This window comes from Apodemus sylvaticus, chromosome 3 (assembly GCF_947179515.1).
Source record: "Apodemus sylvaticus chromosome 3, mApoSyl1.1, whole genome shotgun sequence".
Classification (NCBI taxonomy): Eukaryota; Metazoa; Chordata; class Mammalia; order Rodentia; family Muridae; genus Apodemus; species Apodemus sylvaticus.
This window is the reverse complement of record NC_067474.1, coordinates 120,426,085-120,570,263: the sequence shown is the minus strand read 5'-3', so window position 1 is coordinate 120,570,263 and position 144,179 is coordinate 120,426,085. Positions and strand designations below refer to the sequence as shown.

General features: G+C 45.5%; 1 protein-coding gene across 1 annotated transcript; it reads right to left on the bottom strand.

Annotated features, from left to right (window-relative positions):
• Positions 1-40,602: 40,602 nt before the first annotated feature.
• Positions 40,603-114,051, bottom strand: Plpp3 (phospholipid phosphatase 3). The gene is made up of 6 exons (XM_052176887.1): positions 113,372-114,051; positions 79,045-79,202; positions 65,489-65,769; positions 65,037-65,094; positions 54,483-54,659; positions 40,603-42,448 (listed from the first exon to the last, which is right to left on the bottom strand). The coding sequence occupies exons 1-6, from the start codon at positions 113,508-113,510 to the stop codon at positions 42,323-42,325; spliced, it is 939 nt and encodes a 312-aa protein (XP_052032847.1). The 5' UTR covers positions 113,511-114,051; the 3' UTR covers positions 40,603-42,322.
• Positions 114,052-144,179: the final 30,128 nt, after the last annotated feature.

Here is a 144,179-nt window from a genome sequence, read left to right as displayed (position 1 = left end):
GAAGGGGAGTTGAGGGCTAGTGCGATGGCTTGGTGGGTAAAGATGTTTGCCACCAAGGGTGACACCCTATTTGATCCTCAGGACCCACATGGTGGGAGCAGAGAAAAGTGTTATGTTGTAGCCTTCACATGCACACGCACACACATACCATATACACAAAATAAATTAGGTCATAATAATTCTTCTTAGTCCTCAAGCACTACAGGACAGAGCATGACTCTGGGCGCATCCACTTCCGTTCCTTCCCACAGCAACCTCTCTGAAGGGGAGACTCCTGTCATCTATGCTTTGTAGGAGAGAGATAGAGCCATGGCCAAGCAACCCAGGCAGTGTCTGGGCTGCCTCTCTGCTTGTTCACTGGGGATGCTGAACAGGCTCCTCCAGAAGTTTGAGGGCCTCTCCTGTTGTAAGGTTCAAGGTTTTCCCGTATCACCGAAGCTACGGTAGTGCATGCCACCACAAATGGCCTCTTCATGTGCTCTTACAGGGAAGCCATAGTAGAGACCAGCATGGTGCCTGGAAGTGGCCCAGATTTGGTAAAAATTTGCAAAGGTTTTTGGAGCGGGGAACTGTCACATCACAGCAGAGTCCCATTGGTTCTGGGTGGGACATGGCTTGATCGTTTACCTAATAGCTCCTAGATGGGAGGGCCAGTCTGTGATGTGGACTCCTTTTGCAATTTAAGCTCCTCGGCCCACATGACTGTGGAGTCATTTGCCACTACGCCCTCACTGGGGGAAAACAAGATTCCCTTCCACTAAAGTATGAGCTGGATGAATATTTTTTTTTCCTCTCTGATGGATGAATATTTTTTTTTTCCTCTCTGATGTCCATTAGTGCCAAGTATTTCATTATGGTGATAAAATAAGTGAATGAATCCGTCGCAGTGTGGTCATGGACTGGCACTTCCATCCGGTCTCCTTACTCCCCAAATGCATTTGTTTCTCAACTCATGCATTAACGCAGGTTAGGAGGGGGAAAGGCTGTTTAAAAAAGTCATGATGGTAAATATCATCTCTCCCTAGCTCATCACCATCTCTTCCGCATTTCCTGAGGGACTAGAGAATGACCAAGGCCACATTGCCTGGCAGCAGCACACACATGTGACTCCCAGTCAAAAAAGGACAGCTGAGAAACATTAGATTGGTACAAATGGATGAACTCAGGACGTGCTGGCCAGGATTTATCAAGCCAAGTAGCAACCAACCTAGGATAAGATTAGGTACACTCTTCGGAGAGGAGGCAAAAGTCTAGTCTTCAAAGGTCTGAGTTCAAGTCTCGTTTCTATCCCAACTCACACTGTCTGACCTCACAGGAAGCAAATATTCTTCTAGAGTCTCACATAAGCCAATGAGATAATTTATCTGGTCAGAGAAGGAAAGAAGCCCTGATAGGGATCAGGTAAGGAGGCAAGGCTGTCTGTCATTTACTATTGTGTCTACTGCCTGCTCTCTGGGTGCTGGATGTTTCTTTTGTTCCAGCCTGGTCCACCTAAGTATAAAACATGGCTTCATCAAACTCACTGGAGGGACCAGCCATAACAGGTCTGTTAAATTCACATTTTCCAGCTGCCCCATTGCTCTAGTTCCATTTCTGATGCTGTTATAAAATAGCCTGATCAAAGTTGTACTTGGAGAATGAAAGACTTATTTAGCTTACAACTACAGGTCACAGAGTCCATCACTGAGGGAAGTCAAGGCAAAGACATCAAGACTATCGTGTTTCTTATTCCACATAGCCAAGGAAGCACACAGTGTCCTCGCTTGCTTTTATTGCTGTGTTCAACACTATGACAAGCAACCTGGGGAGTAAAATGTTTATTTGTCTCATAGGTTACAGTCCAGCATCATATGGAGAAGCAAGGCTGGAACCTGCAGGAATGCTGCTTACTGCCTTGCTCCCAATGGCCTCTTGAACCTGTTTCCTCTTCCTCCTCCTCCTCCTCCTCCTCCTCCTCCTCCTTCTTTTTAATTAATTACTGTATTTGAGATCTGCTTTCTTATACAATGCTGAACCACCTATTCAGGAGTGACACCGCCCACAGTGGGCTGGGCCCTCCTACATCAATCATTAATCAAGAAGACACCCCAAGAGCCGGGCATGGTGGCACACGCCTGTGATCCCAGCACTTGGGAGGCAGAGGCAGGCTGATTTCTGAGTTCAAGGCCAGCCTGGACTACAGAGTGAATTGTGAGTTCCAGGACAGCAGGAGCTACACAGAGAAACCCTGTCTCGAAAAACCAAAAAAAAAAAAAAAAGATACCCCAAAGACTTTTCATGCAGACAATCTGATAGAGACATTTTTTTTAAATGGAGCTATGTCTTCTCAGATGACTCTAGTTTGTGTAAAATTGGCAAAAAGCTAGCACAGATAAGCAGGAATCATAACAAATTCTACTTGTTAGTGTCTGGTACATTTATATTCAGCTAGCTTGCTTTCTTGCTTGCTTGCTTGCTTGTTTTTAGACTTATATTTATTTTAGGCATATGAAGAATTTGTCTGTGTGTATGCATTACACCATGCTTGTACCTGCTGCCTACAGACGTCATACGACTTCTCCAACTATGCTAGGCCCCTAGCAGCCTAAAGAAGCACATGTGCTTTCTAGCAATCTAACCTTTGAGCTTCAGTAATAGAGACCGCGTGTTGCTCAACCTAATTCATTAATATGGTTACTTGAAACTCATCCCTACCTTCACAGTGATATGATAGTTCGTGTTTTACAGGTAAACGATGAGGCCACTTGTGTAGGATACACACTTATTAAGAAACGGCTCATTTGAAATGCCTGGTGCGTACTGCCTTTGATTACAAACAAGCATACTATTCCTCAAGGGGAGACAGGACAAATGTGTGTCATCTCAGGCAGTTCTGTACCCTGTCTCAGCCTCTGACTCCAAACGGGGTCCTGAATGTCTCTGGAGGCAGGTCTAAAAGCTTCATTTCTTGTAGACAACTGATGTGTTTTTCCTGGAAGGGCTGTCGGGAGGCAGCGGGCCTGCTGGTTTGAAGGAAGCAGCTTAAACCTAAGTGTCTTTCTGAATTACGTCATGTGTACTCCTGCCCAGGAAGGCGTTGCCAAGGGCCGGCCAGGATTAGCTATGACTTTCACATAGCCTTTGGGCCTGATGCCCCCAAGGGATTTGTGTCCTCAAGTGGCCTGAAGGCTGAAAGGGAGTGTCTCTGCCCCTGGAGTCCTTAGCTCTTCAGGCTCAACCTGGGAGGGAGTCTCCTTTCTGGGGCAGAAGAGGCAGCTGAACACAGATTTGTGGTTGCTTTACCGGCAGGGTGGGTCCTAGAGGAGGAGAGAGACGGCCAGCACTGTCCGGAGGATCTACGACGTCATGTCTGTCATCTCTTTGGCTTCCTCAACACACCCTTGACGTGTTCCTTCTTATATAGAGACCATGAAGTTTTCCTTTTTGTCTGAAACGTATTCTCGCTTTGTCTCCTGAACTGGCCTTGAACTTATGACCCTCCTTGCTTCATTCTTTTAAATGCTGACATTATAGGCACAGGCCAGCCTGTGCAAGCATCGTGACTTTATAAGTGTGAAAAACAGGATGAAGTTAATGTTTTCTCCCAAGTTCTTAGAAGATTTGAGCCCAAGCCTGTCTGGTTCAGAAGTTCATTCCATGAAAGGTGGGGACAAAGGAAGGAGGCCTCAATTTAGCCCAGAGCTGGCCTAGGCTCCTCCTTCTCCAATGTCTTTATTTGTTCTGCTTCCTTCCTATGGAGAAGGTATTGTTATACCCATTGCACAGGTAAGAAAACTAAGGTCCAGACCATCAGGAGCTTGCCCAGCATCACTCAGGTAATAAGTGGCAGAATCAAGCTGCAGCCCCGTCTAGTATGTGGGTGCCACTCCTCAGGCTGCTCCTTGAACACCACATCCCAATGTCTGGGTCTTTCCCTTGCTGTGCCATTTCTCCGTGTGTGATTTGGGATACACTGGTTATCTCCATCCACTCCAGCTTCTCCTGTACTATCAGAGGCTTCAAGTGACCTCCAGAAAGAAGCTCCTCTTCCTCCTGCTCGGCTTGAGGTAAAGATTCCGTTGCCGGCTGTAGAGACACACATCCTAACAGACACCATGGAGTTAACACCAATAAGAACAGTTGAGGGAGGGCTGCAGGAATGGGGGCGTGTAGGAGAGGGGCAAGAAGGCTGGAGAAAGCTTTGGCCAGCCCAGAAGCACAGCAAAGGAGCAGTTAGGGTGCAGGGAGCCGGGGTATGGGGTTGACTCTGGGCTTCATTACAGAGCATGGTGTTTTTCTCTCCACTGCCTGTAACAACTGTTCCCCAGATCCCCAACTCCACAGTCTCCACCCTCTTTGTTTTCTCTTCCTTCTCCTCACTGTCAGGGATTTTGCACATGGGGGCCAGCATCTCCACTGCTGAACTACACAGCTCCCCTTTACTTTCTGCAGTTCTCTCACATAGGCAAGACTCTGTGAACCCTTTGCAGAAGGTAATCCTGGGGCACCAGTGAGAGCAGAGGTCAGACTACACTAACCACCAGGAGAAAGGGGGAGCATCTGTGTGGCTGCTCTACTATGTGTCAGGCATATATGCAACAAAGAAACATACCACAGTCTGGTTTGTACACAACAATAAGAAACAGACAGGTGGTGGTGGTGGTATACACTTTTAATAAGTTTGAAGCCAGCCTTGTCTATAGATCAAGTTCCAGGTCAGCTAAAGATATACAAAGAAACTGCCTAAGAAAAAAGACTAAGGCCAAAGTAGCTGCACATGAAGAAGTTTGGTTGGTGCCCTGGTGTCTTGTCTTCACTGTAGTGATTGTTACAACGGCATTAAGACCTTTGCCATTACTGTGCCTGTACAGCACACTTCCTCAGGCACAGAGTAGTGGAGTAACACACAGGAAACCACACAGCAAGTAGCTTGCAGATTGGGCACATGAACCTGGGTCAGTTTGACTTGACCAGCTTAGCTCTTCATCTTTAAAGTGGGAGGTGTCGGGGAGGACTGGATCCTTGAGCATTACCCTGGCCAAGGTGATCAGACGCTCTGAAACGCCCCACCCTCTTTTTTTTAAAGTAGAGCTGTTGAGGACCAAAGCAGACGCTAGATCCCCACTCATGTCAATGGGCAGTTATTCCATACGGCTGGTGAGAGTCCTCTGATGTGTCAAGCCCAGAGCTGAGGGAAATTCTGCACTGACCAGGACAGAAGGTGGGGATGCCCCATGGGAGGCCTCCAGGGCAAGTCTGCACATCAAGAAGCTCTTCTGTGAATGGTTTTTAGAGTTACTTTGTGCAACACCAAGGGCTCATTTCCCTTGGGACACTTATTTCCTGATGTTACCCCCTCAGCTCCCTCATTCCTCACAGGGATGCCTGAGCCAATGGGAACTATAGATACAATTGCTTTCTCAACTTGCAACACATTGGACTTTCTTTTAACCCTGCAGGAGTGTTGGCCTTGGAAAATCCCAAAGGTGACTCAGATTGTCAGGGAAAGTGACCAAAGCTGAGACCATTGAGCCTCTGGGGGGGGGGGGGGGCACACTGAAGTCTCTCATGAACAGGAGCTAGGGCTGAGTCACAGGAAGCCTACTGAGGGGTGTTGGCTCTCTGAGGCTATTTACCCTTAGATATAGGGTTAGTCGAGGATGGGTCTCTTCAGCTTTGATGGCCTTGTGTTGGAAGTGTGGGTAGATTTTTCCCCTTGCTCCCTGCCAAGGCTACTATAAACACAGAAAAGGGGAAGTGCAGCTTTGACAACCATTACCTACACAACAGAAGTCAATCATTCTCTGTCGACCTTTGCTTTGTATAAAAAAACTAACGAGGTTGTGCTGGTGAGACGAGACGGCTCAGCAGGTATAAAGCACCTGCCAGAAGCCAGAACCTACAGAAAGGTGGTAGGAGACAAGGAACTCCACAGAGTTATCCTCTGGCCTCTGCATACACACCATGGCACGCAGGTACCTACTCACTCTTCATGCATGCACACACATACACACAGTAATAACAACAACAAATTATCATTACTTAAATTTAAATATATATAACATATATATAGTTAGGTACATATGTAAATATATTTAAGTATCTATAAATATATATTTAATATATATTACATGTGTCTATACATACACATACCTGTATATATAGAGACAGGTACACACACACATACAGAGAGAGACAGGTACACACACATACACACGCACAGGTACACACAGACACACAGAGACACGTACACACACACTCACATAGAGTGACAGATACACACATACAGACATAGGAAAAAAGTTGCACACACATACAGAAAGACAGGTACACACACATACATATAAGAGAGAGAAACAGTTACACACAGAGACAGACAGAGGCAAGTACACACAGAGACATAAACACAGAGAGAAACAGTTACACACAGAGACACAGAGTCAGGTACATACATATACAGACAGAAACAGTTACACACACAGACAGAGACAGGTACACATACAGAAACAGGTATACACACATACAGAGAAAGACAGGTTCACACATATAGAGAGAAGCAGGTTCACACATACACACACGCACATACACACACACACACACACAGAAGCACCAAACAACTGATACCACCACCATTACCAGCAATACAGTAACAACAATGGTGACCTGACTGTCCTGGGCTGTCACAGGCTCCACTGTTGTGATTGCAATCCAGCTCACTGCTCCTGAGTGCTGACATGGAGACAGGTATATTTTCACTCACAGTCTGCCTAGATCTGGGATGTGGTGCACTGCTAGTGTTACATTAACTCGACACAGGCTAGAGTCATCTGAAAAGAGGGACCCTCAATTGAGAAAATACCTCCATAAAACCTGGTTATTGGGCACTTTCTTAATTAATGATTAGTGGGTGACAACCCAGACCATTGCAGATGATGTCATCCCTGGAATGATGATCCTGGGTTCTAAAAGAAAACAGGAAGAGCAAGCCAGTAAGCAGCATCCTCCATGGCTTCTGCATCAGCTCCTGCCTTGAGATTCCTGCCCTGTTTGAGTTCCTGTCCTGACTTCCTCCAGTGATGGACTTGGATGTAGAACTATAAGCCAAATAAAACCTTTCCTGCCCCAACTTGCTTTTGATCACGGTGTTTCTTCATAGCAATAGTAACCTAACTAAGACACCTGGACATTGTATTTTCCTCTTTCCCAGAAGTAATGTGTGGGTCAGATGAATTAAGAGACTTATCTAGTGCCTCACAGAAAAGAGGTGACCCAGTCAGTGTTACTCCATTTTCCCTTACTGTATCAAAATACCTGAGGTTGGGCATAGTTTGTAAAGAGAAGTAGTTTATATAGCTCACAGTGTTAGAAGCAGAAAGTGTATATAACATAGCACTAGCTGTGACAACAGTTTCCTTATCTGTGTTACATCTTGGCACATGACTTTGTGATGGGACCAAATGTAAAATTGGGCATGGAAATTAGGGACTGGGGCAGGGCTGATCTATTCTTTTTATGCCAAACCTTTCTTGAGAGCTAGCCAGGGTCTTTTGTGAACTCTGTAGCCTCTGCCATGGGTGACATCCCAAAGAACCAAAATACTTTCCACTGGGCTCGACCCATTAGAGGTCAGCAACACTGAGGACTTATAGGGGTCACATTCCGGTTATAGAAGCACGTGTTTTCAGGTCTACCAAGCCCTGTCTGCTCTAAATGGCATCTTAGGTGTATATGAAGCTGGTCACCTCTTCTCTCCCTTCTTTTTGTTCAGCTCCTCTCTTCCCTGCCACTGGGCTTCTTCGTCTTGGATTTTTCACAACCCCAGTTTCCTGAGCTAGGGCATGCCAGGCATGTCCCATCAGTCTTAAGTAAGCCAGGTTGAGCATTAAAGCACCTTGCTATTCCACAGTAAGTTGGGGCCACTTCTGGAGCCAGGAGCCTGCGCTTCTTCTGTGGGGGCCCCAGGGACACAGTCTGCTCTGGAATGTTTACCCTCAGAACAAGCTGTCATATACAGTTACCATGACGGCGTCGACTTGTAGACTGACCTTTCTGCCAGGCTCTGTTTTAATCGCATTCTGCAGAACTATCACAAACCCCCACAACATAAAGTCTATTAGCACCCAACCCCTTCAGTGAGCCTGAGGCTGGGCGGCAGCCCTAATGTGGTTTATCCTCCTCAGATGCTCCTAATCTGTACTGGAAAGCCCCCAGACACGTCCAATACTGCCCTCATTTTAAACGTGAGGGAGAGGGAGAGGTGGTCTGTTAGAAACACGGGTGAGGCTGTGGAGCTAAAGGCACAGCTGGGCCCAATTGCCGACAGCCCAAGCCTCCCTCTCACCCACCCAACTCTGCCCACAGCCTGAGTTTCTCACTCACAGCTCCAGCATGCTGGGGCGAACATTCCCCTCCAGGAAGCCAATTTGCAGGCCCTTAATGTGTCTTGCTGTTGACCTATATTCTTCAAATCCAAACTGGAGCTGGGCCACATTGCAAGCAGCTTCTCCTCAGTGTCTCAAAGCTTTGGCTGGGAAACAAGCAAAGCCAACCCCATTTCCAGAGGCAGGAAAGCCCCCAAGGGTCCCATTCCCTGGTTCCCTTCAGCCCACAAGAAGTTTGCACTAACGCCAATGAAAACTCTTGTCTTCCCTCAGACCCTCCGTATGACCCCTGGCTAGTCTAGGATTATGGCCACCTTCCAATCAGTCCTACCTACCTACATTTATTTATTTATTTATTTATTTATTTATTTATTCATTTAACAGATTTAAAAATGGTCTTGGATGAGAAAGTTGGTGTAAGGGAGGCAGAGTGGGACTAGCTATATAAAATGGGAGTAATCTAATCCTCTTGCTCACCACTGAGTGCTGAGTACAGGTGTGAGCCACAATGTCCAGTTGGAGCCAGGTGTCCATACATGCTATTCAAGGAACTCTTCCAACTGAGTCACTTCTGCATCCCAAAGGGGAAATATCTTTCAAAACCATTCCTTGAACCACTGTGGAAAGGGAGGCTTGGGAGGAAAACAAGCCACGCCCTGAGCTGTGCAATAGGGAGAGTCAGAGGTCACCACCGACAGGCTGGAAGCCAGGCCTGTCCTGTGAGCTCTCGTTCTCTCTAGCACACTTTGCACTTTATTTGTCCTGACTAGATACCTTTCCAAAAGTGTTTCATATTATTATTTTCAAGATTCTGAGCATGTGAGGTCAGTGAGGTGCTGTGTGATTCAAAGGTTTCTTGTGCGAGCCTGGTTACTTAAGTTCAAATCCTGGAGCCTAAAGCAGGAAGAAGACCGACTCTATGGAGTTGTCCTCTGATCTCCACATATGTGCTGTGACACATGTGTGCCTGAACACACACACACACTAATAATGAATAAAGTTTAAAACAAATTCTAAATAACTATAGATGTCCTTTCAAAAACACATCTGTAGAAAAAAATACAACAGAGAATTACATGCCCACCTCGTTCATTACTCAATCTGTTTTACTACTTAATCTGTTTTCCTCAGAATGCCCTGGCCAAATCTAGCTTTCTTCTTCCCCTTGGGGACTTGACAGAGGCATGCTAAGGAACAAAGGTTTTATGAGCTGATGGGTCCAGTGAGCTGGATTTTGTGAATTGTGTCCGTCCACAGAGTATTTTCTATTACGTTTGACAAGAGCACTATGAGGTAAACTAGTGCCTGTGGGAGAGGCCAGGAGGCCAGGAGGCCTAGCTGTGACGTGATTTGACCAGATAATGTTGTTTCCCTCACCACAGTGAAAGAATCCCAGAGACAGAATTGGTCCCAGCATACACAAACTGAGCTCACTGCTACCTCCCCTCTCCAAGCCTCTGTTTCCTTAGGCATAAAATGGTTATCACACCACTAAGAAGCCTAGCACTACAATTCTCAGCATATGTCACCGGAAGCTTTCTTTGTCTTCCTCCTGCCAGGGACTACATTAGAAAAGAAAAGGGGGGGGGGACTTCACCCCTGGGGTCTGTTATCCTAACACAGGGGACACTGTGTCAGAAGGTTTCGATAGATTCCAGATGACACATCCATAGTAGAAGCTAGGTACATTCAGGATTGGCATGCTTCTGGCTAATTTAATCAAAGGTCTTGTGGGGGAGCTACTGGAAAGATGTATGATTTGTTTCTCTTGGATGTGAGCCGGCAGACTGTAGGCCTAGAACTAGTGGGCACCATCTTGCCATGATATGGATATTCAGAAGGAAGCTGGCATGGAGAAGGGGCCTGGATGAGAGGGGCAGACGGAGTACATGATGACACACTGGAGCCCCCAAACTGCCCTCCCCACACCCCCATCCTACCCTAAGGCATTGAACACATGTGAATTGACTCATTCCTTCACAGAGCATGGTCTATCTCGTGGTCTGTCATAGTTAATGAAGAAATCCCAGTTACCACACAGTTGTTAAGAGGGCAGAAGTGAAACTGGAGTCTGGTCAGGAGGATGGGAGGATGCCTGGTGAGACATACAGGGCAGTTCAGTGGGGCAGGGCGAGCGTCAACCTCTTCATTCAGATGATGGGCATTGAGTTATGTATATCTGACACTACTCCTTATACCTGGAAAGGGCTCACGGCGTACTTGCTACCTAAAGAGCACAGTAGGTATGCTCCTATGGGTAAAGAGTCAAGTCTAGAATAATGTGCACATAAGAATAGTTCCATCTAGAAAGCGAAATTCGAATGTAGTCTTTCACTTTTCTGCTTCAGATTGTAGTGAACTGATAAAGCTATCGCCACCAGGTGTGGTAGCACAGAATCCCAGCATTAGGGAGAGTAAGTGAGGCAAAAGGCTTCATCCAGGGTGTGAGGCCAGGCTTACCATAAAGGAAGAGCCTGTCTGGAAAGAGAGACAGAGACAGACACAGACACAGACACAGACACAGACAGAGACAGCAGGAGGAAGGGAGGGAGAGGAAGGGAGGGAGAGAGAGAGGGAAGGATGGTGAGAGGTTAAGAGAGAGAGAGATGGAGGGAGAGAGAGCAGAGGGAAGGAAGGTAAGAAAGAAAAGGAAAGAGAGAAACAAAGTGAAAAAGTTATTTTCAACTGCAACCAACTTGTATTATTTGAAACACCAGCAAAGGCTAGCTCAGTTTTAAAGAGCAGGGGGATGGTGGTGCTAAAGTCTTATGATGCCACTGCACTTTAGGGTACATTATGTAATTCCTCCACAGTGTTTGATGCCAGGGTCTGAGCACACAAATGTAGTCAGTCGCCTACAGCTAGCAAACATGCTCCGAATCTGTAGCGTATTCCAGGGCCCGACTAAGGAAAGGGCAGCCTTGTAGACATGAGAAACCTATTTAGATGTAAAGAACTTAGAGTGAGCTGAAGTCTTCTCCCCGACTTGCTGAGAGCTTTCTCTTATAAACATTTTATCCCCTCATCCTGATGAGTCAGTCAGTGAGCGCTGGACGCACGCCTACGCGGGCCACCCTGTGCACTGGATCTGCTTCATCTTTTCTCCTTTACTTTTTAACAGAAACCTCTGCAGGCAAATGGGTAGCAAAATAGGTCACTGGGCCCTCCATTTCTGATGGCTTTCTGAGCTCACCATTCTCCACTCTCCTGGGCAAGTCTTCCAGCTGACTCCGCCCCAGCTCTTCTCTGGAGAACAGTGGGTGATAAATGGTAGACAATCCTCACCCAAGTTTCCACATTTCTTGCCCCAGGAGCCTCAGTGTCTGGGACTTTCTAAAATTAAGCCGCTCGCTTCCTTCCCTACCTTGAGCCAGTTTTAAATATAGGTTCTCCTATCGGTCTTCCGTGTTCCCTGATTTCCTCCGCGCTTCACGGACCATCAAACCCAGTGGTACTTTTCCTATTGCCCCATCACTTCCTTTGAGACCCCATTTGTTACTCATTTTGGATCCGCTGTCTCCTACACGTTCTTCCCCGATGCAGGTTAGAAGACACCTCACAGGGTTTCCGTCGACCCTAGTGGTGGGACTCCGGGATATCTTGTACAACTGGACCTTGAGTGACTTTCTGAGAGGCAGTGAGATGCAGAGAGAGGATAAGCTGGCCTCCTTGCAGCAGTTCCTCCTCCCCCTCACTTCCACAAGATACTTAATACATGTTTCCCAAGCCAAATGTAAGGGTTGATTGAACAGTTTCAGGATAAAAGTTCTAACCCCTGCTACCTGGAAGTTTTAAGATAACTTCTGTTATAACAGTTTTATATTTTTATTTATGTAGTCTGTATCATTATTCATATTTATGTATTATTAAAATTGGGTCATTATAATTATGCATATAATTACGTATAGAAATAGTAGAAGCTGTGAGCTTCCAGGGCAATCTCAGCATTACCAGTAAATGCTATCTATCTTTGTATTGCTTCTTTAATTCAAAGTGAGGTTTTTGTTTGTTTGTTTGTTTTGTTTTGTTTTTTGCTTTTTGTTTGTTGTTGGGGGTTTTTTTGGTCGTTTTTTTTTTTTTTTCGAGGGGACAGGCTGGTTGAGACAGGGTTTCTCTGTATAGCCCTGGCTTTCCTGGAATTCACTCTGCAGACCAGGCTGGTCTGGAACTCAGAAATCTGCCTGCCTCTGTCTCCGAAGTGCTGGGATTAAAAGCATGTGCCACCACTGCCCAGCCAAAGTGAGTTTTAAGATTATACGGACCTCAGAGGTTAAGTCACTTAAAGTAATCCTTGCCCCCTTGAGCAGGTAGTTTCTGTGAGCTATCATGATTGCTACATTGGCATGCACTGGGCTTTTCCACATGTCCATCTCTGTGCTAAACACCCTGCATTCTCTCACATATTCACAGTAGCACGTCACACATTACCTCCACCCCTTGAGCTGGGTGAATGTGATGCACAGAGAGAAGATGAATTGCCTCAAATCCCACAGCTAGTTAGTGACAGAGGCTGGGTTAGTGTCAAGGCCAACAACATCAGAGCCCCCCCTCACCCACCGTGAGCGTATCACCCCTGGCTTCCAGATACTTCCCCAAGGAGCCCCTCCCTATCCAGATACCTCAGGAACATAGCCACATTAATCTTTGTTTCCTTCTGCTATTTATGGCCTGTTACCTTGCTGATACCGTATCACAAGAGTTGATTCATCAGAAATTATGTCTCTGTAGTTATGACCCTAAAGGAAAAGTTCCCAGAACATTCCGGAACCCCCACCAACATGTCTCATGACTGATTTCAGTCATGAATGATAGAGCACTTATCATGGGGCAGAAGGCAGCCTATTGTGGGAAGAGGAAAGGAAAATGACTAGGTTAGAAGCCCTATAATACGCAAGACTCAAGGACCTGCTGAGTAAGCTGTGTACACACAGGCGACCGTAAACAGGAGGGGTCAGCCCCAAACTGCCACAGAGATGGTGAGCCAGAAACGTAAAACCGCAGGAGCTACCGTGGTCTGAAGATAAGACAGGGGCTACGTGGTTTTGGACTCCCAAGTCACCATCCTTGTCCCCAAACTCGCCCTATTTCACCAATTTCATCTGCCCCAAAGAAATGCCTTTATCTAGTCTGTCCTCATATAGCAGAAAGCACCTGCCACTGAAAACAATATTAACAAACCAAAGCAATAGTGTAAGGTAACCAATACTTAGACATAGCCTTAAACGTCGTTTTTGCCTAAGAGCTGGACTTTCTTTGTCAAAGTCACTTTCCCTTTAAGACCACAGATTTTCTGAGCTGGACGAAGGCAGAATGATGATAAATCTACCAAGTGCGGCAGCCCCTTCCATCAACCCTTTAATGAGAAACACATGGAGGCAGAGGGGACTGAGGGTGGGGTGGGCAGAGTTCAGGAAGCCCCACCCACTTCTGGTGTACATGGGGATTTGTGGTATATTTCAAACATCCCAGCATTCCTAGGTGGAGGTGACAGATCGCAGAGGTCCCACTACAGCTGGCAGATGCAGGTCAGCAAAGATAACAAAGGCCTCCTGTGAGGAAAAGCCACAGTCTGCTGTTTTCCCTGCTGTCTGTGCTACAGCACGGAGTTTGTGACAAGTCGCTGTTCCGTCTTCAGCCTCGGTGCCCCCAAGACCTGTCACGTTTACAGATCACATCAGGGGTAAAGTACATTAATTCAGAACTAAGGTAGGGGGGGTTGTACAGTTCATGAGTTAAAACGCTTTAGCATATATAAAACCCTGAGGTCAATATACTACACAGCATAAAAATCAACTGTGGAACACACCTATAATCCCAGCACACAGGGGGCAGGAGGCAGAAGGATCTGAAGTACAAGGTCATCCTTGCCCTAATACTGAGTTCAAGGCCAATCTGGCATCAAAAACAAACAAGCAAACAAACAAAACCCGACCTGACGTGGAAGGAACCTCCTAAGCTGTTCCCACTTTGTGTTCTCAGTAAAAGCCAATTCCCCATCCTTCAGCTAGGGAAAAAGGCAGGCCTTCATTCTGCTTCAGTCATTTCCACACACAGTGATAACAAAAAGCAATGGCTGTGCTGAGGACTGTCTCCCGGCATGTCTTCTAGACCGAGAGACAACCTGTACTCAGACCACCTCACCCCTCCCTTGATCTTCGTGTTGCCTTGGCCTGCTCTGCCCCGCCCACCTCCCTGCTAACTATGGACATGGTCTTCCTGCAAACTCACCTGCTTAAGCAGCCCACTGTTCTGTTGGTCGTCATTTCCTTCAGACTGGCCCATGCTCTTCATCAGGGAGCCGAAGACCCTCACTAACCTGTCTGCCTCCCATTCCTCTCCCTAGCTGCTCTGAAGGCTGGTACCTAAACTCTACACATAATCAGTCACCCATCAGCCCAGTCACGTCCTCACATTCCTCTCTGCTCCTGAAACTCCCTCCCTCACCAGCCCCCATCATCTTCCTGAAGAAGTTTTGTCTGACCTCCCACTCACCCAACCTTTCCCCAAGCTCCCCACACTCATCTGTTGCTGCACAGGTAGTCAGAGCAGCCATGTGACATTCTTCTCATTTGGTTCTTGTCTTAAGGACCAAGACTGCTTCACTCTGAATTACCCACTATTAGCCAAAGCCAGCCCCAGTGGGACAGAAAGGACTGAATAAATATTGAATGGATGGATGGATGGATGGATGGATGGATGGATGACTGTCTGGTATATTCGATAGATTTGAGGGGGGGGGGATGAAGAGCCTAAGAGGACTTCAGGTTTCAAGACACAGCAAGTGGCTAGATGTAGATGTCTTTTGTAAACATAAGAAATGCATAAGAAAGGTTCCAGGAGCAGGAGGCTGGCTGCCTTGAACAGGTGAAGACATTCAGTAAATACTGGATCCCAATGTATTTGAAACAGAGCTATGGATGGGATGTCATTTGGGGTATCGTCAAAAGGAGAAACTTAACACATGGGGTCTAGAATGAGGAAAAGCGTGGAGGGCAGCAGAGGAGACACTGGCACTAAAGGTCAGGCCACATGAGTGACAGACAGGAGCAGCTCCCACAGGCAGTGCCACCCATACCAAAGGAATTGCGTTCTGAGAGGAGTTACTAGTTTCTCTAAAGGTGGCAGTCACCTTGGACTCCTAGCCCCTGCCTGCCATTGAAGATGCAAGCCTATCTACAGATCTCAGGTCCTCATATCTCATACCATGTCACCTCCCCATACCTGTGCTCAGCTAATCCATTTACCAGCAAGGGCCACATGCAAGTGTCACCAGACTCATTATCCATTCAGTGATAGCTAGTGCTTACCCTCCTGGAAAGCCTTCCCACCCTGTCTTCTTACTCACTAGGCCTCCACACTTTGGTGGACTTGGCTCTTAAACATCATCTGTATTATAGTTCTATTCTCATGTGACATCGGAGCTCTGTGGGTACAAGTTGGTTTATTTACCTCTACACGAGGTCTGGCATCAAGTCAGGTGTACACGTCACTAAGTGACACAGAAAGGATGAAGGACCTTGCTCTGCAATGTCACCCAGAACATGAGTCAACACAAGCATACGTCTAACAAAGGGCAGTGGACGTCTCTCTTCTACTGGGTTCTGATTAAGCTTCCTTTAGAGATGCCTGGGTTAGCATGCAGGAGGAGAGAAAGACTTTGTTCTAGCCTTTGAGCTCCTCGTGGAGGTTGAAATGAACTAATCTCAGTGGGAGGGATCAGCCTCTGAGTGGGGTTATGTAGAAACATCCGTTTGTGTTGAGACTGCCAAATTGCCTTCCTTTGCCCTTGCTACATGAAGGGTGTCTCATAAATGCTAAGTAATCATAATGACCATACTCAAGGGGGTGTCAGTAGCCATAAAAGCAAGTTTTTATGGATACTTCCTGAGTCTCCTGGTGGGTGGTTAGAAACTGCGTAGGCCTGATGGCCAGAGGTCTCCATACGGGCTGCATCTGAGAGATCTATAAGCTTGGGTGGCAAGAAGGCACTCCAATCACAAACACAGACGCCCAACCATTGATTGATAGTGGAAGGCCACCCACACCGGGCCTTCTGGAATCTATTGGTGAGTCATGGGCCAAAGGATTATGTCTTCAATCTGGGCCATTGGGCCTGATATTGAGGCATTTCCTGCTCACAGCTTAGGGGAGTTGTCCTGAGTGAAGGTGATGACCTCTAAATCCAAGAAAGAACCAAGTGCGGAAAAAGTTTCATCTTGTTTACCTCTCAGGATCAGGCTTCCTGGGCCTTTCGCATAGTCTATATTCCCCAGTCTATATTCTGTGGGACCCAGGTGTATATTCATTCCACACTTACCCATTGCATTTATTTATTCTGTGGCCACTAATTGAACACCTGTGCTGATGCTAGGTATATATAAAAGTCACTAAGAAATGGATCCCACTTTTATTGGATCAATAATAGAGAGGTAGGTATTCCTTTGTGATATGCTAAGTATCTACATGTATATGTATATACACACACATATATATATATACATATATACACATATGCACAGCTACGCATATACATATAGATATATACATACATACACATATGCATATACATAAATACATATATATACTCACACATACATACAGACATACATACATATGTACATATAAATATTAGATGCATACAGAAGAGGAAGCGCAGATAACCAGAGGCATGGCATTTGCACAGTTTTGAAAGAATCCCATCAAGCAGTAAGATGGTTTAAATATGCTTGACCCAGGGAGTGGCACTATTAGGAGGTGTGACCTTGTTGAAGTAGGTGTGACCTTGTTGGAAGAAGTGTGTCATTTTGTGGGTGTACTTGGAGACCCTTCTAGCTGCCTGGGAGACAGTCTGCTCCTGGCTTCCTTTGCTGAAGATGTAGAACTCTCAGCTCCTCCAGCTCCATGTCTGCCCACCTTGCCTCGTTTCCCTCCATGATGATAATGGACTGAACTCAGCACCTGAGGGCCAGCCCCAACTACATGTTGTCCTTTGTAAGAGTTGCCTTGGTCATGGTGTCTCTTCACAGCAATGGAAACCCTAACTAAGACAGTCAGGTACAAGGAAAGAACCCACATGACAGAGTTTGAGACATGAAATTCTCTACCTACACAATTCCAGGGGTACTACTCCTGTGTGTACCTGAGGACCAGACTAGGGTAAAGATCAACTTGTTCTTTGCTTGGCAGACACAGGACACACCTTAAATGTCAGCATCTGGATTTTTGGACTTTGAAGTCAGACTGTTATACATAGCAAGTTCCAGGTCAGCTAAGGCTACATAACAAGACCCAGTATCCAAAAATTAAATGGTGTTCCTTCCCCTAAGCAAGTAGTTATCAAATCGCTGTGTCCCCCTCTGGGGCACCGAAGTCCCAGGGGCCTAAAGTTTCAAGCCTATGAGCAGAGGCAGGTAGGAGGAAGGGTCGACATCCCTCGGTGGAGTTGGATGCTGGTAAATCCTTTAATGATTCTTTCCCTGGCTGAGACCATCCTGTTTCCCAATGGCTGGCTACCAAGCCACTGCACGCAGCTGACACGTCTGGGAATAAAGGAGTGGTACTTTTTTGAAATATGACAGCCTAAGCATGTTTCCACATAAGCAGGTTAAACCCCTGGATATATTCAAGTCACTTTAAACATAGCCAGAATATGCAGAGCACCACTTAGTCCCCAAGACACCCAAATGAACAAACTACATGTAACTCCATTTCCCCTGCTTCTTTCTGCCTTTTTTTCATTCCAACTTAAAAAACAAACAAACAAAACCACCAAAGCACGTCCCTCTCTCTACTTTTAGGGCCACACCCCTTTTCCCCTGGCTATACCTTAGTCATCTATCTCCTTCCTGTCACTCTATAGCTTTGACCCTCCCCTGCTCAGGGCACCGCACCCACACCTAATGCAGTCTAGCCACTTCAGGGGTGCTCGCACTCTACAAGAATTCATTACTGTTATTTACAGTCAGGAAAACGCATTGCACTCCGTCAGGGCCACCTACTCTGGCTAGGGTTGTTTTCTGTCCTAGGAACACTTCTCAATCCTCAAATCCATCCACCCAGCATATCCTTTTTGATTTAGCTAGCCATAACAAATCCCCAGTCCAGTTGCTTTAAAAGCAAACCTTTATTCACCTGAGTGAAGCTGGCTCTGTGTGAGCATTCTGTACCGCCCTCCAGCAGCTGCTCCTCTGCATCCTTCACGGTCTTTCCTCTCTAGGACTATGTCTTTGAGGCTTCCTCTTAAGGGTCACACTTCAAAATCTCATTTCACTCTATCTAAAACCTCTATTGAAAAATACGGTTGCACTATGAACTAGGGCAGGTGATGGTGGCGGGGTCCTTAAGCCATAACTCCTCTACCGAAGCTGTTCACTCTCCGTTAATACCGTGTATTTTCACCACCAGTTTTCCTCCACTGGTTTCTAAAGGCCTTGAGCTACCTCTGTCCTCAAAGTTCACTAAGCGATATTCCAGGTTTTGTGAGACCCTGAAGTTGGAATGTATGGTGGGCCCCAGTTAAGAAAATTATTAAAAATTAAGTATGGAATAAAGTAATAGGGGAAAAATTAGTGTGAAAAAGGTACCCGTGCAAGCAAGGGGCCTGGACTTTCGGTTTCAGACCCTCATGGTTCTGCCCCTTGGCTTCAAGCTCATGAAAGAGTAACACTCTTTGAGAGAAACACCAGTTGTTTCTGTTTTCCCTCCTTCTCCAAGTAATTTAACCAGTAAAGTCAGTCTTGCCTGAAAAGAAGAATACAAGAAAACATTATGGGAAAAAACTAGGCCTGTGTACTGCTAATCGACAGTTATTCTTTAGATTTTCAGGAACCAGGATCACCTGGGAACTCTTGTGCCTAGTGGACAACATGAAAGCCACATCAAAAGAATCGATCACTGTAAGAATTAATGACCATTTTAGTGCCCACTTGGCTGTGACTAAAATCCAGATCCCTAGAGACCAGAGATACGCTTTGTGTCGCGACCCCTGGCAAACTGGAGCTGGGGTGGCAGTCTGCTGGGGTGGCGGTCTTGTACCTGCCTCCCACTGCTGAGCTCCTTCTTCATCTGTTTCTCAGCCTCTCTGGCTTCATCCAACGGCAGTGGGACCCTGCCTTTCACAGTGACGGGCTCAGAAAAGATGGAACACAGTAGGATCTCTGATGTCTACAGATTGGATCTGAATCCACTTCCTCCCCTAAGAGCAGTTGAGATGGCTTTGGGTAGACAGTTTTGGTATCTGTACTTCTGGGCTCACCCTACCTGCCTTCAAGGTTTCAGCTGTCTTCAAAATATCACCAGGTGACCTGGGAACATAGCCAACATTTGTTTGGGGTTTTTTGTTTTTGTGGGTTTTGTTTTATTTTTTGTTTATTTTTTATTTTATTTATTTATTTATTTATTTTAGATAGGGTTTCTCTGCATAGCCCTGGCTGTCCTGGAACTCACTCTGTAGACCAGACTGGCCTCGAACTCAAAAATCCGCCTGCCTCTGCTTCCTAGAATGCTGGGATTACAGGCGTGAGCCACCACCGCCCGGCTCATATCCAACATTTGTTTCCTAGTGATCTCTACAGCAATCTGACCGCAGTGAAGAAGGGGCTTCCTCCTCTTAACTTCCGGTAGCCAGGCTAGGGCCTCAGCATTCCTACTCTACAGTTTGTGTGTAGAAAGAACAAAGTGCTTCCTGAAAGTGGAAGGCATGGTGTCCGGCATCTGAGGTGGTGCAGTGAGCACTGGTGCACTATAAATGAATCTTTGCCAAAGAGTACGGAAGGAAAAGGAGATGCAAAGGGAGACTAGAAACAGGTGATGACTGGATGCTCAAAAGGAAAGCAGTCGACCATTCTTGCTGTCCTAAATGGTTTTAAGTAAAGAATAAAAAATATCTTTAAGAGAAGAGAGAAAAATATACACAAAGGTAAACACAGAGAGACAGAGACTAAGAGAGAAAGAAACAGGGAGAGAGATAGAGACACAGACAGACAGACAGGGAGAAGAGGGGAGAGAGACAGACAGAGAGACAGAAAGAGACAACAGATAGACAGACAGGGAGAGAGATGGAGGGGGGAAACGGAAGAGAGAGAGAGAGAGAGAGAGAGAGAGAGAGAGAGAGAGAGAGAGAGAGAGAGAGAGAGAGACTGAAACACCTCCTGGCAATGAGAGGGTAGAATACAGGAAAGCCCCAGACACTTGAGAGGACTTCCAAGACCAAGGCAGCATGTTTATCTACTGCTTCATACTCCCTTCTTCTTCTCCGGGGACTGGGGAGCTGTTGGGCTCTGAGGGCCCCTGGTCAGCTGTTTAAGAGTGGTGCTGTCACCAAACACTGTCACTAAGCAACCTCAGATCATGTCAGTCTTCAGTTCCCTCCAGCTTAAAGCTGAAGCGCCAGTCCTCCAGTGTAGCTTGAACTGCTCACCCCAATCAATTAAGAGCACTCCCATCCTAAGCCCCAAATAAGTTTGCTTGGCCTGACCTTGGCAATCTAGTTAAAGAAACATCACTCCTCTGGAAAGGATCTATCATGTTTTAATGGCTCACACCGGGGCAGAGGAAGGAATTCAGAGTTGGGCTGGATCACAGCTCTGGAAGGCCGGACGGAGCTCAGCACTCAGTCCGACCTACGTGACTGAAGAGGACACCAAGGTTCAGAGGGATTTGTCTCCGGATTCTGCCTTTGATATGATACTGTTTAGAAGAATCCCTAACGCTGCTCCGGTTTCCTACACGGTGCATTCAATGCCTTCCCACCAGAGACTGTGTTGACTGCTGGAGTTCTGCAGGAGCTTGGCCGGTTTCAATTTCACTTCATATCTGCTGTGTCTAGTGACTATATCGTCCTGAGCCTCAATTAGCTTCCTTTGGGCAAGATTCTACCCTTCAGGTGATAGAGTGGCATTTACATCTCTGTGTCCCCAAGATAAAGTGAGATGGTACTGACTTTTTTTTTTCAAAGACTTATTTATTATTATATGTAAGTACACTGTAGCTGTCTTCAGACACACCAGAAGAGGGCGTCAGATCTCAATACGGATGGTTGTGAGCCACCATGTGGTTGCTGGGATTTGAACTCAGGACCTTCAGAAGAGCAGTCAGTACTCTTAGCCGCTGAGTCATCTCTCCAGCCCAAGATGGTACTGACTTAAAGTTGCCACTTTTAATATTTAATAATCCTTCCTGCCTGCCTGCCTGCCTTTCCTTATTCCTTCCTGCTCCTTTCTTCCTAAATACTGTATAGGGACTCTGGCAATGAAAAGAAGCAAGCATAGAAAAAGAATCTTGCCCAAAGGAAGCTAATCTCCAAACAGGATTCAAGAATTTTCTTGTCTATGAAACAAGGAGGCGGGAACAAAGGATTTCTCCATTTGTACCCGGATCCATTCATTTCTCTGCAGTCGCAGGTCTGTAGGTTACAGAATACTAAGCACCCCCTCTCGATCAGGTTCTCAGCAATCCTGCCTGATACACAGATGTGCTGCTCTGCCCCAAGGGACCTGCAGAAATCTGCTGTAAAGGCAAGGGGGAAAACACCCACAGCAAGCAAGAAATGTATGTAAATAATTAAAGCATTCAGAACTCAGATAGAAAAGGGGACTGTGGCCACATCGGGCTAGCGACCAGAGAATCACAGGGGGGGAAACCCAGGGTGCTCTGTAGTTCTTGATTAAAATAAACAAAAATGTTAAAAGTAAGTAAAAATTTGGTTAGGGCAAACCAATTCTGGGATTTGAGTTCTTCGATGACTTTCTTGTATAGCAACTGTTGATTTACTGTAGGTTTGGAATCAGTAAGTTTGTTAGGGAAAGAGATAGTATGAAATTGGAGTGTGAGGAGCAAGGGAGAAGAAAGGGGTGGAAAAGAAAGGAAGGAATAGAGAGAAAGAAATATATGGGAAGAACTGAAGGAAACAGTCCCCAGTTCACACTTGTAAATCCCAGTCTGGGTTCCTTCATTGAGAATATACCATGAAAAAGAAAATAGAGACGGGGAGAAGAGAGCAAGACAGCAGCGTGCAGATGGGAGGAGGGAGAGGAGGCAGGCAAGGAGAGATGGAGCAGGGGAGGAAGAAAAGGGAAGGGAGGAGGGAAGGTGTTGTTAGGATGATAGATACCTAGAGCATGGAATGCCTGCCCAATGGGACAGAGTGAGACAGACGCAGCATCAGAATCTACAGGCAGCTGTCCGACTGCAGTGATGCTCCTTTGAGATCTCCTTATCACCAGCTGGGCATCATGGGAGCATGAATTCAGAGAGCCAAGGGTCTTCCCAGGTGCCCAGTGAGTCCCGTGTGTGTGGGGATATCTGCACTAGGTTAACTTCTGTTACTATTGGCCAAGTTACCGCAGACAAATAGCATACTGCCTCTGTGTCCCAAGTGGCTTTTTTATGCCAAATGGGCTCACTGTATCTTCACCAAGTAAAGGAGACAGGGCCATCTAGACTGTTGAGCTGCTGGTGAGCTTTAAATTTTTGGATTCTACTCACATCATATAATTTTCTACCTGGAGTGCTCTAGGAAAGCAGGTTTCCCAAGGCCAAGAGAAAACTCAGTGGTAGAATTCCTGCTGGACTCCTTTGTCTATGTTTAACAAGAATTTTTTAACAGATTTAACAATTTAAATTTAAAATCTTAACAATTTTTAAAGAGATTGTCAGGGGGCAGGGAGCTTGGGGCTTCACTTAGAGATAGGTAGGCGTGGTCACAGAGCAGTTTATGGGATTTGAAAATAGTGTATGCCACTTGTCCCTAATCTAAAAGAAAATGGCGACATCTTCCTTTCTTTGTTCGTGGGGATAGAATATAGATTTACTGGCAGGAGTACCTTCAGTGGTGGTGGTGGTGGTGGTGGTGGTGGTGGTGGTGGCGGCGGCGGCAGCAGCAGCAGCCGCAGCGGCACACGTCTTTAATCCCAGCACCCAGGAGGCACAGGCAGGCAGATGTCTGTGAGTTCAAGGCTAGCCTGGTCTACAGAGTGAGTTCCAGGACAGCCAAAGCTACACAGAGAGAAACTTTGTCTTTAAAAAAAACAAGGGCTGGAGAGATGGCTCAGCATTTAAGAACACTGACTGCTCTTCTGAAGGTCCTGAGTTCAAATCCCATCAACCACATGGTGGCTCACAACCATTTATAATGAGATCTGATGCTCTCTTCTGGTGTATCTGAAGACAGCTACAGTGTACTTACATATAATAATAAATACATCTTAAAACAAAACAAAAACCCCCAAACCAACCAAACAAAAAGCATGCAAAGCCACAGAAAAGTACAGAACTCTAGGTAATCTCAGAGCTGTCATTTCGTCTGTGAGCCACCTGAGGTGAGGGGGAACAAGCTTCTAACTTGTTCATGTCCTGTCTCCTAAAAAACACACCTCTTTTAAGGAAAAAAATAATTCACAGATCTTTCCAGTTTGGAAAACACACAATATGGAAATTTTAATGCTAATATTCTCTATGTTCCTACTGTGTTGCTACAGGCATGCACGTGGGTTCAAATGGGGCCACAGAAACTTTATGGTGGGGTGAAGAGGGTGAGGGTTGACTAGACAGATAATCCAGAATTTGTTCAGGATGAATGGGAAGAGGACAGGTAGTTATTTTAACACAAACAAAAACTTTAAAATGTCACCAACTTTTTCATTTTTTTCTTTGCCCCGTGGCCCTGAACTCGGGGCATGAAGTGCTGAGTTGAAAAAAAATATCATCCAGTCATTTCAAACTGAATCCTCTATGGATCTGGGGCAGTACTGGCAATGTCTGAGGCCTAGAGAGACAGAGGAAGAACAAGGAGAGGAAATGAGCCACACCCGAGTTCCCAATCTTGTCTCCACCATAGTAGCCATCTTGATTTAGATTATAGTTTGGGTTGAAGAATGCAAAGAACTCTGCTGTTCTAGTTGATTAGTCCCCATCTTCTGATTAACAGAGGAAGGAACAACAATCCAAAGTCACATAGCCAGGGGTAGCAAGGCCCCAAGCCTTCTGTCACCACATCTGTACTGATCTGAGAAATCCAGGTTCAGTCTGGAACCCACAGGAGAGGTCCTCCTGGAAGTGTAGGAGATTTTGTCCTCTAGACAAAGCTGCCCTTTGCTCATAGCCCCAGAGAACTCTCCTGTTCACTCACTTTAGCCAGAGGAGTCTCGGACACTATCCCACTGCCTGGGATGATGTGATAAACTCCTAATCAGGGCCTATGAAGTCTTACCGAACAACCTTTTCAGCTAACCTTAAACGATTATCTCCTTGAGCATCAACAAGCAGGGTTGGGCAGGTGTCTGGTGACAGGAATTCCAGGACACCGGAGCTGGCTACTTACGCAGGATTAAGGTGATTATGGAAATAACCCAGCTCTTCCCAGCATCCACAGGGCATTTGCATGCACACACTCATTCAAAGGCTCACACAGCATTAGAACGAAAACAGGACAGAAACTGATTTTCTGGTATATTAACATGAGGCTGCAGGCACATGAGGATCACAGTGGATGGGGACCTCCTCAAGGGAAAGGAACTTTACTAGTTTGCTGCCCTAGGAAGACTCCCTGTTACTTACAATACTTCACTTGGAATGGTGCCCAATAAATCTTTGCTTAATGAGTGACTAAGAAATAGTATCCACCAACTTTCCTAACCCTGTGTCGCCTGGTTTTGATTCCTATCAATAAGATATCTCATACTGGGTACTTTCTTAAGAACAGAAGTGTATTTGGCTCACTGTGGTGGTGGCAGGAAGCTCAGGGTGGTAGCGTGTGGTGAGGGTCCCAAGTTGCATTTTAACACGGATGAAGGACATCACACGGTGAGACAGGTTGAGCCTGCCAGCTCAGGGCTCTGCTCCTTTTCTTACAAACCCATGAATACCACTAACACAAAGCCCGAGGTTGTTTTCACATACTAACCTTTGCAGGGTACGCTAAAACCACTGCATCATCTTTTTACAGTCTTTAATACACTCCCCTGCCTGCATTCTGGTCACCTTGGAAGGAGCACAATTGTGCCTGTGTAGGAACCTTTTGCCTAACTTAAGTCTGTACACTCTCTTCCTGCAGCCACGGTGTATCCTTGCCTCTTGGCCTTGTTCTGGCCCTTTCCATCTCAATCTTGACATTTGAGGCTGTGGCATGTTTAGCAGACAGGAAATGATTAGCCTAGGGCAAAGCTTATGGGAGAAAATAATTTGTCTGTGCTCAGTTTATCAAGCTAGAACTCTGGGACTGAAAGTTGGTCCAGAAAAACCAGAGACTGGTTTGTTTGTTTGTTTGTTTGTTTGTTGTTTTCTACACAGGGTCTTCCAGCCAGGATCACCTAGTTGGCCTAAAACTTGTGTCCTGATTGGCCTCGAACTCACAGGAATCCACCAGCCTCTGACTTTTAAATACGGGGATTAAAAGTAGACACCATGGGGCTCAACCTAGGCATAACCATTTAAGTGTTCATAATGACTCTATAAGGACTAACTCTGGTCCTGGTGAGGGAATCTTTGTTTAGACCCTATCATATAGTCTAGTGTGTCTACACACACAGTCCTTTGGTTTGACTATCTCCCTGTGGAGGCTGAGTTCTCCCACAGCAGGGGCCCTGTTATCAGAAGTCTCTCATCCCTCAGGCTTAAAGGAGTCAACAAATGTTTACTGAATAACGAATCAAGGCCTAGAGACTAAGGCCTAGAGAGAAGTAACTTCTGTCACACAGTCTGTCAGTGGCAAGCCTGGCTTGAGCCCCTGACCTCATGGAATCTCATCCGTCCCCAGTGGCAGGTCTCCTCCCAGATGTACTTTCTAGAAGCCAAACCCTCAGAAACACCTTGTGGGGGTCAGTGGCGAAGACAAGCCAGGTGAATGTTATTAATCCTGATCACGCTCATGAATCTTATTTGTCAGGTCACTGAGGGTTTCTGGCACACAGAAAAATTTGGGGGAGATTCTCTTTTGCACCCCCAATTCATAATTCTGCCTACTCACTGCTCATTCTTCCTCGGATTTAAGAGGTGTTAACCGCCAGGCAGTGGTGGCGCATGCCTGTAATTCCAGCATTCTGGGAGGCAGAGGCAGGCGGATTTCTGAGTTCGAGGCCAGCCTGGTCTACAGAGTGAGTTCCAGGACAGCCAGGGCTATACAGAGAAACCCTGTCTCAAAAAAACCTAATCCAAAAACAAACAAACAAACAAACAAACAAAAAGAGGTGTTAACCAAGTTCATGCAGGCCCAGATTTTCACAGCAGCTTCTGGCTTAGAATCCCCCCTCTCATTCTGCCCCTGCAAACCTACAGTGGCTTTACCACACAGATTCTCCTTAATGCACTTCACCCTGGAGTGAAGGGTGATACCCAGACTCACTCAGGACGATCTCCTCAGGAGAAAGAATAGGGAGTGAGTGGGATACGAAATGACCACATGGTCAATAGGGAGACCCAGGTTCTGATCCCTACCTTGCTACGCACTAAGGCAGGTAGGCACACAGCGGATAATTCCTAGCTGCGGAAATGAGGTCTGACCCATAGTGGACTTGCTCTGCAAAGGCCAAGACTCCAAAGACAGGGGGGTCTTTGGAATATTTGAAAGACTATCAAGGAGTGTAGTGTGTGTGTGTGTGTTCACATGTGGTATGTGTGTGTGTGTTTGTGTGTTGATGTGTGTGGTATCTCTGCTTCTGTGTGTGTGTGGTTCATATGAATGTATGTATGGCGTGTGTGATGTGTGTGTGCGTATGATGTTTTGTGTGGTGTGTGTGGTATGTGTGTATGTGTGGTGTAGGGGGTGGGAGTATCTGTGGGGGAGTAAGAGGGTTGGGGGCTGCCTGTGTATGTGTCTCTCTGTATTACCTATGTTCAACAGAGAAACATGGCCTCCAACACCAGGCCTACCTCTCTCTTACTTTGACTACCTCTGGTCATCCACACCTAGTTCCTCAGGTGAATACTGGAATCCGATTCCCTTGCTTTGGGATCCTAAGTCCTAAAGGCCCTCAGGCCCCACCTTTCTTCACGTCCTTGGTGCTGTAGCAGAGTAGCACAAGCTCTCTGCTCCAACCTCCGCTGGATCCTAGGACGGTTGCTTCTCTGTGTCTCTGCTTTCTCCTCGGTAAATGGTGTCTGTTTAGTTGACTTATCACCACAAAGGACAAAGGATTATAAAATACCCAAAGGCCCATTTTTAAATGCTAACCAAAAATGAGCTTGCTTTCATAGGGGTGACCATTATTTGTTAGAAAAAGAAACTTCTCTCACAATTTCACACATATGTATATATAATGGACTTTGATCATACTCACTCTCATTTTCCTCTTTCCCCTCTCCACCTCTTATTGAACTTCTTAGCAAGTTTGGGGAGTGTGTGTGTGTGTGTGTGTGAAGGGGGGCAGAGGGGTTATTTACTTAAGCAAAGACAACTTTAAAAATATTGAAAGTCAAGTCTTAATGAAGTATCAAAAAACAAACAAACAAACACCACCAGACAGCGCTCAGAGGAAAGGTCAGGACACCTCTGCCTAAGGTCCAGCACCAGCCTCATGACATTCTTATGCTGTGATCGTAAATAATTAGTAAGCCTCACTGCTCTCCACTCATTTCATAGTAAAATAAAGGGGTAAGCACTCCCCAGGGCCTTCTAGTTCCTATATTCTGTGGGTACTGGGATCCCTGCCCCTTTGCACCTGTTCCTTCGGGGGCTGAGCCACCTGTGGCCAGGGAAAGCTGATTTCCCTAGTGGATTTCTCTGAATCATACAGATACATACCTTCCTACTTTGAGCTATCCTCCGTTTGTCTTGCTGTCTCCCTAATCCTCCACATTGGGCACTTCTAGAAGGCGTGGCATGGATGGATTAGTATAAAAGGTTAAGAGTAAGGAAGGCAGGTGGGGTCCATTTTGAACTATGTCTCCCACTATCTGGTGATGTCGGATAAGTCGCTTCAAGCCTCCAAGTCTCGATTGCTTGGTCTAAAAAGAGACAGCAATTTGTGAGTCACGGGCATCTGAGGATGAACATTAAACCGATTGCTGAAACAGACACAGGAAAGGGCTGGAAGTTATGTCTTTCTGGAAACCTGAGGTGTGGCTGAAAGGAAGAATACAGTGTTGGTAAAGTGCATGCGATGGGGTCGATCCGCTTGGAAATGCCAAGCTCCACGGACCAGGCATGTCCCGACGATAAACTATCAGTCACAAAGATATTATTAAGCTCCAACCATCCTGGCAGCCGCGGCTGAGGGGTGCTGTCCCTTGGCATTGGGCGGAGCCTGCTCTGCCCGCCCACTGGGCGGTCTCTGCGCCCTGCCTTTCTCAAGCCGCGGAAAGGCGGAGCTGGAGCTCTTGTGCAAAATCCGCTCTGCTGTGATTGCACCCCAGACAAAGACACTGCTACAAAAGCAGACTGCATTTGCATTCTAAAGTCACGCGGCCCGAACTCAGAAGCCCAGAACGAGACCCAAGCAGTCGAGGACAATAAAGGCTTCTCTGTCCACCTGGCAGCCTGGCGAGACGCAGGCCTAGGACAACAGGCACTCAGGGCGATCCCTGCAGCCCAGAGATCCCAGCGGCCTTCCTAGGGGAAGAGAGGTTCTCCGGGTGGGAGCAGGCAGAAAGCCAAGACGTCAGGAACTGCCCTGAAACGCTGGGTCCTCACTTAGTAAGAAGTGCCACTCGAGCCTGCTGCAGGAAAAAAAAGGGGGGGGGGAGTAATATGTTTATTAAAACCGACGATAGAGAAATAAGTACTCTGCCCATAGCCTCAGAAACTGCCCTGTCACCACCCCATTCCATCCCAACCTCTCCTTTTGCAGCCACAGTCTAATGGGCAAACGTACCTGTCACACACAAAGCTGGTCAGTCCAGTTCCTCCATCCACCCTCACTGGAACATGAAGGACAAGAGCAGAAGGCAAGCACATCTGCCGACTATTACCAACAAATTCTCCATACTGTGGGTCCTCATGCTACCTAATAGTCTAATTTGGCAGAGTTCTCTCTCTCTCTCTCTCTCTCTCTCCCTCTCTCTCTCCCTCCCTCCCTCTCCCTCTCCCTCTCCCTCTCCCTCTCCCTCTCCCTCTCCCTCTCCCTCTCCCTCTCCCTCTCCCTCTCCCTCTCCCCTCCCCCCCCTCCTCAGAGCTACCTTGTTACACAGTCCTTGTTCCCAATCTCCAACACCCTCTTTTCCATCTTGGCTAATCTTGTTCTTGTTTGATTGCAGAAATAGATGCAAATCAGGCCAGAATTTCAGAAACTCTTCCTCACCAGCTCTACACCTGCCCTCCCACCCCCTACCCCCACCCCCGTGCCCCCGCTACACTCCCGGAACCTCTGCTTTCTTCTGGAGCAATCTCAGCATGATTTTCACGGATGGAATAGCCATAGGGCTTTTAAACATCACTTTCCCTTCTCTGAGTCAGTTTACTCAGTAGGCAAATATTCTCTCATCCCTCCCAACTTTAAGAGTAAATTGTAACAAGAGGGAAACAAGCCAGACCATTCTTTTTGATTCACGAAGTCTTTCTTTTCCCATGACTTTGCAGCTCTCAATTCCTGTGTTTTGGATAACCATGCCAATAATCTTCATTCACCTGCAGAGGAACAAACAATTCTGTAAAAATGGTATACTCTTAACCCATTCTTAAGTTGCCCAAAGCCCTCATTATTAGTTTAAATTATTGCAAAGAACGAAATCAGTGCCAACTGTGAGCACTAGAATTTAAAGCAGACTAGTTTTCACAATATTGCCTGACCACTGAGTAGTGGGCACCATTCTAGGACATAAGGCGATAACAAAGAGTGTGAAAAGTGTGATCTGTGTTTTTGGGCATCTTGTCTGGAGAGTAGGAGAAGCAACTGAAGCCCAGGAGACGAAACCGTGGGGTGACGACTATAGAGGCAGTCTTTGTGAGCATGGTCTCACACTGTGTTGGAACACAATGCACGCTTCCCTGCCCTGCACCAGAACCAAAGACCTAAGGCCCTTATCAGTGGTAAGGATTTCTCTCCCCCTGTAAGCAAGCAAGACGTCTGAAGCACCACTGGGAGTCCTTTAATTGAATTGTCTAGATGCTGTCTTCCAACTCACAGTGCCAGATCTTACAAATGGAAGGCTCAGTACCAAAGATTATCGGCCTAAAGCCCCAGTCCCAAGTCCAGGCTTCCAGACCTCCTGATGGGCTGTTATGAAGGACCGGACCGCTGTTCCCACAGCCACGTCCTCTGGTTGGATTAACTCGTCAAATGGGTCATAGAGCTCAGGATAACACTTGTCCTTCTCTCTGGACATGCCACCCTCCATGAGCCTCCCAGTTCAGCAATCTGGATGCCTTCAGGCATGTCCTTTGGTTTATTTTATGGAGGCCTTATTGCACAGGCGTGGCAAAAGCAGAGGCAGCCCTGTCCAGATGTGACTGGACATGAACACCATCTAAAAGTAACAAGCAGAGGAGGGAAACCCAGCACGGCCTGGCTGCTCGAGCAATCTTCTGGGCCTTGTGTTGCATTTCTTCTTTCAGAATATAGTGTAGAATCCATCTAGGGCAGTGGATCTCAACCTTCCTAATGCTGAGACCCCTTAATACAGTTCTTTATGTTGTGGTGACTCCCCAACCATAAAATCATTTTCACTGTTACTTTATAACTGTAATTTTGCTACTGTTATGAATTATAATATAAATATCTGTATTTTCTGATGGTCTTAGGCAATCTCTGGGAAAGGGTTGTTCCGACTCCCAAAGATGTCAAGACCCAAAACTTGAGAACTGATGTAGGTTGAGGAGGGAAGGCCTTATGAGCTATTGCCCCATTAGGTGGGTGTCTTAGGGTTTTACTGCTGTGAACAGACACCATGACCAAGGCACGTCTTATAAAGGACAATATTTAATTGAGGCTGGCTTACAAGTTCAGAGGTTCAGTCCAGTATCATCAAGGTGGGAGCGTGGCAGCATCCAGGCAGGCCTGGTGCTGGCAGAGCTGAGAATTTTACATCTTCATATGAAGGCTGCTAGTGGAAGACTGACTGCCAGGCAGCTAGGATGAGGGTCTTAAAGTCCACACCCACAGTGACACACCTACTCTAACAGGAACCACACCTACTCCAACAGGGCCTTACCTTCTAATAGTGCCACTCCCTGGGCCAAGCATATATAAACCATCACAGTGGGTATGCCTGCATGTCCCCATACATGTAGAGTTCAGATTTTCAGTGTTTTACTCAATCACAATCTATGTCATTTTTTGAAGCAGAGTCTCTTGCTTAACCTGGAGCTTGCTGATTGGCTAGACTGGATGGCCAAAGAGCTTCAGGGATCCTTTGGTCTCTGCACTCTGCCCTGGGGCTGCATACAGGCTTCACCTAGCTTTTTATGTCAGTATTGGAGATTTAAACTCAAGTCCTTACCTCATTTGCTTTCTATTGTTGTGAACAAACAAACAAAACACCACCATGATCAAAAGCAACTTGGGGAGGAGGAAAGGGTTTATTTATTCTTACTTTTATAGTCCACCATTAGGGAATGCCAAGTTGGAGCTCTAGCAGGCTGGCAGCCCAGAGGCAGAAACTGAAGGAAAGACCATGGAGGAACCAAACTCACTGGCTTGCTTCCCGTGGCTTGCTCAGCCTGCTTTCTTACACAACCCAGTATCACTTGCCCAGGGTTGATGGCACTGCCCACAGTGAGCTCCCTCTTCCCCTCATCAATCATTAATCAAGACAACTCTCCCACAGGTTTACCTACAGAGCAATCTGATCAAGGTATTTTCTCAATTGAAGTTTCTGCTTCTTAGATAACCCTTCCTTATGTCAAGTTGACTGAAAACTAACACAGCTTTATACCAGACAATCAAAGAATTGCTCCTTCAGAAGGGTGAGGTAAGCTGGGATCTTAATGACAAGGAGGATCAAGGACTGGAAGGACACAAGGAAGAACATTCCAAACCCCGAGGAAGGAAAGAGATCAAAGCAGGTTAAAACTTCATCATCACTGTTCAGAGAACCAAGTCTAAGAGAGATACAGGGATTTGCCAGCCTCCCATGGGGGCTGAACAGAGTTAGAAAGTAATTATCATGGGTAAAGGCATTTTCTGGCAAGTGTCAACGGTAGTGAGGTCCTCTGCTCTACAGGAAAGCAATAGCCTTACTGAACGTGGCCCCAAACCAGCCCACCCTCCTCCTGATTCACAGTCTCACTCCACGGCATGTCCCACCCACATCTCTCAGGGCTTCCGCCCACCACCTCCAGGTGTTGAGTCCTAATGTTTATCTCCAGCACAGATGTCTATTGTAACCATCTCCTGCCTGTTGACTCTGGACTTCTGCCTTAGCCCAGATGTCTATACTGAGCTAGAGCATCTAGTCCCCTCTGCTCTGCTGGATACGTTGCTGTGTGTGCAAGCCAGACATTGGGAGAAGACGTAGACTTTCAGTAAGTAGCTATCAGTGAATTATATAGAATTGCATATGCAACTTTCATTTACTGGCCTTGTCTATCTCAATGTCCCGTGAGTAGCACAAACTCAGGCCCAACGCAGGACTTAAGCCATAGCTGTCTTCTCCAAACTGCCTTTACCCTAGGATTCCTCCCTCTAAGATCAGGAAACACTCTAGTGGACTGTTAGGGTCAGAAAGGTGGGCAGTGTGCCTTCCTCTGGGTTCCTCCATACCCACAGAGGAAGAAGTCTTTCCAGTTCTAATCCTTCCCATTTCTAGAATCCATATCTACTTTGCCCTCAGTCATGTTTGAAATCTCGCTGCCTTTTGTTTGGGCAGTGAGCATGGAATCACCCCCCTCCCTCATAAGCCCCTTTTCAATCCATTCTGCACAAGGCCTCCCAGAGTGATCATTTAAACATATTTCTAAGTTGTCAAAGCTATTGTCCTGGTTAAGGTTATTATTGCTGTGATAAAGCACCATGACCAAAGCACTGGGAGTGGGGGCGTTTGTTTGTTTGGCTTGTATTTCCACATAGTAGTCCATTGTAAAGAAGTCAGGACAGGAACTCAAGCAGGGATGGAACCTGGAGGCAGGACCTGAGGCAGAGGCCATAGAGGGGTGCTGCCTAACAGTTTGTTCAGCCTGCTTTCTTATAGAGCCCCAAGACCACCAGCACAGGGATGGCACCACCAACAATAGCTGGACCCTTTTCCATCAATAACTAATTAAGAAAATGCCCTAACAGTTGAATCTTACGAGGCCTTTTTCTGATTTGAGATTTCCTCTTTTCAGATAACTCTAGCTTTTGCCATGTTGGCATAAAACTAGCCAGGACAGCTATAAATTTATTTTACATTTATGGAGACCATATATAATATGACAGCTACACAGTAAGTTTGAAGCCATGTTGGGCTCTGTGAGACATTGTCTCAAAAATGAAAAACAAATCTAAAATAAACAGAAGCTTTTAATAAATTTTAGGTTTTGATTTTTTTTTTTTTTTTTTTTTTTTTTTTTGCTATTAGTAAAATCGACTTGATAAAATACAGGGCGCATCTGGAAATTTCACAAATAAGCAACTGTATCATTAAAAAAAGAGAACTTGGAAAAAGGGAATTAATGCCCGCTATGCAAATTGAATCTGAAGGGCCAAGGTTCAAGTTCTACTATTTAGTCTGTATAGTTCTCCCTCACTCTTCAAATAGAATCAAGCTGCTGCATTGCTCTTTATGACTGTTTCAGTTTTGTTTTGTTTTGTTGAGACAGAATCTCATGTAACCCATGCTGGCCTTCAAGTAAATAGTTTAGGCTGGCCTTGATCTCCTGGTTGTCTAGACACTATCTCCCAAGTTCTACAATTATAGACACGCATCCCTATGCCCGAGCAAATCATAGTGTTTAAAGTTTGAATTCTTTTTAGTTGAACTTTATTGTGAATACTTTTGTGTACCTTTGAAGACACTTTGAAAAACCATATTTATTTTGGGGAGGGCTGACACAGCCTGCGTGTGCATGGAGGTCAGCGGACAGCTTTTGAGAGTTGGTTGAGGCAGTAGGATCTTTCATTTCTACTGCAATGCTGCTGGCTCCACATTAGCCAGCCCATGAACTTCCCAGCAGTTCTTTTGCCTCTCTCTCTCTCTCTCTCTCTCTCTCTCTCTCTCTCTCTCTCTCTCTCTCATCTCACTGCAAGAGTGCTGGCAGCACAGAGGAGGACCACTACATCAGCTGGGCTCTAGGCTTAAACTTAGAGAGTCAGATTTTCATGGCAAGCACTTTAAATATTGTTTAAATGTTTTATTTCTTTAAATACTATTGAATAGCCGGGCAGTGGTGGCGCCTGCCTGTAATCCCAGCACATTGGGAGGCAGAGGCAGGTGGATTTCTGAGTTTGAGGCCAGCCTGGTCTACAGAGTAAATTGCAGGACAGCCCAGGCTACACAGAGAAACCCTGTCTCGGGGGGAAAAACAAACAAACAAACAAAAAAAACAAATCCAAAAAACAAAACAAAATAAAATTATTGAATGCATTAATTTAAAACAATCTAGCTGTTGAGCCTATCATAATTTATCTGATCATTGTTACTTAGCATGTCGTGTGTCATAATGAATACGCTTCAATGTATATTCTTGCACATACATAATTTTGTCTCTGATTATCCCTTTTCAAAATTTCTACACTTAAAGTTATTAGTTCACACTGCATTGGACTCTTGCTTGATGTGCTTGCCAAGCCGGGTCAACACTTCTTATTTAAAAATATTAATCAAGCCAGGCAGTACACGTCTTTGATCCTAGCACTCTGAAGGCAGAGGCATGTGGATCCCTGTGAGTTCAGGGCAAACCTGGTCTACAGAGTTCCAGGATAGCCAGGTTACATGGAGAAACCCTGTCTTGTAAAACCAAAAAAAAAAAAAAAAAAAAAAAAAAAATCCAAAACCAAATCAAACCAAAAAGCTAGTTAAATCATGTTATTCTCTTTCTACAAACATCTAAAGATGAATTGTGGAGACCAGCTCGGATGTCTGAGGTGGGGCATCCTGCATTTTCATTCTCAGCTCACCTTTCTGACACTGGCTCCTGTTACTGCATGCGAACCCCTTCCCCAACCACATAAAGCAGAAAGCTGATAGGCCGCATGGGAGCTTTGGACCCGGTTGTATTTGCCTAGAAATCATGCTTCCTTTTCCACAATCTCGCTGACTCTATTTGCTTTGAAATTTAGCAGTAAGCATCATTCACATCGTTCACACAAAATATAGTAGGTCTTCCACTTCAGGCTCGATGGGAGCCAGACTTGGCTTTTAAATCTTGTCATTTTAACCACAAGTTTTCTGCATAAGGCATACCATGCCTGTATCTGGCCGAGTATATAAAAGCTAATTAATGAGGGGCTTACATGGAGATTTAAAGGCCAAAGTGTTCTTTTTGTTTTAACTCTAAGCCCACATTCTTTATCAGTATTATTTGCTTCCTATATAGCCTTCCTATCATTTAGATTCCTCTTCTTTGGGCTTTCTGAAGCGTGCTGGCTTTTGTCTTTCTCTCTGTCCACAGTTTCCACAGCAGCTCCGACTTAGGCAGCTGACTGGATGGTGGACGGCAGGCAAGCATTGGAACTGCTTTCTCAACTCTGACTCAGTTTCCCTCATCTCTTCTGCTGCTGCTGGTGACTTCACAAGGCAATCTCTCCTTGGGGACTGCCCCTCATTTCCTAGGATATTTCGATTCATGCTGGGATCTTCCAACTAAGCAAGTGACATCACAGTCCTGAAACCCCTCTACCAATAAATGTGGGCTCCAGACAGCATTCCCTGAAGCAAGTACAAAGAGAACAGAGAAGGGAGGGAGGGAGGGAAAGAGAGAGGGAGGGGAGGGTTCTGCTTATCCAGGTGTGCTACAGAATGAGAGGAATGGTACCTTAGGCACCAGACAGATGCTTGATGAGATGGAAAGAAAGAACCAGCCTCAAACGAAAAAGAAAAGGAGACCAGACCTGTGGCATACAAGCCCTATCTGTGGGGACCGTGGCCCACTGAGGCTACCCCTTAATGGAGACTATTTACTTCCTCCCAACACTTTGAACTCAGAAGAAGTTGACCATCCATTGCTTTGATACATAGGACTTTATCCCCCTCCCCACCCCACCCTCCCCACTGTCACACACACACACACACACACACCAGGCACCTTCCATAGCAAGAAGTTCTGAGAACTGCCTGGGCTACACATTCCACAATTTGCTCATCAAAATACTAGTTGTTTGTTATAACCATTTAAATTATCTAATATTTTTACCAATAAATACACTGAACTGAGATTTAAAACCTGCTAGCTCAGCAAGGTAACTTTATTTTCTTAACTATATACAAAATATCTATTTATAAGCCTGACTCTACAACTAACCTGCTAGCTCTTTCTGTCAGCCTATTGAGCTAGTCTACTTTTCTCTTGAGTTCCTTCAAACCCAAGAGGGTTCCTTAGCTCTCTCTCCTAGAATACCGATTCCTTGTTCCTATAAGCCCAAAGAGAAAATCCCTATCTCTTACCAGGAACTCCTTCCATAAAGGTTTTTCCAAGACAAGAGGGAAGGAGGGAGAGAAGGAGGAAGGGAGGGAGGGAGGGAGGGGAGGCTCTAATAATACACCCTTGGCAGGAACTATGTCACCGTCATGGTGGGAGGCTCCAAGCCAAGTTAGTAGGTTCTGAAGAATTTCACCTTTATGGTGGGGTAGCTGAGTCTATCCAGACAACCTTGGGGTCCTAGAGCCAAGAACACAAGACCTCTCCCAAGCAACTTGCCTTAAGGAATTTTCCATTCTTCAGCACTCTTATCTATGGAGGCTTTTAGAGGCACACCCAAACTTCTTCTGTTCAGGACACACCTAACTGCATCTGACAAAGGCAGTATTTATTTAGGGTTTTTTGTTTGTTTACTTGCTTTTTACTAACAGTTAGCTTTTCTAAGGGAAATCAGCAAATATCCTGTAATGGTTTGTCTTTTTCTTCTCCTGACTATTCTCAACTGTGAACACAGCTACATCTTTACAAATCTCCCCTAAAGGTTTGTGTTACCCATGCTGGGGAAGTAAAATGAGCCCATATTCACCCACACATTCAATCATACATGTGAAAATACATAACCCTACAAACATATATATGTTGATGTACACACATTAATACACATTCATCAAATAAAGACTGTGGCTCTATCCTAAGAAAAAGACTGTGCATCCCTCTCTAGGAAGCTTACTGTCAATAGACGAGATAGTAGACACATAGTCACCTACAGAGAAAGAGGCGAAGCCACCCAGCCTCATGGTATCCGTAGTTTTCAAACTGAAGGTGGGGGATAAATCTGTAAGTTGAAAGGCAAGCAAAGCCAACGTTTATTTAAAGAGGACAATTTTATTTAACGTTTAAAAAGAACCCGCCCCCGGGGCGGTGGAGGTGAATCTCAGTACCTGTCTGGAGCAGGAAAATGGAGAAGGGCTGCTGCTTAGGGTGAGCCAGCATGGAGACCAGCTACATGGCATAGAGCTTTAGAGAAAGAGTAAGAAAGCCCAAAGTCCTAGAGAAATCGTACTTCAGTTCCAGCCAGCACCTGAAAGAAAGAGACAGGAGACAAAACCAACAGAAGCAAAACAAACAAACCGAAGAAAAGAAAAGAGAAGGGAAGAAAAGAAAAGAAAAGAGAAATAAAAGTTTCTGACTCAAGACAGAAAGGCAGACAGGGCAAGCTGGCCCTCAGGACAGCTTGTTGGGAAGGCACCAGGGAGCTTGAATTTGGGGAGGAGAAGTAGAATCTCATTTAAGGGAGAGTAATCCCGAGTGAGCATCTCTTCAGCAAGGCTTAAGGCGAGCCTGCACTCCCAGAGGAGGCTCCTTAGCCAGGTGTTGGCAAGCCCAGCTGGGTTGGAGGGTTGGTTAGTTTCCTACTCATTCATCCTCTTGACCAGAAGGAACTACGTTTTCCTAATGGACCTTTATTGCTCCTGGGTCACATTGATGTCTTTATCTGGGACTTAGGAAGTAATTAGTAAATACTTAGTCAATGACTAACTGAAATAGTTTGAGTCTGCATCCCAGTTTTATCCCATTAACTAAGCCTCAGTTTCTCTCTCAGTAAAGTGAACCGGAGTAACTTTGACAGCGTTTGGAGGACTCCAATGGAGCTAACCAAATAAAGTACTGTGTCTGTAGGAAGTATTTAGGACTAAGCTAATGAATACAAAAGCTCACATGAACTGGGAGAAAGGGCATTCAGGCTTGGGGCTGGCAAAGTTTGTTGTCCGTACTTCAGAAAAACATGATATCTTCAATAACTCTTCAAGTGAAGGACAGTGTTTTAAGCTTTTCTGAATGTGAAAGTTGTTTAATTGGTGGTTACTAATGGTCACGTGGCTTTGTTTCCTGGATGCTGGTTAACTGGTTCAACAGAGACTATGTGATCCGAGACAAGAAAGGAGGATGCAGGCAGGATGAGGAGGCACACTTTTGACCCAAAGAATCCCGGGCTTGTTACCAAGAGTCCCTCGGATAATTCTATTTCATAAAGCTTTGAGATCACTGATGTTGACCCAGCATGCACCAACATGAGCCTCAGAGAGACACAGTGGGGACAGTGTACACAGAAGAATCCGGTTTATGATACAAAGCTTGTTGTACAAATGAATCCCCTGGGGGTTTTACCTATAGGAAGAGTCCTATTCTATAGGTTAAGGCTAAGGGACATCTTCTACCTCAGTGCTTCCATCATGTTCCTGGGGGATGCAGACATTGTAGCTCTGTAGACCACACTTTGAGAAGCAGGGTCAGCCGGGTGGTAGTGGTGCACGCCTGTAATCCCAGCACTCTGGGAGGCAGAGGCAGGCGGGTTTCTGAGTTCGAGGCCAGCCTGGTCTACAGAGTGAGTTCCAGGACAGCCAGGGCTACACGGAGAAACCCTGTCTCAAAAAACCAAATCCAAAAATAACCAAAAGAGAGAGAAAGAGAAAAAAAAACAGGGTCGAAGCCTGGCCTATTTCTTTAGTGCTGTTCAGCATTTTGGGAGAAGAAATGAAGGACTCATCATCTCAGGTGTCTTAAGAGATTCTGGAAGCACCAAAGCTTTCCCCTCTCCCACACCAGCAAAGTCTTCTTGTCTCTCTGAATCTTTGTTCTTCAGACTTGTAGAGAAAGTTGGACTGCATCCTAGATATAAGGCTGCAAAATATGTCAACATGTTGCTGGCTGGTGGGGGTGGGGGTGGGGGTGGCTGAGGGCAGCAAATGGCAGGTAAAGCAAGGGAGGAGCTGCAAGGCGCGTGCGTACGTACGTGTGTGTGTGTGTGTGTGTGTGTGTGTGTGTGTGTGTGTATAGACACCAGGGATTAAAACCATGCATGCTAGCTAACTGTTGTACCCCCAACCCCTTAGGCCCCTCTCCCCTTTAATTTAAATTCCTATACTGCTATCCTGTGACTTTAACATAGGGAGGTTATTTAAGGTCATCCGGGATTCAGGCAATTACCAAGATGCTACCTATGGAGGGGGAACGGGAGAGAACAAGAAGGTAAAGTGGGAAGAGACCCCTAGCCAAGGAATGCAGGTACCTCAAGAAACTACAGAAGGCAAGTGTTCCTTAGAGCCTACCGCCCAGGAAGGCCACAGATTTGTGTTGTCCCAAGCTACCCAGTTGCAGTAATTTGTAATTATTTTTACAGCAGTAAAAATAAACTAATGCAAGGCCTGTCCTGCAACCTACTGACGGGCTCTTAGGACAGTTACATCATCTGCATTCCACAAGCTAGCCATCTTCCTTGCTCAAGCTAACTGGGTTGGGATGTAAGGGAACATCCGGGTAGAACTGCCTGGCACACAGGTGCACAGCACTCCTGAGTTCCCAGCATCCCTTTTCCTTCTATGTGGTGGTGGTGGTGGGTCACACAGGCAGGAGAGCGGGAACCCAGCGTTCTGTCAATTGAGATCGATCCCCCTTCCTCTGATATGGGCTGTGGGAAAGACTCTCCCTGAAGCTCCCCAAGCCCACCTTATCTAGGGAAGTCTCCATAGCTATCTTTGGGAACCCACAGCTTCCACCTCCTCCATGAAAACCCTGCAGAACACAAAAGACCCTTTTAAGAGGCTAGAGATGAGAGTCAGCCCCCAGCCTTCCTCTACAAACAGGCTTCAGAGATGAAAGGACAGCTTCTCCATCCTGCCTTTGCAATGTCCACTAAGCAATCAGAGCTGGTGCCCCACTAAGGTAAGCCCACTCAGGAGGGCCCCCTGCAGCACCCGGGCCTCCTGTCCTCAGACCCCAAAGAAGCACCCCTTAAACAGTTCAGCACCAGTGCCTTGGTTAGTTGTGTTATGAGCTTTTATTTAAAAAGCACATTTAATACATGTTTAGTTTCTCAGATACACATTTTTTTTTCACTTTGTATGCCACAAAAGTGTTTGAATATTATTCTCTTTACAAAACGGAACCTTACAAAAATACTGACAATTTAATGTTTTTATACAGTTTTTTTTCCCTCTCTAGTTGCAGTTATTTCATTGTAAAACAATGGCTACCACAGAACTATGATATCTTTAGTTGAGATTAAAAAAACAAAACAAAACAAAACTCAATGCTCCTTTAAGCAGCTAAAGTAAATAACACAGGTGGAGACACAGTTTATAATCATAGTGGATATAACTAAAATTGTTTCAGAAATAATATCTTACATAGTTAACTTTTAATGTTTTATACATTATTTATATAATATTTATATATAAAATCATAGCTTGCTATATGTTGAAATGAAAGGACGGAGTCTGGGAGGATGTGCATGTAGTTGATCCATATGGTTACATGTAGCCCTTTGAAAGATTTGAAAAGCACTTTTTCTTTTCCTTCTTCGCTTCCTTGGAGGTTCAGTAGAAGGGCCCTTGTCTACTGTCTACAGTGGGACCTTGCTTGGAAGGACACTTGTGGAGGATGAGGAAAATTCTTTACACAGATTTAACCCATGTGTTCTGCCCAGCAGAACCCACCAAGAACTGTCTCAGGGGTCAACCCCGAGACAATAGTGCTTTACACAGCAAGATCAACTCCTGCAAAGACCCGCCGGGCTCCCTTATCTCGAAGGGTAACCTTTTGGGCACAAGACTGTCTGCTACTCTGGCTCTCTCTGATCCCAAGGAGCCAAAAAAGTTGGTTTATTTTTTTCATTCTGCCCTTTCCCTCCCTCCCTCCCTCCCTGTCTCTTTACTGAGGCTCTTTTGATCAGCCAAAGATTGACCAGGCCTGTGCATCCCTGACCCTCACATGAAATCCTGGTAGGCACCCAGCAAGGATCTCGAGGGGATCTAGCAGTAACCGAAGTCTATGGGTTTCTACACGTGCAAGTGCCTGGCGATTGACCCTGCAAAGGCAGTTCCGCGTCACAGTGTGGTGTGTGAGAAGACACCCTACATGTCTCCTGAACTTGTGCTATTTGTGAAGTTCACTCTTCCACAAAGGGTCTCCTAATCTCTAAAAGTGAGGGGCTGTGGTTGTTAGCCTGGGGATGGGGAGATGACAGAGGCCTCAGGACTTGGGGATTGGATTCAGGATCTGATCACTCGACTGAAAAATTTGTGTGCTCATTCCCGGTATTTCGAGGCACAAAAACTTCCTTGAATCAAAGTCACAGTAGAGTGGGGCGGGCAGAGGGGCCGATTCGGTGCTGGTTCGAGCCTTGTGTGCTACATAAGAGCTCCAGCTGTTCTGGCCTGGGATTTCTCAGGTCACAAAAGGTGACCGTAGCCTCTGCTTAATTATTCTAGTGTTTTGCTTCTGACAAGCCCGTGCTCACTAGAACATGAACACTTAGCCAGCTGCACCGCCAGCACTAGGGACTCCGGCACTGTTGTCTCCACACAGGCAAACAACCTATTTTGGAAGGCCACAAGATAAGGCTTCTTTTTTTTTCTTTAAATGTTTTCAAAATCCATCGGGCAAAAAAGCTTTTCCCTACATTCTACTGTCTGATGAGATCGGAGAGCAGCAGGAACATGCAGTCGCTTCAGAGAAAGCGTTCTGGAGGCCGCAGCACCTACACCATGTTGTGGTGATTGTTCCTGTCGATGATGTCCACAGGAGACAGGATCTCTCTTCTGATCGCAGGGGCGGGCAGGGAGAGGGTCGTCTTAGTCTTGAAGAGGTCGGACACGAAGAACACCTAGGGTACAAACCAGAGATTCAAATCAGGAAATGCCTAGGCCTAGGAACAGGTGACAAACACAGACAAGTCGGCAAAGAGAGCCCGAGTCACAGCTTTTTAACTGAGGGAGGCGGCACGGAGAGGTCATAGAGCAATCACTGTGCAGACGGGAAACTGAGGCAATGATTAGCCTCCTGGGCTACGAAAAGGCGAACCCTACTTTTATAGATTTTTAGTCAGTGCTTTGAATCTGCAACCTAACATTTCTGATTTCTCAAGGCCATTGTGTCATGGTAGGTAAGTTCCCCCACAAGGGACGCGCTCATAGCTGCTCAGATACTAATCCACACTACTTTCCTTTTTCTTACAAAGGAATCCACCTCATTGCATGAGCCAATGTCAACTCTGATCAGCAGGAGCTGGAACAGGGAGAAGGGTCAGAGTGACTGTATTTCCCTGAAAGCCCCCATGATATCAACCATTTGAGAAGGGGGGCGGGGAGAGTCAAGAAGCCTGGGTCTTGACACGGAGAGTCAGCAACTTACTGGGAAGAGAGGTCAGTGGACAAACCTCCTGCCCTCATTCCCAGCATTCTTCTTCCTCCTCAGCATGTGACCTTCCTGAGTCTTTCTTATAACGATTGGGAAACATTTACAAAACACCCACTTGCAAGATGGCTCAGACGGTTGGTTGCTGTCTGAGAGAAGCTTCTGAGGAAAGAGTCAAGAACCAATGAGCTACTTGGCTTCCCATCAGGAAGCAAAGTAAATGTGCAGAATCTGCCAAGACATTCGGCAACAGACAGGGGTTTGTACGAAATAATCCGTTGTGATTGGCAGCTGTCATTATTTTAATAGGAAGTACATAACTGGAATTGAAATATATAAAGATCCTGGCTGAGGACATGGCTCAGTGGTGCCTATCTAATAGTCTAATAGCCTGATCTGCTACAGACAGACAGGCAGACACATACACAGACACACACACACACACACACACACACACACACAGATTTCTGTGTCCCTCAGCTTTCTGAGCTGCAACTGTTTTTGCATTGCCTACCAGGCACTGAGTCTTCATTCTGAAAATACAGTTCTTAATTAGAATTTGCTAAACTAAGTCTCTAGCAGCCAGTCCCTGGCAACAGTTGAGCCTTGGACTTTTCTTTGCTGAACTAATTTCATTAGTTCACAGTGTTCTTTCTACAGTAGCACAGAAATCACCAGAGAGCTGTAACAATTGTAAGAGGCAGGTGCTGCTGCTGCTACTTTTTAAGAGAGGATAGACTGGCTACAAGATAAACATGTCAGAGTCCTGCCAGTCTCTACCAAATCCCTTGTACCATTTTGTACATATGCTACCAAATCATTTCAATTGTTTTTGTTAGAGAAACAGGGGGGTGGGGGTGGGAGAGAAGCTATTTCTATGCTACTAGAAGAAAGTGAAGTATTAGCTCCAAAATGTAACCCCTTAAGAAATGTACAGCTTTAGTGTCACTGAATGAGCCAAGGAAAAAGCTAACACTTTGTTCCTTTCCCATGGTACAAAAATTTTTGTCTTCTAGGCAGAGTCAAGCTTGGGTGTGTGGGGTGGGTATTAAACCCACCTGTTTCCCACCTGCTGGAGGCTCCCTGACTGGGCTCCCCATACACGTGGGAAGGAGACCGCAAGCGCTCTTAGATGTTAACATAGGATGTCAAAGCTTCGTCTGATCAGGGCCTGAGGTTTTCATCCCCCTCTCACCTCAAGCCTTCCCCGACCCCTCTCCACAGCTCCCGGTGCACTAGAATGACGCTCCCACCGGGCAGGTGCAGAGGCAGTAGCCAGTAGCCAATTCTCTACCTGAAAATTAGGCTCCTTTCATCTTAGCTTTGTATTTGCAAGAGATCAATGTCTCTGTTGGTGGCTTGTACCTTCACAGGCTTCACTTTGCTGTGAGATTATTCTCAAAGCCCTGACTTAAGAAACCTTTGCCCAGATTCCTTCCTGTATTTCTACCTACCATGGGGCAAATACAGAATAGAACAGTTCCTCTTCCCACAAATGGTCATCTTCTCGTCTCAATCGAAGGGGCTCCTGCCCACTCTGCATTAATATTTCTGTTTCCTAAATTGTCTCAAAAGGCTTGTACTGTCTGGAATAAAGTTCAATAAGATGCGTCTTTTCTTTTCTTTTCTTTTTAAGATTTATTTATTTATATGTATATGAGTACACTGTTGCTGTCTTCAGACACACCAGAAGAGAGCATCAGATCCCATTACGGATGGTTGTGAGCCACCATGTGGTTGCTGGGATTTGAACTCAGGGCCTCTGGAAGAGCAGTCAGTGCTCTTAACCTCTGAGCCATCTCTCTAGCTCCAAGATGTGTCTTTTCTTAATGCTCTGGACTGGAGCATGGTTGCTGAAGCTAGACTAAACCACATATGTGTTCTCATGTTTGCAAAGACTTGCTTCCTGAGGTTATTCCAGCTCCATATTATATTGCCTTTAGTACTTAGATTTCAGGTATTCAATATGCGTGTTGCTGAACTTATCAAATGCTCTCTGCTTTCTGGGAAGCAAGCATTGTGGACAAGCGCATACAGGGCTGAACACAGTGGGAGGTGGAGGCACATACTCAAATGCCACAAACACCCAGCCAAACGATACCAGGCAAACTTGAGCCAAACCTAGCAGCAGCCTGCCCATCACTGCACTTTGTCTTTGGCGTGGCTTGAGGCTACACAAACACTTTGGGACTTAGGAAACATGATCCCGGCAAGACTCAACCAGGCTACAATTTTCCTGATGTTTGAACAGCGGAACCCAGAGAGAACCAGTAGCAGACTCCTGGCCTGGAGCATCTGCCTCCTACTGAAGATGGTTCCCACGCAGAAAGGGAGCCAAAGGTCCAACTTGGGAAGGCTCTGCCTAGAGTCATCTCAGTGGCTGGACCACAAGAAAAACCCACTCCCAACTGATAGCCCCGCTCCACAGCTCCTCAGCTGCTTCCAAGAATGAACAAGAAGTAAAGTCTCAACAAGTGAAAAAAATGGGATTCCCCCAAAGAGCCAGCCCCCAAATACACATCGCCTAGAACCCTTGCTTTCAATTTCGTTCTGATTCTTGGAATTTTATAAACCACCAATTTTGACAGAAAAGAATGAATACAATCAATAAATACTCATTAAACTCCCAGCGTGTGTAAAGTCCCAGAACATTAATAAAACAGAGTTCTTGGACTCTGCAGGAGAACGGAGATCGATGGGGTGGGAACAAGAGCCAGGTAAATAGCCAACTATATAATACTGTGGTTAAACAAAAATTAGAATATACTTTATTTACTCTATGCCCATGTATACAAGCCTGTGCATGCTACAGCACGCATGTTGAGGCCAATGGACATCTTGTAGGAGCTGCTTCTCTCTGGGTCCCGGGAATCAAAATGAGCTTCTTAGGCTGGGTGACAGTTCCTTTATCAGCTGAGGTGCTCACTAGCTCCAACAAAGCTCTGTTTAAGCACCATCATAGAAGGAAGCATGGAGAATGTGGCATTTAACTCAAACCCAAAGGGCTGAGAGTGGGTCTTGAAGGCTGGCTCCCCAGATGGATATGTGATCTCGGCTTTGAAGACTCAGGGGGTGGTGGCCAGGTGGTGAATGGCAGAAAAGCTATCATAGGCAAAGATCACAGCCTGAAAAGACTCAGAAGTTAAAGCCAGAATGTTTAGGAACTGAAGGAAGCTCAGTAGGGCTAAGGCAGGGAGGGCAATGAGGCTGGAAAGAAGATTGTCCGATCTTTGGGCATCTGACCCCAGAAATCACTGTGAAGTGCAGCATCGCACTGGAAGAAAGGGCATCTAAGATGCTAGCGCGTCATATCTAAACAGGAGGAGGAGCCAGAGCAGGCAGTGTGACTAAGGAAGGAATTGCAGTGTCTAGGAGAGGCAGCGAAGACAAGGAGGTAGATTCTGAGATGCGAGGATGGAGTTCCAGCTGACAAGAGATGTGGGCGTGGACTTCGGGAGAAGCACTGGCTTTGCTCTAGTTGTTTCAGCTCCATAAACCTCAGCACTGGTTATCATGAGAACTCTTAAAATTGGGGTGATTCTGCTGGGCTGCTTTCTCCAGCCTTCTAATAACTTGGCTCCCCCAAGGTATTGTTTCAGGGAAGTGATTCTGACCTACTGCTAAGGTCCAATGTTTGGCCCTTCTGCGATCGGATGCAAGGGCGGAAGACAATTTACTTACACAAACACCCTGGACAATGTCACCCTTCCTCCAGCAGCAAGACTACACACAAACACGGAGGCTCTAGGAATCCCACTCACTCGATGAGGAGATAAGCTCGCAGTGTGAGGCCCTTGAAATGGCTGTTCTGCACCGCTCTCTGGCCACTGCCTACCCGTCTGAGGTGCTGGTCAGCTCTTTAAAGTAAATTGTTTTTCAAATCCAAGCCTTGCCATTACTGGGGACACAATACCTATCTCAGGGAGTGACAGGGTACAAATGTGGAACAGTGCCTAACGGCAAGGGAGAAGCTAAGTGGCAGGCAGCGTCAATGGCTGGTGTATTCAGTTCCTAGTTATAGAAAAATTACTTATTTTCTCTGTTCCTTAAGTGGCAAGGCAAGAGAGAACTAGGAAAAGCAGAATGGTAGGTATGGCGATGCATGTCTTTAAACTCAACACTCAGAAGGCTGAGGCAGGAGGATCAAGTTTAAAGTCAGTTTCTGTGATATATATAACAAAACAATAACTTGCGTGCGTGTGTGTGTGTGTGTATGTGTGTACATATACATGAGACTCATATACATATACATGCATATGTACACACAAATATATATGAGAGAGAAAGAGTGCACACGTGAGCCTGCAGGTGCAGACTCAAGCTAGTTACAGAGCTGAGGAGATGGAAGCTTTCTACAAGGTAGATAGGATCTACTTGCGAAGGCCTACAATTTCTAGAGCTATCTTGAGGAGTGAGTCAGCAGGCTTGCAAAAGTCTGTTTTTGATGTCTCATCACGAATCTTCACCTGCTGTGGAGATGCCTGCCACCCTTAGGGCACACAGCCCCATACAGCTTGGATGTCGCCTAGCACGAGATCACTAAGACCCATGTAGACTAGAAACCAGAAGTCAGTCATCAGCCCGGCTTCTGCTCCCACGGCATGGGTGGCTTAGTCAGCAAACGTTGCAAAGGCTTTTGGCTGGGGCACACAGCGACAGCAAACTTGACTCGCAGTGCTCAGGAATCCTTGAGGGTTTCAACTCTGTAAGTGAGCCCCTTGAAGATAGGAATCACACTGATTACACACTGAGACTTTTAGAAACCCCACTGAGTCTCCATACCAGCATGGGACAGATAACATAAAAGCAAGAGAATTTTAGAATCTCAGATGCAAAGGAAAACAAGAGTTTGCCTCTCTGGTCGGGGATTTTGCCACGTGCAGTCCTTTAACCTCCAATTTCAGAATCACCTGGGCAGTTCTCAAGAGGGCAGATGTCTGAGGATCTGCGGGTGGCCTGGAATGTGCACTTTACCCAACACTGTGGCGATCTGTGGTACAGACTAAAGCTAAGAGAACAGCAGTGGACAGTGTGGGAAGGGGATGGAAGGGCTCAAACCCTCCACCTGCCATCCTCAGGGACTTGCAGCTTGTACCCTTGACAGTAGCTCCTTCATCTCCACGCTGGGATCCACCACGACCTCTCCCACCAGAGCCGCTACCACCTCCCATTGGTCCCTCCTACAGTACTCTTAATAACCTTCCATTTTGCTGTTACAACATAGGCTTTGATGTGTGGTTCTTTGAATGCTCTATCATGCTTCCCTTTCTAGACTCTGAGCTACTCCAAGGCCAGGATTGTGTTGAGTCATTAGTGCCCAGAAGTTGCAGTCCTTGATAGAAGCTGGCCAACTCCCGGGTGACTGCAGACACCAGAGCTGCCTCTCTTCTGCCTACACTTGCAGAAATGTGTCTTGGCCAAGGGATTTCCTTTCAGGTTTCTAGTGTTCCACACAGAGCTGTCTCTCAGATCTTGTTTGGAGAAGAAAGCCCTTGGAACTGATGCACCCTCATGGCCTAGTAACAGTAAGTACTGCATAACGAATGACAAAGTATCTTTGGCAGCCTAAGTCTTTTGACTCTAAGGGAGTTACTCAATTCGTAGTCATTGCTTTTTGACCTCAAAAAAAGACTTTCGATGCCTACTGGCACCAGGAATTTGCCATTGTCTGTGTTGAGTGTTAGCCAGGTGCATTTGAGAGGGACTGAGATGGGCTAGGAGCACACGGTAATTACAACCAGTTTCTCTTGCTCCAGACTAGAACTGAATGATGTTTTCTAATCACCTACTTGCCTTGTATTTGTGTACAACTGGTACTTCAACAACAACAACAACAACAACAACAACAACAACAACAACAACAAAACAGGACATGGCTCAGCAGTTGAGAGCATTTGCTGTTTTTTCTGGGGATCCAGAATTATGGGGCTCAGCATCCATAATTCCCCCCCCCCCAGTTCCAGGAGATCTGACACCATTGCTGTCCGCTCACCGCACCAGACACCCACACAGTACACAACATATACGTAGGCAAAATACTCATACACATAAAATAAAACTTAAAAGTTAAGGAAATAAAATAAATAGTTTGGTTCTCGGCCCCCACATCCTGTGCCCATCCACTGGACTCGCTCATGTCCACGTCGGCTCTCACCATACCACCGTCTAGCCATTAGTAAGTTACAAGAGCAGCTGGTAGGTCGCCACCAGCATTTAAAAAAAAGATAAAATAGAAAATGTTAGACAGGATCGCTGACATGACAACTAGCAAGCTGCAAGATCGACTGCCTCCTCTGAGTTTCGACTTCATCCCCTCCCTCTCAGCAGAGGAAAGAAAAAAGGAGATTCTTAATGCACTTTGCAAACTCTGGAGTGCTGTAAAGATACTCTTCCCATCTCCGGATCTATGCGCTGGCTTCCTTTCCCTGGCACATCCACTTTCCCGCCTACCTGACAGTGGGGAACTAACTAGGTAGCAAGGCCAGCTTTGGGCATCACTGCCAGACTTTAGCAGGAAGATGAGACTTCATTAGCTCAGGGGATGTGGGTGGCATTTCTTCCATTCCTCTGGACGCAGGCAAGACTGGAATATATCCAGAGGGAGCAGGTAGGAATCTCCTACTAGAGGAGGAAGAAGTCCTGCAAATTCCAGGGATAGAATGCAGGCTTGGTACTGCTGTTTTAGCCCCTGTAACAACACAGGGACCTGGAACTGGTTCTGACTCTGTGTGGACTTGGGCGTGTGCTGGGCTCTCCTCACTAAGCTTCCTCTCACAAGGCTGCCGCGGCCTAGCTCTTCCTCACGTGAGCATTCTTGCCCCCCACTCTTCCCAAGGTCACTGCTCTGGGGCAGAGACAAAGAATGCCCTCGCCCTTCCCTGCATCCTGGAGGAAGATAGCAGGCACAAAAGAGCAACTGCTAGTGGGGGGCCACACCCCCAGGAAGAGAAAACCAGGAAAGACTGCTGTGTGTTTATAAAACTTGGGAGCAGCTGCTTCCTCTGTTGAACCCATAGCTACGGGGGCCTGGCCCTCCTCTGACCCCTCCCAATGCCCCCCTAATTTACCATCTGTTAGAGGGTCAGTAAGGAGGTGACCAGATCTGCAAGTTGTCACCAGACAGGAAACGAACCAATGTCCGCCCTTCTGTCCCACTGCCTGGCTGAAGCCAGGTATAGGTTTGGATCTTTGGAAGGGGGAGCTGCAGAGCTGTGCAGGTAGGAAGAACAAGGGTTTGTGCAGCAGCATTTGGCTCTGTTTGTCTGTCTGTTCTGTGCACCTGGAGGTCTGTCTAGTCTCTGCAAATGAAAGATAACGTGTGTGTGTTTGTCTGGGAATACTTCCCCTTCTGGGCTCTGGTTGTGTCTGGGCTGCGGCCTTCTGCTTTCTTCCTCTGTCCCATTCCTGCAAAGGTGTGCCTTGGTGTGCTGTCCTGTCTGGGTTCTAGCATCTGTGCTGAGTCCAAGGCACTGTGTAGACTGTGTTTCATCAGGTTCCAGAGTCTTCCCTTTCTGGAAAGCAGTCAGTTAGTGCGCAAACTAAACCCACTCTCCTTGGACACGCCACTTTTGTCTAGACAAATCTGCTCGCTGTGAAAAAGCCAACCTCCTCAGACTTGGATGAACGTCCTGGCTGTCAGCCTGCTGTCCAAGGCCATGCAGGAGCTGATCCGTGATTAGGGTAACGTACTGAACCACTGGTGGGCTTAAGGGTGACCCCCAAATTTAGGACATGTTTGGGGAGATTGCTCCACCTCAAAGAGCAGGCCCAGCTTAGGTACACAGACACTGTCCCAGAGAATAACCTCTGTGCAAAAAAGATGGACAGGCTGCAAGGCTTCCAAGCTTACCTGGCAGATAAAGAGCCTAGGCTCAGAGGAGAAATACCACCCGAGACCACACCCAATTCATCATACATGACGGCCCCAGTGTTGATCAGCCACTGATGAATGTCAGCTATGACACCAGGCACCCAGAATAACCGCAAAATTAAGCTATGGATTTGGTATCAAGGCATTGGCCATCTAGTTGAGCAGACAGATACTTGAATAGGTAATGAGCAGAAGAGGCCAAAGCCATGGCAGAGCAAAAACACTGGAATCTGGGGGAACACTAAAAGAAATCTGGGCAGTTCTAGCTTCAGGGCCTGGGGAAGGTGTGGCGAGATGAACACTGGTCCCTCAAATGTATCCAGAAGCCACTCTCCAGACCTGTAAAGATACTACCTCACACCTGACTAAACAGACTTTGCTGATGAGATTTGGTATGGCCACGGAAATGGGCAACATGACTCTGGGTTATAAATGTAATCAAAAGCCCAAGGAGGAGGAGCAGGCAGGGGGAGAGGCCATCCACCAAGGAACACAGGTAGCTAGAAGAGGCAAGAAAATGCTCCATTTGGCCTCTTCCTGGAACACAGCCTTTTCCACACCTTGATTATGGCCTAGAGAGACACAATTGTGATTCCTGAGTCCTGGGACTTAAAAAAACATCCATACTGTAGATTAGGCTCACTTGTTACAGCAGCTCTGAGTGACTCATACAAGAGGGTTCACCAGAGGTGAACTGGACTGTGCTCTATCAAAAGGAGTAGTGAAGCTATCTAGCGCAAGGACTCAGTGTCATAAAATAAGAAGCCTGGCATGCCTTCAGGGAGAGAAAAGGGCAGGAGGTCTTAGAGTGTTGGCTGTGTGTCACACTGTGTGCCTTAATCCTTGACTCCTGTGTCTCCTCATCAGTGATAAGAGTTGCTGCAGTGACCAATCCACAGGCGTTAGCGAACCCACACCTCCACTTGGGCAACCAGAGGCCACGGAGGCTTGGCAGGAGAGGTTTTCTGGCAGAGGGGGGAATGGATTCTGAGCATCTTGGCACCCTGTGGCATAAGTGTTATGTGCTGTATCTCTCTGGAACCTTCTGACCCAGGAAGATGTCACTGGATGTTAAGAATCTTGACTTCATAGTGGCACCCACCTTTAATCTCAGCACTCAAGAGACAGGGCAGGTAGAAGAACTCCATGAGTGTGAGGCAAGCCTGGCCTACACAGTGAGTTCCAGGCCAGACACGGTTACACGGTGGGGTCTTGTCTCAAAAATATAACAATATTAAAGAAACAAATATCACAAATATACCACATTCATAAGTGAGAAGAACCCTTGCTTTCCTCAGGACTCGCTGATGGTAAGGGACACCTCTGTCACACAGTATAAGTAGAGCAAAGGTCGGAGCCAGCCCAGAACACTAAGGCTCCATTGCCCACGAGAGCTGACAGAGCTGAAACCCTACAAGGCAAACAAATGCCCTCTCAAGCCAGTCTGGGACTAGACACTCAGTGTCCTCCCCAGACGCCTCCTCGAGGACCAGCCTCTCTGACTCAGTGCAGCAGCTGGAGCTCCGCGTCTGTCTCTCCTTGTAATCAAAACCAGGACCACACAATCGGGCATCTCTCAGTGGGGAAGAACACGCTGGCTTCCTCTCTCCCCGCTGAGCATTCCCAAACTCTCACACTAAGCAGCCAGCCGCAGCTTCCAGAGACTTCTCTACCCGGGCCTGTCAGAAGGTTTAAGCAAAACAAATCCCTCAGTTCTGTGCTTCCACGCTACTGGGACCCAGGAGGCCCTGGCTGTGTATCAGGTAGAGTTTGGTATCTAAAGCAAAATGATCAGATCAATGAGACTGACTCCCTGTCACCCCATGTTGACAGGTAATAAAAGGGCAAAAGACAGGGTAAGATTTCTGTCACCTCTTTCCAAACTGTCTCCATGGTGAAAAGAAAATTCCAGACTCAAAAGGCTAACCGGATCAGCCCAAGGCTTGGGAAGGCCCTACAAAACACTTAAATGACACTCTAAAACAGCTGTCTACACAATTTCTGCCTGAGGTAGAGCTGGCTGGCCTGGTGTCTGGTGCCCTTCCCCCAGTGCTAAGCACAGAGGGCATTGGCTGTGAGTCAATCTCAGAACAGATCTTTGGCCTTGGGTGACCGAAGTCATCTCTCCAAGCCTGAGTTGCCTCATCTGTGCAGCGGTGCCATGTGCCCCAAAGAAGTCACAGGGCAAAGCATCCAGGGAGGTGCCAGCAAACCGTGGGCGCTTTACAGACGCGGGCTCAACTTCTCAGCCCACACTGCCAGAGCTAAACAGGATAAAGGCAAATGCGCAGATTTCCTTCTGGAAAATAAGCTTTCATTCTCCCAAAGTCTGTCTAATTGCTCATGGCCAGAGCCCCAGAGTTTGTAGTATGAAAGAGAGGAAAGCCACGCATGATCCCCACACCTTTTAAGTTTTTAAATTGGGGGTAAGGGAGACTTCGATTAGGGCAGTGGCCCACTCTCGCAAGATGCCCAGCAGCATGGGCTGCCCTCCTGCTGAGAGCAAAGCCCAGAAGGGCCCAGGCAGCAAAGAGTTACCCTCTGTGCAAATACCCATCCCCCACTGCCATCACATATTAAAGGGCCAGGCACCAGGGGACAAGCTGGAGGGTGACAGCTGTTCTGGGTAACAATTGGGTCCCCTAATTTGCTTTCTCTTCTGGAGAGAAATACACCACACACCACACACACACACACACACACACACACACACACACACACAGAGAGAGAGAGAGAGAGAGAGAGAGAGAGAGAGAGAGAGAGAGAATGATAAGAGAGCAGCCAGGGGTCCTATGCCTAAGCTAGCAGGTAGGTCAGGTCCTTCTTTCACCAGTGTCTACTCTGAGCACCCTTACATGGCCTCTGTATTGCTGACCACACTGTGTCTGACCTTTGCTGACCTGCTGAGGCCCAACTCATGTGTCCACTACAGTCCAGCATTGCCCTCTGGACTTCCTATGGGATTGGGGCAAGCACTGCGAAGAAGGGCTTAAGAAAGCTTAAGTCCAAAGTTTGAGCACAGCACCTCTGGAATGCAGGAAGGGGATAGGAAAGGTGGAGGTTCAGGGAAGTAGAAAGCCCGATCCCGCCTTCATAGGAAATCAGGATGAAACATGTGAAAAAGCAATATGTTTTGGAGGGAACCAAGATGTGCCCACCCCAAGTTCAGTCTCTATGGAGTTTTGATATTTAAGGGCCTAGGCCAAAGGAGGGCTCCTCCTTCAGCAAACCTCCTATTCTCTAGTTGACACAGACCAAGGTTCCTGGAGATCACAGGCGAGTGTGGAGATTTCCCAAGAGGCAGAGGACTGCTACTGACTAACTAGTGTCCCACCCACCAAAGCAAGCTGTGTCAGGGCACTGTCATTCCACTGGGCACTCACATGTGTGCTTGTGTAACTTTCTAGTCTGCTGTCGTCACATACAGAATAAGTGGACAATGCTTAAGCTGTCTTCTGATTACAGCATTCTACAAGCCAAAACTTGTGCTCACAGAGAAAAGGATTCACAGGAGCTACCAAACGATTGCCATCTACTGATGGGGTCTGCAACTGCTGTAGTCACTGGGCTGGAAACATTTAACAAGCATCAATTCAGGGCTCTGTATGAGTGCCAAGGACAAAGGGCTACTTACTATGCAGCAGGCCACCAGAGCTCCTTGGGCAAATCCTGCCAGGACGTCACTAGGATGATGTTTGTAGTCAGAGACACGTGACAATCCCGTGTAGAAGGCCATCATGAGCAAAGTGAACTGCAGGAGGGGGCGGAGCAGCCGGGCCCCGCGCCAGGTGAAGCGGGCCTGAAGGTATAGCTGAGGGAAAGAGATAAAAGACATGCTAAGTGACTTCTCATTCACAGATACTAGCACACTAGGCTAGCATGCTCTACATTTCTGCCAGCTGAAACCATCTAGACAGGGTGTGATATACTGTGCACAGAGCACCTAATGTGGACATGATGTCCCACAGGTAAATGCTGATCTTCATTTTTAGAGCATAAAATTTTGATTTTTCATTCAAGAGATAAGCTAAGGAGACCTGAGTAAGAGAGTACCTATGAATGTTTTTCACATACTGCTAGGCGCACAGTAAGCGTTTCATAAACGTGACTTTCCTCTTATCTTCTGGATCTACTTAGAGATCAGTACTACTTAGAGAACAGTAACCAAGGCCTGCAAAGGCTTTGTTGTGGGATTGATCACAATTTACTTTACATGTTTTCGAGTTTTCTCAGGGATTACAGATGGCCCCAGGGACCAGCAATTTACTGCAACAGCAAGGACATACCAGTGAGGCTTTGAGTACGCTCCTCTGACACTCTCAACAAGGGCATGTTTCTGCTTTGAAAGAAAGCAACTCTATCTAAGAGAAGCTTCCAAGTCACCATTAGGAACCTGGATTCTGAATTATCAAAAGGAGGAAATGTAAACCAGCCAGACAATGCCAGAGGACTTTCAAGGGACGGTTGACAGACAGATACTGCACTGGGTAGGGAAGAAGAGTAATCCTGAAGAAAAATGGAAGAAAAAGACAAGGGAAAAAAACACACACACAACTCAGACACCACCTCTGGCCCAAGGAAAACTGAAATGACGTCAGCTGGGTATTGTCCCCTCTGGAGTTATCTTGCGAGAGCTTCCGCTTTAACCTCTGGGCACAACCTACTTCCCAGGTTCCTGTGGGAACTTGGGAAATGAAGGGGAAGAATCAAGAGGAACAAGGGGGAACTTCCGACTACAAATCAAAGCAGGGGAGAGGCCACGGCAAGGAAGAGTAGAAGGAGGGGCTGTTAGGCACAAGGCAGGCCTGAGGTGGGGGCAAAGGCCAGACCCCCTCAGGAAGGAGTATGCCAAGAGCCAGGGAGCCGAGCTGAGGGGACAGAGAATGGATGATTCCAGAGGCACGTGGGCTGTGCAGGAGCTACGTTCTAGGACAAAGCCCTTAACTACACAGAAAATACAAAGCTACCCATAGAAAACAGCAGGTGGCTCTACCGTTATTTCAATCCAATGAGTCTAGTAGGAGAAACTCTAAAAGTGATGAAAGAAAAAATCGTAAGAGGGGCTGGAGAGATGGCGCAGCTGTTAAGAGCACTGACTGCTCTTCCGAAGGTCCTGAGTTCAAATCCCAGCAACCACATGCTGGCTCACAAACATCTGTAATGAGATCTGACACTCTCTTCGGGTGTCTGATGACAGCTACAGTATACTTACATATAATAATAAATAAATCTTAAAAGAAAAACAAACTAATAAGATGTACACTGTTGTTGACTGCTAATTCTGTTTATATATATATATATATATGTATATATATATATATAAATGGCTTCATTTATAAGAATCATTCATAAGATTCACATTCATTTACAACAATGAATGTGCAAATTCAATTAGAATTTGATGCACATTCTAGAATACTTGGAGAATAAAATTAGACATTTCATTCTCAAGAAAAAAGTCCCAAAGAACAGACCCATGGACTGGCAGATGCCAGTCTCCACATACAGTTATAGGCACAGTAAGTTTATTTATTGATGTGTTGAACAGGCACCATTAAAGGAGGGACAGAGTAGCTAGGGACATTGCGAAAGGCAAAGGATGCTGGACTCGAACTGTCAAGATAAAAGACTTTTAATGGAAGTTTAATGGTGGTGGCTGTGGCTGCATTTGGAGACATTCGGCCACAGAGGGCCTAGGGGTCAGGCCAGGGAACCTGCCTTTTGTTAGGCAGACTGCTTTCTCTTGAGCTGTATTCCATGCCATACTAAGGGTCTCTCACAAGACTGGAGAACACATTATACCAAGTCCTTAACATAAAATGATCAAAGGCTTTGAGTCCTTCAGGGGGAAAGACACACTTAGCCAGAAATTACTTATTTTAGAGAATACCTGCCTACTGAAGGAAAAAAAAAAGCATTGGAAATTATGAAAATTGGTTTTAAGAAAAGCACTCAGTTTGATGAAAAAACAATCTAGATGCTTTGTAAGGAGTATAGGCAGGGTTGGGTTACCATGGGCAGTGTAAATGTTATAGTGACTCTAAAGCCTTGGGCCATGGCCTACACCCTGTTTATGCTGCAATACTTTGATATGATGAACCAAAAGACCCTGCCCTTAGCCGGGCAAGGACTCTCTTATCCAAGCAGACAGCCCAGGCAAGTGCACTGTGAGTTTGAGACCTGCCTGGACTATAGTGTCTCTCTCTCACTATGGGGGTGGGAACAGTCTCTCAGCAAGCTAAAACAAGTTCAAGGAAGGACGGACATTCTGGGTGCCACCTCAGGTTTGCCTTCTCTAGCTACTCTTGGTGATGGACAGGAGGGGCGGATAACAACAGAAAGAACATAGGTTTTCATCAGTGAGCCCTTGGGAGCCTCCATTTCCTCTCAGGAGAAGGAAGAGTAACAATCATTGTCTGAGAGGCTGCAGTATGGTTGGTGGGCTACACAGAGGGCACAGCACAGCACACAACTCAGTAAGTACAAGCTTTTATTCTTATAAATAAAACACTTATTAAAAAATAATACTTAGAAAGCCAAAGAAGATTTTATTCTTTAACCACATCTCTTTAAGTAGCTCTAAGATTTTTCAGTTTCCTTCACTGAAAAAAAAAAAAAAATCTATAGACCTTGGAAAGTGCTGTGCAGAATCCCACCCTTCCCTGGCTTGTTGCCTGCCCACTTAGGTCACAGGCCTTGGAAGCCAGGGTGGGGCAGAGGAAGGGTGGGCTTCCCAACCGGACAAGGCTACATCTCCCCTGCCACTGACTCAGAGGCTTCAGGCTGGGGCTCCAGAAAAGAAAAATCTCATCGAGGAGCGGAACTCAGGGAGGAGACAGGCTTCAGAATAGCTCCAGGAAGAGAGGAAGGGGAGTGCTTGGGAATAAGGCTGGAGTATGGGCCATGGGAAAAGAATTCCTCACACGGACGGACGGACGGGGGATGACAGCCAGCAGATGCAACAGCCAGCACTGCCTCCACATCCATCAGGAACACCATGGGCTGGTGGTCAGGAATGACCCTGATGTCCACGATGGAGACACTCCTTTGCCTTGACTTATGGGTTATTCAATGACCATGACAATCTTTCCAAAACCAATAAATTACTAAAGAAAGACCTTGCGCAGTGACCTTCCACCCAGTGGCTGCTTTTGATCTGAAGTTAGTTAGGCAATGGTAGCTTTGTGGCACACCTACCGGCTCTACCACTAAGTGGATGGGATCTTCCCTGGTGCCTAAGCCCAGTTCGCAAGAGGTGACCCAGGACTGTGGTTCTGGTCTCGGGAGGTTCTCTATCCTGGAGCTTAGGGGCAGTAAGTAATTCTGGAGGCTCCACTCATCCCCAGTTCACGTCCAAGCTACCCAAGAAGAGGACAGTAAACCTTGTTGGCATAGTGCTGCTAAGCATGCCTATGATCCTGAACCAAATGAGGCTTTCTCAGTATTAGGGAGAGCCCAACAACAAAACAACAACAACAACAACAACAACAACAACAACAACATGCTGCTGAGGAAAGGAATGAGGAGAACTGAACAAAACCAGTCAGTTACCCCGACCACATCCAACCTGCTTCCGACATCTGGCCTCGCCTGTGTTTGTTTCTCTATGGGAAGGACTCTGAAGAATCCGATGCAGAACCCATGGGCTAAGCCTTACTGGGATACTGTGATGGACACTGTGCAAGAGCGCAGCTCTGACGCGAGAGCGAGATTCTACACATGAGCCGGGCTGGGTCGTCCTGTTTTTCTAAGTCTCATTTCTTGTGTATAGTCTAGAGGTGCTCATTTAAAAAAAAAATGCTGCAAGTGTGCATCGTGTTCAAAAACTGGAAAGACACATTATCACTGAAATCTGTTCGTTGCTAAAAGTAATAGGAATAATGCTATCCCTGCATCCTAACTATTTTTCTTGCTGGTGTTGAGACTGTGCTTCCAGTTGCTAAAACACAACTGCTGGTTGGAGGTGTGAGGAGGATTACAGTAAAAAGTGTGTGTCTGCCTCCTCTCTCCAGGGGAATGCAGATGGAACCTGGTACCCATATATATCACCACCCTCCATATCACTTCCTCTCTCCCTGGTCCTCACTTCAAAACGGGGGCGTCCTACAGAGTTGGAATTCCCCCAAGACCTCCTTATACTGAGTTCCAGTCTGGTGCTGTCTACCTGGCTGTGAGCCTGCAGGGTGTGAGCCCTGCTCCCAGCCTAATTCTTGCTAAGTCATTTGTGTTTCATGCTGTGATTTGCATACAGGAGAAACAGGTCCGTACAGTCCTCTCCTTTCCTTTCCACTGCTCTTGGAACAGGTGACTTAAGAGAGAAAAGCCAGTTTGTCCTCCTCGGATCCCTTACTGGGATACTCTTTCTGGGAGGCAGGATAGAGGTCAGCCACACCCAGAATGAGAAACTTTTGCTCTCCAGTCTCCTCCTTGACTACCCCCTGGCCCTGGCTCCTGTGCCTGCCTGGCAGAAGGCCACATGATGTAAACTAGAGTTTCCCTCTGTAGAGTTATTATTTAACTGCTTGGAAGACAAAAGAATTTTTTTCTCACCTGACGCTTTCTTCCTTTCCAGGAAATCAAATCTCATTTTCCATTATTGTCAAGGAGAAGGAAAGGAAATGACCATCCTGCCAGGCACTGTGTTAGCCAGTGAGCTAGGTGGTTAACTGCCTGCCACTGCCACAATTGTCACAGCAGGTGGACACCAGGGTGCTATGGCACAGAAGAGACCGAGGCAGAAGAGGCCTGTGGCTCAAGGCAACAGGGAGCTCTGAATCAAACAGAAAAAAAAAACCTTTCTGAATCTGTGATCTAACCGGAGGGCTCTTAGTCTCTGTAGGGAATTACTGCATTATACCAAGTCTTGGTTTTCTTAAACTTATCTCTTCAGTCTTGGAGGAGGAAAAAAAAAACAAACCCAAAACCTAAACCAAAACAACAAAAACAACAACAACAACAACAACAAAAACATCCCAAGGAGTGATCCCAGCTGTCATCTGGGACAAGTATAGTGTTGTCAACTGGGACAAGCTGCAGGGGTTCCAGGTTCCTCTACCGCACCTGACTCACAAGCTTATAAACATGCATGTCTCAAAGGCAAATACATTGTATACATGAATGGAAGGCCCAGCCTAGGAGTCTCACTTAATCAGCAGAATGAACGGCCCTTTCCTCTGCTCCATCCACCCCCACCTCCAATCAGGGAGCTTTGCCGACTGTCACTACTATATGGTTTTATGGTTTTTCTCCACAAAATTACGAGCATTTTTGGTGTTTCCAGGTGCTCGCATAGATCCTGGCTCACAACAAATGGGTGGATGAATACACAGATGGAAGGAAGAGGAAAGGAAAAAACATCTGGTACAGTGGTTTGCGCCCCCCCCCCCCAAAACAGCAATCCCGTTCCAATGAGAGGTCGGAACGTGGATCTGTGGGAATGCCTCGTGGGCACCCCAGACCCTGTACTCTGGGATTCCAAACACTGAACAAAACCTCAATGACTAAGAGCCACAGCCTGGAGAATGTGGCTGTCAGAGGTCAGCCACTTCCCTGTTTCCTTGGTACCCAACAGATACTGTGACATATAAACAGTTCTCACGGGGCAGTACAGAAAAAGCCGACGGGTAAAGGGTTCAGCAAAGAGGTTGAAGCCTTGCCCTAGGTCACATGGGCTCTTCATAATCTACAAGTCCATAAGAGGATGCACTGGAATCGGAAAGATGATCGAACTGTGGCCACGGTCATCCAACAGTTGTTTGTTCATCAACCGTTCACTTAACTCTAGTTAAGGGTGTGAAGGGGCACGGGAAGGGCTAGGAATGGTGGATGGGACTATCCATTCTGAGCAGGGTAGTCAGGGAGGGCTTTTACTCCCTGATAGTAAAAAAGAAGGAGACCTGAAAAAGGCAAAGGGCAAGGGGCCGCCTTTCAGGAAGAGCCTGGATGGAAACCTGCCACAGCCTACATGCACCGTGGAAGGGAGCTTAGCGATCAACTCTCGTGTGTGCTCTCCAATCCCTGCCACAGTACCTCTGGCCACCTGACCCACTGGAGGCAAGAGGCAGGGTGTGTGCTTTTATGCACCATGGGTTTCTCTGGTTCCTCATGTTTTCACTGGATCAACCAACCCCACCACGATTCCAAACAGCCACAATAAATCACTCATCTCCCTCCCCAGCCCAAGGGGCCATGCTATCACCTCTGTCTTCCTGGCCCTCTGTCTGAACCGTGTGACCAAGCCTTACGGAGTTCCACCTTCCCACTCCCATCGTGGCACTTGGTGCACAACAGGCACTCACTAAATATTTGCTACTTGCTGAATGGGTGAGGCCTGGATCTGATGCACCTCAGGAGCCCTGGAGGGTATCAAAGAATCTGGTACCACAGTGGAGATTCCAGATGAGCTACAAGAGTTGGTGTCTGCCCTGGTGTTGCTGTTTTATCCAGACAACTACACTGCCCGCATACCCCAACGATGGAGGCAAAGGGCCAATCTAGATGTGGTCCCTTGGGACACAGGACACGGCCCAGAGGTAGGAAGGATAGCGCATGCTTCTACACTGTTGCTTTGTCTGTCTTATTAGCATCTGCATCAGTCTCTAGCAGTCCTTAACCTAGTCCCTAAGCTTCCATGCCCAGAGATAATTTGGGGTTTGGGCCATGGTTTTTTCTAAGCCATCCATTTTACAAATCCAAACCCAATTTGGAGTGCCCTTCAAAGCTATGGAAGGTGCTATAGATGGCTGAAGCTGACAGGCCCACAGTGGGGATGCCTGGTGGATCCTGTCAGGCCCTCTCTTTGAACACCATGGTTACACGGACAGAAGTTCAGCCCCCATGACTTCCCTCCGTCCTTTCCGGCACATAGAGGACTTTAAACTTCTTTAAATAGAAACACATGGTGAATAGCACTGACACTCATTCTTGTTTTCCTTTCATTTGTCAGATGGAGAAAGAAGGGCCAGATCAGAATGGGGGTAACCAGTCTGGAAGATACATGTGACAGTCTCCCTTTTACAGATGAGTACACTGAGGCAAGTGTCTCACTAATACTTCACAACTAGTGATGGGCACAGCTGGAGCAGAGTCCACATCTGTCTGATTCTAGAGGCAAAAGCAGTCAAGCACTGAGCTTGGCTGGTTCACAAATGATTCTCCCCAGTGCTTTGGGAAAGGCGTGGATCACAGGCTCTTAGAAAAGTTCAGGGTATATGGTGGTAGGCCAGGATCCATGCCCAACTCTGGCACTTCCTGAAATCCAACATGAAATCATTGGGGAAGGGCTGGAGGGATTGTCTGACTGATCACGGGATTTCTATCTTCCCTCAGGTAACGAGCTTTAAACTTCCTTGAGACAGTTTTGCTCATGGGACACTGGAAAAGACTAGGATTTTTGTGAAATACCACACAAAACCTAGTTCTGAAGAACACAGTTCTCATTTTCAGCCTTTTGCTTCTGAGTTTGCTTTAAGGCAGAGAACTTTGTGTGTAGGGGTGTCTGTGCCTATGTCCGTGTGTGTGTTTCTGCAAGTATGATGTCTTCAAGGAATGAACATTGGATGGAACATTCTTGCACATGTTCCTAAGATCCTGTGGGGTGCATGCGTGTATGAATCCATCCATCCACCCATCCATCCACCCATCCATCCATCCATCCACCCACCCATCCACCCACCCATCCATCCACCCATCCACCCACCCATCCACCCACCCATCCACCCACCCATCCATCCACCCATCCATCCACCCATCCATCCACCCATCCACCCATCCATCCACCCATCCACCCATCCATCCACCCCATCCACCCACCCATCCATCCACCCACCCATCCATCCACCCACCCATCCATCCACCCACCCATCCATCCATCCACCCATCCATCCACCCACCCATCCATCCACCCATCCATCCACCCATCCATCCATCCATCTATCCATCCATCCACCCACCCACCCATCCATCCACCCACCCATCCATCCACCCACCCATCCATCCACCCACCCATCCACCCACCCATCCATCCACCCATCCACCCACCCATCCACCCACCCATCCATCCACCCACCCATCCTTCCTTCACTCTCCTTTCTCTGTCTCCTTTTCTCTCCTTTTCAGCTTCCCTCACTCCCTTCCTCAGCAGTGTGAAGGCACAAATTTTCCCCTCCCTCAGAGAGATACAAATAGATCTTCAATGACAACAAATTCCTCACACAGTCATCCTCTGTATAGCCTCCCTTCTGGGACCACAGCCGCTGAGGCACGGAGGAGTGGAGTGAACACTTTAAAGCAGACAGGAAGCGTGGTGTCTGCCCCTTCAGGTGGGACTGAAGTCAGGGCCAACGCACACATGCCATGTTACTTTCTGAAGAGGTTTGGTTTCAGTTTTTTGTAGCTCACACAATGAGAAGGAGCCCCGGCGCCCACTGGGATGGCCATTCTTCAAGGGCCTTCTCTGCCTCACTGGCTGCACAATGTCCTTATTAACTTCTCAGACCCAAGCCTGTCTCACAAACAAGATAATCAAAGCCAAGCCCCTAAGCTACAAAGGGAAGCAAAAGTTTTGTTGTGGGCTATAGACATGGTGCCTGGCCCACAGCAGGAACCCCGAACCCACACCCCAAACATGTCCCGCACGCACCTTCTGGGTCACTGCAAAGGACACCCTATCCAGTACTGGCTTCAAAAGAATTCGGTATTTTTTCTCTTGGAATAAAATGAAGGGACATCGAAGGGTAAATGAACACATACAATTCTCCTAAGCACTTTTACAAAATACCGAAATTACATTTGTGAAATTGCTTCCAGCCCTGGTAAAATACACACAGGGAACAGAAACCCTAAATATCTGCTAAATTATCCTTTCTAAGAGCAAAACAAAAACAAGCAAAGGAAGAGTGTGTGTGTGTGTGTGGGGGGGGGGGGGAAGTGCTGCGCATGAATAAGTGAGATCCAGGTCGAATGGTTTTATAGGTTGGGGCCCACCCTGTAGCACTGCATCCTGGGTAATGGGAAGCCAGAGGCCTCTGAACTTGGAAGGGAGAGGGGGATAAAGCAAAACAAAACAAACTCTGTTGTTTTTTCCAATTCCTAATTATGTTTCTTAAGTAAGTTGAAATCAAAATGTTCTTTTTCCAAACAGCTTACACTCTCCAAAGCTGTCTGACCTCTCTGCACCTTCTCTCTCTGAACTCCACCCGAACAGCTGAATGCAGGAAGTGCTTTTGCTCCGGGAGTGAGGAAAGGCAGGGACAGCCATGCTTAACTGACAAAGGGAAGCAGAACCGCCCGTTGTCCACCAAGCAACTACAGCAGAGGAGGCTGTCCACCTGCATCATCCGGGCCTGTCCAAGGAAGCCAGCTGCCCAGGAAGAGCATCATGTGAACTCGAATCATATCTCTACCTCCAAGGCAAATGAACTCAGACACACTTCTTACTCTCCTGGATCCAGGAAATAGGAATAATGCATCATGCACTTCACATCTGTCCTCCAGGACAAAGAAGTATTTTGTAAAAGCCACATCGCTCTCAGCAAGCGCGATAAGGAAGGCCAGTGAGATGGGTCAGAGGGTAAAGGTGCTCGACACTTGGCCATGGAAGCAACTCCGATGACCCGGAGTTCAGACCCTGAAAGCTAGGAAAGGGTGGAAGAGAAGTGATTCTGACCCCTGTGGGCATGCTGCCCGGTGCGCTATTGATACAGTATGGCCACAAACCATAGGATGACCAACACGAGGGATCACTGGGATCAGAACCCTTGAATCAGAACAAAAGCATTGCTGGTGCTTTTGTAAACTTGCCAGTTCACCCAGATTCTCTGGGTCTAATCACCTTCTCCCGCTACAGTGCACCATCTGTGGCAAAGGTATCCGTGGCCTTCCAGAAAGCAGCGCTTGCACCATAAACACTACACAAGTACCTTGCAGCACTCTATAGTTTCAAAAGGGACATGCAGTCCCCACCTCACAGCAGGGTGAACAGTCTTTTTAGTCTGTGAATTAGAAAAAGTGCAGTGAAAGTAATGGCACTTCTGTTAAGACAGCGTTGAGCTCTGATGAAACAATGTTTTCGGCGCCATCTTTTTTTCTTTTCTTTTTCCAAGGATTTCACGTGAACTATGTCCTCAGAGATAGTAAGGGGGCTAAGCTAAAGTACAGCTCTGCTCCTATTAAGAGGATAGAAACTTACCACCAGATACAGCATAGTGAACATGGAGAAGGAGGCGTGGCCCGAGAAGAAGGACTTCCTGCAAGAACAAGAGAAGGCCATGAAAGGACTGTATTCTCAGGGATTCACAGCCCCAGTGTTCGCTCATCTGTCTTCCCTTCCTAGACTCTGACCTTGACAGCAGACACTGAATCTCGTTCATTTTTGTATCCTTGGTAGTGCTTTGGATACATGCCTGGAGCGTAGCAGGCACACATAAATAAACAGGAGTATGAGTGAGTTTACCACCAGATGGATCATGACTTATTTGCACATCTGTCTCAATCATTTGGCCGTGAGTTCCTCGAGAGGAGGTACTGTCTCTTCTCCCTCATCTACACCAGAGCCCAGCACCTGGGGTGTTCAGTAGGCTCTCTCCCAACTGTACTGTGTCAAGATGGATACCCACCATGTCTGTGGCGGCGGCATCCTACCTGGCCTCTTGGACTTTGCTGTCTTCTCCTCTGCACCGGTAGTTCTGAATGTAGCCCTCGGAGCAATTGATCTGACTGAAGTCAGGGTCACAGACGCTCAGGAAGTGAGGCCTCAGGCGCCCGATGGACACTTTGGCGATGTCTGTGAAGGACTGGCTAATGGCACAGCCGAAAAGGAAGCATCCCACTTGCTTATAGAGAGCCGCCACATACGGGTTCTGAATGGTGGATCGGGACTTCTCCTTGAGGTAATAGATCCGGTAGAATTCTCCTGTGATGATCTGAAAGGAAACCAACGAGGGAGTTAGGGAGGCCTGAGGCGTCCTCAAAGACCACATTTAGTGACGCAGGAGAACAGATTCAGTATTTAACTGCAAGGTACAATCTTCAAAATCCTAATCCCCCACCTAAGTATGCATCTTCACATAAACACAAGGGGAACATTGAAAATGTGATCACAGCGGCCATTTCCTTCTTTAAAAAGAGCCTTACATTGCCATAGTACCTCCATACCAACAATAAAACCCACCCACAAAATAAGTCTAAGTATATACACGTTTAGGAGATTAACCTAGATGTTTATATACGTTCATCAAAAAAGGATTCAACTATAGAAAACAAAAGAAAAGCCGGGCGGTGGTGGTACATGCCTGTAATCCCAGCACTCTGGGAGGCAGAGGCAGGCGGATTTCTGAGTTCGAGGCCAGCCTGGTCTACAGAGTGAGTTCCAGGACAGCCAGGGCTACACAGAGAAACCCTGTCTCAAAAAAAAAAACAAAACAAAACAAAAAAAACCCAAATCCCCTCAAAAAAAAAAAAAGAAAGAAAGAAAGAAAACAAAAGAAAATTAAGCCTCAAGGGCACCATTAAGGGTGGTTACATGTCAAAGGACCCACGTAAGCAAATCTTAGAGTTCTGGGATGTGGTGAAGGAATATTAGTCCCACGGACTCTGGTGAAGGCCCCACCTCAGTGCTAGCATTAATGGGCGTTTCCACAGGTCACAGTGGAACACACCAGTCAAGTCCTGAGTGAGTCCCGCCTCTGCCACCTCCTCCACACACTTGGGCTCTGAACCTCTCAAGCCTCACACAGCTTCAGCCTCCTTCCCCAGAAAACGAGGCTGCTTGCTTGCAGAGTTGCTGGTTTATATGAGATAATGCTGGTGAAAATGTGCCGAGTCATAGAAAGAGAGGCTTTTTCTTTCCTATTTTATTATTTAACATTTACTTATTTTTCTATACTGAGGATTGAACCTAAGGCCCCCACACTAACTGACATCCCTAGCCCTATTTTATTTTTCACATACACAATATGGTGAAAAAACAAAACACTGGTCTAACCTGGGCACAGTGGCACACACCTACAATGCCAGCAATGAAAGGCCTAGGCAGGAAGATCAAGGATTCAAGGCCAGACTGGGCTCCACAGTGAGACTCTTGTCTCAAAACCAAACAGAAACACCTAAATAAAAGCCAAGAAGCATTCAACATGGTGCCTTTAGGAGTCTGAATTCCTCAATCAGGCTAGGTTTTCTCCTTAGGTTTGAGAGCCAAAGAAGAAGGCTGGTCCGCATGCTCTTCCCACAATGTCTTCCTGCTGCTCAAACTGCCCGGCTTTCCAGTAAGCATGGGCAGCTGTCACTCTTTAAGGGGACTGTGGACAGCATCTTTTTTGTCATCAGACCAAATTGCCTTTGGTGATGCACATGTGGACAGTGTCTCTCCGTAACCGGGGGACCAAACTGCTTGGGTGATGTGTAACCGTGCAGCACCCGCCCCTTTCTTAACTCCATAGCACAGCTGTAGCCACTTCCTGGTTGCAACCCCAGGCCAGGAGCAGTGATGGTCAGTTCATCACTCACCACAAAAGTCCCTTTCACACTTCCTCCCATGAAGGATTATGGACCACGCTTGCCCTTTCAGTGAGCAGATCCGTTCACAGCCACAAGGGAAGCAATAGATTGGCATATCCGGGGCACTCCTTTACAGTGGGGCAAGGCATCAAGGAATGAGATTAATTTGGGTCCTCAAAGGCCCCAAAGTGTGGGGCAGGATGGTATATAGGATAAACATAGCAGCTGGGCTCAGCGACGAGGAGCAGGGGCAGGAGAGGGAGCAACTCTCGCTGACACAAGAGCCCTGGTTGATAGATGTGCTGTGTTTCTAAGCGCCACACTTTTTCCAGATCACACTGAGGATGCTTCTACAGGGACAGAGATGGGCAAAGGCTGGCCTAGCTATGCCCTGAGAAAGCAGAATAGTTAACTCTTCGTAGGTGCTCAGAAATGCTCACTGAAGGAACAGACAGAAGGAGCAAGAGAGGAGTCAGTCCTTGAAGGTGTATGACTTGGAAATGTCCCCTAATCCTCTCTCTGCCAAGGTCCTTCTGATAACAGATGAAATCTGAGTATCATGGCAGGTCAGAAATGAAGACAACCATTCTGTGCTGAAGAGACTGGGGCCCAAATGAATGTGTGCCCGAAGACCAGACCTGGGTACACCTATTCTCTGCCCAAAGTTCTTTCCCCCTATCCTCGATCCACTGCCCTTTTTTCAACCTGTTTACACTTTTACCCAAGGGAATCTTATAGGCCGACAAGTTCCAGATGTCCATTGCCACAGTCTTGATTGCTGACTCCTTCTGATTCTTTATAAATCACACTCAGGTGTGTTTATGTGGGAGTGGGGGTTGGGGGCAGCCACTGATTGAGTATCAGGTAACCGTGGTGGGAGTCCTCCACTCGCAGGGTGAATTTGGGGCAGGTCAGCTTTTCTTTCTGCAGACTCTGGCTTATGACTTCACAAGAGTGATGTCATTGACTCTCCAGCTTCTGAGCTAGCTTCCGAACCAAGCAGACACAACAGGTAACTGACAACCATAGAGGAAGGTTACTTGTTAAAACCACCTATAAGCCAGGAGCAGAACCAAGGCCCCGGGCACAATGCCGACCCTTGGATTGCTCCCGAGTTTCCAGGACCAGGCCACTGACTTAGACGAAGATATCCTGGCTCAAGCAGCAAGCAGTGTGATTTTCTGTGACAAGGCCCATTCTGTGACAAGGCCCATTGTACAGATGGGGAGTCTGGGGCTCTCTGAAGGCTGGGGTCTGGGAGATGACTGAGGACTAAAGCCCGGTGTCTCTCAGTTCCAAGACCTGGGCAGGCTATCCGGGGTTCAGCTTGTGAATCCTATTGTTATCGAAACCATTTTTGATGGTGGAGGAGCAGTTGTGTCTCCGGGACAGTCCGGCTGAAGCCATTTAGCAGACGCAAGGCACCGGGACCACATGGCTTCTGGAGCTGCCCTGACAGATTGCACAGTTAATGAGCAGCAAATTATGTATTTTCTCCATCCCTTGTACAGAAGGGTCGCAGAGTCGACAACACAGCCATAAATCATCATTATGAACCAGGGGACTCAGCTTCTTGTAATCCTAACCCTTAAAGGCTATTTAATGAAACTTGGGCTGCACCTCTGCAGGAGAGGCGGGGGGCTTAACCCGCTCCCTGACTTGTTACTCGCCTTCTCTGGAGTCTCAGATTTACTACTTTCGGACTTTATTCATTATTCACAATGTTTTCATTCCTGGGTCATAAAATGAGCACCACTACCACCAGCCTCCTCCAAAGGCTTGGTCCCCACCCCCAGGGCCCTCATTCCTGCCTCAGTCAGCAAAGTTCTGATAAGTTTTACTTGGGGGGGGGGGAACCTCCTATGTTGATCTCTCTCTGAAGCAGCTAGCGGCGGATCTAGGGGTGATGGCGGGCTGCCAGGCCGGCAGAGAACTCTCCCCTACCTGCCTTTTAAGGAGCTTGGCCCAGAGTCTGGAAACTCATACAGAGGAAGGCATGGCAATTAAGCCACAAGGGGACAGAAAGGGACGGGTCCTGGCTGAGAAGCCAGTGGTTGGGAAGCTGTCTGCAACTGTAAAAGAGAGCCTCTTCCTGTCTTTTTGTGGTGAAAAAGAGCCCAGCTACCCACATCTTTACGGATATTAACCATTCTGGGGGAGGGGGGTATGGAGAGGGTCTCTAGGCAAGCCTTAGTGGGGAGGAAAAGGCACCGACCTGAGAGCCAGTAAGTCTCAGTCTGATCCATCTAATACTTTGTAGCCTCATGACTTCACCTGTCTGGGCTTAGGTGTCCCCTTATAGAAAATAGCATTAATAATATCCACCGGGCCAGGCTGGCAAGAAATTCAATAGGTGATATGTCAAATGCCTGGCACTTCCAAAGGCTCATTTTGGTTTTGGTTGTGTTTTTTTTTCTTCTTCTTCTTCTTCTTGCATGATTAGGAAGAGTTGGGGGAGGAGGGCGGCTAAAAGCACTATTTAGTTCCAAGAGTTCTTTGAAAAAGAATATTTCAAACTGAGATGTGGAAATATGCCCTGCCAGGGCAGAAGCAGAAAATACCTGTGTGGTGGTTTTGATTTTGATCTTTCAAGGAAACGAGATAGAAGAGAAGCCCATTGCAGAAGGACCCCACCGCCACAGCCGCCACCACTGAGCTGCTGTGTTGTTTTAAACATTTTGCTCTATTTATAAATCACGCCAAGAAAAGTCATATTTTTACACAGTATGTCCTAACAATTCCTCTTCTGGAAACTGAGAAGTCTTCCCTGGTTGACTCTGAAGGGCTAACGTTCCTATAGTCGGTTCTGCTCTAATAATATTTACATAGCACTTTACAGCTTACAAAGCGCTTTTCCTTCCATCGTTCCCTTGTCTGTTTCTCACAGAGCCCTGTGGGTCACTCCTGCAGGTCATTCTGTGCTTATTGATGCTTTCTAAGTGAGAGTGGTGAAGGTCAGAGAGGCCAGTGAGTCACTCTGAATTAAAGGGGGCAGCAGGCAGGACAGCTTGGCAGCCCCATCTCTGATACCTGCCCTTCTCCCTCGCTCCTGGGTTCTTCCTAATGGTACCAAGATAGCCGTTTCCTTGAAGTCCCTGAAGATAGCTGGTTTTCACTTCTGAAGGCAAAGGCATACAGGTAAGGTCTCTTGTAGTAGGTCCTTTGCAACCAGATCTTGGGAGCCAGTATTTAGCATTTAAATACAAGCAGCACCAGACCAACCCTTACAGGGTCTTCTATTCTCAGAGTTTGCTTGTATGTTTACTTCCTTGTCAGTTCTACCCTAATCCCCGTATCTCATGTATGTGTATGTGGGTCAACAAATTTATTTACGCCAGAAGAGATTCATTCAACAAACATTTGATGATGGAGAAACTTTTTTTCCCCTCAGTCTCAAGCCTAAGGGAAAATATAAAAGACTTGGGTTCTGCCTTTCAAGATGGAATCAGGAATGGGGCTGAATTTCCTCCAAAGCCAAATGTCCCATCTGCTAGAGGGAAACAGCCAGGTCTTAAGTAGAAGAAAGTGATTGGAAAATTCCCACTCAGCCGTCTGCAGCATGTTGGCACTTCAGTGGCATGCTGCCTGAGAAAAGCTATCATGTCGCAGACACTTCTCAGGCTACAGTGGCAATGAGGGGCTCCATGGGTTGACAACTCTGACAAAGAGGCCAGAGAAACCTCAGAAGCCCATTATGGCTGCAACCATCAGTGGCTACCCTGTGCCCACAGGTCTCCTGCAGAAGATGGTTGGTTTGAAGTACCAGTATTTTCCCAAATGGCAAGCTCTCCCAGCCAAAGGCCTCTTTGCTAGTCCATTGCCAGTCTCCTGGCAGCTCTCTCCAGAGTGTTGCACGCTGCCAATTTCTTCACAGTCCTCTTTCATGTTGAATTTGTCAGGTTTCCTTGATATTGTACCACTGTGCATTTCTTCCTATTGCCAAGCTATGCTCTCGGTTTCCAATGTCTTCACACCTGGCTTCTACTCAATAAACCTAAGTCTTCATCTTTGTTCCATGGAGTGATATCCCAGGCTCTCTGCTGTGATTTTAGCTGCTTCAACAGCTCTGTGAAGATGATCTCCCAAGGGCAAATGGGCCCTCCCCTGTCACTCCTGCTCCTGGCTTCTGATAATTCATCCAAATGGACACAAAACCAATGCCAGTACATTAAACCCAGCCCCACCCCCTCCCCAGACAACTTCCACCATCTCTGTATTTCTATTTCATGTGCCCCTAAACCTAACTACAAAAACCCAGACCCTGAAGACCCCTCCCTTTCCCTATCCCATCGCCATTAGCATCTATTTACAGGTCCTTTGTGTCATCTTTTCTTAAACTCTGGTTCCTCTAGTATTGCCACCACAGGGTTCAGGCTGCACTCTTACCCTGGTTAAAAAACTGACCCTGCAAACTTAAAACAATATTCTTGTCACTCTCTAGCAATTAACTGGAGTGAAAATTCCTCACCGCCAGAGACCTTGACAGTCATGCCCCAGCTTCTTTGTCTACCTGAAGTTCGCCCTCACCCTTTTCCCTGTCTCTCCAGCCAAACAGGTCTGCTCTGCAGTTCCTGCCAGTGCCCTAGAGTTGCAAAATCTCCCCCATTGTTACAGAAATCCCCCTCTCCTGCAAGTCAGGATCTCTGATGAAAATCCCATCCTTTCCCTTCAAGGAGGAGTTCAAGTGCCAGCTGGTCTTGGCATCATATTCAGGCATTTCCCCCTCTGTACCAGGAGTGACAGGCACATTAAACCTCACTTCTTATCCACAACAGGAGGGTGGTGCTAGTATCAGCAGCTCGAGAGCCTTCTGATCATTAAATAGCATACATGCTCATTAAAAACGATCATCAACTCTTTTTGTGTGCAAATATCCTAAAGTCCTCTTTCTCTGAGATCCCGGGGACTGCATACCTCACAGCCTACACTTGATAACCGAGAAGCAGGAGGGGAGAATAGTAGTTTTTCTCAGTTTATTTCTCAGTCCCAAGTAGAAGGAAATTTCGATGTTCATTTTCCTTAAAACATTCTCATCCTTAGAGTCCACTATCTTAATTTGTTTTTTCCCTATTTCTTTTCCCTCCCGAAACTTTAACTGTATTGCTGGTGTTTCACTCATCTTGCCTGTCCTTTAGACCACATGCTTCGAGGGCAAAAATCACATCTTATACCTCAGCTTGTGGGCCACGGTGTCTACCGCAATGACCCTGTGGTATGAGGAGAGGACCCACTAAGTGTCTTCCTACACACAGTAGGTGGTTGTCATCACCCTCCTCCTCCTGTTGCTCTTCCTCTTTTCTGGTACACTGAGTCTAGGAACTTGTCCTTAGCTTGTCTCCTCTGTTCAAATCATTTCCCACAAAACACTGCCACATGCTCTCACCAGTGGACACTTGCTGTTTGGCCTGGATGTTTGGTCTTCATACCCATAACTTTCCAAGTCTAAGAACGCAAAGTTTTTATAGCCGACTAAAGAAGGACAAAGAACACTCTACATAGCTCTAAATACGTTAGAGATTTAAAAAAAAAATCCTTTTTTTCATTAGAGTACTTGGGCTTTTAAGTCAGACCCAAGTTTTAATTCCCACTTTCACTTTTATTCAGCACAGTAACCTTGGATGGAATCACTTTCCTATGTACGCTTCAATGTATTCACTCACTCAGCAAATGGGGAAAATAATGCCTACTTCATGTAGCCGACGAAGGGCATTTAAGATAAGGCAAATTAGTTTTTAGTCCCCTAGCAAGCTCATAAAAGGATCTGACTCTATCCCCGCCTGCTACACTGACTCACACAGAATCTATCCCTCAGACTCATAAGTGTCTTATTTAAACCGGAGACTTGTCAGCGTCATCCCAGATACTGATTTCAAATAGTCATGAACCCCAAGGTCTGTGCGCAGCTAGAAGGGAACTGCTGCCAGCCTCATCTCATCCCTTTCCAGGCAGTTGTGGTGACACGGGTGGTGGAGAGGAAACAAACGAAACCCTAGACAGAGGCGGTCAAGGCCTGTTTGTTAAATCACAAATGGATGCCCCCTCCCACAATCCCCCAGGGATAAGAGGGTCTCCGAAGAACTCTGCAGCCATCTGATCAGGGGACAGCATAACTGAAGGATTAATGTGGCCTCTCTCTGTTGGTGGTCTTGGTAATTGCACAGATGGAGTGGATTGTAAACTGGGGGACAGGGTCTCCCCCTAACTCACTGCTGGGCCAATACAGCTTCACCCTTTTTTTTCAGTTAAAACTCAACTAACCTTTAATGAGGAGCAATGTTGGGGAACCTTGTTTTCTTGGCAGAACGCTTACAGATAAAGGGAGGTTGGGGTGGGGTGTGGGTGTGGGTGTGGGGACCTAATGAAGTCCAGATGTGGACCAACTAAAGCCTGATCCTGAATAAACAAGTCCCGGAGGTATTAAGCTCTTCTTCTTGTCTCTTCAGTAAGAAATTTGCATGTGGCACGAAGCACGCTCCTGTGTTCGGCACGGAGCATATCTGATGCTTCTGGGAAACCAATGAGGTCCTCGGGCATCTCAGGACCAAGGCTTTTGATTTTCTGTCCAAGACTGAAGGCATACTTGTTCATTTTTATACACTTATACAAAGTACCATAGTCTGTGTCTTGAACTAACAATATTAGGTCATATTGGATCAATCCCTACCTTGTGTAGCTAATAGAACACGAACTTGTAAACAAGAGAAACCAGCACACTACAGGACTAGAGGTAGGCAGGCTGGGCATTCTCAGGGAGGTTTGCAAGGTAGGGGAGGAAGTAGTCAAAAGGATGGTGATACCTTCCTGGTGATGATACCTGCTTGAGGCTTACTCAGTACCTAGCATGTTCCATCAGAGGAGAAGATCTGGCATCTGTCTCCCAGGAACCTGTCACCCAGCAGGAGGGGCCAAATGAAACAGGAATCCCATGGTAAGGCAGTGAGTAGTGAAGGCACTGTTGGCTTGTTTGAGGTGGGGCATTTGCTGGCTGTCCCCTGAAACGATGTGCACCTCGCCATTAATACCCCACACCTGGTACACTCGAGGCCTGCTAAACAGCTACGGAAGGGGGGCAGACTTCAGAGGCCAGGGGACGTGTTATGACTCTGGAAGCCTTGGTTGTAGAATCAAGACGATTGCTCTGACTTTTTGCCAGTTCTACAGAGATCCCAGATTATCCTTGAGCCTCAGTTGTTTCAGCTCTTAATGTTCATTCTGCCAGGATGACTACCAGGGGCTAGTAAGAGAATATGCACAGAAAAGTTACCCCACAGACAACGTATCCCTTCAGAAAACAAAGTGTGGACTGAGTGGTCACACGTGGGAGGAGCACCTGATGGAAAGACCAGAATAAGCCCAGGTCATCCCACTTTAACAGTCAGATGGTGCCAAAGTGCGAGTTTCTTTAGGAGGAAGGACTATTTTTGCACAGCTGGGTCTCCCAGGGGAAGTAGCATGCTTGCGGCCTGTAGGGAGGGCGGATGACCTACGACCTTTCCGTGTACCGATTCCTAGAGAAAAACAATCTATGTGACCCCATCTTTGGGGTGCAAGCGATGCAAGCATCAATGAACATTTTGGGGTCATATTAAGACCTTTCCCATATTATACTCAATGGAGCAACACAAGGCGCCACTGAAGGAGGGAAAGCTAGATAGGTCTTGGGATTTTACTAGTCGCTCCTACCCTGGCTGCTGCTAGAGTCATTAAACCCTTTCAAGGCAGGGTAGCATGACTGTTGCTGTTCAGACCTGGAAGGAATTCTTATTATGCTATAATTCCAGAATCTGATACACTTCTGAAAAAGAGGTCAAAAATGACGAGGGTTTTTCCATAGGTTCTGCCCCAGAAAGGTGTCTGCTTTCTGACAACCTCTGACAACTTGCATCTCAAAGTCACCCCAATCCCCTCCTACCACCATTCCATTCCTTTGTGTGGCATCTGGGCAAACTGGATCAAGGGCGTCCAAATCAGTCAAGGCTTCTCTCACGGTCTGCAACAAACCTGACACTGAGCAGAAGGTCCAGGGCGGTGAAGTAGTGAGCTGATTTTCAGTTCTGAAACCTGCTCCGAGTATGATGCTCGCTCAGGCTCTCTGGTCAGAAGCCTGAGTCTTGGTTCATAGGGCAGTCAATCTGGGAGAGCGGGAAATGTAGCCTGCTGCTGCTATCCACAACTTGTATAGCTTTTCCAGAACTGATCATACCAAAGCGAGTTATTCCTCTGCCTCTGAGGTCTTCACTGAACTTTTCTCCAGGAGCACCCTTGGCGTTATGGGAGGTGGGCAGGCAGGCAGGCTGGCTCGGGGACCACTATAGGCGACAGGAGCACACATTTCACATGTGCCTCTGGCTGAAATGCATTGGCAGCTGGAGCAGGAGGTAGAAGTCCTACTGCAAAGAGGAGTGAGAAGCAAGGGGCCTCGGATCTAACTAATTAGTGACACGAAGAGAGTGGGAAGACTCCATCTTGGCTAAGTCATGTCACCACACTTGGACATACCATCCTCATTTATAATAAAGGCAGCTAACATTTATTGAGTAAACTTGACTGTGCCTGGCATTTACTACTCTGTGTGTGCTGATCTCATTTCAAAATGAGCATTTCATAGCAAACACAACTACTTATATTCTTCCACTTAACAGATGATTCTACTGAGGCTCATCAACTTGCAGCCTGGCCCAGAGCAGAGGAGATAGGATGTGAACCAGAGCTTATACCTTGTTTAACACAGTCTCCATGCTTCCCCAGAACACAGTAGCTCTTGATCACGACAGCTGCTATCGCTATGTATTTTTTTTCCTAAAATTTTTTTACATCATTATTTTACTATTGGCAGAGGAGGTTGGCACACGTACCATATTGACCATGTGGAGGTCAGGCCAAAGGAAAACTTCCTGGGGTTGGTTCTTTCCTTCCTCCTTTAGGTGGGTTCCAAGAATCAAATTCATATTGCACAGCAAGCCCTTCCACCTGCTAACCTGTCTCATCGACCCTTCTGTGTGCTATGCATCTTTCTTAGTGTGTCTCTGAACCATACAATGGCTTGATTGATTTTGCTGACATCATTGCTTATCCTATATTGAAGAGTGTCCAGCACAGGACTGTTTCAAGAAAATCTGGTTGTCTAGGGACAACATCAAGGTGACATTAGTAAAGGGACGGGACAAGGAGCAGGTGTGAAAAGAAACTAAGAATGTTAGAACCTCTGGGGGAGGCATGCAGCGGAGCAGAACTGCTGACCTGGTCTTAGACAGGAGGGAGAGAACAGCCTCCAAGACAAGCCATCTTAACATTTCCTTTGCCCATCCTGGGGCCCGGGAGAAGCCAGGGATTATGCCTAGGTACAAGGCTGTGCATACCACCTCTAGTGAGCTTTATAGGTGTTTGACTTTAATGAGGAAACTGAGGGTTACTGATACCAATCTTTCACATGATTCGCATCGGAAAGATGTTAAATTCACTTTCTACAGTGTGCCAGCCAGCAGCCCCATGGCATGCTGAGAATAGCACCTGGTAGAATGCCTGAACAGCATGTGATGTACCTGTCCTGGACCGGTTCTTATCACAAGACTCCTAGATTATAATGTGTTCTCATAAAGCATTCAATTAGCCAATCCCCAGGCTGTCAAGAACACCTGTTCAAACCTCAGCAAGAGATACTCTGTAATTATCTGCTTTCCACAACAAATGCCCTGTTCAGGAAAAGCCCTTCTTCCAGGGGAACTCACTGCCACAGCCATCAATTTGGAACAATAGAAAATTGGACCTTTTATTTTTCGGCTTTTGAACAGAGATCCTTAGTGCGCCCTCCCAAGCTACTAGTCTGCCAAATGGGCTGTTTTTCTTTTAAAGATTAGAAAGAATTCTACAAGCTCTCCTTGCAATTGCCCAAATTCAAACTGTTGATTGTGTGCCTGGCTTATGGGAAAGAAAAAAAAAGACCAAAGAGAGGGTCTCAGGGTTTACAACCAGAGAACTGAGTCACAAGAAAAACTTGTGTTACCAGTATCTTACTTGTCACAACCCAGACCAGGCCAGATAAGCTAACTGCCTATCCCCCGAGCAGTTCATCTGGATAGGTTAGCTATCCTGAAATGCATGTCTGAAAGCTGGGACAGGGGCTTTGAAATCAGCCAGGCGCAGGGAATCCCAGGTCTTCCTAGCTATTGGCTCTGAGTTAGTCTGTTATTGACTCACTCTGGGCTATAGATTTTCCATCCACACAATGGGGATAGCCCAAGGCTCCATCTCCAAGCTAAGCTCCACAGGAGAGCAATCCGAGGATCTACAGGGTTCCTGATTCCTAGCGGATGTGCCGCCTCTCCTTTTCACCCCACTGCAGGAGTTCAAGGACGAACACAGACAGTTGTAAAAATGTAATCCTCACAAATCATTCTACTGGCTTTCAAAGAATGACCTTCCTGGTCTCCACACTAAAAGAGGGTAGGTCCCAGGTAGCCCACGCCCAAATTCCCAGGAGCTAGTTAGTACTGCGCAAAAGAATTCTGGACCTTGTCACAGTCCATGTGTGGCACATTTCTGCAGTGTTGTTCATGGGGGCCCTCCTTTACGAGAAACATATGACAGGCTGGACTGTATACTTACACGCCAGTAACCTGTTCAGTAATGAAGAATTTTAATACAGTTTTTAATAATTCAGCAAGTAAGTATCTTAATACTCACTGTGCTGTTAGTTCTATGTTAACTTGACATAAGCTAGAGTCATCTGAGAAAGGGAAACCTCAATGGACCTATGGGCAAGCCTGTGGGGTACTTTTTAAATTGATGATACGTGTGGGAGGCTCGCCTCACTATGGGCAGTGCCACCCCTGGGCTGGCGGTCACCTACGTGCTGAAAGAAAGCAAGCTTAACAAGCCATGGTGAACAAGTCAGCAAGCAGCATTTCTTCATGGTCTCTGCTTCAGTTTCTGCTTCCAGGTTCTCTGCCCTGTCTTTCCTCCATATTGGACTGCTACCTGGGATTGTAAACTAAAATAAACCCTTTCCTCTCCAAGTTGCTTTTGCTCATGGTGTTTACCACAGCAAGTAGACCCTCTTGGTTTTTTGTACTCTGTTGCGACACCATGAAACAACCTGCAGCCTCAGTTTTAAAGATGCAGGCTTGCTAGTAGAGGGTGGGGTCTGGATCGAATGCTCGGAATTCCAAGTCCTATTTATCTTACCACCTTAGCCATGGGGCCAGAAAACTCAACAGTAGGTTAGAAAACTGCAAGGACATTGTCACTACTACAGCAGCTCAGCAAAGGTGAGGCAAGACCACAGAAAACACCTTGCCTAGTGGACAAGAAGGGACTTAGCCTTCTAGCACAGCGACTTAGAGATCAGACAGTGGCGTAAGAGATGTCTCAGTGCTAATTTTCACTAAGATTAACTAAGTCTTATTCTATGGACATTAGAAGAGTAAAATCAATATCTATACTCCACAAGATTGTTGTGAAGATAGCACATATTAAATAGTATAGAAAGGTGTTACTCAATATTCATACATTTTTTTTTTGCCCAGTAGATATTGACTTCTGGACATAATATTAACTATAAAAGACAAAACAATGCTGAATGAGATTCTCTTTGGAGGCCAACTCTTTTGGCGGGCTGCAAATGTCAGTTGGCTTGGAAATGTTGCAGAATAACACAGGAGGAAGTTGGATCAGTACGGCAGACGAGGCAAGGGGACACTTACCGCCAGGATGGCGATGACGATCCCCACCGCACAGAGCACAGCGTCATTTATAGTCTCACTGACTTTCAGGGGATACTTGATGCTCTCATCATTGCAGTAAAACCCGCGATGATAAGGCTTAATGGTGCTTGTCTCGATGATGAGGAAGGGCAGAGCCGCTAGGAGTACACACATGGGGAAAGGGGAGAGAAAAGACAAGATATCAGTGCAAAGGGGCCAAAGGGACACATCTTACAGCAGAGGCTAGCCCAAGTATCAGATGGAAATACTAACGCATTTCCTACATTTGCGGTATTCTGTAGCATCTGTGGCGCTTTCACTACAGGAGCCCCCCCCCCCCCCATCTCCCCTTTCATTGCCCCAGAGAAAATGGCATTGTTCTCTTGTTTGCTTTTTACCAAAGCACTCAAGGAAGTAGTGAAAGAGTAGGGAACAGGGGTGGGGGTGGGGGTGGGGGGGTGTCTTCCATAGCTCTACCATATCCTGATAAAAATACCAGATCTTTAAGAATAATTAATGCAACCCAAGGCTGATGATATTCAGTCAGGTGTCCAGAGTGACCTCTCTGGGGCCCTCATCCTTGCTCTGAGAAGCTCATCTGAAGACTCCATGCAGTTGTGCAGGCATCAGAGTCAGACAACCTGGAGCTGGATTCCCAGACCCACCAGCTCCTAGCCGTGGAGCCAAGGCTCCATTCGCAGTCCAACTCTCACCTCAGGCACCTCCCCGGAAACGCGTGTGATGAGCAGTACTTTCCCAGACAGAAAGCCTCTTTCCCAGGGTCTGGCTCAATAGATGCCCTTTCCAAGTCTTTCCCCTCACTATTCAGAGTCATAGACTAGAACTGAGCTCGGCCCTTCCATCTGTCATGCCAGGTCGGAGCCCAAGGGCACAGGAAGCACCAGGCTGATCCACAGGAGACTGCTTCTCAGTGGCCTACCAGTCCCATTCTCTCAGAAGTTGTTGCTATTAGATTTTACCACCTGACCAGAAATTCCTCAACGACTGGAAGCAAAGAGCAAATGTCCACTGTAAGACCTGCAATGGATACTATGGTCATCTCCTACTAGGGGGCTTGCTGTTTCCAAACAGGGTCTCATCCACCTAGGGTCCCAAGTGCTAGGATCCCAAGCATGCGCCATCATGCCTGGCTGGTTTACTTCTTGAAAAACTGAGCATGTCATTGCCTTGCTAAAGTGCCACTAAAGGCTCGCCCTTGCAAGAGAGACATAAAGCCTCTAACCCTGACCCAAGGCGTGCCCCAGATTAGAACCTTTCTCCTCCAGCCTCCAGCTCTGCCAGTCCTCTGGACACAAGGAGACATCTACAGGGTCTGGCTCATGCAGATCCCGAGACTGACAAAGGAGCGTCTCAGTGTTTGTGTACTGAATATTATAATAAACCAGAGAGGCCCCTCTAAAGCATCCTGTAAGCTCCACTCGCTCCCTTCGCCAATGGGAAAATCAAGAGGAATCTTTTAGGGCTTAAAGTCGACTGCTCTAAGTGCCTAAATCCTTAATTTAACGCTGCAAATTGGTTTCATCCAAATGTGAAATTCATTTGGGGGTTGGATATGGGGGACGGAGAACCAAAATAAGCAGTTGTTTAAAAAGTAAAATTCTCTTTTCATTTTTTTAAAACTTATATTCATGTCACATTGCTCAAAGCCCCCAGGCTGCCTCTGAAAAAGAAAAAAAAAAAGTACCAGGAACTGCACAATTTTTCAATTACTTTGGTCCAGACCAGCAGCGATAAAAACACTAGCTTTCCAAAAAAGTGTATTTATGTATCACAGTGCATACACACATGGATTTATTTGGTTTTATTCTTTGGATTTATTTGAATTGTGAGGCTATTTATTTTGTGACCCCTAACTGCTTCCTGCTAGAACAACAATTTACTTTATCAAATTCATACTAGTGCTTTGAAAAGAAGAACAGCAACACACCACAGTATCGGGCCTGACCTTCTCAAAGTAAACACAGAGGGGCCCAGAAAGGCAATAACCATTAACTTTCGAAACTCTCCCTGCCTTGGAGTAGAGGGGGCGGGGAGGCAGTGGATAAGTGTGCAGGCATAGTAGTGACAGAACTCAGCTGATGTTCTGGGGTTGGGCCTGGAGAGAGATCATATAGGGCTCAGCCCAATTTTACTCTATGGCCTAGAGATTTTGAAATAGGACCAATTTGGCTATGAAGAGGGGCTGAGAAGCCAGAAACTGATATTATAGCATAATTTTAGAACTCCGTGTGTGGTGACAGTGAGATGCTGCTAGGCTGGGCTGCGGCTTCTGAGATGCTTGGGAGCCAAAGTGTTGCTAAGAAAACCCTTCAGGATAGGAACAGACTCTGGGCGCCTGACATTTGCGCCTCCAGCATCTATATTCAATAGTTTTCACATGATAGGCCTGTAAGACATATGTTTCTGAGGACAAGACATACATAAAAGAGCTCTGGAGTTAGACAGGGCTAGGCTCTGGGTTGCCGTTGTATTTGAGCAGTTTTTTTTCCCCCCACATCTTCAAAATTCCCCCTTCTCGTCTGCTAAATGAAAAGAATGAAATCTAACTTCAGTTTTACTGGGATGACCGAATAAATCGATGTGTTCCTTCAATTCATTCACTTAACAAGTAGGTATTGATTTTTTAACTATGTTTGTTTGGTCTAGAAATATAAGAATAGCCAGACACTGCCCTCAGGGAGTTTCCAATCCAGTCAGAGAAGGCACACACACAGTATTACAGTCTAGGAAGACTTGGTTGGAAGAAATTCACAGCAATACACTGGGCAATAAACAGCGCAGAGTCTAAGACACACTGCAGACAAGTGATATCAAAAGGAGAAAGGGGCCCAAGGAGATGGCTCAGAAAGGAAAACCAGCTGACTAGTTCTTTTGCCCTGTTTGGCTGGGAACAACACAGATAGATGCTTTATTTGCCTGTGGCTTGGGGAGGGTTTCCGGTTCTGATTATACGGGTGCTGACTAGAAACAGACAAGAAGTTTAGATTCTGTTTATTTTCTTGAAAGGCGTGGAGATATCATTTAGAAAACCCAATGGCCTTTTCTATCTCCCTTACAAACTTGTGGTATTTACTGAGGGTGATGCCAGTCAAACCTTGACTTTGCTCCAGAAAGAGTTGACAGAAACTGAAAATTACTCCCCCAGCCGGACAGCAAGTTTTTGAGGCAGGAAAGCATGCTTTGAGGCAGGAAGAGCAATGAAAGGAAGGGAAGGAGGTGTCCTTTCCAAAGCAGGGTGTCTTTTCCCTTCAAGGCCTCTATTTTTACTATCTTCTATTGTTTTCATTTAGCCCAAGCAAACAAAGTCCCAGCACCAGACAGCAAGATGCTAGACCATAGCCTCTGCCCCGGAGCAGAGTTCATGCGGTTAAGGAGCACAGACCCAGGAGTGCCAAAATATTGAGTGCCATGGCTGAGGCTTGGGTAGAAAGCAGGGAGAGAACAAAACTCCTCTACTGAGTATTAGAAGTGTCCTGCAAGGGATGGAGACTTGAGCTGACCTTGCATGAGTCTGAGAAGCTTTAGGGCCCTATGGACCATGCATACCTACAAAGATGCACTGCAAATTAAGGATTCCAGTCCTGGCAATTATAAAACCTGGCAATTACAATTAGTACAGAATACTATTTCCAACTTTGCTACAGTCAGGAAAAGATAGCCAAACCATGAACAGAAGAATGAGAAACGCAGCACAAAGACTACTGATGAGAGCTAACTTTTCCTGAGCAAGCATTATGTGCCCACACTTGAGGATTCCCACACACGTTATTGTGGTCTAGCAATCTAGTTACTTACTGACTGAGCTATGGAGATAAAAGAGCCTAAGTCTCAATCTCCAAGGGGCCCAGAGGCCAATCACGGAGCAAGTGAAGCCACCCTACGGTTCAAAGAGATTAAAGTGATTTAGCCAAGTCACTCCGTAAGTTAATGGTGAAGCTGGATGGGGTTCAAATGGCCTACCTAAATCCTGGGTGCTTTCTAGAGTGAGTCACTTAAAACAGAAGCACCCATGTGTATGAACAAATGAACTGAAGCTCCCCAGTAACTCCCGTGCCTCTGTAGGGGGAAAAAAGAATGAAAGAAACACTTTAGAGCAGTCAAGACAGCCTTCTTAGCTAATGTTCTCCTAGCTACCACATGTCACACACACACACAAACACACAAACACACACACACACACACACTAATGAGATATACACATGTCTAATTCAATCAAAGATCTGAAGCCAATATCCTAGAATTTAGATTTATTGATAATAAAATGTGTGTTATGAGCTCTCTGCAGCAAATCAGAGCCAGAAGAGAGAATAATCTAGAGTCTAGACTCAGACTCAAGCCTCTCTCCTCCTTTTAATCAAGGATCAATTAACTTCCCCTACCTCTAGGGGCTTCGTGGGATGTGTAGGCTGCAGAGGAGGCGAAATCTGAACTCAGTGACAAACACTTAATGGGCAGAAAATCAAAGCTCGAAGAAAGGCCGCTGTGTTGGGTTCAGGCCTTTGAAACTTCACTGGCTTTGAAAAACTAACACTTGGTCAGGTTGGGTGGTTTGGGGGTGGGGTGTAAAAAAACACAGGGTAAGTTTTCATGGCCCACCCATTGATCAAGTCATGTGGGAAGTGTTACCAGAGTGACCCAGCCCCAAAGCCAACTCCCCGCAGCCGTGGCTTCATATCTGCACAAAATTAAACACAGCCACTTCTCTCCACGTGCTTTTTAGAAGCCCTTGGTGAGGCAGGGTGAGCAGAGCAGAATAAAGGGGAAGCAACTATACTTCTCGGCGGAACTAAAAACCTGAGAATCTGAGGACACTTCTGGCCTGAAGATGCCTCTCCCGAGACTCACCCAGTTTTCCCCTTGACCCAAACTGTATCTTCACTTGATCTTACTCAAAAGGTTAAGAAGCTGTTGGAGTTATCCTCAAATAAGCAAAGTCTAGGATCTGTGGGAGTAATAATTAAAGCAACATCCGCCGAGTGCCTACATGCTTACTAGCAAAAGGATACAGGATACAACTCAGGCAGAGGCATTGGCAAAGCGGAGCTGATGAGGCCAGGCAGTTACCAGGACTCTCTGGTGGGAGCTTTGTGAGCCTTATTGGTAGGATAAGAGTTAAAGTTGGAGTTGTTCAAACCATATACAAATAAAACCACTGAGGCTCAGAGAAGCCAAGCAACCTCACCCAAGTGCAGAGCAAAGGACACACATTTGGACCAGATAGCAGAGCTACAGCCAGAAGGCACTGAGTTCCCCTTAAAAGGGTTTAGAGTCCACTTTGCAATTTATTTAATGTCTACAATAACTGAAAATGTGTGTTTGTGTGCTGTTATTTTCCTTTATACTCAACAGAAAATTGAAGACAGAAATTTTCTATTCTCCAAGGTTTCTGAGTGCATCAATAGGTCACTGGGATTAGAACCCAGCTCTCTCTTCTGGTTTTATATTTTCTTCCTCCCTGACCTGACCCTTCTTTATAAATGTACTCCCTGTTAAAATATGACTAAGTAAAATCACTTAAGGCCAGAATGGTCAACCCAACAACTACTTAGAGGTTCAAAATACAAATATTTATGTTGCCAGTAAGTGACAGTATTTCTATTTAAAGTAATTAATTGCTACTGGTCTTAGAAGTGTGCAAACGTTCTTTGGTTTATAATGTTTGTCCAGATTTTTAGACTGGACACAATCCAGACGAGCAGAATCTAAGTTTTCTATGAAGGCGTTTCTTCAGCTTTGAAACAAGCTCCATGGAAAACACTCGCAGTTGGCTGGTGTGAACAGGCAGTATTCCGGGGTCAGAGACTTGCCTTGACAAATGCTCATTCTTCGGGGCTGAAAAATTCAGGCCTAAAAGGAGAAACTCACGGCAGGTAGAGTCCTGCTGCTTGTTTCCTGAGCTCAAGTCCAAGGTCTCTTGCTTAGGTAAACAGAAAAGAAAGGACAGTTCCCTGACAAGCAGACACTGTGCTGGGACCTGGGGGCTGCTGTGGGGAGTAAGGGCTTACATGGTGTTTCAGTTTCCCACCCTCAGGAAGTCTGGGGTCCCATGGCAAAGAGAAACTTGTCTGTGGTCTAATCCTGGGTATTAAAGAGAACTTTGGGTGCCCTTATTCGAAAGTGCTGACAGTGAAATCCTGACTAGTTTTCAGTGCTCCAGATGGAACTCAGGGCCTTAAATATGGTAAGTAAGTGCTCACTACAAAGTGTCAAGCCTCGCACCATAGAATAATTCATATCCATCTTCAAATATTCAACTCAGACTGACTGTTTAGTCTTTCTTGATAGATTCTTTACAAGACATTATTATTAGTAGTAGTATTATTATCATATTTTTTTAGAGTGTTGTACAAGTAGATATCCCTGTGCCACAGCATGCATATCAGAGGACAAACACAAGTCAGGTCTCTCCTTTCACTGTAGGTTATGGGGATAGAAAGAATTCAAGTCATCAGGCTTATGAGACGAATGCCATCTCACGAGCCTCTTCAAAAAGTTGCCACATTCACCTAGAAATAAAATAAACCAGCAGCCATAGGCTGCACCTTTCATTGAAAGACCTGAAGAGCTTCTGTGAACATTATATATTCCATAAATAAGATCCTTCTCTGTGGTAAAATGCAATGAATGGCTAGCGCCTATAGGTCTTACCATCTGTTCACCTTGAGTGAAACAGAGTCATTTCCCAAGACCTCTTTCTTCTCTTTCAGCCCCTTTTAAATAGAGACAAGGATAACTCTGCATTCACTGGGTATCTGTTATGTTCCAGGAGCTTCGGATATATTAATGGCTTTAAGTTTCAAAACAGTCACTTCGATCACTAGTACTTAGTCATCATGGTCAAGGGTCACAGAGGCTACAATTTGTCCGTGTTCACTTGACCGATAAGAGAAATAAGCAGGACACAAAACAACCATCCTGCCCAAAGTCCATGTGAAGATGGCGCTAGACAGACTTTCTTGCTGAATATAACACACACAGAGCGTAGGTAGACGTCTGTGCTCTAGAAAGTTAACTACAAAGCTGTTCAAAGTATATTTAGTCTGAACAAGGACAAAAAGCAGGTACTGTACAGATCCAGCTTCTCGGCATTGGGCTCCAGTATGCTTCAACAGTTGGCTGCAGGATCTAGGGTACTGTGCATCAGGGCAACCACATCTGTTCTCCCTGACAACTCAGAGAGGTCATGTATTAAAACCCCAGTGGGAATCAGCTACTTCTTTCTTTCTCTAGTTCATTCATGAAGTTTATTTTTCAATTTGGTGGTTATTTAATGTATGTTTTGCCTGCATGTATGCCCAAGCACAATATGCATTCCTGGTACCCATGGCAGTCAGAGAGGGCATTGGATTTCCTGGACCTGTAGTTATAGGGTGCTTTGAGCCAGCATGTGGGCATTGGGGATTGAACCCCAGTCCTTGGGAAGAGTAGCCAGTGGTGTTAACTGCTGAGCCATCTCCAGGCCCCATTCATAAACTCAGGGACATAGGATTGATGGGATTTCATCTCTTTCTACTTGTTGGGGGACTGGGTCTGATTCTGGATAGGTCACTTTACCTTTCTTCATTTTTTGACATCAAGCAACAGGACTTTGGGGGAAATCATTTGAAATGTTAAATAAAAAATATATCGAATAAAAAAAAAAGGAAAAAAAAAGCAACAGGACTTTGTATAATGGTTCTCAGTTTATAGGACTGCGGGGGCTGAGATGCGATCTATAAAGTATATTATCCCTGCCAGGCTCAGTGAATGATGGTTCTTACTCCCTTATGTGCCAAGGAGCCAACGAAGACAAAGCCTTAGTGTCAGGAACCCTTATAAGGAGGAGCAAGATGTTCTCTGCCCATAATCCACTGAAGTAGCCATGGGCTCATCCAGGCACTTGCCAAAGGTAGTCTGATCCCAAGACAAAGAAAGACCTGCTTGTAAGACCCTAAAATTCTAGGGACTTCTGAAAAGTGGACAAACAGACGGGCCGCTGACAGACAGCGGTTAGTAACAGGACCTGCTTCCCTGATGTCAGGGCCACGGCTGGATCCATGCCATACATTCTCAAAGCATCACACAGGGCTTAAGAGCAGCAAGTCCAAAATAAAAGTGAAGAGAAAACAACATGCTTCTTATTTATCCAGTGATGAAACCTGCTCTCGTCAGCATGTGTGCGTCCATCTAAGCACCGATGCCCAGGTGCACAGAAACATCACACTCACGTGGCGCTAAAACAAATACTGCGGACTGGCAGGACATCAGACATGCCCGGAAGGCAGTTCAATAGTCAGAAGTTAAAAGGCAAAGCCACAGGCAGATGTGAGGGAAGAAGGCTGGGGCAGAACCACCACTGGGGCCCTGTGGGAGCAAAGTGGTGCTGGGTGGCAAGTCAAGGTGGCAGTGGACTCTCGGCACTTCAAGATAGAGAGGCCTAAGTGTAAGGACACACTTTGGCAGTCCACACCAAATCTGCTTGGCGGAGATTGTTCTATTTGACCCACCCAATGCTTAAAGTTAGTGTCACCATGTATTCACAACAGGCAGTCTCAAGTCACATCCAGATTCCCAGCTTCTTAAGCCTGTATTCTCCAGGGTCCCCCTGGTGCTTACCATACCCAAAACTGAGGCTGTGTATCCCCTGCCATATTCACCTCACTCGTACTGTGGATTTTATGTTACTTGCTCTCTTTAGTGATTTAAGTTAACTGCCTAGCTCTGTAGAGTCCTGGTTTTCCTAGCTCTGTATTAAAGAATAAAGGTGTTCGTACAATATTGAACCTACGTAAACAGAAACAGCTCTGATTCACCAATGTCTTCCGTAGTGAGCACTAGCCACAGCCTATGTGAAAAGGTGGGCACTGGTACACATGTATGCATCTCAGCCTGAAACCAAGATGACCTTCCTATGTCTTAAGCTGCCTTCTTTAGGATTACGTAAAGCATAACACAAGGCAGGTAGTTTTGAAGTTTTGATGCAAGAAAATTGAGGGACTGGCGAAAGGCAAGCCTTTATTGAACTGTGAAGCCATCAGCAAGATTCCTCTGTAAGTCTGGTGGTGTAGCATGTAGGAGCACCTCCCTTATTAGCCAGGTAAACAAGGTGTGTCATAATAAATTGCATGGCTATGCAGCAGAAGATATGAGCTAATCTAACCTATACCTGTCTAGGTGATCCTAAATGGTGTTATCAGAGTCCTATTTTTAAAGGCAGTAGTTATCTGGAATAAAAACAAACCAGCCTTCACATGCTAGAAGCGCAATAGCCCTAAACAGTAACCAAAGGCCAATGTATCAGATACCTTGGCATTACCAATCTTGCTCAAAATGGAGTTAGGCGCATACCAGTAATTAAACGGGATTCTAAAAGCAACAGTGATCTTACATATCATTATTCTCTTTACCAGGTGAAGAGACTGAGACCACCACACTGACACAGTAATTAATTATTCTCCTGTGCTAGCCAAGAATCACTTCAGTAAAGAATCCATTTCGGTATCCCTTGGAACTGAGAACACTCCCCAGCACTTAGGGAGAGCTAACCAAAGTTTGGAAAAGCTGACTTGTCACCAAATTCACCCTATGACTTGAAGGTCCTTTACCTTCCGTCCAAACTTTAATCTCATACAGATCAAAGCCAAACCCAGTTCTCTGAACCCAATCACCTCAAACAACACATTTCCACAGTGAAGAGGAGACGGAATCCATTAAGAATTATTCGTGAGGAACCTAACCAGTTTCGGGTGTGGGATGAGCGGCTTTCAGGCAGCATCACTTTAATCTTCAGCTTTTCCACAAAGTGAAATTACTGTACATTCTTTTTGAACTCTTTGGGGAAGGCTGTGGAATCCCAATGATTCACCTGTCGTGCCCTGCCCCACGCAGGCATCCCAAGGACTAAGATATCACTTTCAGCACACCTATAAGAACCTCTTAGAGAATCAAGTGAGAGGGAGTTCATGGATCTCCAGGAGGTAGGTCAGACCCAGGTGTGAAATTAGCTTTGCCACTTAATCTATGTGATCTTCAGCAAGTTGCTTAATTTCTCTGAGCTGCCCCAGTAAAGGGAGGATGCCAATTCCAGTCTGCGGAGGAAATATGGTATGGAAGGCATTTAACAATTAGTTCTCTCCCCTCCTATACCTGATCATCTATCTCCCAGCCCTGTTTACAAGATGCCAGTCAATTAGATTGAATGGCTTCCTCACTGAAGCAGCTGTACTAACAGGGACAGGGGTTCTGTCACCTTGCACTAGGACTGCCACTTGTATTAAGCAATACTGGAGCAGTTCCAGGGTGCTGTGGATAAGACAACTCTCACTCCAGGAGCACACTCCCTGCTCCCAGGCCTGTCAATGTTCTTTTTGTAAAAGGCAGAAACCTTCAAATCTGACAGCTGCCACCTGCACAAATAATTCACGGATGTAATTTTGTAACTGAATACAGGCCCTGAAAAGCAAAAAGTCTGAAGTCCAAAATAATCACTTTGACCTTCTGCCTGAATGCTCACTAATCACACATTAATTTCCAGTTGATTTCCTCTCTGTGTGCTGTCTTTACAGGTTACACTGTCATTTTAGAAGTATCTAGGGAGTTAAGGGCATCACCAAACACCTGATTAAAATACAACTTCAACTTTTTTCTTCAGGTATCTGAGGCTTGGTCCATGCCTCACGGAGCCTGCAGAATGGCACAGGGTAGGCAGAAAGATAGGGGAGAAAAGAAGGAAATGCCTCACAAAGAAAATTATAGGCCACAGAAATGATTAAGATATGGTTCCTGCCCTGTAAGAATGCGCTCGTAGCCAGCGCCACATAGAGGAGAGCCTTATCTTCCCTAAAACCTAGATTTTGAAGTTTCTGCTAATAAGGAGATGAAACTGCCACTTAAAATGTGTTAAGCCCAGGATTATCTTATTTGTGGAAAAAGGTTCCTAGTTGAAGCATCACTACACAGTGAAATAAGTTGAAACACCATAGAACCATGGAAGACATTTGTTCCGTGCTGAGCCAATCTAGAAGGTAAAATAAATGCATTACTAGTTTTTGGCTCAGAAATACCTCGTATCCCTAAGATGCCACAAGTGAGTTTGGGAGGGTTAGCTAAGTTTCCGTTGTCAATATGATTTTTAAAAATCCCGAGCAGACAGCAGTCAATGACATGTGTTTCTGAGTCTTGGTTCTTCAGGGAAATTACAGTGTAGACACTGGACCTTGCTTTCACTCTGTCCTCTGGAGCAGCAGGAGTAGGAGGTGGTTTGGTCTAAGGGTCTCACCACCTATCTAAGTTGAGAAATTAAGGGTTTTACCATTTCCAAGCAAGAAAGCTTTGTCCCTAGGGTCCCTTTTTTTACTACTGGGGCAGCTATCACATTTGTCTGTTAGACTGGAACTGTCAGGAGTGGATCTCATATAAACAGAAATCAAGGTGCTCTGGGGCCACCCTTAGTGGCCTCCTCCCCACCCCACCCCTCAGCTTGGGGACAACAAAATGTAGGCATCTCCACACCCTAGGGAGAGCTGGCTGTAGTCGCTAACTCCTAGGTGTCTTGCTATAGGAACTGCATAGTTCTAAGAAGGCTCCCCAGCCAAGACTCTCCAGGAGGCCAATACCCTGTGATGCATTTTTCAGCTGTTGAGAGAAAGGGTTCTTCCTGGGATGTTTCTTCAGTGGTTCTGGAAGCCAGGTCCTTAATCCTTGCAAAGCAGCATGGAGCCAGTTTCCCTCAGAGGGACACAATAATGTCTAGAGTCTTTCTTGCAAATCAAGACAGAACAATTCCCTATTTTTTCCTTTACAACCTCTCTGGAGCAGAGAGGGGAAGGGGATAGCAAAGCCCAGGGGAGGGAAGGTTCCAGACTTCTCTAACCCCCTCCTCCCTAAGACCCTACCCACCTGACCCTCTGCTGAAGTTACAAAGCCTCCACTGTTCTTTCTGCCTATCTTTCCCCTCCCGTAAGACCTCCCTCCCCAAACACACACACACACACACACACACACACACACACACACACACTCTTTTTGGAAGGGCAAAACGCCAAATAACGTTATTCCCCTTCACCATGGTATTGCCATGAGAACCGCCTGGTATGTTTGCCAGAGAAATGGAAGGTTTTTGTGGAGATCATGCCATCTTCCACAACTGTTCTTCCCTTTGTTGGAAATGGACTTGAAGGGAAAAGATTTCCAAGTGGAATCTAATTGGTGAGACAAGGGGGAAATACAAGGCCGCTAGATTAGGGGCTGGGAGATGCTGCAGTGCTTCTGGGAGCCAGTGTGCTCATGTAAATGTCTAAAAGCCGCAAACTCCAGCCTCTCTTTGTCCCCCAAGCACAATGTTACATTCTATTGCCATGGGTAGCCCAGCTCTGAATGAGAATGCCATCACTCGTGGTGAGAAAGGGGAGAGCTTACAGTACAAAGGGTACCCCCCCCCCTCGTATCACCTAATCAAAGAATACTGTGTCACAGCTGCTTTAAGTCACTGAAAAAGGGGGGAGAAATGGTCTCAGGGAGGTGATGTTGATTTGGTTTTGTGCTTGTGGAATAAGGTATAATCCTTCCCCCTTTGGACAAGGCAAGGCAATATGACACCAGACTGGTGAATTCTCTGGACCGTAAGCATCCTCAGCTGCAAAACAGGTCCTAGAGTCTTGAAAGGCTATCGCGGGGATTTCCTGAGTGGCTGAGCTGAGCGGCCAGCCACAGAGCAGGTGCGGTGCTGGGGCTTCTTCCTTCCTCTCCCCTTGAAGCACAAAAGGGAAGGGAGCTATGCCTAGGAAAGGGGCAGGTCCATGAGAAATAATCCATTGCCTGCTGAGAGCAAGCGGCATATGCGGCTGCTGCTTGTCCGTCAGAATGACAGAATGGGTCTCAGGGAATTAATTATTCAACAAACTTGCCCTTCACAAATCCAGTCCAAAGGAATGGTTTGATTCCTTTCAGTGCACTGACTATACAAAACACTGAAAGTCCAGTACACTTCAAAAACCTCACAGAAACCGAGGCCTGGCCTTGGCAGGAGTTCCTCGGCCACTGGGTTTTTCTGTGTGTGGTTTATAATAACATGCAAGCCTGATGCCAAGTCCTAATCTATTAAGGGACTGCCAATTAGCAGGGGGCTTAGAGAACTGGGGAGTGGGCCTAATTAGGCTTGCAAACCATTTCTCCCCATTGCCTCTCACAATCTGACACAAGCTATACTAGCCAATTGTTCCAGAGAGAACCTCTCTGTAGCCCTGCGAACACTGTGTTTTGTTTGTGTTGAGACTCCAGACCTGAAAGCTGTTGCTGTGGATGGCAGAGGTGGGACTGAGGAAGGCTATAACCGGGCAGTGATTCTCGGAAGCAGACAGTCACTATCAGGAGCACTTAATAATAATGACATTGTGTGCTCTGCCTAGACCTACTCAAGTACTTCAAATAGCAACCAGAAGATGAGAATGAATTAATATTCCCTCCCATCCATCCCTCTCTCCCTCTCTTCCTCCAACTCTTAGTGCTGGGAACAAATTCAGGTAAGCTAGTGTTCTGCTGCGGAGCTGCATCCCCAGAAAAAGAAGAATCCCCAAGAATTCTTCTTTTTAATACAATTCCATTTCAAAGTGACTTGGCAATAACTGCTTCTAAAATATAATGTTACCAGTGGCTAGAAAAGCTATTTTATATATACATACACATATATATTATAACGTAAATAACAGTATGCATACACTATATACAACTTTAGAATGTACTGAATAGCAAATATTTACTAAGCAGCTGTTGTGTGCTGGAGCTGAGGTGTTAAAACAGGTGCTTTAAGCTTTCAAGAGCTGCCGCCCCCAGAAGAACACCTAGAAGGACCCCATGAGGACTCAAAGCTGCAGTCTCCATCTTCTCTTCTGCATAGGTAGGAACTAAGTTTTCAAATACTTTGCCAAACTATCTTCCAGGAAGAAATAGAATGACTCCAGAACCAGACATCAGATGTTTATTTAGAAGAGGAAAAACCTGAGAAAATACATGGCTATAAGACACATGTGACTTCTCATGGCCTGGTCTCCAGACAGAGTGAAGAGTGAAGTCAGAAGGTGTCTGGGCAGGAAGAGCCAGAGTCAGGACTTGGAGGCGCAATGTCCTTGGTGATTTATGGAAGTCGCCTTTCCCCTCTGAGCCTTTTTATCTAGTGAAGAGAGGAGGTTGGACTAGCTGGTTATTCCCATCTAAATTCAACAGTGCCTTCTTCACCCAGTGGCTTCAGTCAAGTTCCCTGTTAACCTGTAAAACCCTGAAGGATGTCATCTCTCACTGTTCTAAACTGTTTGATCCATGCAGTTTTCAAACAAGGCTGAGTCTTTCCCTTCAGGCCTCATGTTTATGTAATCTGTGTCTTCTCTACGATGCTGGATACTCAGCAAATACGTCTAAGGAAGGGTGTAGTTAGGCAGGCTGTGCTTAGAAAAGTCATTCTGGTGCCCAACGCTCCGTAGCAAGTGAGACAGAGTCAGCTAGCACCAACCACCTGAGGTGTGACTGACCATCTGTGAACAGCCTAGGCATTTCCCACACATCCCCATCCACACAGAATGAGATATGTGAAGATACGTCATCACACTTCCACTCCAGATCCTAGACAGAACTCACAGAAACCAGCCTCGATCAGCAAGGGCGTCTGTGCTGTCAGTGTAGAGAGGAAACAAAAACTGGAGAAAGAAAAAGAAGAAAGGAGGAGGGAGAAAAATGACAGGAAGAAGGGGAAGGGGAGGAGGAGGGTGAGCGGGGAAGAGGAAGGAGCAAGGGCCTGCTGGAAATAATAGTTTTTCCCTGAAATGTGGTCCAATCAACAGTGAGTTATTAGGATGCCAGATAGTCTACAGGTTGCTATATTCATTAGAACTTTCAAAAGGAATGGATCTAGCTCATCAACGGGCTTCATAAATGCATGACTGTAATTAAGTTTCAGCTATGCCTAGGACGCTGCATTTGACCTGGTTTCTAAATAGCATCACAGTACAGGTCAAAATCGGTTACATTTCAATTAATAGCCATTAAACACAGTCTCACATCAATCAAATTAGAATCAAGAGAGACATCAGTTTCCCCTTGCTAGTGCCCTTTCATCAGTAGGACACAGATAAAAATATCACATCAGGCCTGGGCAGTGGTGGCGCATGCCTTTAATCCCAGTACTTGGGAGGCAGAGGCAGGTGAGTTTGAGGCCAGCCTGGTCTACAGAGGGAATTCTAGGACAGCCTGGGCTACAAAGAGAAACCCTGTCTCGGGAAAAAAAAAAAAATCACATCAGAGGCAGAGACACCTAAAGTCAAATCAGAGGCTATTTCCCTGGCTCCAACTTCCTTACATATATATGAGGGGAGGTTACAGGTTGAAGTGTATCCCTACCCAGAACTCCTATGTTGAAGTGCTTAGAGTTTGAATAGTCTCTCTAGACAGTCAAATCGGTGTCCTTAGCAATGAGAAACTTGCACAGGGGAGCTGCTTGCAGCTCATAAAGGAAGGATAACAGGAAATGGGAACAACCATAGACGACAATGCAGTAGGCTGAGGACAGCAGACTCTTCCCTCACAGCCTCAGAATGGAGGCTTCCCTCACCTTCCATGCACCTTCCCTCAAACCCAGAGCTGGGAGACAACACATTTCTGTCACTTAAACTGCCTGATTTGTTCCTTAGTACAGCAGCCCTAGTGATCTATAGAGGGAGCAAAGAATCTACCCCGGAAGTTTGTCTGGGGATCACAGGAAACAACTGAACCTGGCAGGGAAAGACCTGTGTGCAGCTAATGGTGACGCTCAACCCCGATGCTGTGTGCACTTAATGGTGCTTCTCGGCTCCAGTCCTGTCAAGTGATTTGATGAAGTAAAGATCGTTTTAATCAACAACATAGAAAAACAAGTGCACGTGTGCATAATTATTTGAAAAGAAATTAAATAAAAAGGAAATATACCAAAATGCCAGGATTGTACTGAATGGCAGCCTGGGTAATTTTTGTCTAAATTTTGGCCAATATCATTTAAAGCACCAATAACGTTTGGATAAAAGGTTAAAAATACATGTTGGTGACAGGAAAAAAAAACGGATAGTTTCAATTTTCTTCAATTTTTATTGAGCAACTCATATATGCAAGACCTTATATCAGACATTTAGTGAGTTGTTTCCCTCAGAGTTACCTGTCAGGGTTCTAGAGAACCCTGTGTTTCTTATGAATGCTCCTCTGTTTATACACAGAACTATAGCTTTTTCTCTGAATTTTACTGTCACACAAATACTGTAGTTAAGTTCCATGCATAACCTCTAGACACTAACATAGTAGAAAAACAGTAGAAAACTCTCCCTGAATGTTCTTTAGCTAACCAGTCAGCTGCTGGAGCATCTCTGGTCAGGTACAACCATCCGTGTGCCTCCTGTGTCTCACAGCAACACCCATCTCATGCTGGGTACCTGTTTGCAGATTCTAGGTTCCTGTACCTCCAACCTTGGATGCTCTCAATCTGAGAGTTCTAACACGTTTGCTTAGATAATTGATACTCATTTGAAGAATGCACAAAACACATGAGAATTCTTCACTTAAGAAAATTTGTACCCTTTTGCCTGGGCCCTGTCTGTTGGCAGAATCGGTTTTCAAATGTGTAACCAAAGAAAGCCATTGCTCCTCTTTGGAGTAGTGGTTTAGTTGAGTCAGGTCCTCCGGGCATGTGTCCTATCGGACAAACCCACCCTTAGTTATTTCTTAGTTACTCCTATTGTTTGTTCCCTTTAGCCAGCATCATACCACAAAGTTGAAAGGCACTGGGTCTTTTCTGTTCAAAGAAGCTTTGGCTGTATAAGCAAAGTTCATAGATTGTTGCACATGTACACGCACGCGTGCGTGCACACACACCCAGGGGTGGGGGTGGGGGTGGGGGGCTAGCACTCCTTACGGACTTTTATCTCAGTGTGCTGTCCCTGCTAGTATCTCTGATGGTTGGCTTGCTGCCTGTTAGGATGTCTGTGGTGACCAGCATTAGAAAATCTTAATGTAAAACCCAGTTAGGATGCCGGAGCTGGCTGGTTCGGGGTGTGAACACTTGAACTGGAGAGTGCTATTCCAGAACTCTTGTTTCCATAGCTTCTGGTCATCACCACCCACCCCACTCCCCGCCCCCCCCCACCCCTGCCCATGAGTAGGAATTGTGTTTTGTAAGTTTTGCAGCCACATCAGTCTAGCCTAAAGCAGGCAGCCAATAAATACTGAGTAATACGGTGGAGGGAAGAATGACCTGATCACAGGTTTGGGCCTTGTGAGGAAATCTCTGATCTCCCAGTGAGATACCCTTACTAAACAGGCAAAGTCCACAGGCCTTTATGGATCGCTCTCCTTTCTGGTCAAAGACAGAGAGCGTTGTCAAGTCCGGGTTTTACAGACTGTCCAGACTTGGCTGGTAGACGACAGGTAGCCTCTGAAACCAACTTTCCAGGGTTTCAGCAGAACCCCTCACTGTATGGGGAAACTTTATACTTCCTCCCTTGATCGCCTGAGTCCCTCTTCTCGGCAAGTCCCAGGGCACTCTTCCAATCCCACAGTGCTCTGTGCAGAAGCCAAGCCCCAGTTTCCAGCCTCAAAGGGCCCTTTGTTTAGGCTCTATTTCCCAATCAGCGTATCCTGAGCTTGAACCTCTAGCTTTTGAGAACTCTGAAGCCTTGGCAGTGGAGGGCTTGCCAGCAGGTTTGCGGCCCTTAACAGCTCTCACAAGCCTCAATGTGAGGGAATGTCTCTAGCTAAGAAACGCTTTTCGTGGGAGGGAGGGAAGGGAGTATTATTTTAAGAGTTGCAAAAACAACTTCAAATCGACTCTTTAGTCTTTAATTGCTACCAGAAGACTGAGAACTACTTGTTCTCTCATACTTAATTAAGATGATAGTTTTAATCAACTTTAAATGATATTGGTTAATATGCTCTGCTCAATCTCTCAGGCAGGTTTTGCATCAGAACCCTGGAATGCATTAAAGACAAATTTCCAACATGGTCTCCCCACCTGGAAAACACCTTCAGCCAGAGCAGATGGAGAGGAGCTGCATCTGCACGATGCCTTCAACTCTCTGGGAGGTTCCAGAGCACTTGCAAAGGTCAGACAGGCTGAATCCAATGCCCGTGCTGTGCACACATGCTGAGAATTCAGCAGGCACTCTCAGCCACATTTACTTCTAAGCTTGCCAATCATCTACGACACCCAGAAGTACCCAAACACTTCAGGGGTCAGGGTACACTAGTATCAAAGAAGCTACTGTCTCTAGGCACCAATCTCCAGACAGCCTGTGAAGTAGATATTACTGTCCCATTTCACAGATGGAAACAGTAGTTTAGAGAGGTCATTTATAAGCTAGCAACCAACGGGTCCAAGATTTAAACCCAGAATAGCCTGAGTCAAAGACATATCTTCTATTGTAGCACATAGCCTCTTAAGGTTTAGAACTTCCTGATTAGAGGAACTATGGTGGGAGATTGTGTCATCTGTCTTCTTCGGTGACAACGTCTAGAGATTCAACCATCCAGACCTCCAGTGAACCAACAGTGTCTTGGGGGGGGGGGGGTTACAAGCCTTTTTGTCCCTGAGGACTTCTACATATATTAGAGACTACAAGACAAGGAAACATAGACATGATTGTGAATGGTTTGTTTAAGGTCACTAACCACCAGCACCAGGGCTGGTATGGCTTGAAGTCATGATGGTTAAGTGCCCAAATTTGAATGGTGATGGTGTAGAGTGTGGGTAGAAACCAGCTTTCAGAATAGGTTCTCCTTCTACAGTCGATGAGAAGGAAAAACTATGGGAATGAAGGTCAGATATAGAGAATTGCATGCTGTTTCTTTACAAGAAGTAAGACCAACACATGAAGGTAGACCTCAATTAGAAGAACTGTGCAGTCAAAACAAGGCGACAACAGTCTAGACTCTCAGATGTGGGTGTGTCGGGGAAGCAGAATGTGAAGAGATGGTGAACTGGGGACATTCCTCTTCAAAAATAATTTTATTTGGGGGATTTCTTTAGCAGTATTACTATGCATTAGGATGCTATGTTAAGGTTTCCAGGGCTTTGTAGACCACTGACACGTGAGATCAATATCTAATCTACAAAATAACCAAAACTAGGGTTTAAAGAGATGTTTAAATCTATGTTTTTCCCCATATAGTTTGACCTTGAATCTGTTTGTATAAGTTTTTTTTCCCTCTAGAGTCCACACATTTTCTGAGTCCTCTAACTTCTCGGAGTATAGTTTCCTCATCTATAAAGTAAGGGTGGGAAAGGAAGAATTCTTGATGCTTCACTATCCTAAAGAGTGGCCACTGATACTGGGCTGATCAGAGGCAGCACTGTGCTAAGAAGCTTCATCAGTGTGACCCTCTCCTTGATAAATAGTAGCAATGTTACTATCTTTACCATTCTTCCTCCAAGCCCTCTTTCTAAGATAGAGGTAAAAACCCCTGGTGTCTGTTGTTTGTACACAGAGGACATGGTATATTTCTGTTATCACACCTGGCCAGCATCTGCAGATACTAGAGGCAGGGGCTACATCCCACTCATCATTAGATCACTAAATCTTCAAAGCTAGTGTTTAATAGAACAGTTTCCCAGAGGAAGCACCCAGATGCAGAAAAGGAACTAGTGGACGCCTCACATCGGGAAAGTTGACAGTCAAGAGCAAGGGAAAGTGACCTGGCCTAAGTTAGCCACAGTCAGGACATACACTGAGCGAACTGTCTCCCAGCGTGGGTATCATTTTTTTTTTTTTTTTTTTTGCAACCAATAATGTAACTCAAGGGTAGAAGAGTTGCCCATCATGTGTGAGGCTCTGGGTTCAGTCCCTGCAGTACAAGAAAATCATTCATTCATTCATTCACATTCATTTATTCATTCATTCATTCATTCATTTACCACATCACAGATAACGTAAAAGCAAAGTTTAAAAACCTAGTTGTCTTAAGTTAGGTGCACACTCCCACTCGCAGAGTCCTTAGACTATTATGGGTTGTTACCGACTCTAGCCAGTTTTTTTCCATTTCATCACAATGACTTACAGGAAGCAGGTTTAAAACAGTACTTAGCTTTATAATTATACTTACTAATGCATCTATTTATAGAAAAAATATACCTGGAGATTGTGGAATTATATGAAACAAAACTTTTATTGTCTTCTTCGGCTTTATGTCCTTACTGTCTAGAATATCTTTTTTACTTATGTATTTTTCAATAAGATTGGTAAGCAGTATTATAAAAGAAACTCCAAATTTAGTAAGATGGCACAATGGTACAAGGCGAACTCATTTTTAAAAATTTATTTTTATTTTTAAATCATTAGGAAGATTTACCCAAAGTGGCATGGTGGTGGGCTCTGCCCAGAGGGGGGGGGAATCAAGAAACGCCTGAGATCTTGACTATCAAGAACAGGGTAGCACATTCCTAACTAGGAAGAAGAGTGACAAGGTTTGGGGAAGGCTGGAAAAGCCATCAGATGTATGTGTCTGAGGCCCAGGTATGCAACAAAGGAGGGCAGAGATGGGAAGGAGGGGCCAGCGGAGGAGGGGAAGGCCAGGGCCAAGGTAGAACCAAATTCTGAAGGGCCTCAAGCATGGGGAGAGCTGTACTCTACGGACATTGGGACGCTGTTCTGAGGAAAAGAGCCTGGGTATTCAGAACTGTCCTTCAAGAACAACTCTTGGGTACGCCCTGCCCAAGGACACCTACGGATGGCCACCTGGAGATCCAATCTACAGGGACATTTTCCCTTATCTGGTAGTAGCGTGTACTCAATGCTCAGCCTTAGAAATGGGGATGGTAGAGAGAAAAGGGCACATTTCAGACAAAACTGCGTTCACACCACAAGTATTAATTAAAAGTTTCAAAGTTTTTCCTGCTCACATGGCACGCCATCTGTCGCAAGAATTCATCCTCACTTTATCTGTTCACCAAATGACAGCAATTTGTCCTAGGTTCCCCAGCAAATACAACAAGTATTGAGCCCCAAGAGCAAGGAGCTGCCTCTCAGACCTTTATTCTTATCTTTTCATTAAAGTATCACACCAAAACACCTGGCTGTGCTTCTCCATCAACTGCTGTGTGTCTGTCTGTCTTCTAACTTGCTCCTTCAAGGCAGGCTCCACCCCCTCAGTATAGTTCCCGGGATCGGCTACCACACTCTGTCTTTATCTCAATAAACAAAGGGAAAAGAGAAGATAGCCGGCTGGCCAAACTCAGGCACGTCCTCTGTGGTGCTTTCGGACAATGGCGGATGGGCCAGGGATTCCCTTTCCCAGTTGCCTTGTGGGTATTTCCTGCTTGCCCATTAGTGGTGCAGGAAGAACCCTGCCGCGATTCCTGAGGAGCCAGTCGCAGGCAATGCAGCTCTGCATTTTAAGTGTGAAGGATGTGGTGTGCAAATGGGACTGCTTGCAGTCCTATTTAACTTTACCATGGGTCTGTGTTTGTCAAAGCTCTATGCCAACCCCCTCAGAAAGAAATGCCACAAAACTTCTTTTAGGGAGGGTAAAAAGACCTACTTTATACACTTGGTCTCATGCTAATCAGGGCACCATTGAAATCCCAGCTGAAAGGCTACAATAGCCTGGGAAACCCGAGGTGGTCTTTCCAAAGTGCAGGCTGCTTCAGTCAAAGTATTTCACTCCCTGGCTTTTTAATTCCTCTGGAGAAGATGGATAAGAAGGGGAATTAACACTGGGATCAGAAACTGCTATTCCTGTGCAGAAAAGTCACCCCACTTCTGCGTGACACTTGTCAGTTTCTCTGACCAGTTTTTCTAAGGCATCTGAAGATGCTGCCCTCTTCGGTATACGTGTAATGGAAGTGGACACAGGGTCCGGTGGACAGCTAAAGGGAGATTCTAAAACAGCACTTTCCTAAGGAATCTTAGTAAATGATTTCTGTTAGGGATTAACTGGTTGAATTATTAATGCAGCATGTCACCAGTTTCCAATAAGAATTGAGACTGGCTCTGCTTTCTGGAAGGAAAAAAAACACTGAAATGAGCGCCAGCCTCCTCCTTTACAGGGTTGTTGTTAAATTCAAGTAAGTTAATAATGCATGAAGTGCTGTAGCGCACAGCTCGCCACATAAGGAGGATTCAGTCAAGTCCACGCCCTTACAGCCTGGAGTTCAGTCTCACCTCTATTCTTTTAAGAATTTACACAGGAACAGGAAATACTGACATGGGTAGCAGGTTTTAAACTCCAAATCAAACTTAAATACTTTATAGGGCCTGATAATTTTAAGACATTCTGACTGGTTCGCTTTACTCATATGCTTGTTAGTGAAAATCTAAATGCCAGTCTTTACTTTCGGAGGAAAAAAGGTAGGCTGTCGGTTGGCTCACTGCGGTGAGTACCACCATTCTCTATCTATCCCAAGGCCTGCCACTCAATCTCTCTGAACAACAGCTACCTCAACTGTACACAGCATCAATTAAAGGACTGTGGCTCCTTCCGGGCTGTAAGATCTGGTGGGAAGGTGATGTGCCTGACTACAGGGTAAGTATTCAAACACATCTGCTGTCCTAAGCCTCTTCCAGCCGACAGAGGACAATGCTACTCTAGGTACCTAGGTTGCATTTTGTTTGTTTGCTTGGGAGGAGGGGTAAGAAGGGGGCGGGCAGAGCTCTACAGCGGGGGAGGGGAGGAACTGACTGAATGTCTAAATACAGACTCTTGGACATACATGCTGTCATCTAGAAGAATCTGTCAGTGAAAAATTGCTAATTGATAATAAATCCCCAATTTCACAGGTGCAACAAGCACAACCACCAACGATCAGTTAGTTTTAAGGTAAACTCATTACTGAATTTCTTAGCTCCATCAATGGACTTGGGAAAATTGAATCTAGAATTCATGACAGCTTATTTCCCCCAGGGATGGAGAGCCCTGTCCTTTGAATGCTTTGACTCATGATGTATATTTAATCTTCCCAGCCAGTCCCTAGGAACTCTGAACTCTCCTACAATGCCTCAAGTTCAGGCCTTTCAAAGGAGTCCTTCACAAAGGTGTGAGGAGCCCACTGCCCACCCTGCCACACCGGCTCCCCTGCCACACCGCTGGAATTGCTCCCTAAAATAGATTTCAATGAGAAGCCCCCCCCCCCCCCCCACGAAACAAAAGACACTCTAGTATGTTGGTAATACCTTTGGAAATATTTTTAAAGTCTCGGCTTCCTAGAAGTTCCTCCTCCTGAGCGCAGTGTGTGCAGGACAAAGCGCCCGGCATTTCATCAAAACAGATGCTAAGGGCAAGATGTCAGCACATGCAAAGATGAGAAATGATGAGTTAGGCTGTTCCTCCCTAGAAGCCTACCGAGGCCAAATTGACCAAAACAGCCCCTTTGGGCAGGCGTCTAATGAAACGGGCTGTGCGGCTGAGAAACATTTCTGCCACTTCCTGTCGGTGGTTGCTAACTTTGTAACAATGTGGGTCATTTGTGGGGAAGAGGCCAAGCGGAGAAGTTCTATTTACTATGTTTAATGAACGAGCTGTATCCGCAGAAACGAACCAGAGAAGCTCAAAATTTACCACTACAGCAGATTGAACCCAGGCACAAAAAGGGTCACTAACAGAGTGGCCATTATTGCTGCCTGGTGGGCGCTACACGGGGGAGGGGGGGAATTGGGGAGGGGAGGTGGGAGGGGGCGGTGGCTCTAGTTCAAGGCTTTTGCACACCTTCAAGGTATTTAATTTGATTTCCAGCAGACTTGAATGCTCCTTCTTACACTCTCCCCCATTACTTCTACAAGTATTTTCAATCATTCTCTACATTTGTTAGGCTAAACATGGAGTGTACCAATTGCATCTCCTAGTAGACAAAATTAAGGAGCAAACCAGCAGGGAACTGACAGGTGTCACTCAAATCGTGAATTCCAAAGGCTGATGCATGGGCTAGCCTAGGTAGATGCTGAGGCTTAAAAACAAACCAATTCATATTATTTTTATGTTTAAGTATGCTTTGTCTACATGTATGTCTGTGCACCATGTGTTTGCAATGCTCACTGAGGCCAGAAGAGGGCATTGGAACCCCCTGTCCCCACCCCCAGGACTGGAGTCGCAGACAGTGAGCTACCATGTTGGTGCTAGGAACTGAACATAGGATCTCTGCAAGAGCAGCCGGTGCTCTTAGCCAATGGTATCTCTCTAGGCCTGGCTGCTGAAGTTTTAGGTTAGTCTTTGCGAGTCTGTGGTTAGTGAAAGTACAGTATACATCAGATATTTTTGAGGTATCCAAATAACCATAGGTCGTACCGTGGTTGCCTCTACTGACCTTAATGGGTTCAGGGTGAGAACCACAGATCTAACTCGCTTTGGATAACTTGGTCTCCTCAGGCTGCTTGCTGATAGAAGAGGGAGAAGACAGGGCTTCCGCAACACGGAAGCCAGAGAACAGAGCAGAGAGAACCAGCCTCACAGTCAGGCTCTCGTCCCAGTTCTGCAACACTCTTACTGCGTGAGCTCTATAAAGCAGAGATAAAAGTGATCGCCCTTGTAAAACAACTATACTTTCCCGTCCCACACCTTGACCACTGGATGCTTCGTGCATTTTAGCATGATGTGCCATCTAATTCATAAAGACTTACGATTATCTTATTATTCTTAATTTTAAATATTCTGCTGAAGTCCAGTCTGACAGTCTAAGAGATAGAAAATCATTTAAATTCTGAGATGGCAATTTAAACTTACCAGGAACTAAACACGTTTACATGATGTGGCCTTAAAATTATATTAAGTTCAGGGGACATGAAGGTCTTAATATTTGTACTTCTAAACAGTTTTTAAGATACTTTGAAGTGTTTTTTGTTGTTGTTGTTGTTTGTTTCCGTTTAGAGAGTCCACAGTCTGTAAACTCCACCAGCTCTGTAGGTGTTACTCAGCACTTGGGTCTAACTCACTCACCACCCTGCCTCTATTTCTCAGTCAGAATACTGCTCTCTGCTCGCTCACCTTAAATCTATGACACCACTTAAAAGATCAAAAATCTTTTTATTAAGAACAAAAAATTTCATGATTTCATGAATATTCTAATTCCTAAGACACTATATTTTTTTTCTTATATGTTTTAATTAATGTGGTTCAGGTATGATGGAAATAATTTGGGAGTTCCTCAAAAAGTTAAATATCTAATATGTGATCAAGAAATTTCACTCTTAAATCTAGAGATCCAAGAGAACTGATAACACAAGGGCCACCTTCCTGTTCACAGTAGCTCAAAATGGTTATTACCCCGAGAGCCGTGATATAAGCAACAAATACACAAAATGTAGTATATTCATACAGTGGGATTTTATCTGGCAATAAAAGTAAATTAAGCCCTTCTGATACATGCTATAATATGGATGGGACTTTAAAACTTGAGGGAGGAGGAGAAAGAGGAAGAGGAGGATGACGACAACGGTGACATAGCTACAAATGACCACAAGGCATACTGCTGACTTATGCAGTATGACCTGATTCTCCATGGGAGAAAGACGTGATCAGCAGTCATTAAGACCTGGAATGGGGAATACACAAAGATCGATTTCCTCTCTGTGACTGCAATAAAACCCAGTGAAGTAACTTAAATGGATGCCTCACTCGGTACAGTAAATTTTAATCTCAACAAGGTTGTTTCTAAAATGTCTTTATAACACAAGAAACACCTGTATACAAAACCAAGTCAATTTTCAGTTAACACCCTTTAAGTGGCCTTTAGGGACATTTTAAGTCCTAGGTGGAACCAGCAGATGACTGACGTCTCAGTTTTACGGTGGATGATACATTGGAAGAAGCACCTACTACTAGTCAGACCCCGAGGCTTTCTTCTGTAGGTGCTGCATGGAGGGGCTGACCCCATCACAGTTCCTGGGCTCCCAATCAGAAGACCAAGAGATACCTGTGCTGGCTTCGCCGCCATGTCCTTCTCTCTTGTGTTCGCAAGGACTCTAGGTCAGAGCACTCCCCTGCCTCAGTTCCCCTAACCCTCCAGTTCGGCCAGAGATCATTTTCTCAAGCCTGAATTAAATTAATTATTATTAATAGTTACTTAATAATAGTTTAATTTCTTTTAGCCATATATTTAATATGGAATATAAAGTTAAAATTTATACTATTTTTGTTGTTGTTGTTGTTTTTGGATTTTGGTTTTTTGAGACAGGGTTTCTCTGTATAGCCCTGGCTCTCCTGGAACTCACTCTGCAGACCAGGCTGGCCTCGAACTCAGAAATCCGCCTGCCTCTGCCTCCCAGAGTGCTGGGATTAGAGACGTGCGCCACCACCGCCCGGCATTATACTAATTTTAAAGACCTCTGTAGAGCTCTTCTAACTTTTTCTTCCACCCTAGAGGGACCTTACAGTTGTAAAACAGTGTGTAGCCACCACAAAACAAAGTAGAAATTCTTGCCCCCCAAATTTGGAGTTACTCTAGAACCTAGCAGTTCCTCAAGAATACAGTTGCTAGCTATATGGAAATTTCCATAATAAAGAGGAAGGCAAAACTCGAAGCTAAAACTCCTTGGTTCTACAGACCCTCTATAATAATGTCCAAGGTCCCCAGCTGGCTGCCATTCTCGGGTCCTTTTCTCAGTCTGGCACTAACCCTGTTTCCAGCCTCTGCTCTCCTTGGCCCTCACAACATAAATGGACCACATCACACCCTAGCTTCCACCAAAGGGCTCCCCAAACACCTTTCTATCGCCCTGACCTAGTGTCTGCGGTTCCCTCCCCTCTACAGCCCCTTGTCCCCTTTTTGGCTTCCCTGGGACCCAGTTTCATACTTTCCCCTCCATCTTGCCCCACTGCAATTACATTAGCCCTCCTTTAAGGGTCCCATGTCATTAACCAAAGGCTGATTTCCCTTTACCAGCTGGGGAATTCCTTTTGGGTAAACCTAGTGCCCTTTGCCCATAGTAGTTGCTCCAGGAACATCTGTAGAAGAGAAGACTTGAAAGGCAGATGCAAACACAGACTTGATCAAATCCCCTCTCTGGAAATCATACAGATTTACTCTGCAAACTAATTGGGGTGGAGGTGGGGGCAGCTGTAAAGACAACGTCAGTGAGAATGGCTTCTTTCGTGTTGTGTAATTGCATATTCTGCATTTTAGGGGCACATACACAGGAACCAACACATGCTGCTTGTTATGACACAGCACTTATACCGATTTGCATTTCTCTGCTGAACTCGCCAGGCATATAATTTTGTTAATTCGTGACAAACCTCAAAAACATACCATCAATACCCTGATTACAATATGTACTTTGAAAGCACACAAAAATCAACTGCGTCTTTCAAAGGCCTGCCCATTACCCACATTGCTTGCCGTGTTTTACTTTTGGGGATATCAGAGCAGATCATAACTTATGCATTCATCTGGACCTAAGTGAAGAATAGCACCAAGAGGACATTCAAAGATACGGCCTTCCTTGGTTTTGAGTGCGAGCACTTCCAGTCAGCATATGATCTTCAGAAAACTATTTTCGTCCCAGACTGTTTCATCCGTCAGCTGAGGAGAATAACTACTACCTCAAGAACTGTTCAGAGACATTTTAAAAAGCCCAAGCTTTGAAGACGTGAGGTCCTTTTCTGTTCTCCCTGGGTACATTATAAAAGGTGGCGTCTGTTCAAGCTCAAATCACTCAGCAGTGAGCTGAGGTAAGAGCCGCACCTTCTAGACCCAGTACCAGTCTTAAGGAAGGGAACAGATCCAAATGCACATCAGAGTCTCCGGCCTCACAGTGATTTGGGTTAAAAGTGAAACCTGTTCGTCTTGTTCCTCTTTTGACTGACATACACACGGGAAATAACAGAAGACTCTCAGAGCAGTGCCACCTGAAAGGTATCCAGTTTCGAACACCAATATTGGCAAGGCAAGACCCTGTTTCTCCTTCTGCTCTTTCACAACCCCTTGGCAGTTATTAACCAGTCTAGGCCTCTGGGCGCCACAGGTGACCAGGACATTGGGCTCCATGCCCACACCATCCCAGTTGTTATGGATGAGAAAAGAGGCCTCGATGAGGTTATAGCACTTTAGTGTGATGGAGCTCTCATCATTAGGAAGAGAGAGGGGAGGGGGGAGAGAAGTCACATCCCAGCCTCTCACTGGGAGGCTTGGGCTTTTCTTTCAGGCTTTCCAGTATTTTCTTCCTCCTTCAGAAAGAGCTGTTTTTCTGATTGAGACTAAACATACTATATGTTGGTATTGCTCATAACAAAATCCTAAAATGGATACACGGTTCAGGTTCAGTTAGGTTCAACGGCCTACTCTACTGTCACGTATGATCTTTAAGAGTCCTGTGCTTGAATGGAGTTCTGTAGAACAGGTCACATATATTCAGAATTTAATAAAATTGATGCTTTTGTTCAACCTGTAACTCTTAAAGGCATATTTAGTGTGGTGTCATTGAATTTATGTGACATGCTAATAAAAAAAAGGCAAAACAAAAATAAAATAAAATTGATGCAAATGAAATGGAACTAAAGAGTACTTCTTCCCTGGGCTGCACTGAAGAGTGGGCCGTGAGGGAGGACAGCCCCAGGCTAGTGTGCAGAGCAACAGGACCTGCTCTGGGCCACAGTCTCCCCAGCTTAGCATCATTGTCTAAGCCACAGGATCAGTCTGGGCAAACAGCACGGGACACCCTTCCTTAACAAGCAAGGAGCATCCAGGAATCAAGCATTTCACTTATTTCCAAGGGCTCGCACTCTTTCCAGTCAGGCTTCCCCTGCACTGCCCCAGGACAAAAAGAAGTGTAGGATCTAAAATGGGTCATTTGTCCAAATCCTCCCACCCTTCCTAGGAGAGCTGTTTGTGTGTGGGGGTGGGGGTGTTGGTGTTGTTTGTTTGTTTTCTTCCCCCTCCGAGGACGTGGGCCTCTTTTCCAAAGGAAGAGAACGTCAGCCACCAAAGGTGACCAAGGCGCCTACCCTCTGCCCTCCCCTGACAGGTCAGAAACCTGCTACTCTTTCCTCAGATAATGGAAACCATTCCTGTCCACTCCGCAAGCTTTTCTTCCTCAGTCGTTCTCCCTTTAATAAGAAAGGGGGGAGGTGAGGGAGGGAAGGAAGGAGGGAGGAAGGGAAGAAGGAAGGAAGAGAGGAAGAAGAAAAAAGAAGGGCTTTGCCACGGAACCCTAGAGGATAAGGAAGGAGGAGCTGAGGACAGGATCATTACTAATAACGACAGTGGCCCCTGACAGCAAGGACACACTTGTGAACTTTGCACATCCAATCTCTCACCTCAGCTGCAGGCCACAGGCCACAGCCTGTCCCTACTTCCCTGATCTTACAAATGAGGAAGCTGGAGAGGTCAAACACCATTTGTCCAAATCACACCTATGGGTGTTAGCTTTATGTTCCCTGGGGTCCCAAGGGAAGAGACGCCACGACCTGTATCGTTTTCCCAAGACTTTGTCGCATTAACTTTGATCTGCTCGAGCCCCCACTTAGCAATCCAGTGTATTCCTGTTTCACCTCTCACTCACACGCTGCTTCCCGTCTCAGGAGAGAGAGATACACAAGCGGCCAACAAGCCACAAACACCTACAGCCTAATGGTGGCTGGAACATTCAGTGCAGGGACAAAAAAGCCCACTACATAATTCAATTGCCCTGAAGACATCAAGCGTGACACAATATAGTGATTCTAAATCAGGCCTGATAAAAATCAGCCAGAGGATTTTATGAGAATACAGAATGCCGGGTTCTGCCCCAAGCTCCTGGGGCAGACTTAGAATTTGTATTTCACACCAGATGGATGTCTCATCAGGTGGATTTATTAAATGCGGACATAAGAGGCGCTCTCCACATTAACGGTTACTCCTCAAATGCTGTGTAGAATTGAACTGACACAGAGGTGGTGTTTCTCCAAAAATATTACTGCCCACACCACACGAGGAAGAAGCCCTTGACTACACCCTTGACTAGGTTTCATCAGCACCATGCTGTGAGCAGCTGGGCTTTGCCAGCCCAGACAACTGCACAGGAAGGGGTAAAGAATCTCAAATTGACAGGCAGGCCAAGGGCTAAAAATGGAAGGGCCACCAATGCTGGTTTTAGAACTCTCCCACCCAGGTGCTACCTCTAAGATATCTTTTAGGATTTTAAGGGAAAAAAAAGAAAGAAAAAGAAGATGGATGAGCGGGACAGCAGTTCTGGAGAGTAAGGAAAAGGGAGTTTGTCTACCATCCTAGAAAAAAGCCTGCCTGGCTTTAATCCCAGCACCTAAGAGGCAGAGGCAGGTGGATCTCTGAGTTCAAGGCCAGCCTGGTCTACAGAGTGAGTTCCAGGACAGCCAGGGCTACACAGAGAAACCCTATCTCGAAAAACCAAAAAAAAAAAAAAAAAAAAAGAAAAAGAAAAAAGCCTACTAATTGCAGGCCACCTTTGTGTTCCTTAAAATGCATGCAGGAGAGTTGGCTGGGTGGTTCAACATTGGATTCATGAAAATCTGTTTCTATATTGTGTGGCTCAACGCAGTACATTAAGTTATCAAAACCATCAGTGCTTCACTGAGTTACTTAAAACACTCGGTAAACACAATAACCAAGCAACAAGAACATGGGAGGCACCTGCTGTGCTTGTAGAGTTGGTTGCATTTGATTGCTATAAATTTCAGAAAGTCAAAGGAAACATTCAGCCAAGGGGTGGGCAGCTGTCCAGTTACCATCAACTTAGGCTAATTTTCATCATTATGTCTTTGGTTAAATCTGAGTGTCTATAGCACATCTGCCAGCATAGTCACAAAACTGTGAAGAGCTAGGAGTGCAAGATGATCTAGTCTCTCTCGTTTGCTGCCATAGTAAGAAATTTATGTTCAGAAAGTAAATTCATCCAAATCATACAGAGAGTAGTCAGTACAAGATCAGAACTCACACCTCTGGGCTCCTCATTTTTGTTGTGAGATTTGGGTCCCAGTGCATTGGACAGTGGCTTGGGATTTTAGATATAATCTCACTCAATATGCCATTTTGCGGTGGAAAGAATATAAAGTCCATAAAAAAATCAATGTGTCCACAAACATGTAAGTAGATTTGGAGTCAGCCAGCCACCATCTAAGGAACCACGTGCAAGGGTTCCATTCCGTTCTCTCTATCCCACCGCCTCTCTCACCAAATAGTACATAGCAATGAAGAATAATGCAGGAATAATGGCAACGAACCTTCCAGTACCATGTATGGAACCCGGTAAGGTTATCATCATGACTGTTAATCACAAATAAAAACTGTGGATGTTTTAGAACAACCAGATTGAATGGTGTGGTTGCTAGCCACCTACATTGTGTATTGCTGATAAGAAGAATTAGAACTTGTTTATCCTCCTGCTTTGGTCCAGTAGATGCCTGAGGAAAGTGAAGAGGCAGGCAGCTCTGCAGCTGAGCTAGAGGATTTGTCATGAGGTCGGAGCTTCAGGAGTCTCCAAATGGGATAAAGGACACCACTTATGCTGAGAATCAGAGAAGAACAGAAGCTGACTTCCTTGAGAATCTGCCCTTCCTTCCTTGAAAGGAGTTTTTTCTATGCTATGGAGATGGCTCTATAAGTGATACGGTGGAAGGTACACGAATTGATTCGTATATTTAAAAGCAGCTAGTAGAGCTTAAGACAACTGGAGATTTCTGCAGTTCTCATGGCACTCCATACCCCAGAACTGATGTGAGGGGACACCCCATTGAAACAGGAACAAAAAGGGTTTCAGCAAACCTACTAGGCAAAGACTTGCAACTGTATTTAAAAGCAATCAATGGAGAAAGGTGACTCTGGATGGCCCGGTGAGCTCCCAACAGGAGTCACTCATAGGGATTCTCTTGGCCTTGAAACAAGAGTGGGCATTTTGTTTTTCACTCTGAATTTAACTTTCCAGAAAGGTATGTGAAGCAAGTTACACCACTCGCATATTTCCACTTACATAACAGGCCCATGGCGACATCAGCTTTTAGTTTTTCCAGATACTAGGAGATGAAGCTTGGTCTATATTCCTATGGGAGAATAAACAGAAAACTGTCTTTCTTCCTAATATATTAGTACCCTGTAACGCGGACCATATGATCAATAAACTGTAGAAAAATTAAATCATACTGACAGTCTCAGGCAAAAACTGAACCAAGCAGAAACATTTTTTTTAGGACGGCAGTGTGTAGAATATTAAAATCACATGTTGTATTATTAAATCTTCTTTTGGAAGCCAAACAGAGTTATGTTGCATAACCACCTCAAGATACACGATAATCTCACAGATAGTTTTTCCAATTATAGGTATTAGGAGGCATTTAATCAGTAATACTGTCCCGCAGTCTGCGCTTATGCCGAAGTTTGACAACTGGTTTAGAACTTTCACTCCGGAGAGGCACTTGCTGCAAATGAATTGTTGAAGTACATGCACATACACCACGCCCCTACATTCCACCCAGAACATGGGGGAAAACATCTTGGGGTGTCACTGTCCCCGCTTACACTATAGTTACCAGGTATTACTCTCCTGACACCGCTTTCTTCTAATAAGAATGCAACGTTTCTGAGTGTATCCCCCACACCCCACCCTCCCATCAGATGAATGTCTAGAAGGGAGAGGAACGGGTGCAAAGGCTGTCGGAAATCCAGCTCTGCTTTCCTAATGATAAAGCAGGAGGCAGGGGGCTTGCCAGCACAGGCATCAGAGAAAGTGCTGATCCCACCCACCAAGGAGACACTCAAACCCTGGGAGGCCTCAGCCAAGGTAGCTGCAGATGGCGTCTACTTATTTAGTGGACCCCCATCCTCTCCTCACCCCAGGACCTGGAAGGATCCTTTAAAAAATTCAACAACTTGATTATAAGACCTTAAGTACTCATCTGGTTCACTGTGCATGATAATAAGCCTGCAGCCCCAGGGAAGGCAGCCCCCCAGTGACAATTCCTCTTAATAGCATCCTACTGTTGAACCGCTGTGAACTGAGCCGAGAAAGGGATCTACATAACTAGAGTAAAACCCCCTTGCCTTTCACAGACCGTAATCTTCCCTCCAACTGTTTCTATCACAAGAGGGCCATTCTTAACTTTAAATTCTAAGAAACCCACCGGCTCACAAAATTCTAAGAGTGTAGTAAGCTAAGTCAGGTCTCCACAGTGTGCCCCGACTAACCCCTTCCAAAGGGATGAAGCCTCCGTGCAGTAGTTCTATTTTGGGGGAAACTGAACTGGGAACACAGATGTTTCTTCCGTTAGCAGTGTTGGCAGAACAGCTCCTGGACGGCATCCGAGTTCTTAATGCAGGAAAGGGCCTCACAGGCCATCTACTTGAATCCACTCATTCAACCGAGGAGGAAACTGAGGCCAAGGGGGTAGCTAGGTGGCACATCCCGCTGGTGGCAGAGGGGCAATGCTCTGATGACAAGCTTTGCACACTTTTACATCAAAAGTCACTTTAAAGGAAAAAGTCCTATTTTTACTTCAACCCTGGAACTATGGTGGACGTGCCTCGGTTGCTTCCCTCTTTCCTCTTAGCCTGATTCAATAAAATAATAAAATCCCCCCTCCTCTCTCTCTCTCTCTCTCTCTCTCTCTCTCTTTCTCTCTCTCTCTCTCCCACTCCAATTCCTGTGCCTCCCACCGCTCTTTCAGCTGAAGCTTGCATCTATTCTGATAAAAATGACTTGCGCTAGCTGTAGCTCAAACTGTGGCCCCCAAGCAAGACTGTGGCTGCCTTTCTTTCAGTGGTCTCCCGGCACGAGTCAGGGACTGAGCTAGTTTAAAACTGATGCCCGCGAAGCGGTCTATCATCTGGCACACAGTAGGCGCTCAACAAGTGATGTGCTCCTTGCTGCCCAGCACCTGGCGGGCTAGAGCCGCGTTCCACCCACTGGGGCTTTCAGCCAAGCGAGTAGCGAGTGACAAGGCCAGCTAGCGCGACTGGCCCTGCAAGGCAGCGCGACGGAAGGGGTGGATGTTTACAATCAGCCAGGACGAGCAGCGCCACTCCGGTAGGAGCCTGCCTTGCTCGGAGACCGAGATGGGTCTCACTCTCATCTGACTCGGATACAGAGCGGAGAGCCACAGGTTTCCTCCATATCTTGGAGCTTGAGCTCACACCTTCCGAGGTGCTGTGCCGGACTTCCTGGGGGAGATCACCCCCTAAGGAGGTGGTTCCAGCTACCGCGAAAGCACAAGCACGCCCCAATTTGAATTCGCAGGCCGGGGATTGGGGGGTCCGGGAGGGCGGGGAGCTCGCGGCCAGCACGGCGCCCGGGAATGGGGAGATGGCTGCGGGACCCTGGGGGCTGACAGCGCAGCGGGGGCCGGGGTCGGGGGCCCGGAGGGGGTTGGGTGGGACCTGTGGGGCTGCGCTCACCCATGAAGAGGCAGAAGAGGTCGAGGCAGATGAGCAGCACCCGCTTGCTGCCGCCCTTCCTCGGGTTGTTGTTGAGCGCCGGACTGCCGCCGTTCTTACTCTCAGGGACGATCGCCTTGTCGTACTTGTAGCTTTGCATGGCGCTGGCTGCGGGGAGCCTCCCGGGACGCTGCGGGCCGCCGCTGCTCAGGAGAGGGTCTGCGGGCTCGGAACGCGGCCGCGAGTGTGCAGCCCGGCCGAGTAGTTCCTACTGCAGACGCGGGTAGGTTCCCCCGCTGGGCGCCTCTGCTTTCCTCTCAACCCCAAACTGTTCGCTAGTCCAAGGGGAAAAGAGCCAAATCCCGAGCAGGAACTTTTGCAGAACTGTGCTGCCCCGGACGCGCTCGGCTGGCGTGCGTCTGCGTGCTGGAGTTTGCGAGTGGGCAGCTTCGGCGTCCCGCCACGATCTCCGCAGCTACTTAATGAATGGAGCTGCGCGGAGCTCTGCAACTCCGCAGCGTCCTGCAGCTAGCTCTCCTCAGCGTCTGCCCAACTCCAACACTGCCTCCTCCTCCTGCTGCTCCTCCTCCTCCTGCTGCTGCCGCCCGGGCTGCCGCTGTGATCGCTCGGTTTGTTTTCTGAGCTTATATTTCACGAGCGCCTTTAAAAAGCGAGGGGGGAGGAGAGGGACCTCCTTACTTGGCTCCAACAAGATTCTGAAAGCACAGCCCCTTCCTTAAGCTGCCTAAAACGTAGGATAATTAAGGCCACATTTCCCCCACCCCCTTTCAAAAAAAAAAAAAATCCTAAAAGAAAAAGTTGCTCTCAAACCAGAGAATCCGGGAGCCCCTAGCGTTCAGAAACTCCAAAGCACCACAAAAGGGGAAAAAAGAAAAACACGTATTTAAAACAAAAAACAAAACAAAACAAAACAAAAAGCAGCATTTTCTTGCAGGCCTTTGATTAGAGATGGGAAGAGGGCCGGTGGGATGTCTATAATACTAAAATTATTTATTTATTTATTTATTTACAAATTTCAACCTTGAATTGAATTATCCTAAAAATACAATTTTCAAGGAAAGCTGGGTTGGTGGTTGTTTTGGTTTTAACGCTCAGCACCGGATAGTTGTGCTAGAGTCAGAAGATCCTAAGGCATGAAAGACTCCGGAGCCAGAGCTCCTGCTCTAGAACCCTGACTATTTCTCGGTGACTTAATTTCCCCACAAATAAACTGCAGACACTAAAGTTTTTCTCTCCACCACCACCCCCCCCCACCCCCGCCCCCCGCAGTCATGGTGGAGATAGACTTGATTATTTCACAGGAACTTCTGTAATAGAGCTTGTGCCACAGAAGAGCTCTGTAAGTGGAGCCAATACTTGTATTTCTGAATGTGGGAAACCAAAGCCAAGCCTGCCCACCCCTTCCCAATCCAACCAGCCTCCAGCATACCCCAGTACTATTGGCCTTGACTTTCAAGGAATCTGATGTTTCCCCTTGAATGTTCTCTTATAATGTTGATTACTTTTTATATGCATTGATTTTTTTTTTCTTTAAGAAAGAGAATCAACACTTGAAGGGCCAGGTCACTCCCTTACATCTTCCACAGTGTCAGGCATGGAGCACAGAACATAGAGCACGCATGCATATTTAGTTCTTCCAAGGGTCTTTATAATACAAAGATGGAAATGGCTCGATGGTTCTAGCATTTTTTGGTGTGTTGCTTTTTTGAGATAGGGTCTCTCTATATCTTGATAGAGCCCTGGATGTCTTAGAATTCACTATGTAGACCAGGCTGGCCTCAGACTCACAGAGATCTGCCTGCCTCTGCCTCTTAAGAGCTGAAATTAAAAGCAGCTGGTTCTAGTTTTTAAAAAAAGATTATTTGGTATGAGTCTGTACAAATCGGTGTTTTGCCTGCATGTATGTCTGGGCACCATATACCTGAAATGCCCACAAAGGCCACAGGCCTGTCAGATCCCTAGAACTGGAGTTACAGATGATGAGCAGCCACTGTGTGGGTGCTGGGAACTTAATCTGAGTGCTCTGCTAGAACACTAATCACTCATAATCACTAAGCCCTCTCCCTAGCTTCAAGTTCTAGTTTTTGGATACATACAAATCATATCTGACTGCCTTAGTGGGCAACTCCATAACTCAGAAGATCTTATAGTGTAAAATACTCTGGAGCCAGAGCCCCTGTTCTAGAATCCTGTCTATGTCTCCATGTCTATGTATCCCACTGTCAGCCCTCTTGAGTATCCCTTTTGCTATACATCACTGCAGTCCCACCCTTCTTCCTACATCAAAACCATCCCCCACCCCCAACTAGCAAACTGTTTCTTCTCCACTGCCCCTCAATCTTTCACCTGCTTGATTGCTGCGCAGAATTAATTTTACCTTCACTATTTTGTCTAGGCCACTCTTGTAACATTTGCCTCAGTCTAATTTGTTGTTGGTTAACAAAAACTAGTCATTGGTATACATGGATTAGGGGCTATTGATTATCCTCAATGAGGCTCTGTTGGGCTTAGGGTCTGAGGTATGCTGAATTAAGCCCACAGTGGAACTAATTAACAATGAGACTGGCAAGGAAAGGCCAAGTCCCATCTTCCAAAAGCAAGATGCACCTAGGAAATTTTGGAGCAGACATGTCGGCTGGCAACCAGAGGTATCATTCCCATCAAAGGAAAGCAGGTGGGGGCCCTTGGCATCTAAGAGAAGTTTATTTAAATCCCCTTCAGGAGAAGCAGCACAGCCTCACCTGTTAAAACAGCAACAACAATGCGAAGCTAATGTTATAATTAACAGCACTCTGAAAGGAATTCTGGGTACCAGAGGCTTTTCCATGCTCAGAGTCCTCTTGAAATTCAAGGCTGCCAAATCTTCAGAATTCCAATCTGAAAAGAAAGGCAGCTCCTGTGGCCTTCTCTAACCTGTCCCCTACATTGTCCTCAAAGCAGTGGGGCTTCCACCTCCCACACCATCTTCTTTCCCTTTCACAGGCGGCCATAACTCTATGAGCTTCTCCAAGGCCCAAAGCCTGTCCGGGAGATCTGAAGGAGCGGTAGTGAAAACCACTGCCCAGGAAACAGCTGGGTGAAGCTCAGTTAGTCCTACCTGCTCCTCACTTTTGAAAGCCCAGCTTCTCTCTATCCAACACTAGCTGAGCCACTATTGCTGTTTTCACACGTTACTGAGGTTGCCAACTTCAGCCCAGCCTAGCTTCGGTTCAAGGAACCTAATTTTATGTTAAGGTTCTCTGGCTTAACCTCAATCACTTATTAAGAAAGATAAAAATCTGTTAGCCCGAAAGCAGATTTAAAAAAAATAAAAAAAGATAAAGGAATGTTTAAGTAAAAGCTTTCAATTTCTATTTACAGGGCTTTCCTGACTAAAGGATCGGATTGTGGTGTTAAGTGATAGGTGCAGCTCTCTGCAAACAAGACTATATTTGGATAGCGTTCAAGGGAACAGAATATTTGAAATAGTCATTAAAACTAACTTGAACAAGTCATAAAATACAGTGTCAACCTAATTCCTTAGGCTCCGATACAAAGCAGCCTAAACTCTGGTTGGAGCTGGCTAACAGTCAGATTGACAAGGTGTGGCTATGTCAGCTGCCAATCAGAAGCAGTGCCCCATTCAGGGGAAAGCCGGTAAGGCCCCTGACATCGGAAACCTTTTGACTTTACTCTTTTTCCTCATTCTAGTTTGCCCCCCCCCCCCACCCTTGTCCCTCCTCTCCTCAGCCTTACACCTGACGCTGAACCATTTTACCAGCAAATAAACCTCAGTGAAGCCAGTCTGATGATAGTTTACAATGGTGTCATTTCAAAGTCATTAAGTAATTAAAATTCCTGGTAAACATAGCTTACCAAAACTCACACATTAAAATGACAGCCAGTTCACACAGTGTGGCTGTGTAAAAAACGATCACATCAGCAGGGATAAACGCCCCTTAAAGAGTAACTTATGATGTGTGGCAACAACGTGTCATTCTCAAATAACCAATCCCTCCCCAGGGCTTTAACAGTCTTCATTTCTAGGATCCCTCGGTTACCTCATAACTCTCTCTCTCTCTCTCTCTCTCTCTCTCTCTCTCTCTCTCTCTCTCTCTCTCTCTCTTAATATCTACTTAATCATTTAAACCCCGATATCTCATTAATCATTTTTATTTTTTATTTTTTTGAAAACATATGAATTGGCTCTGGAACTGTTTGAAAGAAGAGAGTAGCGGTCACTGTACAGGGTTGCACTCAAAAAGTCAGAGCCCCTGTTTTAAGTTGTGAAAACTCAGAAGACATCAGTTTGGCTGGAAAGTGCCCGTTTATCCGGGTTCTTCAAAGCTGGTCCACTCCACCTCTGGTATGTACTAATCAGAGCTGGCTGGCTTGCTACTGTGAACACTGAATTTGATATCTTGAGTAACTCCATACTCACCCTCCTTAACCAGAGCAGGAAGGAGCAGGGATGTGGGTCAGAAAATCTGCTCTCTGCTGTCTGGCCTGATGTAAGCAGAGGAACCAGGCCAATCTTGACTTTCCTCAAAACTTTTCAATGAGGTTGGCATTTTTTTTTTCTTTTGTGAAAGACTCCAAGAAGTTTTAAAAATGAAAGAATACACCTGAAATCACATGGTACACAATAAACAGGTGAATGCTAGAAAGCCTTCAGTTGGTCCCAGCACTGCATGCATAATAAACAATACATTAAATGAATACTAATTCTACAATTCAGGTGACTTCAGACCTATTTTACTGATGAGAAAATCTAGACAAGCCTATTCAACTGGATGGAACCAGTTTTCTTACAGATAAAGTGAAAGCGATTCTCATATTAGCAGTGCAAAGTCTCGCCATGCCACACAATCTACAGAAAAACCTTTCCCCCTCCCCCCACCCATGTTATGCTTGCGTCAGAAAGGCAGAAACTGAATCCTGTCGAGCTTGCCTTAGGTTGGAGGTGAGGAGATTCCTGAAGTCCTGCTAGAAGCCATATTTGTTCGTTTCTAAGTCAAGATTGTTTCATCCCACCAGGCCTCCTTCTGGAAGATGCTCAGAGGTTTCCACTTCCGCCCAGCAGTTCCCCCAGAAGGCCTAGCAAGCTCCCCTGCAGAACTAGCCTTCCTTTGTTTTAGCAAGGAAGCCAGGCTTTAATTGGTTTGTTGTTTCTTGCAGGGTGGTAAGATCACAATGTCGTCGTTTGACATCTTGTCTCGGAGACAAGAGATCTGTGTTCATCATTTGTCAAGCAGGTTGTTGTTGCTTTAGGAATACCAAACCGGGTTGCTGCGAGGCAACTTTGGAATCACATCAGCATTCTTACCTCTTCTGCAAACAATACTCTTTTCTTTAGTTCAAAGTTAGAGCTGCGAAGAGAAAACGTTACAGAACTTCATGCAGTTAGTACGGATGGGGCAAAAACAAAAGCTGGGGTGCAGGCTTGAGAAACTAGCAAATGAAGAGGCGGCCAAGCTTGTTCCAGTCAGGGTGAAAGCAGCCCTCCGCTCGCTCAAAAGGAGACTCATGCTGCCACCTTGTGACACTGCAGAAAAATGCTCATACTATATGGAGGGAAAAGTGCAACTGGAGGTTAAGGCTGGAGTTATTCTGTAATGTATGAACAGTAGGCGACCAAGAAGAGGTAGATTTCGAAGATCAGGAAACTGGCCATTTATTTGGTAGATATCTAACGGATGTCGGCCATGTGGGCTCCTAACACTAGGGATGTTGTTGTAAGTCAAACAGACTAAACAAGCAAACGAACAGGTTAATTCCTACCTTCATGGAGGCTTTAAGCATCTGGCTCTTATCCCCATGAACTCATCAATTCTAAATAACCACAGAGCAAATCTTTTCCATGTTAAAGATGAGATTGCTAAGCACAGAGAGGTGAAGAAACCCGCTGAAGGCTGCCAAGGGCTGAGTCCCAGACTTGAACCCAGGAAGAGGGGAGACATCAAGATTTTAATCACTAATCAACACTGAATAACCTTTGCCTTCTGTCAGACTTATCAGGAGAAAGATAAGTGCTCCTGAACTGCTGCTTATTTGTGTTCGTCTGAGAGGAAGTGGTGGTTGATGGTGTGCACGTGTGTCTGTGTGATCAGTGAGTTCACAAATAGACACACTCACTGCATTTCTGCATGCAGAAATTACTCATTGTATACATACATGTATTTATTCACCATTTAACCACCAACCATGTTTTTCTGAGTACCCTTGCTGTGTGAGGAATCCCTGTAGGACTGGGGGAATAAATTCATTAGAGCTTGAGGTTGTTTCCTTCACAGGCATTAGTTATTTTCTTTGGAAAGATGATAATCTCAGACACAATTCAAAGTAATATGACAAGGCTTCAAGCAGCAGTCACGGGGGGAAGAGAGTCATGATTCACCACAGGGGCCCAAGAAAAAGGCCCACTGTGCACACAAACCGTGATTGTAGAGCACAGCTGGAAAGGTGTGTGACAACACCAAGTTTCTACCTCACACACATCCCTGTTCATCTGTTCACACTTTTAAGTCTTTGGTTGTAGAATAATGCACCTGCACTATGCTGTGTGAGTAATTATTTGTGAGCCTTTAAGTTTACTTGTTATTAACTTTTATATAAATAGTATCTGGCCACAAACTACATCTGAATCACACACCTCAATGACTTCTCTAGCCACTTCCCAATTAATGATCCTTCACCAATGTTGACCAAAGTTGAATTGTTCACTGTTGCACCTCTTATAACCAGTATCCAGTATGCATGAGAATACTCTCCCTATGTACCTTATTTGATATGATGTCTGAAAGAACCATCCAAACTCTTTTGTGAAGCTAGACATCATTCTTTTTCACTTCCTCTATGTTGTCTTACTTCCTTACAGGTCATAACTTAGTCGTTCTAAACGTGTTTTCTTTCTTTTTAAGAATTATTTATTTTATGTGTATGAATACACTATAACTGTCTTCAGACACTCCAGAAGAGGGCATCAGATCCTATTACAGATGGTTGTGAGCCACCATGTGGTTGCTGGGAATTGAACTCAGGACCTGTGGAAGAGCAGTCGGTGCTCCTGACCACTGAGCCATCTCTCCAGCCCCAAATGGGTTATTTCTATTTGTGATCTGTCATGGGTAAAGCTGCTGCTGAGCTTCCCCTTGCACACGTCATAAGTTTTTTTGGGGGGGGGGTGTTGGGATTTGTTTTTTTGAGACAGGGTTTCTCTGTATATCCCTGGCTGTCCTGGAACTCACTCTGTAGACCAGGCTGGCCTCGAACTCAGAAATCCGCCTGCCTCTGCCTCCCAGAGTGCTGGGATTACAGGCGTGCACCACCACCACCCGGCTCTTGCACACATCTTGCAGGTGTATATTCTTGTTTTGTTAGTCAACTCTCAGAGGATGGTTATGTTTCCATGTATTAAATGTGATTCCAGAGTGTTTCAGAATAGCTACACCAAGTCATACTCTAACTGGATGTGTCTTTAGCACTGATATTGTTAGGCCTTTGGGGTTTAGCCATCCTGGTGGGTATACATGGGTATCTCACTGTGCTTTTAATAGGCATTTCTAATGAGTACTGTGTTATGTGCTTAAATAGATATGTCTATAATAGATATTTGTCTATAATAGATATCTAAGGTACATAGTCAAGGTGTCTGTCCCTCCCTTAAATGTTTTCTTAGGGATTATATGTCTTCTCTATGGAGAATATATTTCCCCTATCTGTAACTTTCTTGTACTTCCTGAATTCTATATTTTAGAAGTCAGCAGAACTTTTCTAAACAGTGTCAAATAGTAGCTATTTTAGTCTTTGCAGGGTGTGTGATCTCCATGGCAACTAGCCAGCTCTCCCACGGTACTACTACAGCAGTTAGAGGGCCTACCATTGAGGAAGCTTGATGAGTGAGTTGGGCTACGTTTCAATCCAATTTATTTATGGATACTAAAACGGAATTTCATGCAAGTCTGACATATTACGAAACACCATCTTCCGATTTCTTCACCTATATAAAAATAGAAAAACTATTCTTACTTCACAAGCTGCTCCCTGGGACATGGCTTGCTTTAGCTGCTGGTCCATAACTTGCCAAGCTGCAGGGTATTTTCTAAACCTAGGTTCTTCATTCTAATGGGCACCAGTTCATCGTCTCTTTATCGTTAATGTTTTGTACCTATGTAAGAAACCTCCGCCTATGGCAGTGTTCTAACTACATCCCCTTCCTTTTGCTCTGCTAGCTGTATTGTCTCCATCTTGTACTGTCTATAATTCCTCTGGTATTGAGTTTTGAGTGGGATGTGGGTCAGAGGTCAGTACTTTCTATCAAGCCCCCACACCTTTTGCAACTATGACGTGTGCGTGCTCCAGCCCTTTTCTCTGTGCTCCTGTGTGGGATCAAATCTCTTCTAGTCACTACTCCACAGCTACTCAGTGAGCCTTATTGTGCCACTTGGCCATACGTGCTGTGTATGGGGAAAGGGCTGAGTGGAAAAAACGTCCAAGTTTTCCTCCAGAGAGTTAGCATTGATTACATTACCAATTTGATGTATGGTCAACAGAAAATAATTATTCTAGAAAATTAACCTAGTTTGCCATCATAAGTCCACAATAAAAGTCAAACTAACCATGGACTTGGGTCACATTAATAATTGCTATGGTCACATGAACATCTCTACCTTAGGTCACTTATCTGCTTCATTTAGTTCTGCATAGATCCTGAAATACACACGCACACACACATACACACACACACAGAGAGAGAGAGAGAGAGAGAGACAGAGACAGAGACAGAGACAGAGAGAGAGAGAGACATACACACACAGAGGCACACACACATACCCACACACAGACACACAGAGACACATACACAGAGACATGCAGACACACACACACACACACACAGACATATATACACATACACACACATAGACATACACATACAAACACACACAGGCATACACACAGACATACACACCCACACACAGAGACATATAGGCACAGACGCAGACACACACACACACACACACACACACATTTTACCCTGGAAGAAAAACATGAGTGTGAGAAAGTTCTTAATAAAAGCAAAGGAGAACTTCATAGTTTTTCAAGATTTATTTATCTTTATCTTATGCATTTGAATATTTTGCCTGTATATATGAATCATATGCATGCCCAATGTCCTTGGAGGTCAGAAGAAAGCATCAAATCCCCTAGAATTAGAGTTATGGCCAAGTACAAGCTGCTGTGTTGCCGTGTAGGTACTGAGAATTGAACCTACACCTTCTGCAAGAGAAGTGGATGCTCTTAACTACTGAGCCATCTCTCTAGTCCAAACTTCATGTTTTTTATTGATTATAACAAACTGAAAGGTAACCTCTAAGAAAGATAAGTTCATCAAAAAATCTATGAAATTTCCTTACTTGGAAATGATGGGAAGTGTGATGGTTTCTGATAGAGTTGTATTAAGGATCTTGTGGTAAATTTATTGCATGGGGTCTAAATCTAATGACAGAGAGGAGCTGGGGATGCATCCCAGCGGCGGAACACTTGCCTAGGACGAACAGGGCCTTGAGTTTGATCCTTCAGCACTGGGAGAAAAGATAACAACAAAGTAGACATGAGAACACTGGAAAGCTCACACAATAGAGGCAGAGTGGAGGAGTGTGGCCAGCAGTATAGACCCAGATGCAAGATGCTGGAAGAGATAAGCAATGGGTCTTCCAAAAGACCCTTGAAGGAGCTGAGGACAGCAACATGGCCCCACATTTCTCTTGGTCTTAAGCCACTGTTATAACAACCGCAAGCCTAAGCCATTGAGAAGTTAAACATAATTGTCTTCCCCAGTCCATTTTTATTTAAGGGAATAAAAGTCCCCTTAAATCTTGGATGACCGAAAGAGGGTTGCATGATTACAGGAACACATCGAGGAGCCCATGCCTTGAGTGTCCAGTCTGTGATCAGGTCACGATTCACCAGGCCCACACCTCCCTAGTCTATGTTCTCATAGAAGTTAGCCGGCCCTGCATTTTTTTATTGACTTTTCAAACCTGTCTTTCTCTACTAGACATCAAACTCTCCTAGAATAGGAGGGATTCTTTCCCCCCACCCAACTCCTTGTTTATCTTTTTTTCCTTGAAAATCTTTATTGTCTCAACAAAAATTTTTAACCTTAGCACACATTCCATTGACCTTGCTACCAAACATTCTAATAGTATATATGCATATATTCATATCTTTCTTTACAAACCAAACCCCCAACATTTGTAATTTCTTTGAATGGTTCCTTTTCTTTTAAAAAAAATTGTTTTATTTATTTACATCCCAAATATTGCCCCATTCCTGGTTCCCGCTCCAAGAGTTCTTCACCCCTCCCCCTCTCTTTTGCCTCTGAGAGGGTGTTTCCCCCACCACTCCCTCCCCTCTGCTTATCTCTTTCTAATACCTACCATTCAGTAAATGATAAATAAATTAGAAGATAAAAGTACAAGTGAATATATGAAGGACCTGTGTCCCCATGCACAAAGACTTCAGGGAGAAGGTCATGATACTTTTGATACTGTGGAATGTGTTTTCACTTGTGGATGCCTGCTTCTTCACTGTTCATTAGATTAAAAAGCACAGCCATGGCCTGAGAGATTCCTCTCACAATGAACTGTGTTCCAGAACAGTCCATTTTTCCATGAATTATGCCCTTTGTCTTGTCCTCTACATTAAGTTCCATATCTTCTCTTTTATGTTTTCTCTCCTCTCCTCTCCCTTCCCTATCTCTCTTTCCCTCTCCCCTCTCTTCTCCCTCCCCTCTTTCCTCCCCTTTTCCCTCCTCAGGCAAAGTTTACTGGCCTTTTCTCCCATCTTTCTAATTCTTGGGCTCCTTAATGTACCTTTTGGACTTCCTGTAACTGGAGTTATATTGTGTATGACCTATTGCCATTGTCTCTTTTCATTTATAATACTTTAAAGGCCCATCCAAGTTCTAGTGTATGTCAGCACATTCCTTTTTCTCATTGCTGTATGTTATTTAGCCAAACAAATATGATGCACTTTTTTTATACACTCATATGGAGGTTTTTATATTGATTTCGCTTCTTGCGTATTATGAACAATGCTGTTCACCCTTCTTCTAAGTGCGTCTACTTTAGATGAGTCAAAAGAAAGCTGTTTCGACTTGCTTTAAAAGAATCACTCTTTTGTTTTTTGAGTATACTAAGTATAAGCAAAGGTAAAAACCAAGACTCTAGAGACTATTGTACTAATGAAGAGAAAGATGGCTATGGATTGAGTTAGGCAGGGAGAAAAAGTTTGAGAGAGTGGTCAATTTCTGGGTGTATTTTGAAAGTAGAACCAACGGGAAACATCAAAGGTAATTCCCGACATTTTATCTTTAGTAACCAGGATGATGAAGGAGTTGCCATCAACATGAAGGAGAAAGATTCCTTTGAAGTGAAGTTGATCTGGGTAGTGGAGGGCTGGAACTGTTTGGACATGCTAAATCTAGAACAATCTTTTAGACAGCTGAGTGACTGGATGGCATGTAGACAGCTAGAGCTATATTATAGATATCACTTAATTTTTCTTGATAACATCAAACAGCTAATAATATTGTATTTTAGTACATACTAATGTATTTTAGTAGATAATTAGTGAGTCTTGCTATGTATAAGGAGCCATTGTAGGCATTTCATAGAATAGTGTAGTATCTTTGCCCTGTTCTGTGTGTTGCTGGTTGTCAATGAAAGCTGTGTAGACTCTGGAGGCCTACTTCTCTGTGTCATGTCCACTGATGATAATGTTGGATATATATCACATATTGCCCAACTCTGCCTCAGGTTCTTCAGCTTTAAAATAGGGACCATGCAAGATTGTATCTGAAATCTTCTCACAGTCCTGAATATCCTTCTTAATGCTTATTGCAATGAAAACTGGGTTTCTCAGATGGCATCATATCCTTGGCCCTTTACTATGTTTAGATTGCTTCCTCCATTCCTTTAGAATGCTTTATCTTCATTCACCAAAGAATGAAAACAGAAAGTGTTCTATATATCCTTGATTCTCTATGATCTCTTTCCTCTGGGCGCTTCACTGTCATGAGTTTAAAGATCTCTTTTCTTTGAACAACAAACAATTCCTTATCCTCTTATTACATATGTACTATGCAAGGTAAACAAAAGTTTATATTACATTACCATTGTTTCCTCTCCATGTCCTCCATAACAGGGCACCACACCTGATGTGGTATTTCTAATATTTTGTCTGCTGGCTGTGGTCATGTGTGGGCTCTGAGGTTGTGTTTTCCTGAGATGGTGATTGTATCACACACATGATCTAAGAGTTCAGTCACTGCATTGTCTATAACAGATGTATCCCAAGAACCTAACCCTAACCCAAGAGTTTAAAAACAGATAAAGCGAAAAATGATACATCCCAACAAATAACTTGTCTAAAGGTGACATGCAAATATTTACATTTATATATTCAAATATGTGGATTTCTACTGTAGTAAGTATTTCAATATCTTTGAAAAGCACATGAGTATTATGGGAATATGTTTTTACTTTAATCCTAAATATGGGATATGGTGCTGTTTCACATCGCCCACAGCAGCTGACTATGATTTGCCTCGTGCTCTAGCAGGGGTGTGATTTTGCCAGTTGCAGATAGTTTCTGAAATTATACAATGTTTGGAATCCTGGGGACTTTTTCAACGTGTATAGATGCTAGATCCCAGACAGGTGGGTTGTTGTTGTTGGTTCATTGCTGCTGGTCAAGGTTTGTTAAGTAATTGTGTGCAAAGAACAAACAAAAGGAAGAAATTAGAAATCCTGATGGTGAAGAAGGAACTCGACACCCCCATCAGCAGGACGTAGTCTAACAATAATGTCACCCCTTTTCCCTCTATCCTTTTTTTTATCTCCTATCTAGTGTTAGGGAGTTGAAAAGGAAGAAAAATGGTGGAGAAAGGTGGAAGAACAAAGAACTCACAAAGAAGCCAAAGTTTAGCTGCATTCTGCTCTTTTTAAGCATGAGGTACTTATCATATGTTTTTATGGTTGCTAGGCAACCACTCTAAGAGCAGGCCACATTTCTTGTCCTCCTTTAATTAATTTTGAGATAAGGTTTTCCTAAGTTGCCAGAGGTGGTCTTGTCATCCTGCTACCTCAGCCAGTTTAGTAGCTGGGATGCCTTAGCAGTCATGCGCCATGCTCAGCCAGCCACAATGCATTCTTTAAAACTGTGTTTCACTGACATAGCCACTCATTTGTATAATTACCTATTGGACATGTGTTCCATGTTAAGTCTTCTGAACAGAAATTTGTCCTGTGAAAGACTCATTGATATTCTTCATGGGTCTTAGTGCTGCAGCAAAACAGGAAGTCAATTTTAAATGTGACTATGTAGATTATAGCAGAACATTGTTTAAACAAGAGGAGATAGGCAAGGGGCCATTCTCACCTGGAGGGAAAAGATGAAAAGGCAGAGTCTAAGGCTTCTAAGAAGGCTTCTAACCTAAGGGGATCATCTGACAGGAATTGTCCCAAGTAGGACATTGAATCACTTTCACATGTGTTTCATTCCTGCCAGTGATGAAAACAAGCCAGGCAGTGGTGGCCCTGGTCCAAGCCTTTAATCCCAGCACTGAAGAGGCAGAGGGAGGTGGAGCCGTGGGTTCAAGGCCAGCTTGATCTACAGAGAAAATTCTAGGACAACCAGGACTAGACAGAAAACTCTCGTTTCATCAGGGATGGGGATTGTGGGGGTGGAGCTAAAATATCTGAGGGCTTCAGGAGAAAACCCTTTCTCTGTCCTCTATACCAGGAACAGAAGAGGCTAGCGAGAGTATAGATGCAAGAAACACATAGAGCAACAGCAGAAGGGAAAGAAACCCCATTCCGCACCTAATGGGGAAACACTGCACATGGTTAGCCTGATGGTTCTACTTAGAAAGATTCACAGTGTTAAAGACAGCAACAAAAAAGAAAGGTCACACAAACTGACCCAGGTGTCCTTCAGTCTCTTAGAGTAATGAAAAGCTGATTTATCCTTTACAAAATAAAAGGGGATGTCTTTATTACAATATGTAAATTCATTTTATTCATTTGTTGATTGAGTATATGGTACTGCAGTATGTGACTATTTTTATAATTAAACATGGGGAAAATATTTTGTCTAGTTCCTTAGCCTATAAACTGGCATGGAAGTGAAAATAAGTATTTCAAAGTTAATTTAAAAAGTTCTAGCTGGGTGGTGGTGGCGCATGCCTATAATCCCAACACTCTGGGAGGCAGAGGCAGGTGAGTTTCTGAGTTCGAGGCCAGCCTGGTCTACAGAGTGAGTTCCAGGACAGCCAGGGCTACACAGAGAAACCCTGTCTCGAAAAAAAACCAAATCCAAAAAAAAAAAAAAAAAAAAGTTCTATATTCTGGGGCTGGGGCTGGGGCTGGAGAGATGGCTCAGTGGTTAAGAGCACTTACTACTCTTCTGAAGGTCCTGAGTTCAAATCCCAGCAACCATATGATGGCTCACAACTATCCGTAATGAGATCTGATGCCCTCTTCTGGGGTGTCTGAAGACAGCTACAGTGTACTTACACATGATAAATAAATAAATAAACAAACAAATAAATAAATAAATCTTTTTAAAAAAAGTTCTATTCTGCCCTGGACCATTCTTTCTAGACTGTTCTTCAGTAATAAACAGTAGTTATAGAGGTGCCAGTACTTGTTCCACTTTCTCTAACTTAAGACAGGAAACAGAGGAAATAATTGCAAGCCCAGTGTTGAGAACACACCTTAGCTTTCATAGGGCATGTCTCCGAGTTCTCTTTGGAAGAGGGTGCATGTCCTCAGGTTAACTAAATGACTGACTTGATTCACTTTCATGTTGCCTCAGTTCAGAGATGACGTCAGACTTCCCAGCCTGCTTACAACTGTCATCATGGGTAGGTTAAGTCTCCTCCCTGTTGCTGCATTTTCTGTCTCTTAAGTGAGAGGTAGAGTAGATTCTGCAGTGCCACGTGCCTACGAAGGTAAACATTTTACAGCTCAGCATCACAATGGATTTACCATCTGTAATGGATGGAAAGTCTTCACATTTGGTAATTGAAACGTTCTGATTTCTAGGATACAGACGCAAGAAGGAAGGCATGCGATGGTGTTTTATATCAGGCAAGTGTAGGTACAATTGTGGCCTAGAGTTTGCAATGTGATTCAAAGTTCCTGTCAGTCAACAGCATCAACCAATGGTCTCCATTTGGGAAGCCAGTGGGGACCCTGTATAAACTCCTTCGGGGCTTACTTTGACTCAGGGTCACTTGATTGCCTCTACAGTGAAGGACAGAAATAGAATCTGAACTTCCTCTGTAATTCACAGGCTGCAAAACTAGTCTAAGGGATCACTTTGGGCACAGAAAGAAGGTACCTCAACAAAATTATTCCTTTATATTTTATTTATTATATAGATATAATATTTACATATAATATTATATACATATCTTGCCTGCATGTGTGCATGTGCACCATATATGTGTCTAGTGCCCACAGAGCTTCCTTAGGACTGGAATTATGGATGGTTGTGAGCCTGCCATTTGGGTGCTGGGAATTGAACCAAGGTCCCCTGGAAAAGCAGGTAGAGCTCTTAACTACTAAGCCATCTCTTCAGCCCCCAAACTATTTCTTTAATGCAAAAAAACCATCAACTTGTAGAACTGGAAAGACTGTAATGGCATCTTATACCATCTCATATTATAAGCAGGAAACTAGACTAGAGAATCTGAGGGGGTTGATTAGAGAGAAAACAAGCCCTCAAACTCTCAAATCTCATTCCCAGTCCGTTCCACTTTCCAGCATACCACACTGTCAGTTCTGTTTTCAGTGAAAAGACTCTGCTTCAACAAAAATATAAGGAAAGGGACACTTGACTTTAAACACCTGCTCCAGATCCGTCTAATCTTCACATGTGGTTTTCAACCTCCTAAATTGTAAATGTGTATGCCGGTTTGTATGTGTGTGTGTGGTCACTTGCTGTGACTGGAGGTTGACCAGAACATAGGAATGTCACATTACACAGTATAATACATGATCAAGCACAAATGGTCCTTCAGGAAAAGAATTGACACATCTGACCACAGTCCATATATTGCTTTGCTAATGGTTTAAATATTTCGCATACCAGTTTATTCTCACAGTAAAGACAGGTGATAAACAAATTTACACTTTGCAGGGTAGGAAACAAAGGTACTGAATTATTAGCTTATTTCTCGAGACCATTTTTAAAGAAGTATATAAGTACAAATCATCTAAAACATAAAAGAGAAGTCATTATTCATTTCCTACCCCTTATATATTAGCTCAATTGTATGTTTTATACATTCCTTTCTAATAACCTTTCGTAATATGTATGCAAACATTATATTCTGATTTTTTTCCATTTGCCCTAAGTGCTACATCTCTCACTGCTGTTTAGTTCTTATAAGCATCTCCCTGTGCCAAATGTCAGACCTGGGTTTTGTTTTAGCCAGAGTCTAACCAGGATCCAAAAAGTATGTAGTGATTTAGACAGAAAAGTTCAGTATACAGAATTACCAATGGTCTGAGCAGAGAAAAAGATGAATACATAGGGTATAGGTGAGCACCTCCAAATGACAAGGAAGTGAGCTGCAGCCCTTATTGGTGAAAATACAGCAGAGCCCATTGGACTATCAGAGTCTCTCTTGTCCAGGACAAAGCTGGTTCACAGCCACTGGGCAAAAAGGAAGCCATTACTTGGGACCCAGGCCAGTCACAGCCAGCAGCTAAGCATGCTTAGGGTATTATGCAAAGGGTAGAAGAGAAAACTACTTTTGCAGAGAAGAATGCTGAAAGTTATGAAAAAATTTCACTTTCTTACTTTATTCCTGATCACAGTCTTAATACCTATTGTGCTGCCATTCTGGTCAAACACAGCAGAAATTGGAGTTTCACCTTGTACTTTATCATAGTCAACCACAAGTTGACTAATTATGATGCTATCACATGCCACAGGTTACTAGCATCCTACTTCCTGCAAGTAAGATACATAGCACTGCGTGAAGCCCAGGGGTATGGTCACACCAATCCCTAAATCATGACTTCCTAGGCAAGTCTAGTCATTGTTTTACTGTAGCTCATAAAATACCATGACCAAAAGCAATTTAAGGAAGAAAGAGTTTATTTAGTTTATGGTTCCAGAGGGCTAGAGTTCCTAACTGTGAGAAAGGCATGCTAGGATGAACAAGGAAGTGTCTGGTTACATTTCATCCACACACAGAAAGCAGAGAGAAAGAGCAGGAAGTAAACTCCACACTTGCTCCTGTGGACATCCTTCTTCCAGACATTTCTATAACTCCCAACAGTGCCACCAACTAGGACCAAACCTATATGTTCCCCATTCCAATCACAACAGCATGTATTCTGGGACAATTCCTATTCTCTATCAATTCAGATCCAATAAACACCATGCAAGAATATAAACATGGAAAGTTCAATGTGAAAGATAATTTAGCTATTGTAAGGAGTAACTATAAATTACAAGGCTACCCCAGCAGTAAGGGAGACCCCAAGACAAATTTGTAAAGAAAGGCATTATCTCCTGAAGGGTGAAGCTCAGAACTCAACATGGCAGAGAGAGGAGAAATGTGTTGGTATGGTGTGGACAAGAAGCCCAGAGGGCACAAGGCCTGCACTGAAAAGTCTGACTGCTGGTTATCAGGCTGAGCTGGGTGAAACACAACTGAACATGTTGCCAAGCAACAACAGCACCACTACCTGGAGCAGAAAACACTCCTCCCTCCTAGACCATTCTTCTAGCATCCTCTTCTGGGAAAGCCCGGTATTTTCTCACTATAGGCACAGGTTATGAAATTCCATGCATCAGAATGCAGGAAGTATTGATGGGTGCATTTGGAACTGAAAGGGAATAAATTCATTACTGGCATATAAGAGAAGGCAGTGTTTCCCCCTGGGAAAAGGACACTGCAGCACCACAGCAAATACACTCAGAATTTCCAGCTATTTCCCAGAGAGACCATTTACACTGGTGACTACCTACTGGGAAAAGAAAATACCTACACTTTTAAAACTATTGGAGCAGGGTCTGGCTCTTGACATTCATACTTGATGGTTAACTTCATGCCAACTTTGGTCAGGCTGTGGAGTGTTGGGTGTATGGTTCAAACTACAATCCAGATGTTGCTGTGAAAGCAGTTTAGATATGAATAAAATTAGAATTAGTAGACATTTGGCAAAGCAAATTAGCCCCCTTCATGAATAGACCTCATCAGTTGAAGGATTTTATATGAAAGGTACGTCTTCTGATTGCCTGTGGACTTGAAATACAATATAAATTTTACATAGTGCCTCTGTAATTGCCACGCTCTGCTATCATATGGAACAACATCCTAAATTTCTTTCTCTCTACATGTGTGTGTGCGCGTGCACGCACACACACACATACACACACACACACACACACCCCACATATACTGTTGGTAAATACTGATATGTTGAGGTCAGTGTCATGGTAACTCCCATGGTTACCATGGTTATCATAGAAGCTGGTTTGCTTTCTATTACTGTGAAAAAGGTCATAAGGCTTCATGACAATGACTTTACCCGCTGAGCCAACTCATGGGTACCATGATGTTATAGTGATGTCACCTATAGTTACTGACAACCTGAATTCTATCCTCAGGACCTACATGGCAGAAGGAGAGAATCTACACCCACAAGTTGTACTCTGACCTCCATGTGCATATTGTGGCCTGAGCCCCCATTTTCATTCCATGAAAAAAAATAAGTACACGTAATTTAACACGGCCCATCACGATCTGGGCTGTGTTGTGCCCATCATATCACAAACATGGCATTTCTAGAATGAGGTCATACTAAGATAGAAATGCTATAGCATGAGATCAAGCAGCAGCACAAACAGGCACAGGGAAGTTGCACGATAAGGCGTCTTGAGCCATGTTGCTAAACCCTGGAGGAAATACTCCCTCAGAAACCTGAAGTGCACAAAACAAGCATAGTGTAGAGGTCACAGAGATGCACCTCTACACCTCCCAAGAAAGAACTTGGGGTTCAGCTGTAATTACAAAGAGAAAAGCCAACTAACTAGCAGCCTTCATTTCTTGCTTTTTGAGAGTTTGTTTAGATTCTACAACTGAGAGTTTGCCTACTTTAGGCAAACTCAGGCTAGTCTCTAACTACAACGCATGTTACAGACTGAATGTTGCTGCCCTATCCTGAAACTTCATATTGGACGCTAACCTTTGGAAACTAATGCAAAATGTGCCCATTTTGGCCCAATTGGGACTTTTAATCTTTGCTCTAGCACTTTCCAGATCTATCCTCTAGTTTCAAGCCTCCTCTGTCAATATATCTTTAAAAATATTGATGATTTGTCATTCTATGGTTTGGGTTGTTGTTTAGATTGTTGTTATTGTTATTTGTTTGGTTTAATGGAAGTAAACCTGTTTTAAAAAATGCATGCATTTATTAATATATATTTGAATCCTCACCTCTGCTTGATATACATTAATGTAACATACATACACTCAGTACTTTGCTTTTCACACTTATTGTATACCAAATAATATATAGCTCATGGAACACTCCTCCACTGCTGGTGGGGTTGCAAATTGGTACAACCACTCTGGAAATCAGTCTGGCGGTTCCTCCGAAAACTGGGCACCTCACTTCCAGAAGATCCTGCTATACCACTCCTGGGCATATACCCAGAGGATTCCCCACCATGTAATAAGGATACATGCTCTACTATGTTCATAGCAGCCCTATTTATAATTGCCAGATGTTGGAAAGAACCCAGGTATCCCTCAACAGAAGAGTAGATGCAAAAAATGTGGTATATCTACACAATGGAGTACTATTCAGCCATTAGAAACAATGAATTCATGAAATTCTTAGCTAGAGAACATCATACTAAGTGAGGTAACCCAGACTCAAAAGGTGAATCATGGTATGCACTCACTAATAAGTGGTTATTAACCTAGAAACCTGGAATACCCAAAACAATCTACACATCAAATGAGGTACAAGAAGAAAGGAGGAGTGGCCCCTTGTTCTGGAAAGACTCAGTGAAGCAGTATTTCGCAAAACCAGAACGGGGAAGTGGGAAGGGGTGGGTGGGAGGACAGGGGGAGAGAAGAGGGCTTACGGGACTTTCTGGGAGTGGGGGGGCTAGGAAAGGGGGAAATCATTTGAAATGTAAATAAAAAATATATCGAATAAAAATATATATATATACCTCATGGTAATTTGCATAATTTTGTTCTTTAAATTTCATTTATTTTAGTCTATTAGTGTCATGTAATAAAACTTTTCCTGAGGAGATGCAGCACACACATCTAATCACCCCAGATAGGAATCCTACAACAGACCAAAGTACAGATACCACTAAAGTCCATCCTGGGGAACCAAAAAATGGAACCAATAAGTTTTATTGGGATTACTTACAGGAATAGAAATGACTCAAAGATAGCAGCTGCATCATTAAAGCCCATGAATTGACAGCTCACAACCTATAGCTAGGATCCTAGAGCGCACTGCACAACCTGCGGGCAGCTCAACGCACAACCTATAGCTAGGAACCTAGAGCGCACTGCACAACCTGCAGGCAGCTCAACGGGTTGGAGGACGTCCTTTCTAGGTGTCTCAGTTGTCCAAACCTCTTCCAGGCAGCTTGGCTGGTTTCTGTTTCTCCCAGAGCTGGGCTGGTCTCAGGGCCGTCTTTTCAGTCATTTCTGCTCTCTGAGTCTTCTTTGCAGTTCAGCTTCCTTCCGTCTGAGAGAGACTCAGTTTTTTATTGTCTACCCTTGTCAAGAAGGAGCCTAGTGAATCTGGTCAGTTTCAGGGACTTCTGGAAGCTATTTGACTTGTTTACTTTCTTAAGGCATTTCCCTCCTGGAGAGAATATTTCAACCTCAGAGAAAACTGTTACACAACAATTAGAGTTTTGTCTGCATGTATCTATGTGTAACACACAAGTGCCTGACACCCATGCAGGTTGGAAGAGGGCATTAGATCCCCTGAAACAGGAGTTACAGATGCCTGTCAGCTGCCATTTAGGTGTTAGGAACTGAATCCAGGTCTTCTGCAAGAGCAGCAAATGCTCTAAATGGCTAAGCCATCTCTCTAACAACCCCTCCTCCTCTCCCTCTGCTTGATGTTCTATTAAATAAATATACTGTAGCATAACATGTTCACCTAATCTGTTGTTAATGACATTGGACTCTTGTCAGTTTTCCTGTCATCTCGTTTATTTTAAAGTAGTCTTAAATACATAATTACTACGTCAAACTTAGCAACTTTGGTAAATATTAACTGGGATTGACCCTTTTAACATATTTCTTTGCTTTAATCTGTCACCTTCCTCTGTGGACTTCTATCTATCCAAACAAGTTAGACATTTAGGAATTTCCTCCTTTTCTCTCTCCTTTTTTTACTCTCTGCCACCATGGATGCAGACAAAATTAAAATACCTTTATCTCATAATTACATTTATCTCCTAGTTATATTTCAAATTGTCTTCTGACTTTTAATCCCTAAAATCCCTACATTAAGTCACAACCTTGCAAACCATTTTTGGATGCACTTTCTTACACTTACCAGTATCTTAGTGCAGAGGAGAGAATATGAGTTAGGAATTTGCCTTGGAAATTCTAACTCCCCCAAAAAGTATTCCAAAATTTGTCTTTGAGGGCTGAAGACACACTAAGTAGACCAAGAATATTCTACTGAAGAGGCAAAGATATCCTAAAGTATGGCTATATGAATATGTGGGAAGAATGGGAGACTCCTATACAAAATTATACAAAATTACAACAACAACAACAGAACGGACACAAATGACCAAAAACTCGGTGGGATGAAAGAGCACCAAGTTAAAGAAAACAAACCACGGAGGTGGTGCTGGCTGGTGGAAAAAATGCTCCTTATTGGCTAAGTGTTGAACAATTGGTCCCCAGCTGGTGGCACTGTCTGGGGAGCCTGGGGGCCTTCCAATGTGACCTTTCGGAGGTGGGGCCTACCTGGAGGAAGTGGATCTCCATGGAGCTGAGCTTACTGGTTGCAGCCTCTATTATATTGGCCTGTCCACTCTGTTTCCTGATGACTGCCCAGAAGATACAAGCCGCTGCCTTGGGCTGGAAAGATGGCTCAGTGGTTAAGAGCACTGACTGCTCTTCCGAAGGTCCTGAGTTCAAGTCCCAGCAACCACATGGTGGCTCACAACTATCTGAAATGGGGTCTGATGTCCTCTTCTGGTGTGTTTGAAGACAGCAAGAGTGTACTCACATACATAAAATAAAAATAAATCTTAAAACAAAAGAAAACAAAAAAACAAACAAAAAAAACGAAACCTCTGCCTCCGTTCCTGCTGCATGGGCCAGTAGTTGTTTCTGCCGGGTATTCTGTCAGAGCAATGAGCAAAGAGGGGTTTGTGTAGAAAGAGCCGACAATGTGCAGGGTTTGAAGGCAAGGTCAAGTGTGTGTCCTTGCGTTCTAATACATAGAGTCCACTGGAAGAGCTTAAGCTCTTATGATACAATCCAAGCAGATTTGGGAAAGGGAAACATCACGCTAGCTGTAGTGTGAACAAAACTGTGAGCAGCTCAAGCCAGAGACATGGATTCTGGTGCACTCTGGCCGCAGTGATGGCAGAGCAGGCAGATGAAGACATATCCTCAGATAGGATTAATATTAAATTATGAAATTCATTTTCCATAGTGAAAAAATAAGCTAAGAAAATCATTGAAAATTTTTGAATTTGTTTGTTTCGAGACAGGGTTTCTCTGTATAGCCCTGGCTGTTCTGCAACTCACTCTGTAGCCCAGGCTGGCCTCAAACTCAGAGATCTGCCTTTGCCTCCCAGAGTGCTGGGATTACAGGTGTGCGCCACCACACCCAGTGAAAATTTTTAATAAATTTAAATATTTACAAATATTTAGAATGCCACTTCATGAAGGGGCCATTACAGGGTTGCTCCGTTCTCGTCCTTCTGCTTCTGTGACTGACGGGCGTGGTTACAATCAACGGCACGGGAAACCCAGAAAGGAACTTAGGTGCAGGAGTATGGAGGGGCGGAGTGGAAACGACGTGCTGAATTTGGAGTCAGGCTAAGAGACAGGCTTATTTAAATTCTGAGATAAGTTAGAACCAGATGGAAAACGGGCAGGGAAGAGGCAGCGCTGATGGCATGTAGCTCAGTCTCCTTCAGGTGGGTTAATTTGAAGTCATGGGTAGACACAAGAATGCCTCATTGTTTAATAAGAGAGGAGAGCTCTAGCCTTGACACTGAGCATTGACAGTCTGCATAGCCAGAAGAGAAAGAATGCACAGAACCAGGGAGAGAGAGCAGCCTAGGATGGAGCTAAAGACAGAAGGAGAGGAAGAAGGTGGTGAAGAAAGGGAAAACTATTTTCTTGTATTTGTTGCTGATATAAAATTGTTACCTGGGACTGAGTTCAAAGGAAGCCATAAAGATGACTATTAGACTGTGTCTTAGGGTTTTCATTGCTGGACCAAAACCACAATGACCAAAAATCAAGTTGGGGAGGAAAGGATTTATTTGGGATATAGTTCCATATTGCTGTTCCTCACCAAAGGAAGTCAGGACAGGAAACAAACAGGGCAGGAACCTGGAGTCAGGAGCTGATGCAGAGGCCACGGAGAGGAACTGCTCACTGGCTTGCTCCTCATGACTTACTCAGCACACTTTGTTCTAGAACCCAGAACTGCCTTCCCAGGGATAGCACCACCCACAAAGGGCTGTCCCTCCCTGACTGACGACTAAGAAAATGCCTTATAGCCACATCTTATGGAGGCATTCTCTCAGTTGAGGGCCCCTCCTTTCAATCTATCACAAACTAGATACTTCTAGTTTGTGTGTCGGCTGATGTACGACAAGCCAGCACACTGTACAATAGTCTTCAGTCAGGGAAGATTCAGTGCCACTGTGGAAGCAAAAGTCTAAGTATAGAGTGAACAATGGGGAGAAAGTTGGGACTGTTTCCTCCCTAGACAGAAAAAGGAAGTCAGAAGCGAAGGCCTCTCCGGAGGCTGAGGAGAGGGTAAGATGGAAGGCTGTTCCCACATGCACACGGGATGGTGACCGAGTGAGACATTATAGCTGAAAGAGAGAAGGGTAGAAGAAGGAGCTCAGCTTGAGAAGGCCTGGGTGAGCCAGATCTGCATGGAAGAGTTGGCTCCAACAAAAGCAAGAACACAGAATGTTGGCCTGCTCCTTTCTCTGTGTCCCAGTTTACTAGGTATAAGACGTTCCAGCCACAAGCACAGACCACAAATTCCACCTTTGCTGTCCTGCCATGGTAAACAGAACAGTCTCCCAGCATGGGCGGGCGGGCAGGGCCGAGCAGGAGAACAAGGCTCTTGTTGGCAGAGAGCATCAGCTGTGGAGCCATCGCACCGCTCTAGGGGATCCTTGGGCGCCTGGATCACGCCTCTTTGCCATGTGCTACCCAGGCTGGTCTTTTGCCCATTAGTCTTAGGGAGAGTTCAGTGAGATGGCTCAAGCCCTTGCTGTGAGGGGGAATCAGCTCTTGTATTCCCTCAGTGCTCAGCTGTGCCTAACTCCTTGACCCCTAACATAGAAACAATGCAACTGTCCCCTGGGATGGCCAAGGCCAGGTATGGATGCAGTCCGGACATGGACTGCATGGATAGACTGGTGGTGGAAATTCCTATTAATAGCAAATGTTGTTCTGGTCACAGCAGTAAATCCCTCCAATATCCCAGAACCTTAGTGAGGGTTCTCCCAGGGTAGAGTCCACATGATATCCCAACAAGAACAAAGCTTCCTCATCCCTGCTGTTTATAGCCTGTGGAACAGCATAATGTGTATGGTTCTGCCTGTTCTGTAACAGAGGAAAGAGCAGCAACCTGCCATAGGGTGTTCATAAGGGACTGACAAGTTGTTATGTGTATGGAATACTGACAAAGCCATTGCTCCGTACTGGTTAGATGATCAATGTTTATTGAATGAATATATATATATATATTCATATCTCCAACTTTTGGAAAGTTGAGCCAGGATGATTATAAAGTTAAGACCAGACTGGACTAGATAGTAAGTTTGAGTCTACACTGGCAACTTAGTGAGAACCTGTCTTCAAATTAAAAATTATAAATATCTGAAGGTGGGACACTTGCCTAGCATGAGTGAGACTCTGAGTTCCATCTCCAGCACCATAAAAAGGTATAAAGGTATGAATGAATGTCTGTCACCCTCTAGCAGGTCCCAAAGTTCATGTCTTGCATGGGAAAAGAAAAAGGATCCAAACTCAGTGGCTTGTGCCAGGTCTTCTTACCAACTTAGCAGAGTTGGGGTCCCTGCGCCTCCCAGCACAGTTTCTCGCTTAGAATAGAGTATCTTGTACCTCAGTCTCCTGTTAGGCCTCAGAAATATTCCTAGGGACTGTCCACATGGACACTAAAAAGCTAAAGTTACGGTCCAAGGACATTGGAACTACTCAAGGTCAAGCTGCAAGCATGTCTTCCCTGACTCTTACTGTAGGTCTGGATCTATGGGAAACACAATCTGGGGAAGAGAGTTATGGGACTCAGCAGAATCCATGTTCCTAGAGCCATGTATCTAGCATGACCCCTAGCATGTGTCATGCCATCCCTTCAGGAGCCAGCACCAGGCCTGTCCACACTGTGGTCTTTGTCCTAAATGTGCTCAAGGCCACTCAGTGGTTTGTCCTTGGTTAAGGCTTAGTTTGTTCATGAAGCCAAGAGCTGCATAAGCCAAGCCTCTAGTGATAGTACACTATCACTAGAGGCTATAAGTCCAACAGGCAGAGATGTTGGCTATAAGTACAATAGGCAGAGATGAATAGGTCTCCCCACAAAGACAGTACCACAGGCAAGGCTATCACTTCTAACAGGGCCTCACGTGCACTACCCCCAGCCACAAACTGTGGGAGACATTGGCCCAGATGTTGACCACTTAGAGGTTTGCTACAGAGAGTAAAAGGAACCCTGATCATATCACAGTCTAAAGGCTGCCATTTTGTAGATGAGCAGTTAGCCAGGGTATAGCCCAGGCCTATTGGGCCTTGGGGTCCCTGGGCTCTGGAAACTATTGTTGTTTTGGACTGTATTTCTTGAGCATCCAGAATGCCTATAACATGCTTATCCTCCTGAATGCTGGCGTTCTTTCTCTTTTACAGCAACCACTTCCCATTGGCATCTTATGCTATGAAGAGAGAGACGAGAGGCCAGGCACGTCCAAGGCTCTGGACTGCTTGCTGCAGCTGCTCAGGCATCCTCAGGCAATGGATATGGACTCTCTCTTGTCAACCTCAAGTTCACTCTCTTCATCTCTGTCATAATCACTGGTGCATTCAGGAGAGCCAGAGGACCGAAGGTAACTAGCTATGCACCCTCTCAGTAAATGTCCCTTATCACTCTCTTGTTTCCCCCACCCTGCCCCCGGCACCCTAGTCCAGGTAATATCTTCCTAGTGACATTGGAGAAGACCAAACACAGATCCCTGTTTATGCGCTCTGGAGGGTCCCGCACAAGGGCCTGCCCCTGAGTCCCAGGTGTTGGTGCTGATGAAGGGTCTGCACAAAGGCAATGCAGACCTGCTCCGGAGCCTACACATCTTCCTTCTGGCCTGCTTTCCCCCTGTCAGATACCACAAATGGGCCTGAAGAATATGCTCTTGAACACACTAGCGACAGCCTGGTACAGTCATAGAAGGTAAAGCTGGAAGCCCTATCAGCTGCCAGTGTTATCGATGCCTACACAGTTCCCGTTCTTTGGCATCTGCTGGGACATAGATTTCATCATCCTCAAGAACTGGAGAATCTGACCATTGTACCGAATACCCAGTCCCAATATAGCCGCAATGGTGCCTTCCTGTCCCTCAGACACCAGTACAAGGTTATAGCACTGTGTGTGCACAACTTCATGGCCCACTTCAGTGGCTCGATTTGGAATCACCAAGGCCTGAAGCTGCTCACACAAGTCTTCAAGAAGGGGGTGCTTCTGCTGGCAAGATGGCTCAGCAGCTAAAGGCACTGGCTGTCAAGCCTGAAGACTCAGAAAACTGACTCCTACAAATTGTACCCTGACCTTCACACAAGCACCACTATGGCATATATGTCTATGTGTGTACACACATGCACAATCAATCAATCAATCAATGCATATGTTTTCCTTTAGAAAAAGAAGCAGACCAGGAGAAGACCTCAGAGTAGCCTGTATAATGAGGCTAATACAAGAGAGAAGACACACCGAAGCTGGCTGAGGAGCCTTATCCTTCCTCTTTTGGGGTGTCCTATTCCGATTCCTGTTCCAATGCAAGTTCCTCCAGCACAGGAAGGTAGAATCATTTGGCTCATAAAACAACCATTTTAATTTTAAAATTATTATTTTTACTTGTGTATGCGTGCATGCATGTATGGCACACACATTCCCACATACATGGGCACACACATATGCTTGCCTAAGGAACCTGGAGGAGGGAACTGTAATCACAGACAGCTGTTAACCAACTGATGCTGGCCACTAGGAACTAAACTTGGATCCTTTGAAAGGGCAGCAAAGATTCTCAACTGCTGATCTCTCCAGCCTGGGGAATTCATTTTAAAAACTTCTACCTGTTATAGAAGCTGCAGGCAATAGGAAAAGTGACTCACAAAAATAAATAAATAAATAAATAAATACATACATACATAAATAAATAAACAAACAAGCAAGGGTACTTGCCAGATGAAACCAGAGTAGGGGATTCAGCAGGTGCAGGTACATCTGCTGATCTAGAGATAATATTGGGAGGGACGGTCCACCTTCTGGCTTCTACTTTCTCGATTAAATTTGAAGAGAGGCTGTCGTTTGAACCTGATATGGGGGATTGGGGAGAGGAAATGTTGAGGGAAGAGAAGCTTGAAATCAATAGCAAAGAGGAGGAAAGTGAGCTATAAGAGAGATGCCAGGTGGCAGTGTGGTTGTCTGAACTTAACATCCTGTAGTAAGTCAATCCAAATTGATCTCTTAAAGAGATAGGACTGACTTAACTGGACGCCGGCTTCGGTTCTCCACTTTCTTGGTATCTTGGACTGGATTTCCTGAAAGCAGAGCCTAAAGCTGACAGCTTAAGCTTTTTTATTAGAGAGCATGACTCTAGGGAGGAAGAGTTCGGGATCAAGGTGATTCCCGAAGGATGATCCACTGAGAGTCAAAGGGAGGCGCTGCAAAGTGACACATTGTTGCAGTCAAAGCCGGCATTTCTAATCATCAGAACACATCGCAGGTCAGGACTGTCCACTTAAGTGTCAGGCGCTAGGTGTCACGGTTTTATCCGTTATCTGCAGCCTGAGAGCGACTAGGCATGGTGGCTCTAGAGACTAAGTTGGAAGATCGTGTTAAGCACGATCCGGGCCAGCTTGGGTAATATATTGGGATCCTTCTTCACAGAACAAAAAATATTATTTGTTGACCCTTTGTGTTTTCTGGTTGCACATGACTTAGTGTCAACACCTAGTAGTGTTCAGGAGGGGCTGAGATGCAAATGAAGCCCTTGGAGGGGAGGAGACAGGAAGAAGGCAGATGTGGGAAGTAATTGCAACTCGGAACTGTACGAGCTTGGTCAGGGCATCTGCGGAAGGAATAGATACGGCTCTAGTGCAGGGTGGTAGGAAGCCTTACACAGCTTAGTGAGAGGCTGGTAATGGGGCCTTGTGGGACACTGATATCTGACCCCAGCTAGGCTAACAAGCTACTTTTGCCACATACATCTACATACCAAATGCAATAGTTCAGGCTTATGCAGGGAACACATACAAAGGAGTCTTATGGATTCTAAATGCTGACTTATATTAAAAAAAAAAAAAAAGGCAAAAAAAAAAAAAAACCCACACCAAAAAAAAAAAAAAAACCCAAACAAAGCCAAACATATATATCATAAAGTACCCCTGTCCTGATATCTTGTGTTCCAAGTTTATTTTAAGAAGGGCTGCTTTACCTAGTTCCTGAAGGCAGGGTGGGGTTTTAGGTATGCAGAACTGGGCTGGGTATCAGTGTGCTCTACGCCCCTCCCTCTCCATTCCTCCTACTTTTACTATGAGTCCCTCACCCTGAGCATCCACTAACCTGCTTCAGGGAACCTGACCCTACCCAGCCTCTGTTCACACACAGGAAACAGGTCTTAGGGAATCCTTAGTGACAAGTCATCTGACAGGAGAGCAGGCACCTCACAGTCCTTCCTAAAGCCCCCTTTCTCCAGTGTGTATTCAAGTCATTTTAGAACAGCTAGTGACTTTTCATATGACAGTCTGTACAGGATCTATTTTCTCACAGAAAATGCATTTCCGAAAAGAAACTTCACTGGGAAACTCATCAGCATAGCAAAGACAAACAAGATAGATAGATAGATAGATAGATAGATAGATAGATAGATAGATAGACAGATAGAGAGGACACATGCAAAAGTAGAGATCATTGAAAGAACCAGTGACCAAAGGAGAGAAACTTTTTTTCAAGACAGGGTTTCTCTGTATAGCTGTGATTAAAAGCAAAGTTTCGGGGCCAGTGAGATGACTTAGCAGGTAAAAACACTTGTTGCACAAACCTAATGACATAGATTTGATCCTTCGAACTCATATCTAGGTGGAAGAAAAAAAACTGATTCCACAAAATTGTCCTCTGCCCCCCCCCCCCCACGGTTAATTTTCATATGACGGTGGGTTTGAATTCTTCCTCATCACTCACTGCTTTCTCTGGCTTTGGCAAACTTACTCCACCTTCTGTACCCATCTCCTCAGCAGCCAGGAGACTAGATATATGCCTCATAGGATGTATGGAGGATGAGCTCATGCCTACACAGCTCTTGATGCTTGGTAGAGGATAAATGATAGCCATTCCCATTCAAAATGTAATCTTCCAGAAGGCAGGGGTAACGCTTTCTACTGCTCTATGTTCTCAGTCTCATCTAAGTCAAATGCCACAAATGCCCCCCACTCACTCTGTACCTCTGGGCTCCGAGAACAAGTGAGCCATGAGCCGGACAGAGGAGAACTAAGTGTCAGGAAGTTTGACATTGGTCTGGACAATGCCTTCCATTGTTTTAAGACAGAGAGGAAATGTGAAAATTGAGGCTCAAAGCAACTGGTCCCAGATCATCCAGCTGCTAAAGATGAGTTGAATCCTGTCTGTGGGAGTCTGTTCATTGTACTTTGTATTGGAAATAAACATGAATAAATAGAGGGGTGGGATTTAAGGAGGTTGGAGGTTTGCTTTTGGAGCCTCTCCTGTGTCTATTTATTTACCCGGCACTCCCAGAACCTAGCACAGGGCCTGCTTCCTGGGAAGCGCTCAATAAATATTTATCATTAACTGAATAAATAAACAAAGGAAGGAAAGGGCAGAAGAATGAACCAAGGCATGGGTGGATAAAATGACCTCTCAAAAGGGCATTTTTCCACTTCAATATTCAGCTTCAGGCATTCAGTGTCTGCTGGGTCCGTGATAATGCTTCTATTCAGTGCTAGAGCGCAGAGGAAGCAATTCATTTACCTGTTTACTCTAAGTACAAATTCAGACCGACTGCTTCGGTCACCTGCGCTTTCAGTTTTTATAAAGCAAAAGAGTAACGTGTCTCCAGCTGCATGGTCATCAATCGCACTGGCGAGGCTGAGGTTTTTCTCGGAACAGGCCAGGGAATTAAAAAAATAAAAAACAAAACCCATGCAGTGTATCCTAAACAGATTTTTCTTTTTCTATCCAGAAAACTTTGTGAAAATCTTTTTGTTTGTAGTTTGGATCATATCTCCCCAGCA

Bases quoted from the DNA above. Each gene is read 5' to 3' on its own strand.
- Plpp3 (XM_052176887.1), bottom strand. From the start codon at position 113,510: ATGCAAAGCTACAAGTACGACAAGGCGATCGTCCCTGAGAGTAAGAAC. The intron at 79,203-113,371 runs GTGAGCGCAGCC...GTGTACTCCTAG, and splicing joins CCTCTTCTGCCTCTTCATGG to CGGCTCTGCCCTTCCTCATC. The intron at 42,449-54,482 runs GTAAGTAGCCCT...TTTGTACCCTAG, and splicing joins CTCTGGTGGCCTGCTGCATA to GTGTTCTTCGTGTCCGACCT.